The sequence below is a fragment of the Gorilla gorilla genome, chromosome 23 (assembly GCF_029281585.2).
Source record: "Gorilla gorilla gorilla isolate KB3781 chromosome 23, NHGRI_mGorGor1-v2.1_pri, whole genome shotgun sequence".
NCBI classification, from domain to species: Eukaryota; Metazoa; Chordata; class Mammalia; order Primates; family Hominidae; genus Gorilla; species Gorilla gorilla.
Genome location: NC_086018.1, coordinates 36822744 through 36965551, shown reverse-complemented (window position 1 = coordinate 36965551; position 142808 = coordinate 36822744). Strand labels below are relative to the sequence as shown.

General features: G+C 49.6%; 2 protein-coding genes across 2 annotated transcripts; both read left to right on the top strand.

Moving 5' to 3' along the window:
• Nucleotides 1–85414: 85414 nt before the first annotated feature.
• Nucleotides 85415–96593, top strand: CBX6 (chromobox 6). Its single transcript, XM_004063485.5, has 5 exons — nucleotides 85415–85620; nucleotides 85797–85840; nucleotides 85985–86050; nucleotides 86196–86262; nucleotides 90880–96593. The coding sequence occupies exons 1-5, from the start codon at nucleotides 85552–85554 to the stop codon at nucleotides 91870–91872; spliced, it is 1239 nt and encodes a 412-aa protein (XP_004063533.1). The 5' UTR covers nucleotides 85415–85551; the 3' UTR covers nucleotides 91873–96593.
• A 1843-nt stretch (nucleotides 96594–98436) lies between these two features.
• NPTXR (neuronal pentraxin receptor) lies at nucleotides 98437–139459 on the top strand. The gene is made up of 7 exons (XM_004063494.5): nucleotides 98437–98517; nucleotides 99270–99351; nucleotides 113647–114716; nucleotides 129417–129642; nucleotides 131175–131422; nucleotides 134655–134834; nucleotides 135083–139459. Exons 1-7 carry the CDS (start codon nucleotides 98437–98439, stop codon nucleotides 135305–135307), a joined length of 2112 nt encoding a protein of 703 aa, XP_004063542.3. The 3' UTR covers nucleotides 135308–139459.
• The last annotated feature ends 3349 nt before the right edge of the window (nucleotides 139460–142808 follow it).

The following is a 142808-nucleotide window of genomic DNA, read 5'->3' as shown; positions in this document are numbered from 1 at the left end:
ACTCTCAGGACAGACTTCCCACATCCTGGTTTCAGTCCCTCCTTTCCCTCTCCCTCCCCTAGGGACTTAGCTCCTTCATCGGGTACTTCTTTCCTATTGGAATCTGGGCCAGCCCAGTTCTCATTCTTTCGGAAAGCCCCAAGCTCTGCTTCCACTTCCGGCCACTCTCCCTGCCCTCCCCGGGCCCACATCTCCTGGCCTGGCCTCTCTCTTCCCATCGACCCCAAAGTCAGGTCCCAGAGTCCAGCCATCGTTTCTGCAGGCAGCAGACCAAGGCCTTTCTCCTTTTCTTCCCAGGAACCTCTCCCGCCCCCACCCACCCCACCCCACCTGAACCTTCCATTCTTACCATCGTAGGTCATGATGGAGACTTGGGCCCCAGCATCCCGCAGCATTTGCAGCGCCTTCTTATATAGGGGGTCGTAATCATAGATGCGGGCAGCGAAGATGCGCAATCTCATGTGTGTGTTCTCCTGAAGGAACTCACACACTTGCCCGGCACAGCCCCAGGAGAAGCAGGGGCTCCAGGAGATGAACCAAGTGACCCTGTAGATCTGGGCCGGGTCCAGCTGCAAAGAAGGAACCAGGTCCAAGAAGCGCAGCTCCGCATGGCGGCCATAAAAGCCACAGAGAAGATTCTTAGCCTAGAAAAGGAAACAGAGTGTGAGGTGATGTGTGGTGAACAGGGAGGGAGGGCCTGGACCAGGTGGGGCTGGGGAGGCGGGGGCCTCCAGCACGAAATTAGAGGGGTCGCCAAAACCCTGGTTATTAGGATGCATGATTTTCTATGCAATATTAAAAATATCAGATGTTATGCAAAAATCCCAAGATAAGCAAAATATTGTCCATTTAAATACAAACAGATCAGGAGCAATGATGTTTTATTTTGCCCCAGCTCCAATATACACAGGACAGCACTCTCCTGCCAGGCTTTATTAAAATCTTTGCTTTTATTCATCATGATCTATTTGTATTAAATTTGCGTTTTAAAATATTGCATTAATTATTAAATTAAAATGTGTTTTCTCTAATTACTGAGCATTTGGAGCCCCCATCAATTTTGTACCCAAGGTCAGAGCCTTCAGGACCCTCACCCCAGACCCAGCCCTGCAGGGAGGGGCTACAGAGATGGGGGCAGGGAGGAGGGGCCGGCAGAGCCCCCAGGTCATTGGCCTGATGCCCCTGAGTGAGTGTGCTTCCTTCAAGGGGAGATTGACCTGCTCTACTCATCAACTCCCCTACTCCCATCCCATCTGTGGCCCATAATTCTAGAAGCTTCTATTCTGTGCCACAACCTGTGCTGAGCCCAAATGTGACATAGACTTAGGCCAAAATGAATTCCACCAAAAGTAGTGGGGAAGAGAAGACCAGCAGGACTCACTCCAACGTGGGAAGGTCCCTGTGACATGGTATAATTGTCATTATTGTGACTTATAGAAATATGGTATTTACTCCAAACTTCAGAGAAAAGGATTTTCCACTAAGACTAGGAATCGGTCAAGTTGGGGACAGCAGGGCAGCAAGGACTGTGATTGTGATGGGGACAAAGACAGGGAGGGATTCCATCAGAGGGGATGCAGGGTGGAGTGGATGACATGGTTTGTGCTGAGAAGGGGCTGTGGGTCATTCCTGGGGGAGTCCCACTGCTTAGGCGGTGATGGAGACTGGCACCCTTGAAAGGATGTTCCAAGCAGTGTGTGTGGATCCAGCAAGGCCCACATTGAGCTCATAGAGCCCAGAGAAGCCCCCAGTTTCCAGCACCAGAGCCAAGCAGAACTTGGCCTCTCCAGACAGAGGCTGTGCTGGGTAGGGGCCAGGGAAGAAAGTCCCTTGGGCTCAGGGCCCCTCAGCCTGGCCTGGCCCAGCTCCTCCCCAAATGCTGGACATCCCTGCCTCCTGACATGGGACCTGTTCTGGCCTTGCTGTGGGCTCCACCCTGGGCAGGACAGGATCCCTGGTCAGCCTCTCCTGCCTCAGTCTCTCTCCGTGCAGGATGAAGCCCAGGAGAGGGCACTGGGGCATCCTGGCCTTGTGAGGTCAGGTAGGCCCTGAGTCCTCAAATCCCACAGTTCTGAATTGTTCCTGGTGAGAGCTGCGTCTGTGAGGGGATCCTGGGAGGGTCCTCCGGAAGCACTTTGCCATTGGGCAGACTCAACCCCACCTGGGCATGGAGAGTCACTGAAGCTGAAGTCTCCCCCCAATCCCAGGGCCAAGCAGCAGCAGCTGCAGGAAGCACAAGTGACAAACACTGCAGGAAACCACAAGTACCATCCAGAACCTTCTACCTATGAGTGTCCCTGGATTGGGAGGGCCCTGCCTGGATTCGGATGGCTGGGCCGGTCACCTGGTTTTGTAGAAAGCCCCTGTGCTGGTCCATCTTGACCCAGGTGCCATTGTCCAGGCGCTCCACTTCGTAGCACAGGTAGGTCTTATGCCTTCCAATGCCATTGTTAAAGTTGGAAGTGAATATGTGTGGATCCATGAAGTGTCTGTGGACAACCGGGGAAAAGACCAGAGGAGGAAGAGCCCTCCTGGACTGCCCTGCCTCCTCCTCCCTCCCCACACTTCCTCCCTTGCACCCCACCCTCCTTCCCCCTGCTCCACACATCCCTTAGCACCACCTCCAAACCTCCTCCTCTGACCCCTTCTATGGCTCACTGGGAGATCACTGCAGCCCTGGGGCCTGTCTAAGCCTTGTCAGGGTCTCCCCAGGGTCAGCTCAGTGTGCTCAGGCCCTCCGAGGAGGACCCAGCTTCTCTCCCTGGGGTAGAGCTGGGTCTTATTCTGTGGCCTCACCATGCACCCCTGTCCTGGCTCTGCTCACCCACAGCCCCTGCTGGAGATGGACCCGCTGGGGCTTCCTCCTGCCTGCAGGGTTAACTCCTACCACACCGAGCATCGGGACAGGGACACTCCTGAGGGGGATCACTGGGGAGAGGAACCTGCCAGGGACTTCTTTTTGGGTAATTCATAGGATTTTCCACATCCCTTAGGGTGCCCTGAGGTCTCCCAAATGTGCTTCTCAGGCAATTGAGATGGGGCAGCTCAGGACTCCTGGGCTGGAAACACCAGCCCCACCTTGAAGGTCTCTCCCAGCCCCTCTCTATGCATCCTGACATAATCAGAATTAGAAAAATCTCTGTTGGGAGGCAGCAGCGAAAGAAAGAAAGAAAGAAGGAAAGAGAAAGAAGGAAGGAAGGAAGGAAGGAAAGAAAGAAAGAAAAAGAAAGAAAGAAAGAGAAAGAAAGAAAGAGAAAGAGAGAGATGGAGGAAGGAAGGAAGGGAGGGAGGAAGGAAGGAAAAGAAAGAAAGAAGGAAAGAAGAAAGAAAGAAAAGAAAGAAAAAAGGAAGGGAGGGAGAAAGGGAGAAAGAGAGGAAGGAAGGAAGAAAGGAAGAAGAAAGAAAGAGAAAGGAAGGAAGGAGGGAGGAAGGAAGGAAAAGAAAGAAAAGGAAAGAATGAAAGAAAAAGAAAGAAAGAAGGAAAGAAAGAAAGGAAGGAAGGGAGGAAGAGAGAAAGGGCAATATTGGAAGAAAGGAAGGAAGGAAAAGAAAGAAAGAAAGAAAGAAACAGAGGGAGGGAGGGAAGGAGGGATGCAGGGAGGAAGGGAGAAAGAGAGAAAGAAAGGAAGGAAGGAAGCACAGAAGGAAGGAAGGAAGGAGGGAGGGAGGGAGGGAGGAGAAAGAAAGAAGGAAAAGAAATAAAGAAGGAAAGAAAGAGAGAGAGAAAGAAAGAAGAAAGAAAGAGAGAGAGAGAATGGAAGGAAGGAAGGAAGGAGGAAGGAAGGAAGGAAGGTTCAAAATGTTCCCCACCATTTTGAGTAGACCTGGGTATGAACCTGGGCTCTACCACTCACTTGCTCTGTGTTCTCAAAAAAAGGAAACAAGGCTTCCTTATAGCCAAGCAGTCCTACAAGCAACCCCCTTTTCCTAATATTAGGGAGAACGAGATGACACTGAACATAAAAAGGGCTTAGGCCAAGTCCAGAGACATGGAACATTTGCAAGAAATAGTAGATGCTCATTTAAAGACAAGTGAGGAGAATCCCCTCTCTGACCGTCTTCACTGGCTGGGGCACAGCACCATTATCTATTGGGATTTTCAGGCTCCCTGTGCACCTGCCCCGGGAGGTGGAAGGAGACCTGGAATTGGTACCATCGGAGGAGAGACCAGCGCTGGGACCAAAACTGGAAACCTAGAGCAAGAGGCCAGGTCCAGAGAGAGGGTCAGGAGGAAAAGAGAGGCCCCAGGGGTTTGAGGGTGAGAGGTGAGTGCTCATCAGAAAAGCTCAAAGAGGAGGCTGAGGTGCAGAGGTGCTCGGAGGGGCTTCCCATACCTGGGCCCGGATGCTGGGCTGGCTTCCACGTGCTTGTCCCTTCTCGGTTCCTGGTCTGTGTCCTCCCGCTCTTGCGACTTGCTCAAGGCGTGGTGTTAAGATCTTCACAAACATTCTCTTAGGATTCAGGAGCCTTAATATAGCATCAGAGCAACCTGGAGGCTGCTGAGTCAGTGATACCCTGCCCCACCCCTTCTCCACCTCAGGCCGAGCGTGCCACCCTCATTAACTTCAGAACAAGGAAGTTCTCTGCCATGCCTCTGGGCAAGCTTTGGTTTTGATGTGCCCACTCTGACAACTGAACCACCAGACACTGTGGAGTGACAATGGGGATGTAGACCTGGCCACACTTTGCTCCCTGTGGGCCACAGGAATCTGGAAGGCAGGAGACCAGGGGGCAGGTGAGAGGACAGGTGTCCACACCCTGGAGAAAGGCCCTGAATAACACTCAGCGGTCCAGAGAGCAGGCTCCAGGACAGCCACCCCTGTGTCCTCCCCTGCGGCCAGTGCAGGACGTGCCTGGTCCAGGCTCCCTGGCACCTGCTGCATCCTGGGCTCTCTGTTAGGGTCCTGCATCTTCTTCCCTGGCTGTGGAGATGGGAGACCAGCAGGTCCTGCATCCTCCTATGCATCAGTGTATCTAATAATTGTAAACTAGAGGGGGGAGTGTTTTCATCCCCATTACCCAGAGGAGATGCTAAAGGCTCTGAAAGATACCTAGAGATCCAGGCCCTCCCAGGAAACAGAGTCCCCAGTAGGGACACACCCCCACCCCCCTGTCAGAAGGGCCACCCTGTGCCCTTTCTCCCACCTCTGGGCCCTGCAGAAATGTGAGGGACACTGTGCTCCTGCCCCAAGTGAGCCCCTGAGTCCTGGCGGCAGGTCTGGCGCCGTCCTTTCCCAGGTCGACCTGCTACACCCAACACAGCTGCCCCTGGAAGGTGCTGGCCCTGTGGGCCCAGGGGCTGTCCCCTGTCCTGCCTGCTCCCCTGTCTTGGCTCTTACTAGACCCCCCTGTCTTTGGCCAGCAATCCTCCCACCTCAGCACAGTGTCCCTGCCATTTTGGTGGGCGCCACAGACTAGAGGAGGCCCTGTTCTCTGCCGTGAGGACCCCTTCCATTCTGTCTCCAGATGTTGGACTCCTCTAGTCAAGAAGATGTCCCCTGGGGGCTGTCAACTCCCATTTGAGTCTCAGGTGGTTCCAGTGTGAGCTCATCTTGGTGTGTTGTGTGAGTCTGACCAGAGGCCACCCTTCCCAGTTCACACTCGAGGCACACACAGCAGGACGCCCCGCAGTACCCACAGCCCACCTGGGCCAGAGACCACACCTGTACCAACTTTGGGAGGACCCAACCCTTCCCCAACCCTTCCCGGTGGCTCCTGCTGCCCAGAGTGTGATGGCCTTTCCCCTGGCTCAATAATGCATCAAATGCCCGTGGAGCAAATATACCCCTGGACCCATGGCCAGGACAGCCCCTACATGAGCTTTCTATGGGGAGACACAGGAGAGCTGCAACAGGGGACAGCGCTTTGTTCAGCATCCCTGGGGCGTCTCCTGCGCCTCCTGGCTCTGGGTCCTCAGCCTTGGGTTCCAGGGTCTCCCCAGCTCACCCACCCTGGGCACGTCCTCCTCCCTGCTGCCCCAGCCGGCCCAGGCCCCACTGGATTCATGACTGGCCCATGCCTGCCTCCCCTCTCTGATCCAGGCAGGTCCAGATCTTCCAGAATGTCTCCAAATCTGTAAGATCCACTTTATGGCCCATCACAGAAACAGGCACATTGTCTGTTTCTCTTTCTAGTTTTACAAACCAGTAAGGTTAGACTATCAGCACATCTGCACATCTGTGAACCTTCTCATTTGATGACAAAGAAGGCCTCAGACTAAAATGTTTAAAGCAAAGTGGTGGTCAGGTACTGTCCAGAGTTCAGTTCTCAGTAACTCACTGTACAAGCCATGCACCCAGGCAGGGCTCCAGAGAGGAGAGAAGAGAGGGTGTTGGGGGGTCCCCACTAGCAGAGAGGGAGGCCAGGACCCTCCCTTGACAAGGGGGGACAGGTGGAGCCACTGGTTGGGCGTCTGCAGCTCAGACATGAGTGGGGAACAGTCTCACTCTAGCCCCTGGACCCAGGAACTTCCATAAGGGCCACAACCTGGAACCTCTGAGTGAGCTCCCCAGGGACTTATGTGCCCCACCCCCTGCCAGTGCCACCGACCACACCCACATCCTTCTGTGCACTAGGGCCTGACTCTTTCTGGGCAGGAATGTCCCAGACACAACTGTCCCCTTCCTGGTCCCCCTGCAGCCAGGGCAGGGCAGGGTCTTCAAGGCATCAGGGGAACCCAGGGGTGGTTAAGAGTGTGCACCTTTCCTAGGCCAACTGTAAGGAAGACGGAAGGAGATTCCACCCTTTCCTGGGGAAGGACAGCCCCTCCCCCATTTCTGTCCCTGGAATGTTGGCTGAACAATCAATGTGATAAATGTGAAAATGTGATAAAATACCAGGTCTTGCTGGAGTTTCCATAGGAGCCTGGGGAAGGTCCAAGGGGAGAGAAAGAAACTGGATCCCCAAGGGGGAGGCAGGAGAATGGCCTCCTTAACAGGTGCAAGCTTCCCTGGGCTTTGCCCAGGTCCCCTGTAAGGAAAACTGGGGACAGGGCAAGTGCCCCACAGGGGTCCAGACTGGGTGAGATGGACAGACCAGGGCAGAGGGACCCTGAAGTGGTCCCTGATTGCTGGGCCACTCAGCCCAGGTCACCCTGGGACCAGAACGAAGGTCCCGCTCGGGTCTGGAGTCCATGCTGCTGTGTATGAGGTCCCGGCTCTGCCATCACTGTGGGGCCCCGACCCCTACAGCCCAGAGGAACCACAGGCTTCCAGTTCCTAGCCCAGGTCTGAGCATTGTCATGGGGCTGCGTCCAGTCCCCTCCCTGGGACCCACAGGGCTCCCAGGTCATAGGCAAAGCTCTGAGATGAGACCCAGGGAAGCTGGGAGTCTGAGGAGCTCGGGAGAGAAAGGGCTCCCTGCTCCTGTGCCCCGCCCCCAACAGAGTGACATGACGAAAAGGACCCTTCCTTGGGATACCCCAGACACACCCAGATGCCCACTTCAACATTGCCCGTGGAGCAGGGTGAGGGGACAGCCTCAGCGTCCACCTGCTCCTCTGGCTTTGATTCTGGGCTCTGACAACAGCCCCGCCCTCCTCATCGTAGAAGCAAGTGATCGAAAAAACCAAAGGATCTCTCCAAGCAAAGGGGCCAAGCTGGGGGGGCGGGGGGGGACAAAGGGTGCGGGGAATAGGGAGGTGGAGGAGGTGGCTGCACCTGCCCTTGGACAGGGGACAGTGCTGTCCTCCCAGGGTGGGGCCCTCTGTCCCCCATACCCCCACTGGGGTGGCCTCTTTGCCCAGAGTGACTACATGTTGTCCATTTATCAGTCACTTGCTTCAAGGGGTGGAGCTGGGGCTGTTGTCAGAACCCAGAAATGAAAACGAGAGGATCGGGGTTGATGACGTGGTTTCCCCAGCACTCTTCGCGGTAAGAATTGCTGCAATCCTCTGACTTGGGGCAGAGCTGAGGTAGACATCTGGGTGTGTCTGGGAAACCCCGGGGAAGGTTCCTTTCTGTCCTGTCACTGTCTGTGTGTGCTTTGTGTGTGTCTGTGTCTTTGCCCCCAGAAGGAGTTGGGCCTGTTTGCTCATGAGCAGCTGTTGAGGAGGCCCACTGTGTACCACATATGCGGCTCCTGAGGTCCTGAGGTGGAAGGTCCCTACTGCATCCACCACCCCGCGGGGCAGAGAAGGAGCCCAGAGAAGGAGGGACACCCCACCTCGTGGAAGGCCAGCAATCAGGAAGACCAGTGTCCCTTGTGCTAGGGCAGCACAGTGGGGTCCCTCTCTCTCTCTCTCCCCGTCACCCCCATGCTCCTGGTCAACCTCCTCCCGCTCCAGCCCTGGCTGCCAGGGCCAGCCCCCTGCCTTCTCTATGGGGTGGGACGCTGGTGAGCCACGTATTCATGGGAGGACCCTCAGCACAGAATGAGCCTTGGACAGTCCATGCATGTGACTGACACTGCTCACTTCACCAGCCCATCTGCTCCCTCCCTTCCTGATGCAGGCAGCAGGAGAGGGGCAGAGACACAGACATCCCAGGAGGGAAAACCTTCTGGAAGAGCCTACTTGACATGCCTGGTATCCTTGGCTCCCAGACAAGTCTGGACCACCGATCCCACATGGTAAAAAGGACCCTTCCACAAGATACTCCCAGACACAGCCAGATGCCCCATAGAGAAGGCGGTGGGCAGGTCCTGGTGGTCCCGGCCCCACCCAGTCCTCCGAGGGAAGCATCCACAGCTGTTTCTGCTCCTTGGCCTCCGACACCCCAGTGCCATCCCCAGAGGGCCTGGGCTGCCCCTGCACGGTGAGCTTTGGGCCAGTGGCAGCCGGGGTCCCTGCTCTCGGCACCACCCTCCTCCAGGGGTGGAGACCCAGGCCTTGGCTCTGTGAGTTCCTAGGTCTCTTTCTGGATGCAGCTCAGCTCCCTCTGCTATGCACACAGTAAGTGCCCAGCATGTGTGCCATGGCTCAAGTTTGGGATGTAAGAGTCTGGGCTGGGAGGAAGGGCCTGGCTTCCGCCTCTGGCTTGGGATGGAGAGGGCACCAAGCTCATGGTGTCACTCGTGCCACTTGGCCGTTCACTGGTGCTCGGCAGAGGTTGTCTCGCAGGCTCCTGTGTTTACTGTATGGTGTCTTCCGCTGTGCAGAAATTTCAAATATAGCCCAGTCAAATATATCAGGCTGTCTTCCCTTGGGCTCACATCTAAGATCATGGCTGCTCCACCCTTCCTATGTGTAGAAATTCTTACCTGTCTCTCCACGGTATGTCGCTTGTCCAGGGAAGATTCCATGCCTGCCTCGTGGAAACACCCGGAGCGGAAAAGGCAGCATCCCCGTGGCAGGGAGGCCTGAGGGCCATAGTGTCTGGCATTGTGTGCCTTGTTTATGCCAGCTTTCTCAACCACAAGATTACAAAAGTGTTTTCCTGTATTTCTTCCTATCCTCTTGCATATGTAGATAAATACGCATGTGTGAGACACACATGCACACACACACACATGCACACACCACCACACATTTGTTGAGCCAAGTGGGTGATGCTCCGTCGAGTGCACCAAGCTGGCTTCTTCCTCGGGGCTTTTGTGCCTGTGCATGGGTCCCTTTTCATGGGCTGTTTGAGCCCAGCTTCTCCCATGACAGCCCCTGTGTCTGCCTCCCACCCGGGCACAGAGCAGGAACAGCAGCCCTGCCCTCTTCACTGGGCAAGCGTGCTGTGCACAGGTAGGTGTTCAATATTGGATGAATAATTCATACTAACAAACCCTGTTCAACCCACCAAGTGTAAACTGCTGAGGTCTCCCAATATTCCTGGGGACACGCTTTAGAATTCACAGGTCACCCAGGGCGGGTGAAAGCTCGCTTTTCTTTTTCCCCTTCAGCCACGGAACTTGCTGATGCCCACTTTTCCAATGCCAGCGTGAAAGCCCCAGTGAGTGCCCTAGAGGGGCAGGACACCAGCTGAAGCTCTTTTTGTAAAGTCTGTGCAAACTGCAGCAATCCACAACCATGAGCTTCACCTAATTCTCCTCCTTACTAATGAGGAAGTACACGGGTGGCCCAGAAATAAAGAATTTACACAGGCACTCTCTAATGAGATTTTATAAATTGCTACTCTTAGGCAATGTGACCTAGTGGGCAATAATGTCAGCACCTTGCATTGTGCAATTTGCCAGAGCCCAGCCCATGTCCAGTCCAAAGGGGGTGACATTTCTCCTTGTGGCTTTAGAGCTTCCTTCTGAGCACCCGTCCACCCTCCTACACACACCCTTCTGAATGTTATAGCTTTATAATTGTATTGAGACTTTGTACAGCTCACTCTTCCAATTGTTATAGCTTTAAAATAGTATGGACTTTTCTTTTCTTTTTTTTTGAGACAAGAGTCTTGTTCTGTCACCCAGGCTGGAGTACAGTCATGTGATCTCAGCTCACTGCAACCTCCGCCTCCCGGGTTCAAACGATTCTCCTGCCTCAGCCTCCTGAGTAGCTGGGAACTACAGGCGTGCACTACCACACCCAGCTAATTTTTGTATTTTTAGTAGAGACGGGGTTTCACCATGTTGACCAGGCTGGTCTTGAACTCCTGACCTCAGGTGATCTGCCTGCCTCAGCCTCCCAAAGTGCTGGGATTACAGGCATGAGCCGCCATGCCCAGCCATGTATTGACATTTTCTACCTCAACTCTCTTTATCTCTCGTAGTTTTCAAAATCAAATGAGTGGATCCAAGTCCTATGAATGCAATGACGAGCTTGTCAGGTTCCAGTAAAGCCCTATCAACATTTTTAATGTGATTGCACTCGTTTATAGATTAGTTGGGTAGATGATTGATACTGGCAACCTCAAGCCTGCATTTATAATTAAATTGAGACTTCCATCAAGGGCTGGGCACACTGTGGGAGCTTAAGGAAGGACAGTGTGCTTCCTGCCCTGGCACCTCATGGCAGCCAGGCTTGAAGGGTCCCCAGAGCAGCCTTCACCACCCCCACGTGACGCCCTGCCCTTTGCTTGTATCTCTGGGTTTAATAACAGCCCTGACTCCACTCATTGGAAGTAAGTGATAAAAATTGTGCAGTCATTCTGGGCAAAGGGGCCAGTGTAAGGGGGGCAAGAGGGGCTCACCCTGGTGAAAGAACCCCACAGTTAGTCATGTCACAGGGCGGGTCTCAGGGAGACCTGACCACCGTCCCCCAGAACCCCACCTTCCAAGGGCCCAGGCCCCCTGTCCCCTGGGGCTCACTCACAGCTTGGCCACGACCTCTTTCTTCCTCCCTGGAGATGGCCAGCCATCCCTCTGGGGGCCACCAGGTGACCAGCAGGAGAGCTGCATCTGCAGGAGCAGATGTGGGGGCAGAGCCTGGATCCTGAGCGTGGTCGCAGGCCTGGATCTTGTTGTGTGTAATGACCGAACCCTACTCAGCCCCTCAGGCAGCTCTGCTGGTCCCCACAGCCACAGACCTCCCTCCAGCTCCCTCTGTTCCCACGCCCCTGTCCTCCTGGCTCCTTCGTGTCCACTGCCTCCTGTCCTCCCGCAGTTGCCTGCAGCCCTGCCCTGCCCCTCTCCTCCCTCCTCTCTTCTCCTTTCCTTCCATCTCTCCATGGATCTGAGTCTACTAGCTCTTCCCTTGGGGCCTAAACGGCTGCCAGACTTCTTCCTGCCCTCCCGCGCCATCCCCTCTCGCTGCTTCTTCTAATCCCCTCCACTAAATAATTATTTTCCCCCAGGCCCATATAGTCACTGTCAACGTTGTGGCACAGTTTGGCCCCAGATATGTGAGCAGAAGTTTGCCAAGGGGAGACCTGGGGAAGGCTGCCCTTTCTGGACAATCCTGTCGTCCAGGGTGACAAGGGCCGGGAGGCTGGACCCAGGGGCTTCAGGCTCTGCAGATGGAAAGGCAAGAGAGCACCAGTGCCCACCATGGCTGAGGTTAGGAGGTGGGGGCTGCTGTCCAGGGGCAGAGTCCATCTTCCATGTGGAACCCTTCCCACCTGGGCTCCCTCTCTAGTGGGTGGAATCCGGAAGGGGTGGGAACAGGGCTGCTCCCAAGGCCCCCTGACTACACATGTGTGGCTCCTTTCCAACAGGGAGACTCACCGCTGGCTCTCCTCTTATTGCCTGGCCTGTCCGTTCCGGCCAGGGCTGGCCAGCAGTGGGGAGCTCTGTGAGTGAGGTCAGAGTTTGAATTCAGGTGCTTGTCCCGGAAGGGTTAGCTGTGTTTTCTCATCCCAGAAGAAGTTAGTGTGACTTTTGCCCTACATGAAGGTCCACTCCAAAAGGAATGACATTTATTCATTTCCTAGTGTTTATTTACACACTTGCAATTCATGGTACAATTACCTAACAAATTATGGAAGATTCTTAACATTTTATTTTAGAAGTGTAGCTTCAAAGCCAATTAAAACAATCATTTCATTAATAAATCGAAAGCTATTCCCAGAGTATTAACCATAATCATACAATTTAATTCTTGAAACATAATTTTTTTTTTTTTGAGACAGAGTCCCACTCTGTCACCGAGGCTGGATCTCAGCTCACTGCAACTTCCATCTCACGGGTTCAAGTGATTCTCCTGCCTAAGCCTCCTGAGTAGCTGGGATTACAGGCACACACCACCACACCTGGCTAATTTTTGTATTTTTAGTAGAGACAGGGTTTCACCATGTTGATCAGGCTGGTCTTGAACTTCTGACCTCAGGTGATCCACCTGCCTTGACCTCCCAAAGTGTTGTGATTACAGGCGTGAGCCACCGTGCCTGGCCAAAACATAAGATAAATTTTTAATTAAAATTAATTCACTCTGATTTTTTAAAAAATCTACTTGTCAGGAGCGCATTGCTTTGCTGGTGTCTGTGAACACCTGGAGATGGTGATGAACAGCCTGTTTGCATTTCTTGGAAGAAGATCTTTTATTCTGCTGCTCAACCCAGGTCTCTGCCTTCCTTCTTAGAGACTGAGGCCCATCCTTCAGTTTCCCTGATTCTGGAAAAGCAGGGGAGTTGAATGGAGCGGGAGGTGAGAGAGTGGAAAGAGGGCACAGGGAGGAGGTCTGGGGACAGTGACAATGATGGGAGAGGAGGGAGGGACGCGAGAGATAGGAGAGAGAGGGAGGCTGTGAGGAGCTGTGGGCAAACCCAAGGACCTTGCCGGCAGAATCTTGTTTAATTTTCACCCCATCCCGCTAGGTGAGCAACTCTTATTTCTCCCAACTTCCAGATGTGGATGCTGAGGCTCAGGCAGGGGATGTCCCGTAGCCAAGGACACACAGGAGGAAGTGGCACGGGGCATGGTAGGCCCTTTACCCACCTCTGGGCTCCCTCTCTAGTGGGGTGGGATCAGGAAGGGGTGGGGACAAGGCTGCTCCCAAGGCCCCCTGACTGCACATGTGTGGCCCCTTTCCAACAGGGAGACTCACTGCTGGCTCTCCTCTTATTGCCTGGCCTGTCCCTTCTGACCAGGGCTGGCCAGCAGCGGGGAGCTCTGTGAGTGAGGTCAGAGTTTGAATTCAGGTGCTTGTCCTTCAGCTGCACCCTCAGCCCCTTCTGTGCAGCTTCCTGGATAGATGCCTCTCTGGGCAGCCCCAGCGCTTCCCTCCCAGGCTCTGTCCTCCCTGACTATGTTGCCAGGCGATGCCTTTGCCCTGGCAAGCTCTTTCTGGCAATTGGTCATTTCTAGCCTCATACCTTGCCTTGGAAGTAGGGTCACTGTGGCACTTTTCATCTGAACCTGGACCTTTTCAAGAGTGACAGGGGTGCTGTCACCCATGGCAGGGACAGCAGGCCTAGAGCATCCCCATCCAGGGCAAAAGGGACAGAGGTTCACCTTATTCAGAGGGAGTCGATCAATTGCTATTACATGGACGGGGAGGCTGAGGCTCTGAGATGTCCCGAATATAGATCTAGGCAAGCCACCTAACCTTAACTCCCTCCCCCGCACCAGAAGAACCCCTTGCCCACATGGCTGCCATGAGGCTTAAGCAAGAAGGTGCCACTCATGTGCAGCAGCAGAAGTGGCTCCATTATTCCTCTTACCCTCACCCCCACTTCTCACCCCTACTTCTGTGAAGTCTCATCACTAATAAGCAATGAGTTTAAGTGCTGACCCTGAGTTCACTGGTATCAGGGCACCTGACTCATTTGGCATGTTTGCGATAGTCAGAGAAAAGTACCCCTGCTCTGTACAGACACATTTCTCCAGGTGCTAGCCTCTACTCATCCTCCCTGAGCAGTGCGAGGCTGAGCAACTGTACGTGGCAGCCCTGATTGGCTGACAGTGATCCCGGCAGTTAACATCAGCACTTCAGCCCCTAGCAGCCCCAGGACCAATGTCTCTCCTCCACCTACAACATGTCCCTGCTCCTACCTGCCGCTGACCTCTCTGGCCGATGGCCCTCTCCCTGGTACTGTCCCTTTCACCTGCTCAGCTTGGAACATCTCCCTCAACTCTCTAGGAAACATCAGCCCAGGAAGACCCTGGGGGAAAGTGAGTAGAGGGAGGGGGGCGTGGCTGTTGGACTTTCCGCCTGTTCTCTCCACTGGGTTGTACCTCCTGTAAGAGCAGGGCAGTGTCATCTCTGCATCATCAGCGCCAGGTATTCGGCTTATGAGCCCTGAGTGAATGAGGATCAAGTGACTCAGTGAGGGAGACTTTCAAAGACTGGTATCACTTCCTAATCCCGCCATTCAGCCCCACCAGAGGTTCAGAGCTCAAGCGATCTGGTAGGCTGGGTGCTGGTGAAGTAAGAGGCACTGCATAGGGAACAAATAAACCCCGACACTGCAGTGGTTTAATACAAAAGATGTCTATTTCTCCCTCACACAAGAGTGTCATGCAGGCATTCCTCCGAGCACATGGGCAATTTCCTCCAGGTCGCAAATCAGAAGCCTCAGAGGGCTCCTCGGAGGCCTCAGCACACAGGGATAGAAGCGGAAGGAGAGTGGGAAGTCTGGCCAGCTTTTTATCTTCACATCTGCTGGCAAGAACCAATGCAAAGGGTTGGGGATGATGGGAAATGGGGTCCGAGCGTGGCAACTCTCCCCAGAACTACCCTCGCTGGGCAGGGGGAGCAGCCAGCCACTCTGCCCCAAAGGCAAACCCAGCCAACATAAGCCCTTCCCCAGCAGCAGCTGGGGGCATTCCTGCTGCAGTAGCAGAGGTCCGCTCTGCCATTCCTCCTCCAGGAAGCCTTCCTTGGATTCTCCCGGGCCAGGCAGTTCTGTTCCAGTAGTCCCCAGTGCTCTCATTTCCCTGCCATGAGCCACACATTTTGAAAGTATCTCCCATTTGACTAAAATCAATCTTCCTTTTTGGTTTTGAACTCCTAGCACATGGTCAGTGCTTTTTCAATGTTTGGGGAAAACTCAGTGAAAGAACGTGTTGGGACGCAGAAAACAGTATCTCAAAACGAAGGCCTGAGAAGCAGCCTCAGAAGCAATAGCTTTTCTCTGAACTTTGCATGCCCTTTTGTCCTCAGTCTCATTCTCTTGCTAAGCTGGCCATAGGAAGTCGAATCCCCTTTCCACCCCCACCCTGCAAACAGCCATAAAACCTAAAAATATTACTTTTCCCCCCAAACCAGCCATAAAACCCAAAAATATTATTCTAACTTTCTCTCTGCCTTTCTATATAAAAACTGTTCATAAAGAAATTCTCTGGGCTGGGTGCAGTGGCTCATGCCTGTAATCCCAGCACTTTGGGAGGCCGAAGTGGGTGGATCATCTGGGGTCAGGAGTTCGAGACTAGCCTGGCCAACATGGCAAAACTCTGTCTCTACTAAAAATATCTAAATTAGCCAGGCATGATGGCGGGTGCCTGTCATCCCAGCTACTCAGAAGGCCGAAGCAGGAGAATTGCTTGAACCTGGGAGGTGGATGTTGCAGTGAGCCAAGATTGTGCCACTGCACTCCAGCCTGGGCAACATAGTGAGACCCTGTCTGAAAGAAAGAAAGAGAGAGAGAGAGAGAGAGAAAAGAAAAGAAAAGAGAGAGAGAGAGAGAGAAAGAAAGGAAGAAAGAAAGAAAGAAAAGCAAGCAAGCAGGAAAGAAAGAAGAAATTCTCTGACCTATTTTGACTGTAGGTCATAAGACTCCCAGTCCAGAGAGGGCCTTGCCCCACACCCAGAAGGAAGGAATGCTGCTCAGAGAGGCCAAGAAGAATCTAGAGAGACAAGCCCTGCCGGATTTCCCCCTCAGTCTATTAGCATTAGATCAAACCCTTTTTGTCCAATTATATTTCTACATGGCTGCCCATACCTGGTTGAAATTAAGCATAAAAATGGGTGACTTCCCCTGTATCTTTTGGTCTTCATTCTGAAGGCTCCATCATAGACGTTAAATAAAACATGCATGCCTTTTCTCCAATTTGTCTGTTTGTTGTTGTTGTTGTTGTTGTTTGTTTGTTTTGTTTTTGTTTTTGATGGCGTCTCACTCTGTTGCCCAAGCTGGAGTGCTGTGGCACAGTCTCAGCTCACTGTAACCTCCGCCTCCCTCATTCAAGCAATTCTCCTGCCTCAACCTCCTGAGTAACTGAGATTATAGGAGCCTGCCACTACACCTGGCTAATTTTTTGTATTTTTAGTAGAGAGGGGGTTTCACCATGTTGGCCAGGCTGGTCTCGAACTCCTAACCTCAGGTGATCCTCCCACCTTGGCCTCCCACAGTGCTGGGATTGCAGGGGTGAGCCACCGCACCCGGCCAAGTTGTCTGCCTTTTGTGAGTTCCTCTTTCAGCAAAACTTCAGAGGGCGAAGGGGAAGTTTTTTCTTCACTCCCTACAGATCAATAGCCACCAGCTCTGTCCTCAAGACACTGAGAGTCTAGTTTCATCCCTGGGTACAATGGGTGGCCACCACACGATGAGGGGAATGTGCTGGGGAGGTGGGGGTGCTTAGAGCCGGGGCATTTCACACAACCCAGAGGGGACAGGGCTATCTGAGAAGGCTTCCCTGAGGAGGTGGTCCCTGAAATGAATCCTAAAGGCAGATAGGAGTCAGCCAGGCTGGAGGGCTGTGAATGGCAGAGGCAATCATGACACAAGGGGTCTCACATGCAGAGGCGTCTGAGTGCATGATATTGAACGTGTCATAGTCAGTTCTGTTCAGCGAGGGCCCCATAGGTGAGCCGAGAGACAGCCCAACCTGGGGCGTGTATTTGCCACCTGTGTGACTTTCAGGAGACTAATGGCACAGCAGTGTTCTAAAGAGAGCCGAGATCTTCCCACCCCCTTGCTCTCAGAGTCAAATCTGAACCAGCGGCTGAAGGCCACCTTCCCACACCCTTCCTGAGTGGTCCCCAGCAGGTGCCCTGATGAGATGTAGAATCGGTGCTTCCATGAGCTCTCCAATCCCAGGAGAGGGGAAGGAGGGCAAAAGGGAAGCATGGGTGGTAAGCAGCCCCTGTGAGCGGAATATGGAGTGAACACAGAGGAGCGGCCTAAACGGAGCTTAATTCTTCGAGATTCCTGAGCTTTAAGACCAAGGTATCAAGAGGCTGGACCCTCTTCGAGAACCACCGACAACCCTAGCCTTCAAAAGGATGGGCTAGGCACACACTGAAATCTCATCAGCTCACACACAATTCCTAGAGAAAGGGCTGAGCGTGGTGGTTCACGCCTGTAATCCCAGTCCTTTGGGAGGTCAAGGAGGGCTGATCGCTTGAGCACAGGAGTTCGAGACCAGCCTCAGCAACATGGTGAAATCCCATCTCTACAAAAAATACAAAAATTAGCCAGGCGGGATGGTGTGTGCCTCTTGTCCCAGCTACTCAGGAGGCTGAAAGGTGGGAGGATAACTTGAGCCCAGGAGGTCAATGCTGCAATGAGCCATGATCATGCCACTGCACTCCAGCCTGGATGACAGAGTGAGATGAAAGAAAAAGAAGGAAAGGAAGGAAGGAAGAAAGGAAGGAAGGAAGGAAGGAAGGAAAGGAGGGAGGGAGGGAGGGAGGAGAAGGAGAGGGAGGAAGGGAGGGAGGAAGAAAGGAAGGAAGGAAGGATGGGAGGGAGGAAGGAAGGAAGGAAGGAAACGAGAGAAATGACCTAGAGACAAATTAATAAACAGATTCATGCTCAAAAACACAGCAGCAAGAGACCTTTAGATTCACAAGAGGTGGAGGTAAAGGGTCGTGGGAGGATTTTTTTCTCTGTTTTTGTTTACAGAGGAACACTGATCACTTTTCGTATCTGCACTCCACACACAGGCTCCTATTTAACTTTTACAGTCTCCTTGCAGTGAAGGCAAGCGTCATGACCCTCGTTTTACGGGTGAAGCCACTGTGCAAAGACACAGCCCAGAAAAGGCAGAAACCCGACTTGAGGTTAGGTCTGCTGGGCTCCAAAGCCCCCACTGAGGAAAGACAAGTGTGACCAAAAGGCCAAACAGGAAGGCGACAGGACCAAGCAGGAAGGAGTCAGCACAGGGTAGAAGGTGACACCAAATGTCCTTGGCCAGGAGATGGAGCTTTGAGAAGCTCAGCTAGAGTCAACGTTGGGAGGCATCGTCAGAGAAGGGAGCACTGAGGCCTCGGACAGGGCAGGGACCCAGAGGGAAGGAGACCAGAAAAGGGGAAGGAAGAGGCCATCCCAAAGGTGAAAGCGGAGAAGACACCTTCAGGGAGGGAGGGTGAGTCGGGGAGGAGAGAGGCTCAAGAACCAGAGAAAAAAACTGCCTGGAGCCAGGTGTCGCCGATAGGGGGCTGTGGCGCCTCTGTCTCCCCACAGCACATTCCCTCTGCTTCCTGTTTCCTGGAATCTCATATCACCTTCTCTATCCATTAGGGATCTTCGGTTTCAAGCAAAAGAAGTGGACCATAGCTAACGAGAAACATAACAGAGCTCACGGGGTTGAAGGGTAAATTACAGAATCTGGGCTCAGGAAGCACAAGAATGAGTGACAGTGCAGGGTCCAGAAGCAGGAACCCATGCATAGCCCTGGAGGGCTCAACCACTGGGATCCACATTGCTCTGACCGTGTTTTCTGGTTTTGTCTTATTTTGTTCAGAGTCAGAGCTCCAGGGGAGTCAGACTGGGTTTGGGTTCTGAACTGGCCCTAGTCCTGGAGAGGGCAGGGGCCTGGGTTGTCTGTCCACGAATCCATCAAGATGACAATCAAAGGAGACGCGGTTCCTCAAAGGCAGCAGAGGAAGGGATGCTGGGCAGGCGAGTCCAACCCAGAGCAACTACACAGCCAGGTGCTATGGAGCGGTCAGTGCTGCCCTGGTCTCACCCCGAGCTTCTGTTTCATCTCCCCACGGCACGTTCCTTCTGTTTCCTGTTTCCTGGAATCTCGGATCACCTTCTCTACCTATTAGGGATCTTTGGTTGCAAGCAAAAGAAACTAACCATGGCTACCTAGAAACGTGGGGGAAGCTGGGTGCGGTGGCTCACACCTGTAATCTCAGCACTTTGGGAGGCTGAGGCAGGTGGATCACCTGAGGTCAAGAGTTCAAGACCAGCCTGGCCAACATGGCAAAAGCCCGTCTCTACTAAAAATACAAAAATTAGCCAGGTGTGATGGCAGGCACCTGTAATCCCAGCTACTTGGGAGGCTGAGGCAGGAGAATCACTTGAACCCAGGAGGCGAAGGTTGCAGTGAGCTGAGATCGTGGCACTGCACTCCAGCCTGGGTGACAAAAGTGAGACTCCATCTCAAAAAAAAGGAAACATGGGGGGCGGCTCACAGAGTGGAAAGGTTAACCCTTTTCTGCACTGGACAGACAGAAAAGGTTGAAGAGTTAACACCTTTCCACACTCTACAGCCATGGTCCAAGGAGGAGGCCAACAAGATCATGGCACGATTGTAAGCATCATCGGTGGAAAATCAAAAAGGCGGAACCATTTGGCTGCCACATGAAGAAGATGTTTTTTGGAACAGCATTAAGACAGGAAGGTTCGGGAGAGGGAAGTCATCATGACCGAGGTTGGTGAGATGCACGTTCCTATAAGTACGGTGACGTAAACCCCAAAGACTGGGTTTTCAACATTTAGATTCAATCTATAGACAGGACATGGGAGGCTGAGATATGTTCACAAAATTAATATAAACATTCTCAACCTTAATAATGTGAAGGCGAAAGTGAAAGAGGTCAAGATGGAATGAGGAGGGAGGCTGGAAGAGGAGTGAGGGAAGTGTCAGTGGCTGATTCACAAGGTTGAGTCAAGAGATTCTGCTTCTTGTTGAGTTTCAGCAAGCACTTGAAGCTGTGGGCGTTTGCCCACGGGGGACCTGAGGGCACTGATGCAACTACATGGGGAGGGGAGAGGAGGGGAGGGGAAGTTCTGGAGAATTATAAGAGTGAAACTCTCATATTCGCGGAGGGAAGGCAGTAGATACCATCGAGAGCTAGTAAATCAAGAAATAGTGGTTCCCCGAGGAAACCACCCAAGGAAGTAAAACCAGAGGGTCAGTATGACTGACTCCGAAAACCAGAAGCAGCCTAGAGGCGAAGATCCTCTGCGCCGTGTTCCCTTCTCCACGATGTTGTCGTAACTAGTGTGTGTTATATCAACAACTTTTAACCTCATCCACAATGTGGAATAAAACGATACGATAACCAGGAATTAGTAAGAAAAGCACAGACTTTCATCAGAAAGCACCATTAAGGGAGTGAAAAGGCCTATCATAGACTGGGAAAAGATGTCTGCACTATATCTACCTAACAAAGAGTTTATCTCCCAAATATATAAGGAGCTCCAGAAAATCAGTAAGAAAAAGAGCCCATTATAAAATGGGCCAAAATCTCGAAGGAGCAGCTTACAAAAGTGGATATCAAAATGGCCTGTGAACCCGTGAAAATGTGGTCAACCTCATTAATCATCAGAGAAATGTAAAGTAAAACCACAGTGAGATACCACTAGCCCCTCCCCACCAGGATGGCTAAAATCCAAAAGACTGACAACACCAAATATTGTCAAGGATGGAACTCTTTTACATTGCTGATGGTAGCATAAAAGGGGCAGCATAGAATGTTTAGTTGCAGCTACTAAAGCGAAACAAGCATCTACTCCATGACTTAGCAATGCCACTCCTAGGTATTATAATATCCAACTGAAATGGATGCTATGTCCACCAAAAGGCTGCATAAGAACGTTCACAGTCTGGGCACGGTGGCTCATGCCTGTAATCCCAGCGCTTTTCAGTGCTGAGGGAGGTGGATCACCAGAGGTCAGGAGTTTGAGACCAGCCTGGCCAACATGGCAAAACTCCATCTCTGCTAAAAAAAAAAGTACAAAAATTAGCCAGGTGTGTTGGCATGCACCTGCAATTCCAGCTACTCGGGAGGCTGAGTCAGGAGAATCCCTTGAACCCAGGAGGTGGACGTTGCAATGAGCAGAGATGGTGCCACTGCACTCCAGCCTGGGCAACAGAACGAGACTCTCAAAAAAAAAAAAAAAAGAACGTTCATTTCGCTTTATTCATGACAGCCAAAAACTCGAAATAACTTGGTCTGTCCAGCAACAATGGCACATATTAAAATATATTATAATATATAAAATTATTTTAATATATAAATTATATACAATGTAATTTTAATATATTATAATTTAAAATATATATTAAAATATATTGTGAATATGTTATACATGGTAAATATATTGTACTCTCTCCATCAATGGAATACTAGACAGCAATAAAAATGAATGAACTCCTGGCATATAAAGCATCAGTGAACCCCACAAAAGTAATATTGAACAAAAGAAGTCACACATAAAAGAATTCATACTGTGTAATTTCTATGAAGTTCAAAAACAGGCAAAATCAATCTATGATAATAGAAGTCAGAACACCAGTTTCCCGTAGAGGGGGAACAAGTCGAATGACATGCATGAGCCACCTGAGATTATGGAGAAAGCCTCCACCCCATCTGGCCGGTGGTTACATCAGCTGCAAACCTAAGCTTTTGCAATTAACTCTAAGTTATACTCCAATACAAACATTTTCGAAAGAAAACAAAGTTTCAAAGCCTGTATTTTGAAAGAAGGGAACGGTTTTACTAACGGACATAAAATATCCCAAATACATTGATAGACAGAAATACAACACAAATGCAAATAGAATCACCATGACTGCTCTTAGCTTTCTTTCTTTTTTTAAAATAGTAAACGGGTTATTTAAGTCCAAGTGACAGAATAATTGTGATTGAAGGAAATGAGGGGGTACTTACAATATATCAGAAACTAGGGAAGCTGACCTGGCATGGTGGTTCACGCTTGTAATCTCAGCACTTTGAGAGGCCGAGGCGGGGGAATCACCTGAGGTCAGGAGTTTGAGACCAGCCTGGCCAACATGGTGAAACCCTGTCTCTACTAAAAATACAAAAATTAGCCGGGCATGCTGGCGTGCACCTGTAATCCCAGCTACTAGGGAGGCTAAGGCGAGAAAATTGCTTGACCCTGGGAGGCGGAGGTTTCAGTGAGCCGAGATTGCGCTACTGCACTCCAGCCTGGGCAACAGAGTGAGACTCCGTCTAAAAAAAAAAAAAAGAAAGAAACTAGGAATGCTATAAAGCTACCGTAATCAAAAGAGTAGTATATGCACCAGGAGCAGAAATAGAGATGAGGAAAATGCCACACACAAACAGAATCAAGGATATTTGGGAAGCTGGTATATGACCAAGGTGGAGCTGCAATTCAGGGGTGGAAAGATGGGCCTCGATTCAGCTGGTGTTGTCCAGTGGATGAGAAATGAATCCTCCCGGCATTCCTGGGGCACAGTGAGCACAGCTCCTCTCCTGCACAGCTGCTCCCGCAGCCACCCGTTCCCAGCCAATCCCCTCCCAGTCCTCAGCCCATGACCCTACCTCAGCCGTCACTGAGCACCAAAAAGCAGAAAAGATCACACTCACCTTCACTCCACCTCTAAAACCCTGCCTCCTTTGGTGTCCATATTCATTCATGCAACATTGTTTTTACTGAGCAGCTACTATGTGACAGGTGCTATTCTAGGAGCTGGATACAGACTCAAACAAAAACAGACACAATTCCTGACTCCGCGGCCTGCCATAGTCTGTGCCCTGTCAAAGCCCAGCCTTCTGCTCCTGCTCAGGGCTCGGCCTCTCCTTCAGTGGGTTTCCCTCTGTAGCTTTCCACACCATCGCCCCTACTGGAGGCTCCTTCCCATCAGCAAGCCACGTGGACTGCTATCTCCACCCTGTGGAGCCACATTTTCCTCCATTCTTGGCATCCCTTCATAGAAAAAAATTATATATGATTTATAGATATAAAATCTTTCTACATGTTCTGTCCCAGTTTCCTGCCTCCTGTTCACTTTCATCCCCCTGCAATCTGGCTCCTGTCCCCTCCCCAACGCTCCAAGAAAACTGCTCTTGGCCATACCACCAGCGACCTCCAGGTTGCCAGGAGAAAGAGATAGTTTTCAGTTCTCATCTTGCCCCTCCACCGGCAGCAGATGACCCGGCTGAACAGACTTTCTTCCTGAGCCGCCTCCTCTCTCATTGTTGGTGACACCCCTGACCCGCGGCTTTCTCTCTTCTGCTCACTCAGTAGCTCCTCCTCTTCTCCAGGATCTGTAAACACCAGTAGCAGACTTGGGGGTCCTCCCCACTTGTGTCTCCCACCTTCTCCCAGGAGACATCGGCCCGCCCCATGTGCACACCACTCACCTCTCCAGTCCTGGAGTTCGCCTCAGCCCGAGACTCGGACACCCACTTCCTACTGGGCATCCACTCTCGATATCTGATGGGCATCATAATTCACATTCCTGATTCCTTGTGGGTTCCCCCCCAAAAATGTATTTTTCCTCAGACTTCACCAACTTTACACAGGACACCAGCATTCACCCAGCGAGCAGTGAGCTTGAGCCCGAGCCCAAGGTGTTACCAGGATTCTTCTTTGTCCTGACACCCAGTTCATCACTGAGTCCTGCCAATGCCACCTCCAAACTTATCCCTACTCGCCTGCTAATCTCTGTCCCCACAGCCTGCACCATCACCTCTCACTGGGATGGTGGAGAACCTTCTGACTCTCAATCTTCTCCCTACAATCAGTGTCTACAGAGGTGCTGCAGGGAGACTTTCAATAGGACCAGGACATATCCCCACCTTGACTAGACTTCCCAACCCCTCAATACATGCCTACACACACCCACACATGCGCCCACCCACATGCACACACACACGCACACACACTTACACACATGCACACACCCACACATGCGCCACCCACATGTGTGCACACACATGCACACACACTCACACACATGCACACACCCACATACACACATACACTCACACACGCACACACATGCACACACCCCATGCACACACCTACGTGAACACAATGCACTCATATGGATACACACATGCATGCACACCAACTTACACACATGTATGCATACACTCACACACGCACACACATGCACACACCCATGCACACGTACCCACCCATGCACACACGTGCACCCACATGCACACACCCACATGCACACGTGCGAACACCCATGCACACACGCACACCCACATGCACACATGCACACCCACACGCACACACCCACACACACACGCACACACCCATGCACACATTCATCACGACCTCACCTCTCAGTGGAACTGTGTCCTTCTCTCTTCAACGGGAGTAAAACCACTTCCCAGCATGATGGCTTCTACGGTTGAGTGGGAGACTCAGTCCAGGGCCTGACCTGGGGGAGTTCAATGTTCCTTCCCTTCCCTCCATAGGGCCAGGAAAGAAAGCCAGGTGGCCAATTCCCAGGCCAACGTCTTTTCTCTTCCCACACCTTGTGAAGCCCACCTGACCCAGTTCACCCATGCTGTGGGAAGCCCTGGGCTGGGGCCCTGTGTGGTGCAGATAAGTCCACGCTGGCCCCTGCCCTCTGGAAGCATCAGATGGACACCAGGCCTTCACTCACTCACCGGCCTGCGCCTTTCCACTGGGATTTGGTCCCTGCTGCCCAGACTGACCATACCTGAGCCTGAGCACTCCTTGTCACATGCTAGCCCCCTGCTTCTGGGAATGACAGAGCCTGGGAAGTAAAGGCCTCCTGGAGAGGGCTGGGACACCCTGACTTTGGGTGGTACAAGATGCGACATCCAGGGGAGTCTGGGGTGAGCTATGGGCAGGATCCTTTTCTGATTCTGCGTGTGTGCATGTGTGTGTTCGTACATGCATGCACATGTGTGCGTGTGTGCCTGTACATGCATGTGTGCACACGTGTATGCATGTGTGTATGTGTGCGCGTGTTCATGCACACGTGCGTGCATGTGAGTGTGACCAAGCCACAGAAGTGGCAGGCCCAGCCATGTGGCAGCAGGGTCCGCTTTCTACAGATATACGCAGCTCCAGAGGCCAAAGAGAGCTTCCTGGGACAGAAAATGCAAACAAAACTGGTAATGGGAGCAGGAAGATGCAGAGGCCAGACTCAGAGGCGAAGGGTGATGGACTCAAGGGCAGAGCTGAGACCCAGGTACTCCCGACCCCTGCAGCAGTGAGTCAGCGTCACCTTTTCTCTGCTTCCTGGGACCTCCAGGGTGGTGAACTCGGCTCCTTCCCCTAAAGGCTCCTCCTCTCCTCCTGGCCTCTTTCTAGGTCTTCTCTAGCCCAGCCCTGGCCACCTGCCCTTTCTCTGGGCTCCCTCCCTCCAGGAACTGGCTCTGCCCTTCACCCCAGCCAGGACACCTCTGCTGCAGCCCCCAAATCTGCTTCTCCAGCCCGACTCCGGGAGGCACACTAGCTTTTCAGCTCTGTAAGTTTCAGGAAACCTCTGGAATGTTCTTTTCAGAATGCTGATTCAGGTGGAACTGAAACTATGTCAAAATGGGTTTTAAACCACTTCAGCAAACTTTACAAAAATGTACAGAAAATGTCCTTATTTCAGATCGTATGACTCAAAAAGCAGGTACCTCAGCCAAGGTTATACCATTTCCTATGAGTACACTGTCAACTGTGAGAAGAGTGTTCTACTAACCCTTAAGTCCAGCTTACTGATTGTTCCTATTCTAACTGCCATCTAATTTAACAATGCTTAAAATATTATAACTGTCATTAAAGTGATGCATCCACAGAATCTCTCATAATGTAGAACATGAATAAAGTAGAACAAGTCTGAAGAAACTATCCACGACGTCGCTGAAAAAACTAAAAAGAAAGAATACTCAACTTCCATATTTTCAGGAGGATTCCATTCCTAGGGAACTAAAAGATGTCTCAAAATCTCTGATTATATCTTCCCTTTTAGATACGATCGTTGGCCATTTGGTTTCAGCGTTTAAAACATGTCTTAAATGTTTTAAGGTGCGATGGCCAGGTGCGATGGCTCAGGCCTGTAATTCCAGCACTTTGGGAGGCCGAGGCGGGCGGATCACCTGAGGTCAGGAGTTCAAAACCAGTCTGGCCAACATGTTGAAATCTCGTCTCTCCTAAAAATACAAAAATTAGCCAGGCGTGGTGGTGCACCCCTGTAATCCCAGCTACTTGGGAGGCTGAGGCAGGAGAATCACTTGAACCCGGGAAGTGGAGTTTGCAGTGAGCCGAGAGTGTGCCACTGCACTCCAGCCTGGCAACAGAGCAAGACTCTGTCTCAAACAAACAAAAAACAAACAACAACAGCAAAAACAACAAAAACATGATTTCCTTCATCAGTGAAAATACACCTTTCCTCGGGCCTGGTGATGCCCAGATCTACCTGAATCGAACTATTTCATTCACATCTCCTTCGTTTCCCTTGCTCCTACCTGCACTTTCCTTGCCTAACGCCCTTATCTTACAAGGTCACAAGGACAGAAGGCAGGAACAGTGAAGCGCTGGTGCACGCCCTGCTATAAAGGCAGAACCTGCAGTCTTGTTGGCAGGCTGCCCACAGCCCTGGCATGGCCACACCTGACTTTGCCATGGCACGGTGCCCGGGAGCTGGGGATGATCACACCCCATGGTGCAAATGAGGGCTAGGCTGGGGTCTGGGGTACAGCCAGGGACATGGTGGCCAGGCTCCATCTGTCACATAATCGTGGTCAAACACCAAAGAGACCAAAGCTGAGGAACACTAGAATAAAGCAAAGTGTCAATTTTATAATCCGAATGAGAAACACATGATTGATAGAACAAACACAGGGTTAAAGCATACCGGAGAAATGTTCACAGCTGATGAATCTGGGTAAAGGGTATATGGATCCTCTTTCTATGCAATTTTCTGTCAATTTGAAATAAAATTCAAAGTTTAAACAAAAAATTCAAGTATTCACCATCTCTAGGTGGTAATAGGGATAATTTCCTTTTGCAACTTCTCTCTGCTTTTCAAATTGCCTGTGATGAGTGAATGTTGTTTTTATCATCAGAAAACATTACTAAGGGCTGGGCATGGTGGCTCATGCCTGTAATCCCAGCACTTTGGGAGGCCAAGGTGGGCGGATCACCTGAGGTCAGGAGTTCAAGCCCAGCCTGGCCAACATGGCGAAACCCTGTCACTACTAAAAATACAAAAAAATTAGCCAGGCGTGGTGGCGGGCGCCTGTAATCCCAGCTACTCGGAAGGCTAAGGCGGGGAGAATCGCTTGAACCCAGGAGGCGGAGGTTGCAGTGAGCCGAGATCACGCCACTGTACTCCAGCCTGGGCGAAAAGAGCGAGACTCTGTCTCAAAAAAAAAAAACAGAAAAAAGAAAAAAAGAAAAGGAAAAGAAAAGAAATGCTCTTGGGTGGTGTGGGGCAGGGGATGGGGCTCCTAACAAGGGTGGAGTTTGCATCAAAGCTGCTGGGGGCCAAGCCAAGGTAAATGTCAATAATTAATTCCAGGGTCCCCAGATCCTGCCCCGTGCCTTTTGACTTAATGGCTACTTGCCTGCAAATGAAAAGAAAAGAGAGGGGAAGGGCTGAGACCATCCATGACTCCCACAGCTGGTTTTCATTAGGCATCTGATTCCCAAATGTTCAGTTCCTAAGTCAGAAAGATGGGAGTGGAATGAGCAGGTGAAGAGGAAGAGGAAGGCATGGCAGGCAGGAAGCAGAGCTGAGCAGAGGAGAGAGGCGAGTAGAAGCCAGGTGTGGGAGAGGAGAGGCCAGAAACTGCAACCTGCTGCTGCTTCAGGGAGGTGGCCTTAGGGCCAAGAGGAGCAGAAACAGGGCTGAGCAGGCAGCGGAATCAGCACACAGAAGGCCTTTTAAAAAAGTGTGGCATGGGCCAGGCGCAATGGCTCACGCTGTAATCCCAGCACTTTGGGAAGCCGAGGCGAGTGGATCACTTGAGGTCAGGAGTTCGAGACCAGCCTGGCCAACATGGTGAAACCCTGTCTCTACTAATAATACAAAAATTAGCCAGACGTGGTGTCACGCGCCTGTAATTCCAGCTACTCGGGAGGCGGAGGCAGGAGAATCGCTTGAACCCGAAAGGCAGAGGTTGCGGTGAGCCGAGATTGCACCACTGCACTCCAGCCTGGGCAACAGAGTGAAACTCCGTCTCAAAAAAATAAAATAAAAATAAAAACAAAAGTAATGTATAGTAAGATACACACAACATCAAATTCACCACTAAGTACATTCACAGTGTTGTGCAACCATCACCACCGTCCATCTCCATAACTTTTTCATCATCCCAAATGGAAACTCTGTAGCCATTAAACACCAAATTTCCATTTCCTCCTACCTCGGCCCTTGGTAAAATATCACCAGTTTACAAAACACGCAGGATAGCGTCTACCTCATGCCTGCAAGTATGAGTTTATAATCACTAATTCTTGTCTGTTTTGTTTTTTCTTTTTTTTTAAATTTGGAAGGCACGTAGGATTGTAAAGGTTAGCTGCCCAAGTTTGTCCAGCCACCACTCAGAGAGCACAAATGGTAGCCCCGGCATTGCAACTTTGGGAGGCTTGAGATGGTAGATGTTGTTTGTTATCTATATAGGGTTGACTGTTGTAGCCTGAAATGTTTGGCTCATTCTTTTAAAAAAACTAAATCTTCTTAGAGTCTTTCCTCTAATTGTGCTCAAGTGAGCTCCAGAATCAGATTAAATAACCACAGATTCAAAGTGTGACAACTGTATCCTGTTTCATTATACAAATAGAAGTCTTGGGAAGTTTGCAAGTTGCCCAGAATACAAGCACTAGGCAAATTCAGATAGTTTGCAAGGTTAGAGTCCAATCCTGTGGTCATTGGTAGACAGGCAAATTTAATTGAAGAGGTGTCACTGAATTCAAAAACTGAAAATACTTCAAAAAATAACATTGAAGCAAATAGGTTTCAAAATTATTCCATGCAAACGGAGATTATGGATAAAGGGAGTTGGCAACTGAGCATGCTAAATCAAATTCAGCTTTCATGATTAAATGGATTTACTCTTTGCATTTGTTTAACAATGCCTCCCTAAAAGTCACCAGCTTCAAGAGTTATACATTGTATTGAAATGAATCTTAACTTATTAGGGGAAATAGTGATAGCAGGTAGCCAGTAGCCAGTGACAAAATACCAGCTGTGAAAATTGAGGCAAATTGAGAAACTAGAAGCTTTTCCACTAAGATCAGGAACAAAGCGAGGATGCCCCCTCTCTCACGCTGCTTTTCAACATCTTACTGGAAGTCCTAACTAATGCAATAAGACAGGAAAAGAAATAAAAGGTATACAGATCAGGAGCAAGGAAATAAAGCTGTCTTTGTCTGCAGATAACATGACCATTGTCTTCGTCCATTGGGGCTGCTATAACAAAATATCTTAAACTAAGTAATTTATAAACAATAGAAATGTATTGCTCACAGTTCTAGAGACTGGGAAGTCCAAGATCAAGGTGCCAGCAGATTTGGTATCTGGTGAGGGCCCATTCCTCATAGATGGTGGAAGGGGCAAGCATGCTCCCTCTGGCCTCTTTTATAAGAGCACTAATCCCATTTATGAGAGTGGAGCCCTCATGACCTAATCACCTTCCAAAAGCCCCACCTCTTAATACTATTGCATTGGCGATCGGTTTTTAACACATACACATATATATATTTTTGAGATGGAGTCTCGCACTGTCGCCCAGCCTGGAGTGCAGTGGTGCAATCTCGGCTCACTGCAAGCTCCGCCTCCCAGGTTCACGCCATTCTCCTGCATCAGCCTCCCAAGTAGCTGGGACTACAGGCACCCGCCACCACACCCGGCTAATTTTTTTGTATTTTTAGTAGAGACGAAGTTTCACCATGTTAGCCAGGATGGTCTCGATCTCCTGACCTTGTGATCCGCCCGCCTCGGCCTCCCAAAGTGCTGGGATTACAGGCGTGAGCCGCCGCACCTGGCCTAACATATAAATTTTGAGAGGATCCAAACATTCATACCACAAACCATTTGTCTACATAGAAAATCTTAAAGAATTGTCAAAAAGAAACTTCTGGAACTAATAAGCAATTATATAAAGGTTGCCAGATACAAGGTTAATATACAAAAGTCAATAGCTTTCCTTTATACCAGCAATGAGCAGGTGAATTTGAAATTAAGAACACAATACCATTTACATTAGCACTCAAAAAAAAGAAATACTTTGATATAAATATAGCAAAATATGTACAAGATAGATATAATGAAAACCATAAAACTGACGAAAGAAATAAAAAACTAAATAAATGAAAAGATATGGCTGGGCACGGTGGCTCATGCCTGTAATCCCAGCACGCTGGGAGGCCGAGGTGGGTGGATCACAAGGTCAGGAGTTTGAGACCAGCCAGACCATCATGGTAAAACCCCGTCTCCACTAAAAATATAAAAATTAACCAGGTGTGGTGACGTGTGCCTGTAATCCCAGCTACTCAGGAGGCTGAGGCAGGAGAATCACTTGAACCCAAGAGGCGGAGGTTGCAGTGAGCCGAGATGGTACCATCGCACTCCAGCCTGGGCAATAGAGTGAGACTGTCTCAAAAAAAAAAAAAAAGAAAGAAAAGAAAAGATATTCCATGTTTATGGATAGGAAAGCTTGACATTGCCAAGATGTCTATTCTTTCCAATTTCATCTATGGATTCCATGCAATCTAAATCAAAATGTCAGCGAGTTATTTCGTGGATATCAAGAAACATTCTGAACTTTATATGGAGAGGCCAAAGACCCAGAATAGCAACATAACACTGAAGGAGAAGAAAGTTGGAGGCCTGAAGTTAGCTGACTTAAAACTTATTTAAAAGCTATAGTAATCAAGACCATGTGGTATTGGTGAAATAGACAAATAGATAATGGAACAGAATAGAGAGCCCTGAAATAGACCCACATAAACAGTCAACTGATCTTTGACAAAAAAGCAAAGGGAATACAATGTTATGGTTTGCTTGGTCTCCTGCCAAGTCTCATGTTGAAAGCCAAGTCTCGTGTTGAAGTTTGATCCCTGATGTTGGAGTTGGGGCCTAGTGCGAGGTGTTTGGGTCATGGGAGTAGATCCCTCCTCAAAAACCTGCTGCTGTCCTTGAGGTAATGAATGAGTTCTTGTTCTATTCATTCCTCGAGAGCTGATTGTTAAAAAAAGCTTGGCACCTCCCTCCTCTCTCTCTTTTCCTTCCCCTCTTGCCATGTGATACCTGCTCCCCTTTGCCTTCTGCCCTGAGTGGAAGCAGCCTGAGGCCCTCCCCAGGTGCAGATGCTGGCACCATGCTTACTGTATAGCCTGCAGACTGCAGAACCGTGAGCCAAATAAACTTCTTTTCTTTATAAATTACCCTGCCTCGAGAATTCTTTTATAGCAATACAAATAGACTAAGACACAAAGATCCTCTTTTTTTTTTTTTTTTTTTTTTTTTGAGACAGGGTCTCACTCTGTCGCCCAGGCTGGAGTGCAGTGGCACGATCTCGGCTCACTGCAAACTCCACCTCCCAGGTTCAAGCAATTCTCCCACTTTAACCTCTCCAGTAGCTGGAATTACAGGCGCCCACCACTGCGCCTGGATAATTTTTGTATTTTTAGTAGAGACAGGGTTTCACCATGTTGGCCAGGCTGGTCTTGAACTCCTGACCTCGGGTGATCTGCCCACCTCGGCCTCCCAAAGTGCTGGGATTACAGGTGTAAGCCACCATACCTGGCCCAATAAACGGTGATGGAACAACTGGACATCCATATGGAAAAGAAAAAGTGATTCTAGATACAGACCTTACACCATTTATAAAAACTAACTCAAAAAGGATCATAGATCTAATTGTAAAATGCAAAAGTATAAAACTCCTCAAAGATAACATAGGAAGAAACCTAAATGAGTTTGGTTATGACAATGACTTTGTAAATACAATAACCTAAGGCCTGACCCACGAAAGGAATAATTGATGAGCTGGAATTGATTAAAATTAAAAACTGCTGCTCTGCATGTATGGGGCAGGGAACATATGGGAAATCTCTGTATCTTCAAATTTTTCTGTGAACCTAAAACTGCTTTTGAAAAAAAGTCTTTAATTAAAAAAAAACTTTTAAAGAAAAAAATGAGACAAATGAGTTGACAAATTCCTGAGAAAGCAAAGTAAATCGTTTGTCAAAATAATTATTGGACAATACAAAACTAGCCCAAATCTGAAATTTATAAATTAAAATTGTAATTATATAAAACAAGTTTTGGAATGGATGTAAAATTTCTTTGGGTCCAAGAATGATCTTTTTCACCAATTCCCACTATTCAGATGTTGTTGAACACATCAGCACTGTGAAAGAAAAAACAAGTTATGGGGGAAAATATCTCAGAGTAAGTGGATCTGATTTTTTTTTTTTTTTTTTTTTTTTTTTTTTTTTTTGAGACGGAGTCTTACTCTGTTGCCAGGTCTCCAACTCCCTGGTTCAAGCAATTTTCCTGCCTCAGCCTCCTGAGTAGTTGGGATTACAGGCATGTGCCACCATGCCAAGCTAATTTTTGTATTTTTAGTAGAGACGGGATTTCACCATGTTGGCTAGGATGGTCTCGATCTTCTGACCTCATGATCTGCCTGCCTGAGCCTCCCAAAATGCTGGGATTACAGGCGTGAGCCACCATGCCTGGCCAGATCTGACTTTTAAGGCTACAAATAAACCACAGACTGATGTCAAATAGACAGAAACATTTGAATGCTGTGAAAAGACAAATGACACCCACAAAATACAAGGAAGAGAGGCATAGTTAAGATGTATAAAAAAGAAGGTGGTGGCTGGGTGCAGTGGCTCATGCCTGTAATCCCAGCACTTTGGAAGGCCGAGGTGGATGGATCACCTGAGGTCAAGAGTTCAAGACCAGCCTGGCCAACATGCTGAAACCCCGTCTCTACAAAAATACAAAAATACAAAAATTAGCCAGGCATGATGGCAGGTGCCTGTAATCCCAGCTACTTGGGAGGCTGAGGCAGGAGAACTGCTTGTACCTGGGAGACGGAGGTTGCAGTGAGCCAAGACCACGCCATTGCTCCCAGACTCAGCGACAGAGCAAGACTCTGTCTCAAAAAAAAAAAAAAAAAGGTGGCTTTTGGCTTATTAAAATATTGTACTTTTTTTTTCTTTTTTTTTTTGAGATGGAGTTTAGCTCTTGTTGCCCAGGCTGGAGTGCAATGGCACGATCTCAGCTCACTGCAACCTCCCCCTCCTGGGTTCAAGCAATTCTCCTGCCTCAGCCTCCCAAGTAGCTGGAATTACAGGTGCCCATGACCACACCTGGCTAATCGTTTGTATTTTCAGTAGCGACAGGGTTTCCTCATGTTGGCCAGGCTGGTCTCGAACTCCTGACCTCAGGTGATCCACCCATCTCGGCCTCCCAATGGGCTGGGATTACAGGCATGAGCCACTTCAGCCAGCCTTGTATACTTTTTTATTTTATTTTATTTTGAGACAGAATCTCGCTCTGTCACCCAGGCTGGAGTGCAGTGGTATGATCTCGGCTCACTGCAACCTCTGCCTCCCAGGTTCAAGCAATTCTTCTACCTCAGCCCCTTGGGTAGCTGGAATTACAGGCGCGGGCCACTACGCCTGGCTAATTTTTGTGTTTTTAGTAGAGACAGGGTTTCACCATGTTGGTCAAACAGGTCTCGAACTCCTGACCTCGTGATCTGCCCGCCTTGGCCTCCCAAAGTGCTGGGATTACAGGTGTGAGCCACTGCGCCGGGCCTCTTATTCACTTTTTTAAAAGAGGATTTCAAAGCATCTGGAAAACATGCCTGCTGTTGGAAACCCTGCACGGCAAATTCAGTTTGCAAGCGTCATTCAGATGTTGGTTGACGACAATACACCCGCCTCTCGGGCTGAGCGGTTGCGCCGTGTTGGGTCCTTTTTCTGTCACTCGGTGACACCCCAAGTTCTGTGCAGTCCTTGGTACAAACAAGGCATGGTTTGGAGGGAAGGGACGATGGTGTTTGCACTGCTTGGGGAACAACCCAGCTAGCATTTTCCACATACTCTGCATATACTATCCAGTTTATGACACTGGGAATCATTGGCGTCCCAGTGTCTTATGACACTGGGAATCCCAGCGTCTTCTGCTGGGAATCATTGGCTCTTCCTCCCCCATATTCACAGAATCTTGCCAGTCTTTGAACAGGTCGGGGTCAGTGACTGTAAGAACAGGCACCCCAGTCCCGGCTTTGAGTCTCCGTTCTGCTCCAATCTGCCCAGGCGTCTCCTTTCACTACCGGCTGCTAAGTAATCTCCTCTCCGACAGCTCGGCCAGGGCGACTCACAGCGCCCCCTGCCCTGCAGCCAGTGATCTATCCCGCTGCTCACTCCCGGGGATCTGCCACCTCCAGCGCCGGTGCTGCCATCTGCTCCGGCCGCAGCCCGCCAGGGGACGCAGGGCCCAGGAAGGGCAATGGGGGGTGCCGCCCTCCCCAGCCCCCTCTGCGGCAACCCTCCCCCCCCGCCCCCGGCAGCCTGAATCCCACCCACCCCGGGCCGCGACACTCCCACCACCGCCCGGGTGGGACCAGGCTCGCGCCACAAGCCCGGGTTGTGAGGACTCAGCGACTCTAGCAGCGCCGCGCACTGGAAATCTTTGAACAGTGCGTTGATCTTTGTGTTTTAATTACCACTGTCGCCCTTAGAACCAACACTCTAGTTTCTATTTATTTATTTATTTATTTATTTATTTATTTATTTATTTATTTTTGAGACAGAGTCTCACTCTGTCGCCCACAGTGGAGTGCAGTGGTGTGATCACGGCTCACTGCAACGTCCGCCTCCTGGGTTCAAGCGATTCTCCTGACTCAGCCTCCTGAGTAGCTGGGATTACAGGCACCTGCCACCACGCCTGGCTCATTTTTGTATTTTTAGTAGAGACAGGGTTTCGCCATGTTGGCCAGACTGATCTTGAACTCCTGACCTCGGGTGATCCGCCCGTCTCAGCCTCCCAAAGTGCTGGGATTACAGGTGTGAGCCACCACGCACGGCCTCGTTTTTAAAAATGAGTGTTTTTAAATACTCCTATTGGGAGGCTGGGCGCAGTGGCTCACACCTGTAATCCCAGCCCTTTGGAAGGCCAAGGCAGGTAGATCGCCTGAGGTCAGGAGTTCAAGATCAGCCTGGCCAACATGGCGAAACGCCGTCTCTACTAAAAATACAAAAATTAGCCAGGTGTGGTGGTACACATCTGTAATCCCAGCTACTTGGGAGGCTGAGGCAGGAGAATCACTTGAATCTGGGAGGCAGAGGTTGCAGTGAGCTGAGTTCACACCATTGCACTCCAGCCTGGGTGACCAGAGAGAAAACCTGTTTCAAAAAAAAAAATAAGAATTATTATATTGGGAGTATTTTGTTGCTGTTGTTGTTAATTGAAAATCCATACCAATACTGAGAAAATCTCTCATTTTTTGGTGTGTTACTGGCAAACAGAAAATGGAAGAATGGCAACTAGAAGAACAAAACTTGGACACAGATGAGTGTCTACAAACGAGGGCCCTGGGCTTGGGGCTGAGGCTGGGTGCCAGTCAGTGTCAGCTCTCAGGAAGGGAACTGGGCAAAGGGATTTCTGTCCTTTTTGGATTTGTGTACCCACTTGTTTTGGACAGAAGAGGCTGGGTTATGCTGCAGGAACAAACCTCCATGATCTCAGTGGCCTAAGTTCATGAAGCCTTTTTCTTGCTTAAGTTAAATATCCATGAAGTGGAGAGGGGCAGTCTATACTCAGTCCTCACTAAGGGACACAGGCTGACACAGACCCCTGTCTGGAACATTGACCACAGGGTCAAGGCAGTGATGACGCACATTGTTCCCTGGCCCTTAAAGCTTGTGCCTGGCAGGGATGTGTCACTTTCACTCCCATTTCATTGGCCAAAGCAAATCATGTGTTCACACCTAACCTCAATGATGCAGGAAAGCCTGACTCCACCACGGGCCCAAAAAGGGAGAAAGGGATGTTTCAGTGTAGCGACAGGATGATGACCAGCACATCATCCTGTCACTGCACTTGGTCAACTTCTTTGTGAAGGTCTGAACCAATAAGTAAGCCAAGGAAAAGGGAAGAGATGTGATCATTGGAAAGAAGCCACATTTGTCATCATTTCTAGGTTATTTTTCTATCCCCTGTCCACTTAAGAGGGCCATGCCTGGCAGAAGTTTGCATCAGTGCCCAGCCCACAGAGGCACGAGTAGGCCTGGGCACGGGGTACACAGTTACCCAGTATGCTCCTTACCTACCTGGCACCTTTTGGCTGACAGAAAAGCAAAAAGCTTCAATAGGTGAGAACCAGGGGAAAGAGACTTAAAACAAAGTATTAATAAATCATATTCACATAGGGCTTCTCACTTGCAAGTTATAGTTTATGTTTGTTATTTTTTAATTTTCATGGTTATTGTAGTAGATATGTCACACTGTATCTCCAATTCACCAAAATGGATCAATGACTCAAAAGAGGTTCTATAAAATGCGCAGTAATGGTGAAAATGGCAGCATAAATCCTCAGAAGGGCATTGTAAACATAATGAGTAAATGGTTCTGCAATATAACTATGAAATACAAAACTATATATTCAAGGACAAACAAGTTCTTGAGTGGTGATTTTACACATGCAACCATAAATGAAAATTGTGAGTCTAAGTTCAGTGAGGAATACTTGAACATTTCATTTATTGGACAAGCAATCCATTTGCCCCTAGTCCTCGATCTATTACTGTTAAAATGAAAATGCTGATATATAGTAGTCTGGAGCCATAAAAAGTGTTTCTCACTATCTTTAGAAAAAGCAACCAATTCCATTTTTCCAGAATAAGCACAAAATAACTTTCTAATGTAAAATTGATTATTCTTCTTATTAAAGGTGCGGAGGAGACTAAAACTACAGAAACATCATTCTAAATTGCTGTCCTCTTAGCAAATGCACCTAGATATCAGTCGTAAAATTGCCAAGAAGACCGTAAATCAGCTCACAGATCATAATGAAGACTATGCTTGGAGAGAGATCCAAAGGATATTGACAAAGCTCCTCTATCAGATAACAGAGCACACAAAGCAGAAATGCAATTACTAGTGCACACACATGTTAGCCAATACTTTGCTTTTGAGCAAACTAAACTCCTCATGTGCAAGGCATAAAACAGCCCTTGGTGCATGTGGGGTTCAAACATGAGGGAAAAATGCTGCCTGGCTTGTCGCCTTGTTTTTCGTGCCAAAGTATGATAAGAGGCTTTTCATTTACAGATTATTTACTTTGTGAGTCATGTGCTAGAAATGGCACTTCAGGACCCGTGCCAGAGTTGAAGCCGCTGTGGCTGAGCAGGGAAGAGCTTTGCTCTGTGAATAAAAGAGGTTGTTCCTCATGCTGCTTTATTCACAGAGAAGAGTTAATGGTCAACAAAATGCTTCTGGACCCTGATTCAGGGTTAAAGGAAGTAATAAAAAGAATACAAACTTTGTCTAATTCTGGATGAGCTCAATATTGGCACAGCTTTTCAGCCTGCTGTGAGGAAACACAGGTAGTACGCAGGTCAGTACACTTCCAGTCGGGGATGACAGAAATTCAATTTCAAGTGGATTAAACAATAAATGGAACCAATTAGAGCATTTGTGATGTCAGGGCTCTGGCTCTGGCTCGCTGCAGGTGCCTTGGCTCTGTTCTCTTCCTTGCATTGCCTTCTTTTCAGACCAGCGTCTCCTGTGGTAGAAAAATTGTTACAGCAGCGCCAAGCCCACAGTACGCCCCACCTATATGGACCAACAGAGAGTCTCTGTGTCCCACAATTCCCAGGAAGGTCCTGAGGTTAGCATGGATTAGACTGGCTCAGGGCACGTGTCCACTCCTGAGCCAATCACGGTGTGGCTGGGGGTGGAACCCACTTACTGCTCCACCCCTGCCCTGATGGCAGCAAACAGCAAAGCAGCAGCAAAAAGGAGAGAAGGGAGGGAGGGAAGAAAGGAGGAGGGAGCAGAGGAAGGGAAGGAGAGAAGGGAGGGAGGGAAGAAAGGAGGAGGGAGCAGAGGAAGGGAAGGAGAGAAGGGAGGGAGGGAAGAAAGGAGGAGGGAGGAGAGCAAGGGAAGGAGAGAAGGGAGGGAGGGAAGAAAGGAGGAGGGAGGAGAGGAAGGAGGAAGGGAGGGAGAGAGAGGAAGAAAGGAATGAAGATCTCATGGATATGAGAACATTATTAATGTTTCAAACACTCTCTTTAAAATTAAAATCATTGATGAAACTCTACTTTTTTTTGAATTACAAATTGATGATCTATGAATGTGCCAAATGCCCATTCAGTGGTCTGTGGTGTGAAAATGTTGAGAAAGGATGCCTCGAGATGCTTCTAACACCTAAAAATACCCCTTGCAGGCCAGGTGTGGTGGCTCATGCCTGTAATCCCAGCACTTTGGGAGGCCGAGACAGGCGGATCACTTGAGGTCAGGAGTTTGAGACCAGCCTGGCCGACATGGTGAAACCCCGTCTCTACTAAAATACAAAAATTAGCCGGGCATGGTGGTGTGCCCCTGTAATCCCAGCTACTTGGGAGGCTGAGGCATGAGAATCACTTGAACCTGGGAGGCGGAGGTGCAGTGAGCCGAGATCGCGCCATTGCACTCCAGCCTGGGCAACAAGAGCGAAACTCTGACTCAAAGTGTCATGGACCCTTTGCAGATCCATGTTCTCCTAAGTAGCAAATACTTAGGCAATTATTACAAATGAATTCCCCTAATAAAACTCTCCTCCCACCTCCTCCTCACAGGACATGGAGTCAGTGCATGGCAGGGAGAGAGCTGGGAGCGTCAGGCCAGGCTTTCCACTGTGTTGTCTTTCTGGGTGTCAGCTGCACCACTGTCCTGAACTCTGTGCTGACCGGGCACTAGTCTGGTGTTTGAGACCACAGTGGGGACAGCACCAGCCCCACGTCGTTGGCGCTGTGTATAGGCTGTCCCCACCAAGGCAGCCCCTCTCTCTGCCCGGTCCTCTGTGGCTCTGCTTCTCCTTCAGCTCCTTCATCCCACCCGCTTGTCAGTCTGGTTTCTCTGTTTGTACAAGGATTTGATACCTGTCCCAAAAGGGCACCCTCAGCTCTGGGTCTCCTCACCTTCCAGGTCTGACAGCCAAGGCTAACCTATGATAACCACTGGTTCTCGATTCTAAATCTCCAGAAGAGAGAATCTGATTTGTGCAGCCTGCATCAGGCATCCACTCCTGGACCAACCAGGAAGCCTACGGGGCCCACCAGTGTGGGTAATATGAGAAACACGCTCACCTGTCCAAACCCAAAGGATGAACTTAGAGACATAGAGAATTGCAGAGGTGAGACTTGTGTTGTTGTTGTTGTTTTGTTTTTGTTTTGTTTTGTGACGGAGTTTCACTCTTGTCACTCAGGCTGGAGTGCAATGGTGCCATCTCGGCTCACCGCAACCTCCGCCTTCCTGGTTCAAGTGATTCTCCTGCCTTAGCCTCCCGAGTAGCTGGGATTACAGGCATGCACCACCATGCCCAGCTAATTTTGTAGGTTTTTTTTTTTTTTTTTTTTTTTTTTTAGTAGAGATGGGGTTTCTCCATGTTAGTCAGGCTGGTCTTGAACTCCCGACCTCAGGTGATCTGCCTGCCTTGGCCTCCCAAAGTCTGGGATTACAGGCATGAGCCACTGCGCCCAGCCAGAAGTGAGACTTTTAATGACAGTCTTGCAAGATCTGGTGTCTGGTAGGCAGGTACACCCAGTACAGTTACAACAAGCAATGTATCCCCTAGTGGGCAAGTCCCTCCCCCGGTTCCTCATAGGCTGAGTACTATGGGGTCACAATCTTCCCAGACATCACCTATTGGTCGTTGGGTTGGGGCTTTTAGGTGTTTACTTTAGGGTTGTCTCGCTGCAGTTTGTTGTGGCCCATAATGCACTGCAATCATAGTCAGCTAAGGTGCTCTTCAAGTATTTGACTTATGACCCAGGTGGCCAGGCAAGCTGATAAGAATAGATAAAGCGAGCTATTTTTCAGGCTAGTAAACTTTCATTCTAGACTAAACGCTTTGCTTTGGGTGGGGGTAACTAAGGGGGCCCTGACCAGCAGGGGTCTAGTACATCCTGTCCATCCGCAGGTTGTGGGCCCAAGCCTATTTGAGGCACTTTGCCTTGGAAATGGACCACCGTAGACATTATTTCCTACAGTAGGAGAGAAGCTTGAAGCAAAGGGGACATTGCCTCCGTAAGTACTTTAAAGCATGTCTACAAATCCTTTGAAAGACATCCTGACATCCTCCAAACGTATCTTGTGAAGACGGCTCATAAGGGCAACGCAGCCTAGACGGAGCAACAGGTGGACAGTCTCAAGCCGACCATGCAGAATTAGGAAAAGCCCCAGCAGACCAGAAAAATCTCCATTCCCTGGTGACATGGAGAGAAAGCTGGCCTGACATGGCTCCAGAGCTGGCAGCACCTCTGGGTCCTGATAGAAGTCTGGGTGGCTGCCAAGCTGAGTCATCCAGGAGCTAAGGGAAACGACCTACCTGTAGCTAAGACCAAGCCTCACACCCCATCACCTGGGCTGGATCTTGTTCTCCTGCCAGATCTGTCGTATCTTTATTGGCTCTCCCAGTGACGGCTTCTGTGGTTGGAAATCATTCATTAGTTTTGCTGCCTGAAACTGAACCATAAATGAGGCACTGAGACAGGGGAAAAGCCTGGTCCATGTCGAGATCTGAGCTCAACCCTAGACCTAAGCTCCTGACTCCATACCCTGATTAGCAACAGCTGCCATCACAAAACCAACTTTTTTTTTTTTTGAATTTCGCTCTTTTTCCCAGGCTGGAGTGCAATGGTGCAATCTCAGCTCACTGCAACCTCTGCCTCCTGGGTTCAAGTGATTCTCTTGCCTCAGCCTCCTGAGTAGCTGGGATTACAAGCACATGACACCACGCCCACCTAATTTTGTATTTTTAGTAGAGCCAGGGTTTCACCATGTTGGCCAGACTGGTCTCGAACTCCTGACCTCAGGTGATCCGCCCGCCTCGGCCTCCCAAAGTACTGGGATTACAGGCATGAGCCACCATGCCCAGCAGACAAAACCAACTTTCTAACCTTTTAACATGACCCCCAGACATTAACCAAGATGCTTGCCTAGACCACAAGCCCATTTTTCTTTTGTAGAATTTGCATTTCTCTCCTTGCATAAGAAGGAAGTATCCAGTGATGGTGAGAAAAACATGGGATCAGCAAGACCTGGGTTCAAGCCCTAGATTCCCCACTTAGGAGCCATAAAGTCTCACTCAGGAGGCTCACTTCTATGAGGCTGAATCTTGATTGGGAAATTTGTGATAAATCTCTTATGAGAATTAAGTGAAAGACCCTAATATCAAATGCCTGACACATACTTGGACCTCAAATTTGAGCCCTTTTGCTCTCCTTAGAGGAGGGATGAAAGCATAACTTATCCTGAGTGCAGATGCACCTCATTTAATTGGGATTCACTTTACTGAGTCACAGATGCTGTGTTTTTTTTTACACATGGAAGGTTTTTGGCAACCCTGCATCGAGCAAGTGTATTGGCATGATTTTCCCAACAGTAGGTACTCACTTTCAGGTCTCTGTGTCACATTGGTAAATTCCCACACTATTTCAGACTTTTTCATTATTATTATATCTGTTACAGGGATCTGTGATCAGTGTCTTTGTACCACTGTAATTGTTTTCAGGCATCACAAACCACACCCACATAAGACAGCAAACTTAGTTGATAAATGTTGTGTGTGTTCTGACTGCTCCACCAACAGCTGTTCCCCATCTCTCTCCCTCTGCCCTGGCCTCCCTATTCTCTGAGATGTAACAATATTGAATTTAGGCCAATTAATAACCCTACAATGGCCTCTCAGTATTCAAGTGAAAGGAACTGTCACATATCTCTTGCTTTCAATCAAAAGCTAGAAATTATTAGGCTTAATGAGGAAGGCATGTCAAGAAACAAGATAGGCTGAAAGCTAGGCCTCTTCCACTATGCAGTTAGCCAAGTTGTGAATGCAAAGGAAAAGCCTTTGAAGGAAATTAAAAGTGCCACTCCAATGAGTACATGAATGATAAGAAAGTGAAACAGGCTTACTGCTGATATGGAGAAAGTTTGAGGGGTCTGGATAGAAGATCAAACCAGCCATGACATTCTCCTAAGCGAAAGCCTAATCCAGAGCAAGGCCCTAGCTCTCTTCAATTCTATGAAGGCTGAGAGAGGTGAGGAAGTTGCGGAAGAAAAGTCTGAAGCTAGCAGAGGTTGGTTCGTGAGATTTAAGGAAAGAAACTGTCTCCATAACATAAAAGTGCAAGGTGAAGCAGCAAGTGCTGATGGAGCAGCTGCAAGTTGTCCGGAAGATCTGGCTAAGATCATTGATTAAGGTGGCCATAGTGAACAACAGGTTTTCCATGTAGATGAAATAACCTTCTATTGAAAGAAGATGCCATCTAGAACTTTCATAGCTAGAGAGGGGAAGGCAATGCCTGGCTTTGAAGCTTCAAAGGACAGGCTGACTATCTTGCTAGGGGCTAGTACAGCTGGTGACTTTAAGTTGAAGTCAATGCTCATTTACCATTCTGAAAATCCTAGGGTCCTTAAGAATGATGCTAAATCTACTCTGCCAGTGCTCTAGCTTAGATGACTGCACATCTGTTTACAGCGTGGTTTGCTGGATATTTTAAGCCCACTGTTGGTATATACTCCTCGGAAAAAATATTCTTTTCAAATATTCTTTTCAAAATATTACTGCTCATTGACAATGCACCTGGTCACCCAAGAGCTCTGCTGGAGATGCACAAGGAGATGAATGCTGCTTTCCTGCCTGCTAACACAATGTCCATTCTGCAGCCCATGGAGCAAGGAGTCCTTTCAGCTTTCAAGTCTGGATCTGGGCAAAGTAAATTGAAACCTACTGGAAAGCATTTATCATTCTAAGTGCCATTATGAACATATCAATCTACCAGGAGTTTGAAAGGAGTTGAGTCCAACCTTTGTGGATGACTTTGAGGAGTTGAAGACTTCAGTAAAAGAAAGAACTGCAGATGTGGTGGAAATAGCTAGAGAACTAGAAGTAGAAGCAAAGCCTAAAGATGTGACTGCATTGCTGCAATCTCATGATGAAACTTGAGTGAATGATGAGCTGCTTCTTATAGATGAGCAAAGAAAGTGGTTTCTTGAAATGGAATGTACTCCTGGTGAAGATGCTGTGAACATGTTGAAATAACAACAAAGCATTTTAAATATTATAGAAATTTAATTGATAAAGCAGGTTTGAGAGAATTGACACCAATTTTGAAAGGAGTGCTACTGTGGGTAAAATGCTATAAAACAGCATCACATGCTACAGAGAATCTTTCATGAAAGGAAGAGTCAATCAATGTGGCAAACTTCATCGTTGTCTTGTTTATTTATTTATTTATTTATTTATTTATTTATTTATTGAGACAGAGTTTCACTCTTGTCGCCCAAGCTGGAGTGCAGTGGTGTTGGCTCACTGGTGCAGTTGGCTCACTGCAATCTCCACCTCCAAGATTCAAATAATTCTCCTGCCGCAGCCTCCCAAGTAGCTGGGATTACAGGTTCTTGCCACCACGCTGAGCTAATTTTTCTATTTTTGGTAGAGACGAGGTTTCACCATGTTGACCAGCCCAGTCTCAAACTCCTGACCTCAGGTGATCCACTCACCTTGGCCTCCAAAAGGGCTGGGATTACAGCCATGAGCCACCACACCCAGCCCATTGTTGTCTTATTTTAAGAAATTGCCACCACCACCCCAGCCTTCAGCAACCACCACCCTGATCGGTTGGCAGCCATCAACATCAAAGCAAGACCCTCCACCAGCAATAAGATTACAACTCACTGAAGGTTCATATGATCATTAGCCTTTTTAGCAATAAAATATTTTTAAGGTATGTACTTTTTTAGAATAATGCGATTGCACACTTAATAGGCTACAGTATAGAGTAAACATAACTTTTATATGTACTCGGAAACAATAAAATTTGTGTGCCTTGCTTTATTGCAATATTCACTTTATCGTGATGGCCTGGAACCAAACCCACCGTATCTCTGAGGTATTCCTGTACTTAGTCTCTTACACCCAACATCTTATCAGTTCAACCAACACTTATTGAATGCCTGCCTCGTACACTGGCAAGGGATAAGGGAGTCCAATATGGACCGTGCACTCCTGGAATTCACAGTCCTAGGTCTCCATCCCCTTCTATGAACTTACCAGCAGAGGGATGTGGTATAGTGGTGTCATGCGCTTCCCAGCTTCTCAGAGGTCTTGGTAATTGTAAAACTTTGTCAAAGATGACCAAAAGAAAAAGTCCCATTTTCTTCTCCCTGGAAACATCTCAGCAGCAGTATTCTCCAAAGGATTCCAGCCATGTTCCCCTCTCCTCTCACGTCCTTGCTAACTTGATTCCCAATTCTTGGGAGAGGCTGGACTGAAGTCACCACTGACTCTATGGAAAGTGGAAGGAGAGTGCAATAGAGACCAGCAGCTGGGCCGGGTGCGGTGTCTCACACCTGTAATCCCAGCACTTTGGCAGGTGGATCACCTGAGGTCAGGAGTTCAAGGCCAGCCTGGCCAACATGGTGAAACCTCATCTCTCCTAAAAATACAAAAATTAGCTGGGCATGGTGGTGGGCGCCTGTAATCCCAGCTACTTGGGAGGCTGAGGCAGGAGAATCGTTTGAACCCGGAGGCGGAGGTTGCAGTGAGTCAAGATCACACCACTGCACTCCAGCCTGGGCAACAGAGCAAGACTCCATCTCAAAAAAAAAAAAACAAAAACAAAAAAAGAGAGACCAGCAGCTGTAGTTCAGGACCATGAACAGCGCCGATGGGTGCCTCCTGTGCCAAACAGGTGAGTCCTATCAGCACAAGGTCTTCTCTCCCTATACAAGAGCCAGTCTGAGGGCAGAACCCCCTGCCTCTCATAGGTTGTGCTCTTGCTGCTGGAGTAACTGGATTTTCACCAGTGCTCATGTTGTGAACTGTTACAACCCTCCCCTCCAGGCTGGAAGATGGGGCTGAGAACCAAAAATACCCAGGAACGCTTCCATTTGGACCCATCAGTGGAGAAAGGGGAGCTCCCACTGCTGGCTTCCGGGGAAAGCAGATGTTAAGAGACCAGGATCTATAGATTTGTCTAAGAGCAATTCCTAAGCCAAGTTACATGGTGCTTTTCTGCTTTAAGCCTCGAAAGCCAGTCAATGAGATTCAGGCACAAGAGTTCACAGAGAACGGGTGCCCTAGCAAGGGATGCCCAGAGCCACGCTCATCCTTCTCTGCTGGCTAACCTGTGGTGCCTGGAAGTGCTGACCCTCTCTCCTTGAGACTCTGTTTTTATAGCAATGCATGTGGCTATTCTGTTCTTCTTATAAGAACTCCTCTATTGACTCTTCTTATCCCTCCTAACCCCTTACGCAAGGACATGAACAACACAAAGTCTGGGCCCCTCTGTGTGCCTTCTCTCTACGGTCCTCTTTTCTTTCTGTCTCAAGCCTCAGGCCTCACCTCCCTGTCTTTGCCTCCAAAATCTGCTTTACCATACCAGATTTCTGGTATGATAAATGATCTCTCAAGAGAGAATCGTCCAGGGTGAAAGAAGAACTTGAAAGGATTTGACTTCTATCACACAGAATGCAGTTTATGCTTTGGATCAGAAATTAGTATGTGGTGCTTTCTCTCCTATCACCAGAATATGGAATTCCAGATAGACATGGGAGCGGCTCCTCTCACTGCACACCTAATAACCTGTGTGCAGAATCTTTCTTCCCATCTCCACAGCTCTGAGCTCTGCAGGTTTGGAGGTCATGGTCATGGCTCCCAAGAGAGGAATCCTTCCACCAGAGGACACAACTGCAGCTCCATTGAATTGGATGTTGGGACTGCTGCTGGCCATTGGGAGTCTTCATGCCACTGAACCGAGAGAAGAAAGGGGTTATTCTACTGCCTGGGGCGACTGATCCCTATTACAAGGAGAAATTGGGTTGCTGCCACACGGTGGAGGTAGGGAGGACCACATCTGAACCCCCAAGAATGCTCTAGGATGCCCCTTAGGACTTCCATGTCCAACCATAAAAATAAGTGAAAAAACATGACAGTCAAAAAAGGCAGGACCACTAAGGATCCAGACACCTCAGGATGAAGATTTAGGTCACTCCATCAGGCAAAGAGGCCTAGCCAGTTGAGAGCAAAAGATATGTACAAGGAAGAGTGGAAGACAGAATTGGAATGTCAACTACAGCCACATGGCCTATTACAGAAACAAGGACTGTAGCAGTTGTGTACCTTTTCTTCCTCGTTTGCTGTGTTTGTGTGTGTGTATGTGTTTGTATATGTTAACCACTTTTTTCCTTCTTTCTCTCCCTTCCTATTATTTATTTTTTGGTAAGTTTTCTTGGAAGTTAACTTTCCAATTCAGTATTTAGATAACGGAATATTCAGCCGGCACTGTGACTGGATTTGAGGGGTTATTAACATTGTCCGGAGATGGATACAAGGCTGTTGGAATCTTTGCATCTCCCCATTTTGGGGAAAGACTGAAAATGTCTTCATTTGCATGAAGGATAGTTGCATCCTGTTAAGTGTAAACATAGAGTTGTCTTTTTTTTTTTTATGGAGATAGAGTCTCTGTCTGTTGCCCAGGCTAAAGTGCAGTGGCACAATCTCGGCTCACTGCAACCTCTGCATCCTGGGTTCAAGCGATTCTCCTGACTCAGCCACCCCAGTAGCTAGGATTACAGGTGTGTGCCATCATGCCCAGATAATTTTTGTATTTTGGTAGAGACAGGGTTTTGCCATATTGGTCAGGCTGGTCTCAGACTCCTGGCCTCAAGTGATCTGCCCGTGTCAACTTCCTAAAGTGCTGGGATTACAGGCGTTAGCCACCGCGCCCAGCCTGTCCTCATTTGAAAGTCAGATTTGTGTATACAAATGCTGAGAAGCCAGAAAGGTGGATTATGCCACTTACTAAGCTATTGTCTCTCTCTTTTTTTTTTTTTTTTTTTTTGAGACGGAGTCTCGCTATCGCCCAGGCTGGAGCGCAGTGCCGCGATCTCGGCTCACTGCAAGCTCCGCCTCCTGGGTTCACGCCATTCTCCTGCCTCAGTCTCCCGAGTAGCTGGGACTACAGGCGCCTGCCACCTCGCCAGGCTAATTTTTTGTATTTTTAGTAGAGACGGGGTTTCACCGTGTTAGCCAGGATAGTCTCGATCTCCTGACCTCGTGACCTGCCCGCCTCGGCCTCCCAAAGTGCTGGGATTACGGGGGTGAGCCACCGCGCCCGGCCGTTCTTTGACTTTTAATACATCTCTTAGAAAGTTGGATGGGGGAGAGGTAATCCATTTTGAAAATCTCTGTCCTCTAACTGGTGGGTTTAGTCCATACACCTCTGTGTTTATTGTTATTTTTTAACTCACCTCTATCATCTTATTCTTTTTTGCATTTTTTTCATGCTTCTTTGTTTTTCTTTCTTGGTTTTTTGTTTTTTGTTTTACTGATTGGGCTTCTTTTATTTGTTTTCCCTATTCCTATTTGTATTTCCTATTTCCTGTACTGTTTTGAATTTAAATGCTCCATTTCTTTTCGTTTTAGGGATAATCTTTGAGGCTCTGCATGCATATATAACAAATTTTAAAATTAATATCTTATTCTACCCCCTTCTGAAAATTTCAGGACCTTAGAATACTTTACCACTGATTTACTCCTTCTTGAATTACATGTCATTGTTTTTCAATATTATATTTTGAGCCAGAAGTTTTATTACTCACTTTAAAGAAGCAATTTTTGGCTTTGTAGGTCTTTCTCTATTGCCTATCTTCTTTCTTTTTTTTTGAGACGGAGTCTCGCTCCGTCGCCCAGGCTGGAGTGCAGTGGCGTGATCTCGGCTCACTGCAAGCTCCGCCTCCCGGGTTCAAGTCATTCTCCTGCCTCAGCCTCCCGAGTAGCTGGGACTACAGGCACCCGCCACTACGCCCGGCTAATTTTTTTTTGTATTTTTAGTACAGACGGGGTTTCACCATGCTAGCCAGGATGGTCTGGATCTCCTGACCTCGTGATCCACCCGCCTCGGCCTCCCAAAGTGCTGGGATTACAGGCGTGAGCCACCGCGCCCGGCCTGTTGCCTATCTGCTTTCTATTTATTTCATTTCCACTCTTATCTTTATTATTTCCTTCCTCCTGCATATTTTAGGTTTAATTTGCTCTTCTTTTTCTATATAATCAAAATGAAACCACAGATCACTGATTTCAAACCTCTTTCCTTTCCTAATAACAGCATTTAAAGCTATAAATTTTTCTCTAAGAATTGCTTTAGCTGCATTCCACAAATGCTGATAAAGCTAAAAGGAAAACAGAAAAAAACACAATTAGAGTTGGAGATTTTAATACTCCATTTTCAGTAATTGATAGAACAAATGGATAAAAAAATCAATAAAGATGTGCTAGATTTAAACAACACTATCAACCAGCTTAATCTAAATGACATTTGTGGGACACTACATCAAAAAATTGTAAAGTATACCTTTTTTTTAAATGTGCATGGAACATTACGAAGTTTAGACATACACTGGGGCATAAGATGTCTCAATAAATTTAAAAGGATTGAAATCATACAGAGTATATACTCTTATTAAAATGTAATTAAATTAGAACTCAGTAACTAAAAAATACCTTAAAATATCCAAATTTGGAAATTAATATCTTTAATTTAACCGTTAGAGCTTTTCGTTAAGAGTCATCATACTAATTAACAAGTTGTTAATTTCATCAGTGAAAACTCATTTCTGACATTAAATTTACTTCTTAGCAAGCCTGAGGTATTGTTCTAGATATGACAGCAAAAGTGGTCCCTTCCTCTGAAATCCACCTCTAATATGATGCCAGCCGACCACTGGGACACACTATCTATGATGAAGTGTTTTAAAGTGATCGCAGTCACTGTGATAAGCATGTTTTAGTTCTAAAACGAGAGTCTTTTGGTGTTAAACTCAGTTTTTGTCTGAGAGTGTCCTGAGGTGGAAAAGGAGGTGCTACTTGCTTCCCCCACTCCAAATTCTGCTACATACATAGACACACCTCCTTATCGACCTCAAACTTTTAACAGTTAAACAACATCTACCAAAACAAAGCTAGGAGTTGGCTTGGCCAAATTGGCCTAGGTTGGTTCACATCATCGGACACAGCAAGTGACCATAAGGATCGTTTTTGCAGGAGCCCAGTGTGGATGCTGGCAAGGCAGTGTGAGCTTGTCACTGTGTCATTGTGCTTACATGAACTGAAAATAAGGAACAAGGATATGGGGTGTGGGGAGGAGACTACTTGGAAACAAACCCATGGTGTTGGAATCAAGCTACTGTGAAAAGCTGGGAAGCAGCAAGCAAGTTTCTGGAAGTTTTGATTTGAGATGATGTGAAGGAAAGTAAAGTTGATTTAATAAAAAAGATGATAAAGAAACAATGGGAGAAGAATGGTAAAGAGATAGGATTGGATAAGAGCTAAAGGTGTAAAACCTTCTCAGAAGAAAACATAGGTGTATACGTTCATGACCTAGGATTCGGCAATCATTTCTTTTTGTTTGTTTGAGGCGGAGTCTCACTCTGTCACCCAGGCTGAGTGCAGTGGCGCAATCTCGGCTCACTGCAACCTCTACCTCCCTGGTTCAAGTGATTCTCCCGCCTCAGCCTCCCAAGTACCTGGAATTACAGGCACCTGCCACCACGCCCGGCTAATTTTTGTATTTTTACTAGAGAAGGGGTTTTGCCATGTTGGCCAGGCTGGTCTTGACCTCCTGGCCTCAAGTGATCCACCCGCCTTGGCCTCCCAAAGTGCTGGGATTACAGGCATGAACCACCATGCCTGGCCTTGGCAATCGTTTCTTAACTATGACACCAAAAGCATGCACGATCAAAGAAAAATAGATTAAAGGGGCTCCATCAAAATTCAAAAATTTTGTGTGTCAAAGGACATTGTTAAGAAAGTGAAAAGACCCAGAGAATGAGAGAAAGAGAGAAAATATTTGCAAATGATGTACCTGAGAAGGGTCTAGTATCCAGAATATGTAAAGAACTCTTACAACTCAACAACAAAAAGACAACCTAATTTAAAAATGGGCAAAGGACACAATAAGACATTTCTCCAAATAAGATATACAAATGGTCAATAAGCATATGAAAGGATGCTCAGCATTAGTCATTAGGGAAATGCAAATCAATATCATAATAAGATACCACTTACACCCATGGGAATGGCCAAAATGATCAAAGACAGATGATAAAAAGTATTAATGAGGATGTGGAGACACTGGAACCCTCATACATTGCTAGTGGGAATGTAAAATTGTGCAGCCTCTTGGAAAATATTTTGGCGGTTCCTCAAGAAGTAGAATTACCATATGACCCAGCAACTTCACTCCTAGGTATATACCCAAGAGAAAGCAAAACATGTCCATACAAAAATCTGTGCATGAATGTTCATAGCAGCATTATTCACAATAGCCAAAAAGTAGGAAAAAAAAATCCATCAACTGAGGAACGGATAAACTAAATGTCATACATTCATACAAGAGAATATTATTCAGCCATAAAAAGGAATGAAGGCCGGGCACAGTGGCTCACACCTGTAATTCCAACACTTTGGGAGGCTGAGGTAGGAGGATTGTTTGAGCCCAGGAGTTCAAGACCAGCCTCAGCAATATAGTAAGATCTTGTTTCTACAAAAATAAATAAATAAATAAAAAATAAGTACTGATACAAGGTGATGATCCTGGAAAACATTATGATCAGTAAAAGAAGCCAGACATAAAAAGCCACATATTAGGCTGGGCGCGATGGCTCACACCTGTAATCCCAGCACTTTGGGAGGCCAAGGCAGGTGGATCACCTGAGGTCAGGAGTTCGAGACCAGCCTGGCCAACATGGTGAAACCCCATCTCTGCTAAAAATACAAAATATTAGCTGGGTGTAGTGATGGGCACCTGTAATCCCACCTACTTGGGAGGCTGAGGCAGGAGAATCACTTGAACCCGGAGGCAGAGGTTGCAGTGAGCCAACATTGCGCCACTGCACTCCAGGCAACAGAGTAAGACTTCGTCTCAAGAAAAAAAAAAAAGCCATATATTAAATGATTCCATTTAATAAATGTCCAGAGTAGGCAAATCCATAGAGACATAAAGTAGATTAGTAGTTACTGAGGGCTGGGGGGACTAGGGAAAATGGGGAATGACTGCTCATGGGTACAGAGTTGGGTTTTTTTGTTTTGTTTTATGTGTGTGTGTGTGTGTGTGTGTGTGTGTGTGTTAAAAATGTTCTAAAGGGGCTGAGCGTGGTGGCTCACACCTGCAATCTTAGCACTTTGGGAGGCCAAGGCAGGCAGATCACTTGAGGTCAGGAGTTCGAGACCAGCCCGGGCAACATGGTGAAACCCCATCTCTGCAAAAAATAAAAAAATTAGCCAGGCATGGGGGCACACACCGTCTCAGCTACTTGGGAGGCTGAGGTAGGAGGATTGCTTGAGCCTGGGAGGCAGAGGTTGCAGTGAGTTGAGATCACGTCACTGCACTCCAACCTGGGCAACAGAGGGAGACTCTATCTCAAAACAAAAAATGTCCTAAAGTTATTTATGATGATGGTTGCACCCTGTGAATATACTTAAAATCATTTAATTTTACCATTTAAAAGAGTGAGTTTTATGGTATGTGAATTCTGTCTTGTATCCCAATTTCTTAAGTAGGAAAAAGTATCATCAACAGAAGACCCCCTCCACTCACAGTCAGACCATGATGGAAGGTGGTGGGGAGGGAGAGAAGGAAGGAGAGAGTGAGGGAGGGAGGACAGAATGGGGTGAAGGATGGTAAGCAGAGAATAGTGCCATGATTGAGGTTAGGATGCTTAGCATTATGGGAAGAGTTAGAAAAGGGGAAGAAGTTAGCCTAGCCCTGGTGATCAGCACCTAGAAGGAAGGTAATTTCTTTTTTTTTTTTTTCAGTCTACCAGCTGATCCATTACATGGGGCTATGACAAGGTCTGTTGAGGGAGACACCCACTGAGATTACAGAAACTAGTAAGGAGCAAAAATAGTTTACTTGAAATGTTCTGCTGAAGAACAGGTTAGAGAAGGCACTACTGTAACTGGCTCAAGTCCGGCTACTCGCCGCTCACAAGTCAAAGCATAAGAAGCAAGGTGTGGCAAGAGGAAAGCAGCTTCTAGTGGTGAAATGCCAGCAGATGGGAGAATGGCCAGGCTAAAGCCTCAAAGAAACCATCTTTGCCTTCTGGGCTGAGTGAAGGGGTTTAAGAAGGAAAAAGGTGTGGGGAATATGCGGGACTCATGAAAAGGGGGGTGTGGGTGTGCGTGTCTGGTTCTGATGGTTATCTTGAGTAATCGCTCTACAGAGGTCCACTTGGCATCATCCTGACTTCGACCCAGTGGTGGTGGGCTAACTGTTCCTAACACCCCCTGAGCAGGAGGATTCTGCAGCTGGGTCTCTCTGCCTGGCTTGTTTAAAAACTGGCCCCTGGAATTTCTAAGCAAGCACATAATTAGATAAGCAAGCGCTGTGCATGGGAGCGCCTGATGGGAAATGGAGGGAAACAAAGAATTTCAAAGTTCTGTCAGTTTTATGATCTCTATTTTAATGGTAATGATGGTCAGTTGTGCCTGAATTCGAAAGGAGGGGGAAGGTGTAGCAAGGTGTGTCTAACCCCCTGCTTTCTGTCATGGACTGAACAGTTTTTCAGGTTCCTTTCGGATCCCTCTTGGCCAAGATGGGGGAAGGTGGGGAAGGGAAAAGGGGTCCATTCTGTCTCTTGGGAGGCTTAGGATTTTTTTTCTGTTTATATTCCACCTCTTTTGTCAAGGTATGCTAGATGTAGCATCAATGGCCAAGCTTTTATTTTGTCCATTATTGATGCTATCTGCCCCAAGTTCATCATGTCCCTCAGTGGAACCCCTTTGGCAAAGGGACTTAAAATCAAAAGACTTATAGCTAATTAAACAGTCTAGGCCAGAGGGGAAACCCCCTTTAAGCAATGTAAGAGCCAAAAACCAAAAGCCAAAAGGCAAGGTTCTAAAATTGACTTCTCTATAAATTCAATGCATTGAACTACTGTAATCTTGACTTGTAGAGATTGGCTATACAAAACACAAGCATTTTGTTCGGCCGTTTAGGCATCTGTGTGCTAGTTCTCGATTTGGAGGGTCTGAAATAATTTTATCTCTCAAAATCAGCCCTTAAAATCTCATGCAATAGTCCCTGGGCCTGCAGGGATTGAATAGTTTCACATTTTGAAGGTAAAACAAAACATAAAGAATTAGCAATGTTTTAAACAAAAAGATCATAAGCCCTGCCTAGTTCTGAGGAGAACAGGAAAGGAAGTTCATAGGTCATTAAACATTTAAATTATTTAGTATCAAGGCATAGAACAAATTATATTATTTCAGATAGAGGCAAAATTATTAAATGAATCTTAATGGTTTTCAATACAAACCTATCCCGATGTCTCATGAAAGCAGTTTGCTTTGATTGTCTCCTTTGCCCAGGTCTAAAGACGAGGCTTTGGCTAACTCGAGTTTGGTGTCAGAGACTGGCAGGAGCCAATGCCTTCTTTAGATGAGACATGTGTACCCAGGAGTCAAAGCCCTATAACTTAACAGCACAAAGATTAGTTAATAGCACCTTTTAGGGCTTTTTTGAGGCTGAAAGTGGTGATACTTGAGTTCATGACCTGACTGGAAGCTGTAAAAAGATTTTACAGCCTTCCAGTGATTAACTTTTATAGCTTTGATAAACCTCAGCAGTAAGTCAGGCTCTTAATTTAGGATTTGATTTGAGGATGTTTGTCAAAGATGTTAAAAAGCTCAAAACATTTTATCAAAACAGAATAATGGTCATTGTAAAATAGTAGTTACTCATTGAAACAAGGAGATAACTAAAAGACTTTAAAGGCAATACAGAAGGATAAATGGACGTAAAAGCCTTAACCCTTTTAAATCTCAGTTTTTTTAAGCAATCAAAAACCTATAGCTAGCTGCGGTGGCTCATGCCTGTAATCCCAGGATTTTCGGAGGCCGAGGCAGGCGGATCACCTGAGGTCAGGAGTTTGAGACCAGCCTGGCCAACATGGTGAAACCCCATCTCTACTAAAAATACAAAATTAGCTGGGTGTGGTGGTGCACGCCTGTAATCTCAGCTACTCAGGAGGCTGAGGCAGAATTGCTTGAATCTGGGAGGTGGAAGTTTCAGTGAGCCCAGATCGTGCCATTGCACTCCAGCCTGTATGGCAAGAGCAAAACTCTGTCTCAAAAACAAACAAACAAACAAAACCTAATAAAGACAGCATAGGGGCAGGGCACGGTGGCTCACGCCTGTAATCCCAGCACTTTGGGAGGCCAAGGCAGGCGGATCACGAGGTCAGGAGATCGAGACCATCCTGGCTAACACAGTGAAACCCGTCTCTACTAAAAATACAAAAAATTAGCCGGGTATGATGGCGGACACCTGTAGTCCCAGCTACTCGAGAGGCTGAGGTAGGAGAATGGCGTGAACCCGGGAGGCGGAACTTGCAGTGAGCTGAGATTGTGCCACTGCACTCCAGCCTGGGTGACAGAGCGAGACTCCATCTCAAAAAAAAAAAAAAAAAAAAAAAAAAGACAGCATAGGAATTACCTCCATAAAATGTAGACTCTTGTTTATTGAGCCAGTTGCCAAAAAGGCAAAGAAAAACTTTCTGCGGTGTGACTGCTTCTCCTTATGGGAAGCCCACTTAGATAACCTGGAAGTCAAACTTGATGAAAAAAAATGCTTTAATTTAATTAGACACAGAAAGAGTATGTTCAAGATCATGAGTATAACAGGGGAATACATGACTCTTAGTAACTGCATGAGAAGTTTCCTGATTAACTGAAAATTTAGACATATCAAGAAAAGCCAAGACAACAGAATCAAGTTATACTGGAGAAAACCACTGCTTTTACAGACTTCTAAGATAAAACACTTCAGCATCTGGCCACAACAGTTAGAACCAGAGGGGAAAAAATTATAGAAGTTGATGGACAAAGTTGAAGGAGACTTATCATCTCAGGCCTTTTCAAAGGGAGAAAAAGCTGAATGCAGTGAGATATAAAAAAAGCTGAACTTTTGAGATATTAATCTGAGAAGTTTTCAAAAGAAACAGTTTATAGAATTAAAAAGCAAATTTTCTTGTAATTTCAATAAGAGCAAATCAATAGCTTAAGAAAGCCCCATTTTAACATAGGGGACTGTTCTTTAGAAATACTATCATAAATAATTCCGTTTTAATCATAGCTAACTTAACCACAAGACAAAATTCTTTTTATAGGCCTGGCATAGTGGCTCATGCCTGTAATCCCAGCACTTTGAGAGGTCGAGGCAGGCAGATCACCTGAGGTCAACAGTTTGAGACCAGCCTGGCCAACATGGCGAAACCCCGACTCTACTGAAAATACAAAAATTAGCTGGGTGTGGTGGTGCACACTCTTAATCCCAACTACTTAGGAGGCTGAGGCAGGAGAATCATTTGAACCTGGAAGGCAGAGGTTGCAGTGAGCCAAGATCACTCCACTGCACACTAGCCTGGGAGACAGAGCAGACTCCATCTCAAAAAAAAAAAAACCCACAAAATTCCTTTTACAAATTCCCCTTCATGAACATTTTGCAACTTATACAGACCGTCTACGACATGCTTGGAATTTCTGACTTGTCCTATACTTCTCTCTTTCCTAAATAATCATTTTTCTTTAGGACAAAAATTTATCATATGAGGCTATATTTTTATACAAAATCATTTTCTTTTCTTTATAAACTTTCTTACCAAAAACACATCTTCATAACCACAACTTTCTTAACATCTCTCTCCTACTTACTGGTCCTTTCTACATTCTTTTAGAAGTTACTTTTAAATAACCCCCAAATTACATAAAAGTATTGTGTTAGTTTTCAATAACACAACTTACACGATTATATATTAATTAGAATATTTATTCTTGGTAACCTTAAATTTTAGTAAAAACCTATGAAGCAAGAAATCCTGAACTGTTTGTTAGATATTAGCATTTTGTAGATGAAACAACTATTCCATAATATTATAAACCATTCCATAATATTACGTTTTCCCATATTATAACATTATAACATGTTTTCACACATTATTTTTTTCTTAATTGGAAACGACCCAGACATCCAAAAAAGCATCTATTGTTTAATTCAAAATAATGTCAAGATTTTAAATTATACAAGAAGTCCACTTACGAGCATTTATCTCATTTACATGTACTCAATTTTTTCCATTTTTAACAGTTTATCTAGATTACTTCTGAAAACTGAGATGTTACACAAATCTAGTCATTATTTAAATTTATTTCAGCCTCAGCAACATGGAGAAACTTCATCTCTACAAAAAAAATACAAAAATTAGCTGGTACCACGTGGTGGTACACACCCATAGTTCAGCTTCTTGGGAGACTGAGGTGGGAGGATCACTTAAGCCTGGGAGGAGGAGGTTGCAGTGAGGCAAGGTTGCACCATTGTACTCCAGCCTGGACAACAGAGCAAGACCCTATCTCAAAAAATAAATAAATAAATAAATAAATAAATAAATAAGTTATTTATTTATTAACCATTTTAAAAGTCTGAATAGCAGGTGAACACCCAAGAACCTTAAAGGTAAACACATTTTGCCAATAACTCAGAAGATGCAGCTGTTTTAATTAAACCAACAATCTAGTCTTTTTGTCAAAAAAAATTACACAAAGATAATTTTGGTTTTGTTTGGGTTTATAGTCCTATAACCTTTATGTGAAACTCTGACACCTTAACATGTAGACAGAGACAAATATAAAACCATTTGGTTAAAAAACTCAGACAAAAATGTATACTGACAATTTTGAAGACATTTCTATCAATAATTTTAGTTTTATTTACCAAAGATTCATGTGAATTTGAAAAGCATCTGGACTTATTTAATTTATGAGTACTCATTTACTTATAATCCAATTTGGTAGCATGCTAGACACAATATACAACATAATACATGTATGTACACACAAGCATATCTAAACATGTATACCTACATGCACAAAGATCCAATAGCTTTTACTTTGGAACTCCAGCCATAAGATAGCAGTACAGACTCACCACTTTATAAAAGATAGCTGGATCCAAATTATTGTTCTGATGAAATTGGAACCTGTTCACATGGCTAAGGAAAGCTGTTTGCCCCAATTTAAGGAAATCTGTGAACCAAAATTTGGGTAAAGTAGTTTCTACGGCAGTTTGGTTTTGAAAACCTTTTTACTCTTCTTTTTTCTGCAGTTTCAAGTGAGTTTCTAGTGTTTCCATTTTAGCTAGAACTGGCTGAAATGTATAAGAAAAACAAAATCTCCAAGTAACGTGGAAACAGTAAGTTTTATCTCAACACCAGTAGCTTAATAACAGCAGATTCAAAGAAGGCAGAAAAGAAAAGAGAGGTAGAGAGCCTTAGAAGACTCTGCTTAACTGTAGAGTTGCAGGTTAACCATTTGACCTCTGAATTTCCCTTACTGTAATTTGCCCATCAGCTTAAAATGTGCACAAAAGTTGGCCATAATATGTAACCAGGTGGAGTCTCAGATTGTCTAGAAAAGAGAGTTGACTTGCTTTCTCCCCCCACAAAGCTTGACATGGATTCAGGAAATACTCTGGAGGTCTCAGAGAGGATGACAAAATTAGAGGCTACGATATTGGAAACTTTCTCCCCTGGAGAGGAGATAAGCAGCCTATCTTGATGCTTTCTGACCTAGTCTTGGCGGGTGGGATGGAGACTAGTTCAAAGCACCCTTGGAGAAAGGGGTAACACTAAACAGAGACACAAACACAGACAGATCCCATGCAGACAGAGCACTCCAAACCAATCCCCAAAGAGGAGAGACTGGAGAAAAGTCCTGAGATCTTGTGTCAAACCCAGAGGGCACCACAGAGTGACCTGTGTTAGGTGCAGATAGCATGGAGGCTCAGATGGCACCAAGATGACCTATGCTAGGTCCAGGTGGCTGGACAGCCCAGATGGCAGAGACAGACAACCCCAGGTGCACTCTGGTTGACTTACCCAGTCCTGAAGGCCATCAACTTACTGAATGCTGCTTTCCTTACACCATCAGAGCACGATAGCACCTGATGCCGTGAAAAGGAGGCAAAGGAAAATACCCCAAACAAAGGCAGTCTCTGCATCTGCTGGGAATTCCCAAGGCCCCAGTCGCAGGGTCCACTGGCCACAAGTAGCTAGCATCTGCAAATGGCCCTGCCCTGCCTGGTACCATCAGTGGGTAAGCCTTCGTCCACTGCCTGGCCAATTGCTCCACTCGCTGGAAACCAGGCCTACAGGCTGAGCTGCTCAAAACACACACCTCCTCACTCAGGCACCAAGTGTGTAACCAGCTCAAGTTCAGCTGCTCACCGCTCAGCAGTCAAAGCATGAGAAGCTTGGTATGTGGTGAAAGGAAAGCGGCTTCTATTGGTCAAATGCTAGCAGATGGGACCACGGCTGGGCTCAAGCTTCAAAGGGAAACGTCTCTGCCTTCTGGGCTGAGTGAAGGGATTTAAGAAGGAAAAAGGTGTAGAAAATATGCGGGCATGGTGCAGGAGAATGCAGGTCTGCATGTCTTGTTCTGATAGCTATCTCAAGTAATCACCCATCTGGAGGTCTGGTTTGTGTCATCCTGTCTTCAGCCCAGTGGTGGTGGACTAACTTCCTAACTTCCCTTGAGCGGGAGGATTCAGCAGCTGGGTCTGTCTGCCTGGCTTGTTGCAAAACTGCCCCCTGAAATTTCTAAGCAAGCACATAATCGGATAAGCCAGCACTGTGCACGGGAGCACCTGGTGGGAAAAAGAGAAAGAATTTCAAAGTATGTTTCAAGGCTGAAAGCAGAAAGGAAAAAAAGTTTTAAAATGCATTTCGAGGCTGGGATACTTGGTTACACTACTCCTTGGCTGATACTGTAGCTGGGATGATCGGTTTACCTCAGAGATACAGGAAAGGAGGAGAGAAGTTTGTGGTCTCAGGTCACATGCCACTATTGTGGTCAGGCAATTAAAATAGTAGTGAAGGAAATTAAAGATCCTAAATTTATAAATGCAACTTAAAGATTAAACTGCTTGTAAATGGAACCAAGCATTAATCAAATCTCTAGCAAGAGTTTGTTCAAATGTGCTCTTCTTAGAATAATACAAAGTGTAAAATGAACTTGAAATCTCAAAAATAACTAGGATTTTGAGTTTATACATTTAATAAAGAGAATATCACATTTAAAAAATAAAAGGTCTGAAATGACAGCATTTCACTTGTCTATTAAAAGTGGAATATCTGAAAAATCAGAAATTAATCAAAATGAACATTTTTTTTCCTCGGGTTAAACTCAGAATATTGCAGCCAAAAATAGAGGTAAATTGTTCATATTTCCAATAAAGAATCCTACTCTACTAGATGACACTAAATAGATAGCTGAAAGTGAAGTGTGTTTGTTTAGAAGCAACTCTGATTTCAGATTATTTTACGGATAGAAAACTTTTCCTCAAGGACAGAGCTTGGTGTATTAAATTTAAAAGATAATCTCAAGATCTCAGGTATGACTCTGTAAAGCATGTATAAATTTTGTTGTTTTTCTAAATTTTTTTCAAATTTGAGAGATGGTATGTGTTCTAAATTACAGTTATAGGGAATGTATAATGAAAGCCAACATTTTAAATTTAATCTGAATTTTAAAGCTTAGTAATTTTGTTAGTTTCCGTAAGGTTAAGTGCAATTACTACAAAATACAAAATTGGGAACTGGAGGCATAGCACAGCCTACTTCCATGCAAAAACCTGAATTTTTGCACTAAAACTAAATAGGCAAAACCTTCTGCAAATGTATGATCATAGAACCACAACTGAAGTATACTACAATGGAAATGTGATACAATTATAAAGCCTACTGTCTTTTAGAAATCGGTTGTAGCGGAAATTATGTAAATCTAGGCCAGGTACAGTGGCTCACACCTGTAATCCTAGCACTTTGGGAGGCTGAGGCAAGACTCCTGCTTGACTCCGGTAGTTCAAGACCAGCCTAGACAACATGGCAAAACTCCGTCTCCACAAAAAATAAAAATAAAAAAAAAATTAGTCATGTGTGGTGGTGCACACATCTGTAGTCCTAGCTACTCGGGAGGCTGAGCTGGGAGGATGCTTAAACCTGGGAGGCAGAGATTGCAGTGAGCCAAGGTCAAGCCACTGCACTCCAGCCTGGGCAACAGAGCGAGACTATCTCAAAAAAAAAAAAATAAATAAAATAAATAAAGAAAGAAAAGAAAAGAAAATTATGTAAATCTATAAAAAAAATTCCACTTGAACTTTTGGGGTAAAGAATCAAAGGTACAATAGCTTCTTTCAATAATTATTTATTATTTTTAGTTTTTAAAATAAGTATAATACGGGCATATTTCATAATTGCTTTGAGAAATTTGAATTTTAAACATGAGTCAGTAGGCATTTGGTTTTATCAAAAGCTCCTTAATAAATTAGAAGTTTTACATTAGGATTACCTGCAATTAAAATATAAACACAAACACATACGGAGTGAAGCATGCATTTTCACCCATAAATTAGAAGATTTTAGGGCAAACCTAAATATTTTCACATACTAACCATATGGCACTCCAAAATTTTAAGTGGTCTTTTTAAAATTCCTCTAAGTGGGCCCGATGGGGTGGTTCATGCCTGTGATCCCAGTACTTTAGGAGGCTGAGGTGGGAGGATCACTTGAGGTCAGGAGTTCAAGACCAACCTAGCCAACATGGTGAAACATCATCTCTACTAAAAATACAAAAAATAGCCGGGCTTGGTGGTGGGCACCTGTAATCCCAGCTACTTGAGAAGCTGAGGCAAGAGAATCACTTGAACCTGGAAGGCAGAGGTTGCCGTGAGCCGAGATCACACCACCACACTCCAGCCTGGGCGACAGAGTGAGACTCCATCTCAAAAAAGAAAATAATAATAATAATAATCTTTCCCTAAAACCTAGCCTGCAACATGATGAAACCCTATCTCTATTAAAATACAAAAATTATCTGGGCATGGTGGCACATGCCTGTAATCCCAGCTACTTGGGAGGCTGAGGCAGAAGAATTGCTTGAACCCTGGAGGCGGAGGTTGCAGTGAGCAGAGATCGCGCCATTGCACTCCAGCCTGGGCAACAAGAGTGAAACTACATCTCAAAAAACAAATAAATAATTTTAAAATAAAATTCCTCTAAGTGGGCCAGGAGTTCGAGACTAATCTGGCCAACGTGGTGAAACCCCATCTCTACTAAAAATACAAAAAAAATTAGCCAGGTGTGGTGGTGCACACTTGTAATCCCAGCTACTCAGGAGCCTGAGGCATGAGAGTCACTTGAACCTGGGAGGTGGAGGTTGCAGTGAGCCAAGATGGTGCCACTGTGCTCCAGCCTGGGCAAGAGAGGGAGATTCTGTCTCAAAACAAAAAAACAAAAAAACAAACAAAAAAAAACTTCTAAGTGTATGTGGAGGGGGTTAGGTAAAGATTCAAGATGGTTTTGGATTTAATAATACTACTTGGGAGAATAATTTGGATTTATAGCCTAAAACTCTGATGTTATCATACAAAATCTGATATATCAAGTTGATAAAGAAGTGTTATATGTGATTAAAAAGAAAAATATGTGTCTCCAAAAAGGGAGCAATGCAAGGTGAGGACAAACCAAACCAAAAATCTATACAATGTGAAGAGGAAGGCAGTAAACAGGGTAAAGTAGGACGGAAAGGAGACTTCTGTGAAGACACCTTGTTTTACAGTTTTCACTTTAAAATAAAACAAATTTTACATAAATGCAAAATAAAATGAAATCAAAATAGAAAAAAATCCCTAAAAATTGAAAACAAATTTAAACAAGCTAAACTAAAATACATCAAGTTAGTAGCATAGACACACTAAAAAATTATTTCATGTTACTTTAAAACACAGTATTTTAAGTGTACATTCCTAGTGGAAAATATTCTAAAGACAATAAGAACTACATAGAAATGTCGAACTATATTCAGTGTCTTGTTGTTAGTAGTAATTTTGAAATTATTAATTTTGGAATACCTATAGGTATATTATAGGATAAGCCAAATAATACATACGTTTGCTCATTAAAAAAACAAAAGTTTCAGTTGAGTGCATTGGTGCCCACCTGTAGACTGGGAGGCTGAGGCAGGAGGATCGCTTGAGCCCAGGAGTTCGAGGCTGTAGTGTGCTACAATTGTGCCTGTAAACAGCCATTGCACCCTGGCCTGGGCAACATAGAGAGACCCCATCTCTAAAAACAAAACAAAACAAAAACCAAGATTTTCAGTGAAAGAAAAAAATATACAAGTATTAAACCAAATATTTTGAGTTAAACTCTTGTAATCATAAATTTGAATTGGAAATATCAGTATGAACTCATAACTCTTTTCTTTTAGAATGCACTCATTTCCTAACATGTGCACTGAAAATCCTGGAAGGCATGAAAACACACTAGTAATGATCACTCCTCAATCCCCAGATTGTGGTCTCTAAGTATCATTTTCCCCTAAAGGAACTAGCGTTTCTTAACATAACAGCTGGTTCCAGGTCTGGGGCGCGAATTGTAAAAATTGCCTAGAATACATTGGGTTAGACAAAAAGGAAGCTATCACAGACTGCTGGGATCACGTCAAAGGACACAGAAGCCAACTTGAAGGGTTCTTTGTTGTTTGGGTTTTTTCTTTTTACTAAGATGGGTTGATTTAACAGTAACCAAATAGTGCATGAGGGAAATTTCTTTATAGAAGAATTTCAGCTACTAAATGCAGAAAAATGATAGGAAATCACTATTTTACAATCCCTAATGAAACCACGGATGTAGCCAATGATCATCAATGAACGACCAATCCATTAAGTGAAAGATGAATAGGGAACTTCATAAGGAGGAGATTAGGCTGATAGCACCTGAAACCATTTATGAAAATTATCATTTAAACAATGGAGACAACCAGACCTTGCATGCTTTATGATGTGATGAAACAGGAAGTAAGAGCATCACTTGTGAATGTTCTTTCCTAAGTAAATAAATCTGAACCTAATTTAGCTAGCTAGACATACATACTGGTTAATAGGAAATACAGGGGATAGAAAAACAAGGCACCACAAGGAAGCAATCAGCTAAATCCAGAATGTAGGACATGCCTCTCCAAAATGACCAGATTTTTAATAAATTAGTGGCATGGAAATAAAACAAGGTTCCCTATAGAATAAAAGAGGCAAGGAACAGCAATAAAATGTAATATGTGGCCTTTGTTTGAATCCTGATCTGAAAAAAAAACCTGAAAAGATGCTTTTGAAACAGAAAAATTTGAATATGAACTGAATATTGAATGATAGAAACAATGTAATTATTAGACAGTGGTTATACAAAAACAAAATGTCTGTATGAGTTAAAGATGCATAATGAAGTATTTACAGGTGAAATGACATGATATCTGAGATCTACTTTAAAATAATATAGAAAACAAAAAAGAAAAATAAGGAAATAGATGAAACAAGATTGGCAAAATATTGATAATTGTTGGAGACATAATTGGTACATGGGTGTTCACTATATATATTATATATTATATATGTATTATATATGTATTATATATAATACATATATAATATATAATATATAATACATATTATATTATATATAATATGTATTATATATATAATATTATATTATATATTCTATATATACACACATATTTTTTTTGAGACAAAGTCTCACTCTGTCACCAGGCTGGAGTGCAGTGGTATGATCTTGGCTCACTACAACCTCTGCCCCCTGGGTTCAAGCAGTTCTACTGCCTCAGCCTCCCGAGTAGCTGGGATTACAGGCACGCGCCACCACACCCAGCTAATTTTTTAAATTTTTAGTAGAGACAGGGTTTCACCATGTTTGCCAGGATGGTCTCCATCTCTGGACCTTGTGATCCACCCACCTTGGCCTTCCAAAGTGCTGAGATTACAGGTGTGAGCCACTGCACCCATATCACTATATTGTTTTTTACTTGTGTATAGATGTGAAATTTTCCATAATATAAAGTTTGCAAAGGAAGCAAAATAAACGTAAAATTTCTGTTACAGGTAAGATAAAATAGAGAAAAGAGATTGGTTAACATCAGAATGTATATGATAGTCCAGATGCAGTGGCTCATGCCTTTAGTCCCAACACTTTGGGAGGCCAAGGCAGGAGGATCACTTAAGCCCAGGAGTTCAAGGCTGCAATGTATATGATAAATTGCAGGGTAGTCATTGAGAGAATAAAAACAGAATATAAAACTTCCAAACCAACAAAGTGGAAAAACAGAAATAAGAGAAAAATCTTCATCTATTCAAAACAGTCCAAAAAAGAGCAAGTTATAAACAACAGGAAAAAAAAAATAAATGAGACAATAAGATGTAGTCATAAATTCATATATAGGTAATCATAATAAATTTGAATTAATTAAACTTTCCTGTTAAAAGGCAAGGATTTAACGGCATGCTGCAAATGTGATGCTCAAAGGGAAATTTCTAACAGTAAATGCCTACATCAAAAAAGAGAGATTTCAAATCAATAACCTAATTTTATACCTTAAGGAATTAGAAAAAGAAGAGCAAATTAAACAGAAAGCTAGCAGAAAGAAGGAAATAATAAAAATAAAAGATTAGCATGGAGAAAAATGAGACAGAGAGTAGAAAAACAACAGAGAAAATCAACAAAATCAAAAGTTGGTATTTGAAAAAAAAATCAGCAAAATTAACAAAGCTTTAGCTAGACTAAGGAAAAAAGAAAAAATGCCAAAAACTAAAACCGCAAATGAAAGCGGGGACACTACTACCAACCTTATGGAAATAAAAAGGATTATGGGAGAATAGTACACCAACAAATTAGGTAACCTAGATGAAATGTACAAATTCATAGAAACACACAAATTACCAAAACTGGTTTGAAAAGAAATAAAAAGTCTGCACATAAATCTTACAAGTAAAGAGATTGCACCTGTACTAAAATGCTTCCCAACAACAAAAGTCCAGGATCAGCCGGGCACAGTGGCTCATGCCTGTAATCCCAGCACTTTGGGAGGCCAAGTTGGGCAGATTGCCTGAGGTCAGGAGTTTGAGACCAACCTGGCCAACGTAGTGAAACCCCGTCTCAACTAAAAATACAAAAAATACCTGGGCGTGGTGGTGCATGCCTGTAGTCCCAGCTACTCGGGTGGCTGAGGTAGGAGAATTGCTTGAACCCAGGAGGCAGAAGTTGCAGTGAGCCAAGATCTCGCCACTGCACTCCAGCCTGGGCGACAAGAGCGAAATTTCATCTCCAAAAAAAGAAAAAAAAAAAAAAAAGCACATATACATCTTTCAGTATTCAGAGGGGGGAAAAAACAGAAGGCTTCAAGGCAAAAAATAAATAAATAAAATAACTTGAGATAAAGTAGGTCACAACGTAATGATCAACAAATATTTTTTGAGTGCCTACTGCACACCAGGCACTGTTCTAGGCAGTTCCACTATGAGAGAGAGTAATCATATTATCTGGAAGTTATGGCAGTTTTGTGTCTTCTGTCCCAATGTTATATCCTTCATTCATTTTTTCTGGCCCTACTATACTTTAATGTTTAATAGAATGGTGAAAGTAAGTTTCCTTGGCTTGTTACTGATCTTAACATTTTAATATTTACTAAAGTCTTCACTGTGGGGAATTTTTTTAAAAATACATCTTTTATGGCTGAGCGTGGTAGCTCATGCCTGTAATCGCAGCACTCTGGGAGGACAAGCAGGCGGATCACCAGAGGTCAGGAGTTCAAGACCAGCCTAGGCAACATGGTGAAACCCTGTCTCTATTAAAAATACAAAAGTTAGCTGGGCGTAGGGGAGCACACCTGTAATTCCCAGCTACTCAGGAGGTTGAGGCAGGAGAATCGCTTGAACTCAGGAGGCAGAGGTTGCAGTGAGCCAAGATTGCACCACTGCACTCCAGCCTGGGTGACAGAGCGAGACTCCATCTCATAAAATAAACAAATAAATAACAAAAAGACATCCTTTATTAGGTTAAAAGAGTTTCTTTATATTCTTAATTTGTTTAGTTTTTTAATCATAAATAGAGGTTGAATTTCATCAAACACCTGTTCTGCATTTATTGAAATGATCCTATGGTTTTTCTCCTTCTATCTGTTAATGTGAAAAATCATGTTACTTAATTTTCTAATCTATTCTAGTGTACTCTAATCCAATTTGGTCATGATGTATTATCTTGGATTCAGTTTACTGATATTTTGTTTATGGAAAAGACTGTTCTATATTTTCCTTCCTCAAACAGTCTTTGGTTGGGATAACAAGCAGATTAAGCCAACTTTGTAAAAATTATTAGCAAGTATTGGTAATTTTTCTACTTGCTGGAATAGTTTGTATTTGAAAGTATTCATTCCTTAAATGTTTGGTAAAACCCTTCTGTTTAAAACAAAAAAAAGTCTAGCCCTGCTGTTTCTTTGATATGAAGATTTTTAGTCACCAATTCAATTTTTTTAATGGTTAAAACATCGTTTACATTTAAAACGTCTTAAATGTAAAATTTGTGCAATTTGATTTACATTTTCAAAATTATTGGCATAAAGTTGCATCATATTTTTACATTTTTAAAATGGATTCTTCATCGAAGTCATGTTTCCTTTCTTTATTTTTATTTTTATTTTTATTTAATTTTTTTGAGACGGAGTTTTGCTCTTGTTGCCCTGGCTGGAGTGCAATGGTGCGATCTCGGCTCACTGCAACTTCCATCTCCCAGGTTCAAGCGATTCTCCTGCCTCAGCCTCCCACCTGGGATTACAGGCTTGCACCACCACGCCCGGCTAATTTTGTATTTTTAAGAGAGACAGGGTTTCTCCATGTTGGTCAGGCTGGTCTTGAACTCTCGACCTCAGGTGATCTGCCTGCCTCGGCCTCCCAAAGTGTTGGGATTACGGGCGTGAGCCACGGCGCCCAGCCAATTTCCTTTCAATTCTGCTATACTTTATGGGTCCCATCTCTATTTCCTAATTAGTCTTGCCAAAGGTTTGCCAGTTTTATTAGTTTTTTCAAAAAAACAAAATTTGGCTTTGTTCGTCATGTCAATTTTATGATTGCTATCTGTTTCATTTATTTCTGCTCTTACCTGTAAATTTTCTTTTTTCTACTGTTTAGGATTTACTCAGCTGTTCTCTTGGTAACTTCTCATGTTAAATGTTTGGCTTATTGATTTTCAGCCTTTTTCTCCTATATCATAAGCCTCTCATATGTTCTGACACGTGGAATTTTCATTATTGTTCTCTTCTAAGCATATTCTAAAACCTGTTATGCTTTCTTTTTTTACCCATGAATTATTTAAAGGTTTTTCCTATTTCTATGCTTTTTTGTTATTTATTTCTTATTGAAGTACATGGTGATCAGAAAATATTGTTTGTTCAATCCATCCTTTTGGCATTAATGGAAGATTGCTTTTTGGCAAGATAAATGGTCAATTTTCATAAATATTCCAGACGTGCTTGAAAGTAATGTAATGTCTGCAGTTACTTGGTGAAATGTTCTGGAAATTCCCATTAAGTAAAATTTGTAATTCCATAATTCTCATCTCTCATCTTTTCTATGCTCACTGACTTTTTTTTTTTTCTGCTTTCTCCTTCTGAATTACTCAGTGAGGTATGTTAGACAAGACAGAACTATCCAAACTCACAGTAAGAAACCAATCAGTGAAATCTAGAAGGCAGAATATTCTATCGGACAGTAGCTTAATTCCTTCAATTCACGGTATGAAAATAGGGACTGTTCTAAATTAAAAGAGATTTGTGGATGTAAGCAGATTGGGTCCTGAACCCTAACCTAGAAAAACCAGGTATAGAGGACATTTGGAGGAAAATTGGTTTGGGCTCTCTAAAGCCTAGGGTGCACCCTTGCCCAAGTCCGAGGACACCCAAATGTCCTCCCTTTGCAGATGGCCAGTGCTTTGGTCCTGCCAGAGGAGGGCTGACATCCCCATCCACCTGTTCCAATGATAATAAAAGCGCCATTTCCTGTGATAACAGGTGTCGATCCCCAACACCCAGAAGATGTAAATGCTAGGCACTTGAAAATATCATTTTGAGTGACTTACCAGGGGACTTTAAAGGCAGACTGTGTGGCTAGTCTTGCTGGAAAGACACTCTGAAGTCTGTGATAATGGAGTAGCCTCTGCCCCACCCCCAACACCCGCTCCATGGCCCCATGGGTCTATCAACTCTACTACACAGCTAACCCCCATGAACAGGGACTGTGTCTCATTTCTCTGGGTCTCCCCAGCAACTAGCATGGCTTGTTGGATAAACAAGAATTAGCTGGCCATCGAGCCACCATCTCTGTCTTGGCACAACCTCCGTGTGTTCTGCTTGCAAAATTCTGAGCCCAGGCCCTTTTATCTCCTTTGTCTCCTTTAAGAAAAGGATGCTCAAGCCTGTCACAGAATGAAAAACATTACGGGCATGCCCAGCCCAGACAGATGGGAGGGAGGCGGATGCAGAGATTGTTGTGGCCAAACTATTTACTGTGTCTGGACGGGACAATTTCAGGATTTGGAAATTCCCCGGGTGCGGAGAGGCAAAGGCTCTTTTCTCTCGCCAGTTACCCGAGCAGCAGCCAGTGAACTGACTTTAATTTAGGATATGAGGCTATGCTACGCCCTCACAAGGACCCAGCAGAATAAGACCACTGTTCAGGGAGCTGGGTGGCCCCTCAGTTTGCAGAGAATCCATGGCTGGATTTGATGGGTCAAAGTCAGCAGTATATACCCTCCCTAATGTGAGTGATTTTTCTCTAAATCCCACCAACGGTATCCCAAGAAGATAACTGGGCAAGTGCATGAAGACACGTGTTTAAGGATATTCATCACAGCCTGTCTGTAATTTAAAAGAACTGAAAACAGTACATTTAGAGCCATTAACTTCTGATTATATACATGAATAATGGCACATCCATACAGTGGATTACTCTGCACTGTTAAAGGGATAATGGAGATCTATATTTCTTTTTTGTTTTCTTTTTTGAGATGGAGTCTTGCTCTGTCACCCAGGCTGGAGTGCAGTGGTGGAATCAAGGCTCACTGTAACCTCTGCCTCCTGGGTTCAAGCGATTCTCCTGACTCAGCCTCCCAAGTAGCTGGGATTACAGGCGCCTGCCACCATGCCCAGCTCATTTTAAAATCAGGTTATTTATTTTTTGGCTATTGACTTGTATGAGTTCCTTATATATTTTGGATGTTAGCCCCTTATCAGATATATGATTTGCAAATATTTTCTCCTATTTCATAAGTTATCTTTTCATTCTACTGATTGTTTGCTGTGCAGAAGCTTTTTAGCTTGATGTAATCCTACTTGTTTATTTTACTTTTGTTGCCTATGCTTTTGGTGTCGTACACAAAAAATCATTACCAACACCAATGTCAAGGAGTTTTTCCCTTTGTTTTCTTCTAAGAGTTTTACAGTTTCAGTTCTTACATTTAAGTCTTTAATCAATTTTGAGTTAATTTTTGTGTGTGGTGTATGATACGGGTCCAATTTCGTTGTTTTCCATGTGGATATCCAGTTTTCCCAACACATTTATTGAAGAGACTACTCTTCCCCCATTGTGTATTCTTGGCACCTTTGTAAAAGATTAGTTGACAGTATAAGCATGGGTTGATTTCAGGGCTCTCTATTCTGTTTCATTAGTCTATGTGTCTTTTTATACCAGTACCATGCTGCTTTGATTACTGTTGTTTTGTGATGTAGTTTGAAAGCAGGAGTGTGATGCCTCCAGCTTTGTTATTCTTTCTCAAAATTGCTTGGGTATTCAAGGCCTTTTTTGATTCCATGCAAATTTTAGGATTTTTCTTTTATATTTCTGTGAAGAATTCTATTGGATATTTTTCTTTTTTCCTGTATGTATGTATGTATGTATGTATGTATGTATGTATGTATGTATGTATTTTTGCCTGAGGCCTCCACTTAAAGAGGAGCAGTTGAAATTTTGATAGAGATTGCATTGAATCTATAGATTGCTTTGGGTAGTATGGACATTTTAACCATATTAATTCAGGCCAGGCATGGTGGCTCACGCCTGTAATCCCAGCACTTTTGGAGGCTGAGACTGGCAGATCACCTGAGGTCAGGAGTTCGAGACCAGCCTGGCCAACATGGTGAAACCCCATCTCTACTAAAAATACAAAAATTAGCCAGGCATGGCGGCAGGCACCTGTAATCCCAGCTACTCAGGAGGCTGAGGCGGGAGAATCGCTTGAACCCTGGAGGCGGAGGTTGCAGCAAGCTCAGTTGGCATAGGCGACAGAGCAAAACTCTGTCAAAAAAAAAATTGCTGAGTAATGAACCAAAATGACATCACTAGAATGTATTGCTCTCCTGTCCCCCGAATACTCCCCACCACCGTCATTCTCAGTCTTCTAATAGTTGGTTATCTTAAGCGCTTACCTTTTATGCCCATTGAATTGTCAACAAATAGCTGCCAATCTCAGGCCTTTCTGGATGCCTAAAATCCAGCAGCATCTATAACATGGATTTTACTGAAAGAGGAACGGTGTTCACAAACTTCTAGGTGAATATAATCGCGCCACTGCACTGCAGCCTGGTGACAGAGTGAGACTCCATCTCAAAAAAAAAAAAAAAAAGAAAAAAAAAGGATTGAGTGAATTAACAAATGAAGAACACATAGAATTATGCCCAGTACATAGTAGGCCTTCCATATGTGTCAGCTATTAACACTGTGACATTCCAGGGCCTTTAGACATTTTTATATCCTATGAGGCAAAGAAACAAAAAACCCAATCAGTTCTGTAGAAACTACCTCATTGATGTAGTTACCAGATTTCCATGAACAGAGGGAAGAATTCGGTAGTGATATGACTCAAACCCAAGGTTGTGGACGAAGGCAGTCCCAAGGGCTCTGAGACGACTCACACAGAAGGTCTTGAGATAAGCATCTATAAATAGGAATCGGAATGGCCCATCAGGGTCACAGAGAAGAATCCTGAATCATTACGCAACATCAAACTGCTGAGTAGAGACCCTCAAAAATGGTTTGAAATGACTGAATTATTCCCTTAGTGAGTAAGTAGTTTTTACCCCCAGGAAGACTTGAATTATGTACAGAAATGTAAAAAGAACAAAATCCTAATTATTTATGTATTTACTTATTTGAGATGGAGTCTTGCTCTGTTGCCGAGACTGGAGTGCAGTGGTGCAATCTTGGCTCACTGCAACCTCCGCCTCCCAGGTTCAAGTGATTCTCCTGCCTCGGCCTCCCAGGTAGCTGGGATTACAGGCATGCGCCACCACACCTGGCTAATTTTTGTATTTTTAGTAGAGATGGGGTTTCACCACGTTGGCCAGGCTGGTCTCGAACTCCTGACCTCAGGTGATCCACCCACCTTGGCGTCTCAAGTGCTGGAATTACAGGCGTGAGCCACCGCGCCTGGCCATCTTTTATATTAAGGTGGTTTTTCTATTTTATATTCTTATAATATTTAAGAGAACTCAGTCTATTAAAATAATAGATTGCCTCAAGATTACAATTTTAAATGTGTAACTGAGTAAATGATCTGGACTTCGGATTTGCTCTTTTACACGTAGTACTGGAACAGCCAGTCAGACTTCAAGCTCATATTTATATGCTAAATGCATTCAATTTATAAGAATTGCTTCAGCACTTAAGAAGGTTTGTCAGCCAATTATACTTAGGAAGTTAAGCAAATATATTATATGTGATGAATAATGCAATATGAAAAGTTTAAAGGAGTTTAAGTTCGTAAATGAGACCAAAATTAATCAGAGCCTTCTTAGAAGTGATTGCTAAATTTGCTAGATCTATAATTAAAATAATAAGTTATTTAAGCTGAAATTAAAAGTGTAAGGACAAACTAGGTTTTTCCTTTTATTTATAACTTTAATAAATTGAATATTAATTTTTAAAACTTAAGAAAACCCCTGGATAATCTTTTCTGCACATAAAATCTGCCTTTCAGGGCATCCAAAAATTCACATTAATGTGCATATGAGGTTGAGGTTATTTGAGACAGTCCTGTTACCTCTTATTTCCGTTCATGTGAGGTCAAGAATAGGACAAGTTCGGGCCGGGCATGGTGGCTCACACCTGTAATGCCAGCACTTTGGGAGGCCCAGGCAGGCGGATCACGAGGTTGGGAAATTGAGACCATCCTGGCTAACATGGTGAAACGCCGTCTCTACTAAAATACAAAAAATTAGCCAGGCGTGTTGGTGTGCACCTGTAGTCCCAGCTACTTGGGAGGCTGAGGCAGGGGAATCGCTTGAACCTGGGATGCAGAGATTGCAGTAAGCCAAGATCACTCCACTGCACTCCAGCCTGGCAACAGAGCAACACTCTGTCAAAGATAAAAATAAAAAAGAATAGGACAAGTTCTCAGTAGGCCCCTGGACTAACCACCCAGCACCCTTAAATTCACACAGGAACTGGCTTTTGATCATAACTCTTCCAATTCTGCACACCATTCAGCAGCTGCAGGTCACAGAGGACCCTGGGAACACAGAATCCCCAGCCCAAATGGGGTTGAGGTTGTGGCTCACAATGCCCCCCAGAGGGATGTCCTATCTCCATGTGAGAGTCACTGGGGCTCCAACCTGTCCCAGAGTCTGAGGCTGGAGTGCAGCAGGGTTCCCCCATGGCTCAGAGCATGATTATCAGGATGTGGTTCCCTTAGGCGGCATCCTTATCGGCACCCCCAACAGGTGACGCCTGCCCTGGACAGCCGGACCTCCCAGGTGGATGACAGACCTCCTTGCCTCTCCAGGTGGCGGGGGATACATCACAAATCGGAGTCATACACACAACACTAGAGAAATGGAAGAAAGATGATGCATTTTGGTGGTGACAAAGGTGGGGGCAATCTCCCAGAGCTGGGGACTCCCGAAATTGGGTTGGGTTCTAAACTAACTACATAATCAGACTGATGCGTTCTTCTGTTGGCTGGCTCTGCCTCACCACGAACTCCACACCCCTGGAAAATCCCTCCCGGGATTGTCTGGGAGGTCCAGGTGTGTCCCTGGGCACAGGATCTGGGGTGCTTAGCTGGGCCCAGCACTTTCTCGGGGCTTCTCTGCTGGGTGTGTGCTTTGGAGGCAGAACTCAATGAACCCACTAGAAGGCTCCTTTCTCATTTAACCTCTCAAAGTTTCTCTCCTAAAACAATCCCAGAACTGCTGTGTTACAACAGGAGCAGGAACCTCACAGCCAATCTCCTATCAGCAAGCTTTTGATATCGTCAATCCCCTTAAGGGGCCCCCTCAAGACCCCAGGGAAGGGGATGAGGAGGAAAAGGCAAAGGTGAGGGGATGCATAGTGGGGGGTCCTCCTCCTCCCGCCAGGGCGGAAGGCCCCAGGTGACACTGGTCCCCGCTGTGAGCAGGGATAGGGCACCGCACCGAGGCCCAAATGCTGGGGAGGGCAGGCGGTCAGCAGCACGGGTCAATGGCCAGCCTTCTCCGGCCATATGCCAGCCCTCTGCTCCAGCGCAGGAGTCCACACAGCTCAGCAGAACTGGCAGAATGGGGCTGGGTGTGGTGGCTCATGCCTGTAATCCCAGCACTTTGGGTGGCCGAGGTGGTTCGATCACCTGAGGTCAGGAGTTCGAGACCGGTCTGGCCAACATGGCAAAACCGCATCTCTACTAAAAATACAAAAATTAGCCAGGCATGGTGGCAGGCACCTGTAATCCCAGCTACTCAGGAGGCTGAGGGAGGAGAATTGCTTGAACCCAGGAGGCGGAGTTGCAGTGAGAGCCATTGCACTCCAGCCTGGGCGACAAGAGCAAAATGCAAAAAGAAAAGAAGAAAGAACGAAAGAACAAAGGAAGAAAGGAAGGAAGGGAGGGAGGGAGGGAAAGAAAAGGAAAGGAAAGGAAAGAAAAGAAAAGAAAAGAAAAAAGAAAAGAAAACTGGCAGAATGGAGCCCAAGAGAGGACCAGCCTCCCAGCACCCCCTTGTCAGGGTGCCCTAACCTTTCCTTAAAGTGAAAAAGATTCTGGAGAAACTAGCATTCCCCCTAAACCACTAAAATTGTAGTTGGGAGAAAAAAAAACAAAACAAAAAACATGCTGCCCAGCAAAACAGGAAGAGCAGGAAGAGAACAAGTTTGCACGGAGCTGAGAGATGAAAGACATCACGCCAGAGCTTTGCATCTCTTCTCATCTGCTTCGCATTCACTGGAAAGAGGTGTCCGGACGAGGGGCCTGTGGGAGCCAGAAGTGCCCCTGGATTTTATCTGCAATTGCTCAGGTGTCAGTTTTCCCACCGTGGCCTTGACCACCCCTTGTAAGTCCCGCAGACCTTGCTGGGGGGCCCCTGGCCTGACAAGCCAGACTGTTGTGGAAGAAAGAAACAAACGCTCTTCTTTAAATCATTGTATTTCCAAGTGTCTTTGTAGAGAAGCCCTAATTAACTAGCAGACCAGAGGGGAATGGCTCCCTCCGTCTTGGGCACCCGTCTGTGAGATGGTGCCCAGGCTTGGAGTTTCCAGGGAGTTTCCAGCTCTTTCCATTTTAATGTACAGCCTGTTGCCTCTCTGAATATACATCGGGGAGGCTGCGCTGCAGCAGATTGGAAATGCATCTGCCTCTTGGCCCTCGGAACCTCACCCAGGGCTCAGCCTCTGCATCCAGCTTGCTGTGCCAGGCCCCTTCGCCTCTGCAGTGAGTTGTCACTGGGGGCCTCCTCCCTGTACTTGGATCAAGGCCCAGGCTCTCCTCCACGGCCTGCAGGGCCCTGCCTCCCTCGCTGACCTCACTCTCTCTGTCCACTCGGCTCCAGCCCCGCTGGCTTCCTTCTGTCCCTCAGATATGCCAGGTGTGTCCCTGCCTCAGGGCCTTTTGCTAGGAAACCTCCTCTCCCAGATCTATACAGCTGCCTCCTTTTCCTGGTGTGGGTCTCATCTCAGATGTGGCTGCTCTACAGGCCTGCCCCAGCCACCATGCTGAGCACCCCACCTATGCGCCCTGTTCCTCTCCACTGTGCATCCCTATTCAGCCTCTTCACAACACATATCTGACTTGAAATCATCTTGCCTTGTGTGTTTGTTGTCTGTCTGCTGCCCCCATAAGAATCCAAGACTCTTAAGGGCAGGGACTCTGTCTTGTTCTCTGCTGTGTCCCCAGCTCCTAGAATAGTACAAGCATATGATTGAAGCCCAGTAAATATTACTTGACTGTCTACCTAGTGTCAGGCCCTGTCCAGGGAACAAGCAGCACAGGGGGCCCTGCCCTCAGGGAGCTCATGCTTTGCAGGGAGGTGGCAAGTCACCAGGAAGAACTCTCATGTGTTCTTGATGCTCTATAAACACCCAAATGGGGCAAAGGAAGGCTGGCCAGTTCTACCTGGCAGGGCCAGATATGGCTTCATACAGGAGACCCCAGAACTGAGTTTTGAAAGATGCATAGGTGCATCCCAGGTGAAGGTACAAAGGTGTGGAAAAGCGGGGACCACCCGGGAACAGCAGGTGGTTCAAAGAGACCCAAGGAAGGTGTGCAGGTTGAGGGTACAGGGTGTAGGGACATGGGGAAGAGTTGCTCTGCCACGAGAAAGAGCTCAGTCTTCCTCTAGAGACAGCAACAGCCACTGAGAGGTTTTTTCACTGTTGATATTTTGGCTCCTTCAATGTTGAAACATCTTAAACAGAGGAATGACTTGGTCAGAACTGCACTTCCAAATAATCCCTTTGCCAAAATTGGCGTTTCCCGTGTCCCTTGCCCAATCATGACCGTATTCGGGCATATTTCCAACGACTCTGCTGCCCTCTTTCTAAAAATAGCGAGCCTGTCTTCGGAGGCACAGAATTTCACAGCGCAATGTTTCAGAAGGAACTCTACACGTCTCTATTCTCTACATGTTCAGGGGCTCACACTGTCCCCTGAACTCCTGTCTTTGGCTTCTTTGTCCACAGCTTCCTAGGTCAAATAGCATCATGTGGCTGGACTCGCTGGGCAGCAGGAAGAGATAAGGGAAGGGCATTAAATGGAAGAAGAAAAGTTTCATTCACCTCTGAGTCTTCCACATTTGGATAGAAACTCAGTATCCTCAATAGTAAAATGGAATAACAACAGCATCTACCTCATAGGATCCTTTTGAGATCAAATTATTAATACCTTTTCTCTAATCAGGTAGAGATAGAAAAGAAGAAAAAATAAATAAAATAAATTATTAATACTGTATGTAAAGCTCTCAGAAGAGTCCTTGAAACATAATGAGTTTTTTTTTTTTTCTTTTTGAGACAGTTTCACTCTTGCTGCCCAGGCTGGAGTGCAATGGCGCAGTCTCGGCTCACTGCAACCTCCACCTCCCAGGTTCAAGAGATTCTCCTACCTCAGCCTCCTGAATAGCTGGGATTATAGGTGCCCACCACCATACCTGGCAAATTTTTTTTTTTTTTTTTTGTTTTGGTAGAGACGAGGTTTCACCATGTTGGCCAGACTGGTCTCGAACTCCTGACCTCAAGTGATCCTCCTGCCTCGGCCTCCCAAAGTGGTGGGATTATAGGTATGAGCCCTTTAAGGAGCTCTGTACAACGTGTTAGCTGTTGTTATTTTTGGTCAATACAGCTTCAATTTCTAGAATTGGTCCAATATACTTTCAGTGGAAGAAAAACATATAAGTGTATACGTTGTGTGCATCTGTGTGTGGGGGGGTTGTGTGTGATGTTCATCTCTCTTGAGGTATAAACTGGCTTAGAGCATATATAAACGTACACTTCCACCACTGCAGACTTGCTGTGTGCCCAACACAGTTGCAGATGCTGATATATATCATATGTTGTTATCCTCATGAGAATTCTACAAGATAGGAATGATTGTCTCCATTTTACAGATGAAGAACACTGAGGCTCAAAGAGGTTGATGATGAAAAGTTGCACCGCTGAAATTCATCCGTGTGCACATCCATCTCTTCAAGCATCTCAGTTCCTCCAGGGCAGAAATCCCATCTTTTCTACTTTGCATTCCCAGAGCCCATTGCAGAGAGGGGGAGAGAGACGCAGCAAGCAGTTGCTGGACCTGAATCCCTATACATGTTATATGGTCAAAATTACTCTTAACAAGCCCTTCAATGGCACACCCAACAAATATTAATTGGAAAATATATATATATGAATTGGATACCTACTGTGTGCAGGGCCCTGTGTTAGCACTGGAGAAAAAGAGGGAACCAGATGGGCAAAGTCCCTGCCACTGTGGAGCCTGGCGTCTAGTGAGGAAGTCAGGCATTAAATAAATGGTCATATTAAACAAACCATTCCTATAACGCCAGATAGTGTTAAGGACCAGGGGAAAAAATAGACATTGTAACCAAAAAGTGTCTGAGACAGGTCTCGAACAATTGAGAAGCTTATATTGCCAAGGTCAAGGACATGTCCAGAAGATAGTGAATTCGGGTCCTGAGTTTTTATTTTTCTTTCTCATCTACGGGGAGAGAGGGTGGTGGGTAGGAGTTGGGGCTCCTTTACATAAGGTCATCAGAGGAAATCTTTTTGAAGAGGTGACATCTGAGCAGAGATTGAAAGAACTGAAGAAGCCACCGTTCCACCCCTGGGAGAAGATGGGACTGTTCTAGGTAGAGGGAACAGCAAGGACCAAGGGCCTGGGGTGGGAGCAGCTTGGAGTTTGCAGAGCCTATAAAGTACCATACTCAGCTGCTGTGTCTCAACCCTCCGCAGTAACATCTGTTCCCTGCTCGGATCCCCAGGGGTCCCTGTTCTATGTCCCCCCAAGCCCACCCATGTGCCTTTCCTCCAGCAGCCAGCATCTGTAGCTCTCCTTCCAAAGGCCATCCCCAGGGTACTGAAGCCACTTTGCAGACAGAGGCAGAAAGCAGCACGTGTCTGGGGGATCAACATTCCCCCCACCTAATACCCTTGCCCTGCAGCCTGTAACCAGGGTCTGGTGGGTGGGGGCAAATATTGAGGAATAACTTACTCTCCAGATCCCTTGAGGCGTGAGGCTGGGGCCACCCACTGCAGGACTTTAGCTCGACACCTTACTCTCTGCTTGCTTCCTTCCCTTTCCTATCTTGCTTCACTCATTCCCTTAGCAATCTCCCCTGGGAGCACTTCCTTAATAAGTCACTTACATGTGACTAAGACAATCACATAATGGGTTGAGTTGCAGCAGTGTGCAGTGTATAGTGATAAAGACATCTGCAGAAAATCATTTTACAGTTTCTAAATGATGGAGACAAGTGCAGAGTTGACTCTGTGTTGAGTTAAATGTCCAGATGATGCCACACCCTCCACATTCTAACTCACACCCCAGCCCTCCAGGACCTCAAATCAGGGACAGAATGAAGGCCTGTGGCCTGTGGTCCCAAGCTCAAGGCACTGACTTCTGGCATCAGGGAGGGGATAGTCCATTCTGGAAAGTGGACTTGGATAGATCTTCAATGGGATTGGAGCTAAAGTACTCTTTCCCAATTCTGACACTGTCCACAGCCTTAAGAGACTCTGTGCCTCAACCATGCCAGGCTGACAGTCGAAGCCTGGGACAAAGCTACCTCCTCCCATCCCTGAGTCCCTCCTTGCCCCAGTGCAGACAAACTCTGTTTGGCAAAGGCCTCACTCCCCATCCCTGCAAAGCCCAGTTCAGCACCTTCATTCCTTGATTTGTCCCACAGATATTTATGAGGCACCCACATGTGTCTGATGCTAGGGACATGGAGGCATAGCCCATGAGTCCCAACCACACCCAACTGGTAGAAGTCACAAAGGTAAGATGCCCAGAATTCTGCAGGTGCTTTTGTGAAAGGACTGTCTGGCCCCAGGGATCCCATCAGCTTTAAGCATGAGCTGTGTCCCAACTAGGGACTCTTGAGGTAAATTATTACAATAATAGCTCTGCGTTCCCTTTTCAGTGTGACCCTGCCACTCCTCCCATCCAGGCATGGAGTCTCTTTCCCTGTTCCTGAATCTGGACTGGCCTGATATATTAGTTTGCTACGCTCTATCACTGATTGCTTAAAGCAATACCCCTTTATCATTTCAGTTTCTGTGGGTCAGAAGTCCAGGCACAGCTTAACTGAAGTCTCTGCTCAGGGTCTCACAGGCTGCAATCCAGGTGTCAGCTGGCGCCACATCCCCATCTGAAAACTCAGAGTTCTCCTCCAAGCTCAGTGGCTAGTCACAGAATTCAGATCCTTGTGATTGTAGGACTGAGGTCCTCAGCTCCTGGAAACCACCCACCACCATTCCTGCCACATGGCCCTCTCCACAACATGGCATCTTGCCTCTTCAAGGTCAACAGGAGAGCAATTCCGCTGCTTCCAACCTTTCCTCTTGGGAGAGGCCTGGATTGTCTTTCAAAGAGCTCGCCTGATTAGGTCAGACCAAGATAAACTCCCTTTTGAATAAGTCAAAGTCAACTTAAAGGACCTTAATTATGTCTACAAAACCTTGTTTGTTTGTTTGTTTGTTTGTTTGTTTTTGAGACAGAGTCTTGCTCTGTTGCCCAGGCTGGAGTGCAGTGGCACAATCTTGGCTCACTGCAACCTCCGTCTCCCAGGTTCCAGTGATTCTCCTGCCTCAGCTTCCCCAGTAGCTGGGATTACAGGTGTCCACTACCACGCCCAATTAATTTTTGTATTTTTAGTAGAGATGGGGTTTCACCATATTGGCCAGGCTGGTCTCAAACTCCCGATCTCAGGTGATCTACCCACCTCGGCCTCCCAAAGTGCTGGAATTACAGGCAGGAACCACCACACCCGGCCTGTTTTTTCAATATAACCTAATCATGGGAGCAAAATCCCAACACGTTCCTTAGGTCCCTCTCATGCTCAAAGGGAGGGGATTATACAGGACATGTACACTGGGTTGGGGGAGGCAGGAACCTTAGTGGCCTTGAAATCTGCTCACCATACCTTGTGACTTGCTTTGACCAATAGAATGCAGAGGGAGCAATGTTGTGTAAGTTCCAAGGCAAGACCTTAAGAAGCTCTGTGTGTCTCTCACCTTCTTATGTGACTCCTGGAACCACATAAGCAAGCCTGAACTAGACTATGAATGATGAGAGACCACGAGGAGAGAGAGGCCCAGCCAGCAACCAGTACTATGACTCCAGACGTACGCATCAAGCCTTGGCCTTGTCTCTGACCGTGGCCACACCAGTTACCCCATACAAGAGCAGGAAAGAGAACCATCCAAAGTGCCCATCAAACACAGAATCATGAGAGATAATAGATTCTTGTGTTTTAAGCCACTAAATTTTTGTTTGCTGTACTACAGGTTTTTTTGGTGAAAGGAAGGTAAGTCTCAGGACCCCCAAATCACTAAGCCAAAAAGAAAGTTGTTGGCTGGGTGCGGTGGCTCACATCTGTAATCCCAGCACTTTGGGAGGCCGAGGCGGGCAGATCACGAGGTCAGGAGATCGAGACCATCCTGGCTAACACAGTGAAACCCCGTCTCTACTAAAAATACAAAAAATTAGCCGAGTGTGGTGGTGGGCACCTGTATTCCCAGCTACTCGGGAGGCTGAGGCAGGAGAATGGCATGAACCCAGGAGACAGAGCTTGCAGTGAGCCGAGATCGCGCCACTGCACTCCAGCCGGGGCGACAGAGCGAGACTCCATTTCAAAAAAAGAAAAGAAAAAAAAAAGAAAGAAAGTTGTTGCCTTTTTTGGGGTTGAAATTTGAACCCAAAAAATCACTAAGTCAAGCTGGGGACTGCATCAGGCAAACTTGGCTCCCATTTTTTCCCCAAATTAAAAAACTACCTGTCTCCTTCACAGTTTGCCCCCAAGGAATTTCCATGTGGGCCTCAGCATCTTTACCCTAAAACAGTTCTGTTGAATTTCACCTTGGCAATGTAAATTGATAGTTTATCTTAACAGATGCGGGACAAGGACAGAACTCAAAGTCATCCCTCTTCTCACCCGAGACAAATGCATATCTGATTGCTTCCTCCGCCTGTTGCTTATGTAAAAATGCAGATTCACTGAGACAGACTGAGGCATAAGTGACTCTTCCTCTACCCTCCTCACATGTAAATTGTGTACTCAGTGAAAGGCTGATCAGACTCAAAATAATACAACCTTTTGTCTCTTATCTACCTATAACCTGGAAGCCCCCACTTCGAGTTGCCCCACCTTTCCAGACTGAACCAATGTACATCTTAAATGTACTGATTGATGTCTCATATCTCCCTAAAATGTATAAAACCAAGCTATACACCTATCACTTTGGGTACAAGTCATCAGGACCTCCTGAGGCTATGTCACGGGCATGTCCTTAACCTTGGCAAAATAAACTTTCTACATTGATTGAGACTTGTCTCAGATAGTTTTGGTTCACAATTTCATAGGAAACTGATTTGCCCTCTGTCTGGGCAACAACTCACACAGGCTAAGAGATCAATTTTTTTCCTTTGTGATGTTACACCAAACCTCAGAACTATAGACTGTCAGAGGTGAAGGGGATTTTTTTCTCATAGAATAGAGACTATCTTCTCCAGGTGCTCATAAACAAGGGAAAAGCATGTGAGAAGTCCATAAATCTCTCCAAAATTTTGGAATGACTTGGAAATAACAGATTTTCAAAAGAGTCACCTGCAGCTTGTCGCAGTGGCTCACGCCTGTAATCCCAGCACTTTGAGAGGCCAAGGCGGGCGGATCACGAGGTCAGGAGTTTGAGACCAGCCTGGCCAACATAGTGAAACCCCGTCTCTACTAAAAATACAAAAATTAGCCTGGCAAGGTGGCGCGCCTGTAGTCCCAGCTACTCAGGAGGCCAAGGCAGGAGAATCACTTGAACCTGGGAGGCGGAGGTTGTAGTGAGCCAAGATCACGCCACTGCACTCCAGCCTGGGCAACAAAGGGAGACTCCGCCTCAAAAAAAAAAAAAAAAAAGTCACCTGCCAAAAAATATAGAGCACGAAAAAGGGCCAGTTCCTCCCCCGTTTTTGAAGTTGAAAAACTAAGATCCAGAGAGTAGAAAAGGACTTGTACAACATCACACGGTTACCAAAAGAAAAGGGACCCAAGCCTGGCTGCCCGAATTCCCACTTCATCTCATCACATCCCTCCTCTACTCAAAACTCCCTCACGCTTCCCACTGCCTGAGACAAAGTCCAAACCTACCCAGCATTCAAGGCCCTTCCCAAGTTCAGTCCAACCCATCTTTCCACTGCCATCCTTTGCCGTACTGCCCCAGCCCATGCCATAGCAGACTTCTTTCCCATCCCCAAAACACACTCTCAGGCTCTGATGTGCTTGTTCAAGTTGACACCTCCACCCGGGACACCCTTCCCATTCTTCACTGGTAGGCCAATTCCCATTTGTCTTTCCGGCCCCAAATCAGAGGTCTCCACCTCTGAGAAGCCCTCCCAGCCTCACCTCCACGTGGTAGGTTGCTCCCCTATGTCCACTCCCAAGACATCCTGTACAGACTCTTGAGGCAGGCTTATAATGCCTCCCCGAAAGATGTCCATGTCCTAGCCCCTAGCCCCCAGAACCTGTGGATAGGATACCTTACTTACCATCCATGTTACCCTATGGTAAGAGGGTCTTTGCAAATCTGATTAAGTTGAGGAGGTTGAGACAGAAAGATCATTCTCAATTATTTGGGCAGACCCAATGTAATCACAAGTGTTGTTAAAAGAAAGAGGCAGAAGCCAGGTGCAGTGGCTCACGCCTGTAATCCCAGTACTTTGGGAGGCTGAGGCGGGCGGATTACTTGAGGTCAGGAGTTCGAGACCAGCCTGGCTAACATGGTGAAACCCCCATCTCTACTAAATACAAAAATTAGCCGGGTGTGGTGGCGCATGCCTGTAATCCCAGCTACTTGGGAGGCTGAGATTGGGAGAATTGTTTGAAACCGGGAGGCAGAGGTTGCAGTGAGCCAAGATTGTGCCACTGCACTCCCACCTGGGTGACTGAGCAAGACTCCATCTCAAAAACAGAAACAAAAGAAAGAAAGAAGCAGGAAGTGAGCAAAGGGATCGTGGAAACAGAGATTTGAGTGATGAAGCCATGAGCCAAGAAATGCCAGCAACATTTGGAAGCTGGATGAGGCACGGAACAGAAACTCTCCTTGACCCTCCAAAAAGGGACCAGCCCTGAGGATACCTTCACTTGGGCCCAGTAACACTGATTTGGGACTTCCCGCCTCCAGAGTCATCAGATAACAAATTTGAGTCATTTTAAGCCACTGAGCTTGTGTTAATTTGTGAGAGCAGCAACATGAAACTCCTACACCTTTATTCTAGCATTAGTCACACTGTGTGACAGGTGCCGTTCTCACTCCACTGACAGCTCCTCAGCCTGGGGCACCTTTGTTTCCTGATGGTTTCACACAAAGCCTGGTGCTTCACAAGGGCTCACAAACACTGCTGAATGAATCAACAAGTGGACTCACCTGCTTCATCCCCCGCCTGTCTCCGTCAGCCTGAACACACACACACTGTCATACCCACTCCTCTCACCTGCTCACCGACCACCACCCACGTCTCCCAGGAGGACAATTCTATTTTTACCACAGCAGCTCACCTTGGGCTGGCCAGCAACTAGCTGTTTCCCTGGAACATACTGATTTTAAGTGAGGAGAGGGATTTCTCTCAAGGTAATAATTGGACAAATCTGCTGGGAGAAAAAGACTAACATTTTGCTATGCTGGATTTGAAACCCAAGAATTGGCATTGTAGCACAGAAACGTAAAAATCTTTCCTAATGAGCCATTGATGTTCGCAAGACACAACCCTGACTCTTCACAATCCCCATTCCTCCCCACCCCATCTCAGCCCCAAGGTGGTCACTGGAAGGATGGTGAAATCTGTATTTAAGGACACTGAAAGATGTTCACTTTATAGCATTAAGGGAGAAAAGCAGATTCCAGAACAGTGTGAATAGCGTGATCCCATTTTGTTAAAAAATTAAATCTACAGACAATGTGTATGTGTGTGTATATACATACATACATAGGTGTACGTGAGTTTATGTACGCATAGAGCAGAGGCTGGAAGATTGGTGAAGATGTTAACAATGGTTTTATGGGGGTTATGGACAGTTGTTTTATCTGTATTTTTAAAATTGTTTTACAAAGAACAAGACTACTAACATAATGGGAAATAAAGTTCAAGTAATTTCAACATTTAAAAAGTGGAGCGTTTTGCGCGGCAGGGCTATTTTTTGTGTGTCCGTTCCTGGACAGCCCCAGCTCAATCCTCCGCCCCTCCTCAAGTGGGAAGCTGGGATCTGGGCTCCCCAGAGCAATGGCGGAAGCTTCGCGCAGCTGCGGGCGGGGAGAGGGACGCGGCCAGGTCGGGGGGCCGGGAGGGGTGCTGGGAATCGGAAAACACAGATACGACCGCGAAGGCGGTTTCTGCCGAATGACCAGATGATGACCCGCTGTGGGCCCAAGGCGGGGTGCGGGGAGCCCGTTCGTGCCCGCGGTCCCTCTCCCTCCCCCACTGCCACACCGGCCCCGCCGAATCCTCCCCGGTCTCCTGGGCGAGGACAGGTGCCGCCCGAGACCCCGGCCGCAGACAGATGCCCACGGTCACTCCGGCCTTCCTCGGCCCCATTCGCCGCCGCACACCCCCTTCCTGCGGTGGCGTTTTTGTTTTAACTCTTCTGAACTGGTTACAAAACCACACTCCCACGAATACATAAATAATGGGTGGGGGGCGATGTTTTAAAGAAATTCCCGCAAGGCCTGGCAAGGCAACAGCAACTGCATTTCTGCTGCATCATATTTAACTGTTTGCAGGCTGCTGCGAGAGATGCGCGGTGGCGGCGAGACTCGGGCTCCACAGCCCTTCTCCGCCCGGGGCCTGGCGAAACTCGCGTGGAGATTAAGAGGCAAGGAGAGGGTGTCAGCGATCGGGCGCCGGCAAGATGTGAGGGGGGGGGGTGATAAGCGTAAGGCCGCAGCGTGCCCACAAGCCGGGCACCCATCGGGTCGGCCGGCAATTGCTCCCTCCGCCCGCGCGGCCCCTTTAAGAGCCAGCGCGCGCCCCCGCCCCGCGAGCGCCGACTTTCCCTAGCAACCGCCCCGGGGGAGGGGGAGGTCCTGGCAACCGCGCTCCAGCCGCGAGGATCACGTGACGGCCCGCAGCTGGAACGCGAGCGCGCGCCCCGCCGCGCTCCCGCCCGCCGGGGCCTGGGCGCTGCGGCGCGTGCGCGAGCGGTGCCGCACCGGCCGCGGGCGCAGGGAGTATTATGGGCTGTGGGTGCCGCTGAGCAAGATGGAGCTGTCTGCAGTGGGCGAGCGGGTCTTCGCGGCCGAATCCATCATCAAACGGCGGATCCGAAAGGTGAGCCGCCGCCCGGGGCGGGCCGCCGCTGTCCGCAGCCGGGGCCGGGGCCGGGGGCCCTCGGGGCGAAGCGGTCCCGCTAGCCCGGCTCCCTCGCCCAGCCCCGCGCCGCCGCCTCCTCGCGTCCCCGCATCCTCCCCACCCCCACCCCCGTTTTTCTCCCCTCTGTTTTTCAGGGACGCATCGAGTACCTGGTGAAATGGAAGGGGTGGGCGATCAAGTGAGTGTCGCGGGGTCCGGGGGCGTCGCGGGAGGGGAGGCAGCGGGCACCGGGGCCTGGGGTGGGGGTGCGCGCTCTTGCTCTCGCCGCGTGCCTGTCCCTCTCTGGTCTTCATCCTGATTTTGTGCGTTTGTGACTCGGCAGGTACAGCACTTGGGAGCCCGAGGAGAACATCCTGGACTCGCGGCTCATTGCAGCCTTCGAGCAAAAGTGAGTAGTTGGGGAAGCTGGCAGGGGCTGCGAGGCCGAGGCTCGGCTGGGGCGCCGCGCGGGGAAGCGGGAGAGCCGGGGAGGGCAGCGCGGAGTGGGGCCCGGGAAGGGGCTCTTTTTAACCTCTGGTGTTTTTCGGCCGCAGGGAGAGGGAGCGTGAGCTGTATGGGCCCAAGAAGAGGGGACCCAAACCCAAAACTTTCCTCCTGAAGGTAACCTGGCCCAGCCCCAGCAGCATCCCCCTCTCGGGCCCCCAGCCCCGGCACAGCACGGGGCCTGGAAGGGAGGGACAGATACGCGGCCGCCCAAGCGGGCGGGCCTTTTCAGAGGGGCCCCAGCTGGGCAGGGGGTGGTTGTGAGCCCCCCCAGAAGCCCCTGATGGCAAGCCTCAGCCAGCATCAGCTTCAACAAGAGGGTCCTGGGACTGGGGATAATCCTCCCTGTTGAAACCAGGGGCTGGGGATGCCTTTAGGGCTCCAGGAAAGGGGGTGGCTGAGGCAGGTGGGGGATGCCTATGGGAAGGGGGCATTTGTTTGAGCTGTTATGACTGTGCTGGGAGTTGGAACCCAGGGGGAGAGTGAATGGGGTCCCACCTCCTGGCAGGGCACAAGGAGAGGATTTGGGGGACCACCTGCCTCCCTGCCCCCAGCTTCCCCCGTTCCGTCTTTCAGGATTTGTTCTTCATGGCTCCCCTCCTTTCTTGGGGATCCAACTTGAATTTGACCTCAAATCATTTCACTTTGAATTTATCACCCAGGCTGGGCCACTAACTTTAGGGCTCTGAGCCTCAGTTTCCCCCCACTCCCGGCCATTTCTGGGGGATGGGGATGTGGGAGTGAGAGCATAGCATATTAGCCTCTGCTAGGGAGGGAAGAACTTCCAGAGGAAGCCATCTTGGAGGATTTGGGTTTTTATTTTATTTTGACAAGGAAAAACAGAGTCTGGGAAAGGAAGGGCAAGATGGCCCTAGGTGGCAGGCACGGCTGCAGGTGGGACTCAGTGGGCCCCCTGTCTTCCTGTAGTGCTACGGATGCCTCAGGGCCCCCTCCCACCCGACAGCCGGTGACTTTGTGGGAGGACTCTTTTTCGGAGAAGAGAAGCAGAAGTGAAAGAAATGTTGGTTTCCAGAATTTCATATTTTTATAACCCCCACCCTCAAGCGACGCACATCCCAGGGGATCCAGGGAGTAACCTTAACCCTGATGCTTCTCTTGGGGAGGGGTGGGCGGAGCAGCTGGAAGGCTGGTGGGCTGTGTGACAGCCTCTCAGTGCAGCTGGGGCACCCTCTAGCGGCGAAGCGAGTATGACCATGAGCGTTGATACACAGAACGCCTTTTTTTCTTGATAGTTCTTTTGGTTCCTGAGCTGGCTGTGGGCCTAATACAGGGCTGAGCCCCACATGGATTATCTCCTTTAATTCTTTCAACAGTTCCAAGAAGTAAGGAGTATTATCCCCATTTCACAGATAAAAAATCAAGGCCCAGGAAGGGAAAGTGACTTACCCGAGGTCCAGCTTCCTGGACCTTTTTCCTGTCTCCTTTTCTTCATCTTTTTCCTGTCTCCTTTTCTTCATCTTGTGCCTTCAGGAGTCCATGTCAGGTTAAAGTGGGAAGGCAGACACACACAGGAAACTATGAAGGCTGCAGAGTTGGCGTGGCAGGGGATAGAGATGCAGATAGTAGGACTTTTTTATCTGGACCCTAAGAAACAGGTAGCCTGGGCCGGGCGCGATGGCTCACGCCTGTAATCCCAGCACTTTGGGAGGCCGAGGCGGGCGGATCACGAGGTCAGGAGATCGAGACCATCCTGGCTAACACAGTGAAACCCCGTCTCTACTAAAAAATACAAAAAATTAGCCGGGCGTGGTGGCGGGCGCCTGTAGTCCCAGCTACGCGGGAGGCTGAGGCAGGAGAATGGCGTGAACCCGGGAGGCAGAGCTTGCAGTGAGCCAAGATCGCGCCACTGCACTCCAGCCTGGGCGACAGAGCGAGACTCCGTCTCAAAAAAAAAAAAAAAGAAACAGGTAGCCTGAGAGTGATGTGGATGTTTGTGAGGGGCTATGGAGATTAGCTTGGGCTGAACACATTATTCTGGGGCTCCCTGAGAGGCAGTATGGCAGAGTCAGCAAATTACACTCAGCGCTTTCTGCCAGGAACTACTCTGAAGCAAACAGGAGCCCATGAGATAGCTTCCATCCTCCCTGTTTCACGCATGGGGAAACAGGGCCAGAGGTGTCCAGTAACTTGCCCACAGACATGGGCAGAGGCCATGGTAGAGTTCAGGTGCTTGAACCTTCACACCATCTACGGTGCTTGCCAAGCCCACAGAGCTATTGCCTGTCACCTGGTCAGGGTGCAATAAGCATGTTGGCTACAGTTATTTTTAATTCATCAGGCAGACCCAGGTTCCACTTTCAAAGAGTTCTCCATGTGGGGAGGAAGAGGAAGGGTAAACCATTTAAAAAATAATAATATATAGAAAGTATAAAGTAAGAAATGTCAATGTATGCAAAGCATACATTGGAAAAAGATCACTGCTTGTAAGTCCACCACCCATGGGTAGGTCTGTTCAGTTATTTGCTGCGTGCCAGGTACTGTGCTGAGCAGGTGCCATGTACTCTCTGATCATCACAGGAGTGCCCGTAGTAGGCCCTGTGATGGTCGAGCAGATAAGGAAAGGAGACTCACTGAGCCAGGGTTTCTTTCCGGGCCTGCCATTTGCCCACACTCTGCCGCTCCCCCAGGAACAGTCCGTCACCACTGGACTCTTGGAAGCATAATTGCAGAAGTCAGGAAGCTCAGGCAGTTTGCAGAGGGAGTAAACACTTTCTGAGAGTCAGAAAGTGTGGGGATGCACCTGCAGAATGTCTGCTTACCACGCCAAAAAAGCCTGGGCTTTTCCCTGCCTTTGTGTGGGAAGGGGTCTGAGGGGCCCAATCCCTGGGAGCTGGGCTGGCAGCATTGGCATGGGCAGGCCCGGCTTCATGTGCTGCCACCTAGTGGCGGAAGGGACTGTTAACCAAGCAGCCCCAGGAGGCCCCAGCCTGGGCTGGGAGGACCACGTGGAGTCCCAGTCCCTTCTCCCATGGGGGTGAACGCCACGTTCTAAATGAAGACATCCTTGCTTAGCCAACAAATAAGCCAGCAAACACCTCTCCTGAAAGTTGTGATCAAATGGTAATCTAGTCTTGTCTGAGGGGCATATGGGCTACCTCCAGGTACTAGTTAAGCATCCAATGCTGTGGGGAGTGGGAGGTAGAGAGACCTCACAACAGATCCCACCCTCATGGACCTCACAGGCCAACCGTGGGGACATGGCCTTCCTCTCGGTCCCAACCATCTCCCACCTAGATTGAGGGCAGCCATCACCTAACAAGCCTCCCTGCCCCAGTAGGATCTGTAAAACCCACGCCCCTTGTGGCACCCCACACACACCCCAGCCTCTGTCCCCAGCCCTTGCTTTCAGTCCTGTGACTCCTCGCCATCTTCTCACACCACTGGGATCTTGCCCAGAGGACTCTCTGCCTCTACCATCTGTCTGTCTTAGCAGGCCACCGCAGCCTCTGGAACTGTCTGGGGTGCAGTCAGGGCTCAGTAAGGACCAGGACTTTCTCCTACTTAGGTGTCAGGGCCAGGCTTTGATGTTTCATTCTCCAAGCCTGGGGTCTGTGCTTCTCTGGGCTCTGTGGTTCTTTCGCTGCACGAAATCACTTCATATTCCCACTGCCCACCGTCCTCCCTGTGATAGGGCAGCTCTCCAGGGGAGAGTCTGTGTGTGTGCAGCTGTAACCGCAAGCAACTGGTGCCTGGCCCCTCAGTACCTTCCTTAGTAAAGAAAGGACTGGCCATGCAGACAGCTTACATCGCCTTAGGAGTCCCTTAGCCTCTCTCCATTTAGTGGCATCTGACAACGGGTGGGTTGGACTGGAACCTGGGGTCTCTTGAGAGCCCTGCGGCTTTAGAGAGATTTCATGCCTGGAAGGACAGCTGGAAGGACAGGCCTAGGAGCCTGGGGCAGTATTCCTGGCTGCCCACGACCTCTGCACCACCATCCTGCCCCAGACCATCTTGGCACAGAGAATAGGCAGTGGTCGGGCCCACTTCTAGGCCTATCCCCACCAAACTCACGTCTGACCGGGTTGGGTTCCAGCCCAGGCTTTGGGATGCATTGGTACCAGTTCACTCTGAGCCAGGCACTGGGCAGACAAGTAAATGAGACCCATCCAGGGAAGTATGGTGGCTGAGGTGCTGGCCAGCTGAGGAGGCAGGCTGGAGCCGGAGGTCAGCCTGCTCAAAGGCGAGAGAGTACGCGGCATTGGGGACATGGTGGCTCAGCAGGACTTGGTGAAGGGGAGCAGGGAGGACCCACCTCCTCCTTTCTGTCACCACGAATGAGTCCATGGAGGAGTCCCCGCTTGGGCTGGATCTGCCACAGAGCAGGGGTTTAGCAGGGGCTTCTGAGCAAACGGCTGCCCTCCCCACACTGTGTCCCAATTGTCGACACTCCTCCGTGTCAGCAAGGGCAGCCATGGAGTGGCCCAGGGCCCTCTGTGGAGCTAGCAGAGGTGGTGGGTGGTAGAAAAAACACAGTTTTGGAATTGGGCCTGGACAAGGGTGTCCTGACTCTGACCTTGGAGTCAGAGGCAAATTGCTTCATCTCTGAACCTCTGTTTCCTTTTCTAAGTCGAGGTCATAAAGACCAGTGATTCTCTTAAATGCTCTCGGGATCGCTGGCTGAGAGGCTCTACTTAGAGCTGGCTGGCGTAGGGACATCCAGGGGAGGCCAGCGGGCAGCCCTGAGGTCCCACCCACCCCTCCCTCTGCCCGCAGGCGCGGGCCCAGGCCGAGGCCCTCCGCATCAGTGATGTGCATTTCTCTGTCAAGCCGAGCGCCAGTGCCTCCTCGCCCAAGCTACACTCCAGCGCAGCCGTGCACCGGCTCAAGAAGGACATCCGCCGCTGCCACCGTATGTCCCGCCGTCCCCTGCCCCGCCCGGACCCGCAGGGGGGCAGCCCTGGACTGCGCCCGCCCATTTCGCCCTTCTCGGAGACGGTGCGCATCATCAACCGCAAGGTGAAGCCGCGGGAGCCCAAGCGGAACCGCATCATCCTGAACCTGAAGGTGATCGACAAGGGCGCTGGCGGCGGGGGCGCCGGGCAGGGGGCCGGGGCGCTGGCCCGCCCCAAAGTCCCCTCGCGGAACCGCGTTATAGGCAAGAGCAAGAAGTTCAGCGAGAGCGTCCTGCGTACACAGATCCGCCACATGAAGTTCGGCGCCTTTGCGCTGTACAAGCCTCCGCCCGCCCCCCTGGTAGCCCCGTCCCCCGGCAAGGCTGAGGCCTCAGCCCCGGGCCCTGGGCTGCTTCTGGCCGCCCCCGCCGCCACCTACGACGCCCGCAGCTCTGGCTCCTCCGGCTGCCCCTCGCCTACACCACAGTCCTCTGACCCCGACGACACGCCCCCCAAGCTCCTCCCCGAGACCGTGAGCCCATCCGCCCCCAGCTGGCGCGAGCCGGAGGTGCTCGACCTGTCCCTCCCTCCCGAGTCGGCAGCCACCAGCAAGCGGGCACCGCCTGAGGTCACAGCTGCTGCCGGCCCGGCACCTCCCACGGCCCCTGAGCCCGCCGGTGCCTCCTCCGAGCCCGAGGCTGGGGACTGGCGCCCCGAGATGTCACCCTGCTCCAATGTGGTCGTCACCGATGTCACCAGCAACCTCCTGACGGTCACAATCAAGGAATTCTGCAACCCTGAGGATTTCGAGAAGGTGGCTGCTGGGGTAGCAGGCGCCGCTGGGGGCGGTGGCAGCATTGGGTCTAGCAAGTGAGGGGGCTCCACCAAGGAGGGGGGCTTGGGGGGGCCCTCCTGCCCGAATTCATACTCTCGCTCCCACCCCACCCTTGCCCCCAGCCCTCTCTCCCTGTGCTTTGCTTGTCTCAAATGGCTCGGTGTTGACCCAGGGATGGGGCTGGGTATTTGGGGTCCCAGAAAGCCGGGGGTAGGGGCCACCCTGGAATGGGGCAGGAGAAGGGCACACCCCCTGCCCATGCATGGTAGAGCCCACTGGGTGGTTTCTGGAAAGCCCTAGAAACTAGGGTTCCTCTGCCCCTTCCACATCCCACCTGTCTCTCTAGCTTGCTTCCTGCTCTCCTGTGCGGCGTCTGATTTCTCGGTGCTAACCTGGCAGCTGTGGGGCCCTTAGGAGACCCCCACCGAGGGTGGACACAGTCCCTTTCCTTCCTGCAGATGCCTAGGCAGGAGGAGGGCTTCCTGCCTGTTTGGCAAAGTCCCAGGCAGAGGCCAAGGATGAGGCCTGACTCGGCTCCTCCCTCCACATCAGCCAGGGCATCAGAAGTTGGGCCAGGGCGGGGTCTTCCCTGCTCGATTTTGGACGAGGCCTAAGTAGACCCCCTATGCCCTGCCCCAGCCCTGGCTCTTTCCTAACCCCCTCAATGGTGGGAGGAACTGGCAGAGGGTGCGCCTGGCCACAGCCTCCCCGCATCTAAAGGCCCCTTCAGTTCTTGACCAAAGGTGCTACGAGAACCTGCCGTGGAAACTTCCAGTTGTGCGTCTGCCCCACTCGCTGTGTTTGTCCGTGGGTTCATACGTGCATTGGGTGCTAGGCCCCAGGCTGCCGGGTGGCACCCTTTACAGTTCCTTTGAACAGGGGCATTGAAGGCCTGGACTGCCTCTCGCCTCAGTAGGCCTGGGGACCAGGCTTGGGTCTGGAGGTTTGCTGTGGAAGTCACCAGGCCTCCCCTCCTGGCCCAGGTGTGCTGGGGGCACCGTGCCCCCCACCCCCCTGCCCTCCTCAGGGTGGTCAGCCCAACCTGTCGGACCTTCACTTCACATCATGGTGGGGACCGAGATAGAGAGGGAGACCCCGTTCCAAGCTCCCCCTTCCTCCCGGTGTTTGGGGAGGATGCTGAAGAATCCATTCCCGAGGGCCTCCCGGCTTGTCCCAGCCCCTCTTTTGCTTCTGACCACGGAGGCTTTCTCACAGCCCAGCCTGCCTGAAGCAAAGGAGGCTCCCGTGTCCTGGGCAGCTTCTGTTTCCCTCTGCTGCCTGGGAGCTGAGGCACCCGTGCCAGTGGCAGAGGCCACAGCCCCAGCCTTAGGCCAGGCCCTGGGAGGGCAGGCAGGCAAAGGGGAGACCAGAGGGGCTGTGTTCTCCAGGAGAATGAGGGTGTTGGTCCCAGGATTGGGACCGGGGCCCCGCTGGCCAGCCCTGGGCCACTTCCCGGGTCTCCATTGTGCGTGGGTGGTGTGTTCCAGGCGTGGCTGGAGCTGGCTTCCTGGCTGTGCTGCCATGGGCCCCTCCCTCAGAAGCACGTTGGCAGGAGGCCGATCAGAACCCTAGCGCCTTTGGTCCTAAGAATGGGAGGCTGCCTTCCTTCCCAATCTCCCTGCCAGGGCCCACAGCGTGGCCCTAGCCCTCCCCTCCCCGGGATGTAGAACGGGGACCCTCGCAGGGTTGGGGCGGGGGCTGATACTCCTCGGCCCCTCCCTACCCTGCCCTGTGTGTTGGCTTTGTGGCCGTCCAAGTGCCAATTGGCTTTTCCCCCAAATAAGGGCTGGTATTTCTCCTCTGTCCTTGGAGGTGATTTCCCCCTGACCCCCTCCCCCAGGTGAGTGACCACCTGGGTGCCAGTTACAGGTGTTTCCAGAGACCATAGAAATGTGTTTTCCTGAGAGTTCGTGTCATTCGTGACTTTTTTGTAAAGAAGTTGTGTTTTCAGAGGTGATTTTATGACAGGAAAGTGAAAGAATTAGTTTTGCAAAAAAACAAAAACAAAAAAAGAGGAAAAAAAAAGAAATAGAAAAAAATATTGTGGGATTCCTATGGGGGGGTGGGGGGGGAGAAAGAGATATTTAAGAAAAAATAGTAACGCAGTGATTGCACAGGTGAGGTGGCAATGTCAGGATGGGGCGGAGGCCCGGGCCCAGCTGGCAGGTCCCCTGGCATCGCAGGCACTGTGGAGAGGGCCTGGACCCAGATCTCCACACCCATGCTTGCTCAAAGGGAAGGACAACAGCGGGTCCCCGGGAGCTAACCCAAGCTGCAGGTCCCGGCAAGCTGAGGTTTGGGAGGGTGGGGGTTGTCACTGGTGATTTTCTCCAGGGGGCTAGTGAGTGGGCAGTTTGGTTTCTTGCCCCCTTCTGTTCCTTTCCCAGTTGTTGGGCCATCTGGTCCCCACCACCGCCACCCTATCGGGGAGACCTCCCTCCCCACGGGTCACCCTAAAGCCCACGACCTCTCTGAGCCTCCCTGGCCTGAAAGGGGATGCAGGCTTCAGGAGGCAAGAAGCTGGGCCCCTGGGGGTGGCTGGGGAGAGGGAATGCATTTCCCTTGCCACAGGTGGTCTGCTTCTGCTGGCCTGAGCTCCAAGTGGAGCAGCCCGGGCCAGCCTTGGTGCATGAAGAGGCACCAGGCACACCGCCTTGAGGTGGGCAGTGCCCATGGGGGCCCGAGTGGATGGGACCGAGGGTGAGTGGAGGTCTCCTTCCTCCCCTCTCTAGTACCCCCGCCTCCCACACACTTGCACGGATCGGCCTCCCTTGGGAGATCAGCCTCCATGGGCCCCTCGTCCACCCTTGCTGCTTTCCATTTGCCTAATTACCAAGCAGAAGTTGCAATCTGGTTTGCTTTATTTTTGTATGTGAAATAACCCCCAAAGCCCAATCTCCTCCTACGTTCAATATTGGTTGGGGCATCCGTCATCTCCCCTTAAGTGCGCCCCCTCCCCACCCAAGTATCATAGGAAACAGGTGAGGTCTGGTGTCTCTGGTTTGAGACGGTAAGTTGGGACCCATCCCTGTCTCGGTCCCCACTCTGACCTTTAGTTTGCCCTTCTGTGAAATGGGTATATTGGGCAGCAAGCCCTCTTCAGAAAGCGCTGCTGGTGTCAGAGCAGCTGCCCAGTACCAGGTGGGGGGTCAAGGTTGCTGGTACTGGGGCCCCCAGCTGCCCACAACCCCTCTTTGTTCTCACCCTGCAAAGGGGTCAAGGTCAAAATGAGCCTCATCCTTCCTATGATCTGGGAAGAGGTGATGATCAAGTCCCCAACTTCAGTGTGAAGTGGACAGAGTTGGGGGGATGGCCCCTTTTTGAAGAGGTGAAAATGGTTTTGGAGAAGCGCAGCTGCTTCACTGGGGGAATGCGGCAGGGACTGGGGCCCAGGATGCTTTGGCCTATGGGGAAAAGCCCTTTAAAAGGCAGGGCCCAGGCCCTGGAGCCAGCACAAGACTGGCCTCGAGCCCCTGAGCCAGGAGGTCCTGGAGGAGAGCCAGGCCAGTGGGCCCGCCCAAGGCTGGAGGGTCAGCCCCAACAGGGAGCTGGGTTGGCCAGGGGGCTGGACTGCTACCAGCCTCTCTGGCCTATGGGGACCCAAGAGGACACATCCCCCTTTTGCCCACTTTTCTGTGTCGTTTTGTTGTTTTGGTTTGTGGTGGGTTTTCTTTTTTCTTTGTTTTTTTTTTTTTTTTTTTTTTGCACTTCGCCCACACAGGACAGTGGAGCCCCACCTGGTCAGTTCCACTTCCGGGCTCCCATGCACTTGCCCAGGGCGGCCTCTTTGGGACGGGGATGGTTTGAGGAAACACTTTTAAAGAAAAAAGGAAGACATTGAAAGGTTTTAGTTTCTTCCCTATCTGCATGTCCTCTCATATAGAAAGCCCAGAATTAGGGGCTAGAACTCCAGGAGAGGGTCTCCCCGACTCATCTCTTGCTGACAGTCACCAGGATGCAGAAATAGGGAGATGGTTAGTGGGGGCCAAAGATGCCCCCTCCCAGGCCTTCATGGTTCCCTCCTCCGCCCCCTGCAATCTTTGGAGGAGTCAGTGCCTCACTCCAGCAGTGAGTGCCTACTGTATGCAGGTAGTCAGCCAGGCAAAGAGAGACTAACGGTCTCATGGGGGAACCCTCTTGCAGGAGGCCAGGTAGCTGGAGCGAAGCGTTCTGGCTGCCCTTGCTGCTGGGTGGAGTGGAGAGGGAGACTTCTTTTTGTTGGTTTTAATTTAAAAACACAAAGGCCTAAAGAAATACGTATCTTATAATTTTTTTAATTTTTGAGAAGTTCATTTAATGAATTGTGCACGAATGAATTCTATATATATAAAATATACATATATAGCTCTATATTTGGGGAGGGGCACTGTCTCTTTTTTCTCTCATTTTTAAAATGAAGTGTTGTTGCCTTTGTATGTGGTTCAACCATCCAGCTCCCAGCTGGCTAAACTTTGCCTCCAGTGGTCAAAGATGGGAAAAGAGTGGGGTTGGCAGGAGATGGAAAACGGAGGTGCCGCCCCAGCATGGGGGGCAGGTCCCCCAGTCCACCCTGCCCCTCCCCCTGTGGAGAAGACGCTTAGTTGGGGGTGTGGGTTTGGGCTCCATTCTGGATTCAGCGGTTCCGGGGGAGGGGTGGGTCTGTGCCGATTACTCTGTCTTGTACGTTTGTTCTGCTGCTCTTCAATATTGTATCAACGCCAGGAAAGGGGGGCGAAAAGCCTCTTTTACCCCCCAAATAAATTGTCACATTCCGAAGCTGAGGCCTAGCCCCTAGGTTGGGGTGTGTCTGTGTCTTCTTCCAGCTGTGACTGGCTTTTCAAAAGTAGCAGGCCCATGTCCCTCCAGTGACAGGTGAAGAGGGGGAAGCCCTGTCCCACCGCTGGCACTCACTTGCTTCCCGGTTCCTATCTGCCACACTCCCCCAGCTCACATGTGCCTCAGTGGGAGAAAGAGATGCCTGCTGCTTCTTGGACCCTTGAGAATAACGGGTAGGAGAGTGGGAGGATGGAGGTCTCATCACTGCCTGTCCCTCAGTGGGAATCACAGCACCCGCAGAGAGGAAGGGGCCTCTGGGGTTGTGGCCCCAGAGCCCAGAAGACAGCAGGCCAGAATGGGGCACCAGCTGCTCTTGCCATTGGGTCCTACAGTTTGGCACCCAACCGTGCCATAAAGTCCGATATCACATTCGGATAATGAGAATGGTGGTCTTCGAGTTTGTTTTCTGGGTGCCATATGCCTTCTCTCATGAGATGACGCACCCTCTCCCCACATAGGTGGGCTTAAAAGCAGCAGCCCCAGGCAAATTTCCATGCCTTCCCCAGGTGCCTGGCGTTCCACCTGCAAGCTCCCGATGACTCCCGTGGCCACCTGTTTGCCAGGCCTTGGACAGGTAGCGCTCTGGTCTCCCCTTCCTCACCACCCCACCTCCTGTCTGGCCTCTCTAGTATCTCCCCGCCCTGCAGCCTGGGGTCCTGAGCGCTTCTGCTTTAGCAGCGGCTCTGGCCTGGTCCACCAGTCTCCATCCTGGCCTGCACCTGCCTCCTGTGTCTTCCACACCAGTGCCATAGGGATCAGGGAGGCTACCGCCCCAGTGCCACGGCCTCTAGGCAGGCAGGAGTGTGATCTAGTTCCTTGTCATGCCTGGTCTCGGCGCTGGGGATATTCAATGCAGACAGACACTGCTGTTAATTTCCAGGCTGCAATGCCCAGAGCCCCCACAGCTCAACACAGCCTGTGTGCCATCTGCAAATGGCTGAGGTGCAAAATCTCCCCCAGCCTCCACCTCACCGCCCCCCTCCTCCTTGCCTCCCTCTGCCTGAAGCCCCTCCCCTGCCACCTGCCCTCCCGGGCCCTGCCCTGTCTCCTCCCTCGGTATTGACCTGCGGTTTTGTCCTTCCCCCTTCCTAAGGACAGGGCTGGGTCTTCATCCCCTCTCTGCCCACACCCCAGTGTCTGGCACATGGTAGGCCCAGATCATCTCCGTCGCCAAGCTCAGTCCTCTTCCTATGCTGGCTGGGACAGTGAGGCTTGGGAGTGGCTGAGAGGTAGACCTGGGGCTCAGTGCAATCAACCAACTGCCTCTGAGCATTACCAGTGGGCCTGGCCTGGGCCAGGCAGGGGCCAGCAGGACAAATGGGAGTGTGTCCCTGTCCCGGATACGGGGCTGCCACTGGGCAGGCAGGTGGGAAGGGACCCACAGTGAAGCACCGACAGGGCAGGGGAGGCCAGCCAGTAAGCCAGGGCTGGTTCTGCTCAGTGCCACTGCTGCACCTCACGGCCACCTCCTTGTCATCTTGAGCACCTGCCTTGGTGTTCTACTCCCAGAAAGCCCTCATTCGTACTTATTTTTTGAACCCCAAATTATCAGTGCACCTACTATCGGCCAAGCCCTGGTGAGCACGTCACTGGCCCTAGCCCATGTCCCTAACCCGTGCCCAGCGAGCCCATGAGTCATGAGCAGATGTCATGGGGAAGAGGAGGCCAGAGAGGCGAAGTCATTAACTTGTTCATTTGTCCAAGGGGGCACACTTGGAGCAGGGGAGTTGGCATTCACCCCAGCCCCATCTGTTTGCCCCTGAACCCCAAGCTCTTGGGAACGAGGACATGGGGCAGCCCATGCGAGGCAAGTGCAGGCCGAAATTAGTCACCGTGTTCCTGATCACAAGTCCTGCCATTGCTAAGCAGGTAAGTCTCCTTATTAGTTGAGGGTTAATGAGTGAGGAGGCTGTGGCAACTTCTCGAGGAACTGAACAGTTTGTGATGAGGACTGGGCAATACCAAGCAATTGCCCGAGAGTGAGCTGACTCGGCTTAGAGAGGGGGGGTGCCTGCCTGGCCCCCACCCCTTCCTTGTCCTATTCCTGGGCCTCCTCACAGGGTTGAGGGTCAGCGGTGGGATGAAGCTCAGGGGTGGGTCAAGCCAAGGAGTGGGGGGATGGGATGGGATGAGGATGACTATTTTTGCAAAATTACCTGGTTACGTTTGTTTCTTTGTGACAGAGTCTTGCTCTGTAGTTCAGGCTGGAGTGCAGGGGCACAACCTTGGCTCACTGAAACCTCCGCCTCCTGGGTCTGGGTTCAAGCAATTCTCCTGCCTCAGTCTCCCGAGGAGCTGGGATTACAGACACATGCCACCACACCCAGCTAATTTTTGTATTTTTAGTAGAGACGGGGTTTCACCATGTTGGCCAGGCTGGTCTTGAACTCCTGACCTCGTGATCCACCTGCCTTAGCCTCCCAAAGTGCTGGGATTACAGGCATGAACTACCATGCCCAGCCCTTGGTTGCTTTTTAAAAGCTAAAAGTTGAAATTTTTTGGTCCATGTCAAGCCATCCCTGGAGTGAATAGGGAGGTGACAGAGGCCACATCAAATTGCCCAGCCCCCTCCCAAGCCAGCTAACAGGCCTGCGAGCTGATTCTGTGCCCTCTTTGTTCAGGCTGCTGGCTTCTGGGAGGACAGACTTCAAAAAGGCCTGGTGGCCTGCAGAGGCCGAGCACAAGGACACCTGATCCACAGCGGTGGGGTCACAAAGGAAGCAGCAGGGGAGAGGCCCCGTCCTGGCCTCCAGACATCCACACGCTCTGAGCATCAGCCAGGGAAGCTGTGAGCTCAGGAGGGAGTCCCAGGAGGGACAGAGGCCACTCCAGGGCGAGACTCGAAATGACCCTGGTGAGGATAATGAGGCCTGAGGCAGTGGGGACAACAGGAAGTGGCCAGAGTGGATGGGATGTTTGGAATATTTAGAATTTGGTGAGGGACTGCCTTTGAGAGCTTGTATAAAAGCCTTTTTGAAGAAGCACCTGGGTATGTGGTATAGGCAGAGGAGTGAGTGAATGCATTCTTCTCAGGTGGAGAACCTGGTGGAGGACACAGCTTCCAGGGACACATTGGGAGTAAATCAGCCATAGGGTCCTGGAGGGAGTTTCATCTATGGATTTGAGGCTCAGAGCGAGCTCCTGCCCACCCAGGCACTGCTGGACAAATCTGCTGAAGGGTCTTTGTCCCTTAGTGCACCTCATCTCTGAGATGACTGGTCACCAGCCATCCTGGAAGCACCACCACGGACATAGGTGCTTAGCTCTGGAGGCCACTGGAAATTCCAGGGGTTAATGTCCAGCCCCTTGCCGCCCGCCTCTACCCCATCAATCTCATGCCTTTTATCTCCATGAGCAGCCCCCATGAGGTGAGGCTGGGGAATGATTAACCCCATTGGATAGGTGCAAGGCGAGGCCTCAGAGTTGTAGGGTGGGGATGCTCTGCAAAATCACTCAGAGGCAGAGAGAATGGAACCCAGGTCTGAGGCATGAAAAGATAGAACCTTCTGTCCTGCTAACCTTCTGTCTATACTTAAAGACTGGGTAAAACATAAACATTCTTTCAAATACCCAACTGAGTTTCCGAGATTAAAAAACAAAAAATCCCCAGGGACCAAAAACAAAGAGAAAAGCCAAAAATCACAGTGACAAGCAGGTGTTTATTCTTTGGCTGTCCTGCAGGGTGGGCCTATGGGTGGCAAAGGGAGGCAGGAGATGGGCGTGGGAGGTGGTGGCTTTTGCTAATGTTGGTAACCAAAGGAGCTTGGATTTTATACCTGTGGAGGGAGGGATAGGAGACAAGGCCTGGGACCCTTGCCAACAGAAATTTGGAACCAGAATAAAACTGGACCCATATCCTCAATGAAAAAAGCAAATGGTGGGGAAAAATCACCCTTTCACAAAGGGAAAAGACAAAAAAGTTGTAGTCTCATTTCTAGCTCGGCTGGAAAAAATTTAAACAGAATGATCTCTTGAATAACTCTAGACCTTCACTAACACACATTTGAGGTTTGAATTTGTATTACCCATATGGTCCCAGGACTCCCAAGTATATAAATTAATATAAGAAAAAAACCTGGGGCGAGTTACACCACAGACATGTGGCTACTAGTAGCAAATGCAAGCCTCTGTGGATAGCCCTACCCACAGTAAAGGCCACACAGGATTCTCACAGATAAAACCATTGTAAATGTGAGCTCACTATCCAAAATTACAAAACACGCAAGCCACAAAGACAAATAGCAAAACCACCAACAGTACATACAGAATCCTGCACCCAACACGTTATTTTCAAACATGCATTGAAGATGTCCTAAAACTGCCAGGCGCAATGGCTCATGCCTGTAATCCCAGCACTTCGGGAGGCCGAGGTGGGCAGATCACCTTAGGTCAGGAGTTCGAGACCAGACTGGCCAACATGATGAAACCCCATCTCTACTAAAAATACAAAAATTAGCCGGGCATGGTGGCACATGCCTGTAGTCCCAGCTACTCGGGAGGCTGAGGCAGGAGAATCACTTGAACTCGGGAGGCAGAGGTTGCAGTGAGCCGAGATCGCACCACTGTACTCCAGCCTGGAAGACAGAGTGAGGCTTCGTCTCAGGGAAAAAAAAAAAAAAAAAAAAGTTTTCCTAAAATTATCATGTATATCATACAGCAGGAGATAAAGCAAGTCTCAATAAATTTCAAGAAATTGGCATCTCAGATCATGTGTAATTAATTAAAAATCAATAGCAAATAGTGATAAAAACAGTGTTGTACTGGCATAAAGTTGGCCGTATAGACCAAAGGAATAGAAAGGAGATCCCACCATAAACCTTCACATGTATGGTCAGATGATTTTTGACAAGGGTGCCAAAACCATTCAATGGTGAAAGGACAGTCTTTTCAGTGCTGGGAAAACTGGATATCCACATACACAAGAAGGAAGTTGTATCCTTACCTAATGCCATATACAAAACTTAAAATGAATCAAAGACTGAAATGTAAGACTTTAAAAAACTTTGAGAAGAAAATATAGGGCAAAAGCTTCATGACACTGGATTTGGCAAAGATTTCTTGGATATGATTCCAAAGGCACAGGCAACTAAGAAAAAAATAGATAAGTTGGACTTCATGAAAATTCAAAAATTTTTGTGCATTAAGAGACTATTAACAGAGTACAAAGTCAACCCACAGTATGGGGGAAAACATTTGCCAATCATGTATTTGATAAGGGACTGATACCGGAACACACAGAGAACTGCTAAAACACAACAACAACAAAAACCAAAACCTGATTCAAAATAGGCAAAGAACTTGACTAGACAGCTCTCCAAATAGGATATACAAAGAGTCAAAGGTCACATGAAAAGATACTCAACATCACTAACCATTAGGGAAATGTACATCAAAACTACAATGAGATGCCAACTCATACCTATTAAGATGGCTACTATTTAAAAAAATAAATGTTGGCAAGAATGTGGAGAACTTGGAACCCTTGTGCACTGTTGGTAGGAATATAAAATAGAATAGCTGCTGCGGTATGGCGGTTCCTCAAAAAATTAAAAATGCCATGTGATCCAGCAATTCCACTCCTGGATATATACTCAAAAGCATTGAATGCAGAGTCTGGAGAAGATATTTGTATACCCATGTTCATAGAAGCGTTACTCACAATAGCTAAATGTGGAAGCAACTCAAGTGTCCATCAATGGAAGAATGGAGAAGCAAAAGATGACATACACATACAAGAAAGGCAATACACATACACAAAAAGAAAGGCATTCTGACATATGCTACAACATGAACAAACCTTGAGGCTATGATGCCAAGTCAAGTAAGCCAGTCATAAGAAAGACATATACTGTATGATTCCACTTACATGAGATATTTAGAGTAGCCAAAATCATACAGAGACAGTAGAATGGTGGTTGTCAGGAGCTTAGGAGGAGGAAGGATGTGGAGTTAGTGTTTAATGGGTATGAAGTTTCAGTTTTATTTATTTATTTTTAAATTTATTATTATTATTATTACTTTTTTTTTTTTTTTTTTTTGAGATGGCGTCTCGCTCTGTCGCCCAGGCTGGAGTGCAGTGGCACAATCTCGGCTCACTGCAAGCTCCACCTCCCAGGTTCATGCCATTCTCCTGCCTCAGCCTCCCTAGTAGCTGAGACTACAGGCACCCGCCACCATGCCCAACTAATTATTTTGTATTTTTAGTAGAGATAGGGTTTTACCATGTTAGCCAGGATGGTCTTGATCTCCTGACCTCGTGATCCGCCCGCCTCAGCCTCCCAAAGTGCTGGAATTATAGGCATGAGCCACCGTGCCCGGCCAATTTACTTATTTATTTATTTTTGAGAAGGGCGGAATCTCACTCTGTCGCCCAGGCTTGAGTGCAATGGCATGATCTCGGCTCACTGCAACCTCTGCCTCCCAGGTTCAAACGATTCTCCTGCCTCAGCCTCCTGAGTAGCTGGGATTACAGGCATGCGCCACCACACCTGGCTAATTTTTGTATTTTTAGTAGAGACGGGGTTTCACCATGTTGGCCAGGCTGGTCTCGAACTCCTGACCTCGTGATCCACCCGCCTTGGCCTCCCAAAGTGCTAGGATTACAGGCGTGAGCCACCATGCCTGGCCTGAAATTTCAGTTTTACAAGACAAAAAGACTTCTGGGATGGATGGTGGTGATGGTTACACAACAATGTGAATGTATGTAATGCCACTCCACTGTACACTTAAGAATGGGTAACGCAGCCATAAAAAGGAATGACATCATGTCCTTTGCAGGGACATGGATGAAGCTGGAAGCCATCATCCTCAGCAAACTAACACAGGAACAGAAAGCCAAACACTGTATGTTCTTATTTATAAGTGGGAGTTGAACAATGAGAACACATGGACACAGGGACGGGAACAACACACACCAGGGCCCGTCAAGCGGTGGAGGGGAGGGAGGCATCAGGACACATAGCTAATGCATGCGGGGCTTAAAACCTAGATGAGGGGTTGATAGATGCAGCAACCCACCATGGCACATGTATACCTATATAACAAGCCTGCACATTCTGTACATGTATCCCAGAACTTAAAATAAAATTTAAAAAAAAAATAGTTAAGACGGAGCTGAGGGCAGTAGCTCATGCCTGTAATCCCACTACTTGGGGAGGTTGAGGGGTGGATCGCTTGAGGCCAGGAGTCTGAGACCACCCTAGGCGACATGGCGAAACCCCATCTCTACAAAAAATAGAAAAATCAGCTAGGCATGGCGGTGTGTGCCTGTAGTCCCAGCTACTCAGGAGGCTGAGGTGGGAGGATCACTTGACCCTGGGAGGTCAAGGCTGCAATGAGTCATGATCGTAACGCTGCACTCCAGCCTCGGTGACAGAGCAAGACCCTGCCTCTAAAAAATAAAAAGAGTGGTTAAGATGGTAAATTTTGTTATTGTAACATATTTTACTATGATTAAAAATTTGAAAAACAAAACAAAATCAATAGCAAAAAGATAACTAAAACCCAAAACTTCATCTATCCAGACAGTAACCCAGAGCTCTCTTTCCCCTGCATCTTGCTCCCTCCCCAACCTTCGGAAATCTTTAGGACAATGAGATTCAAAGATGAATGTGAACATTCCTAATAGCGAGCAGACACGCAGGGGGCGCACAGCCAATCTGACTTAAAGCTGGATGGGAAAAGGTCCCCCTCTGATCCCTCTAGAAGGGATGTGGCCTTCATTAGAGCAAATTGGTACCAAAGTCTTTTCTGTCTTTTCCAAAGGATGAGTGAGCTCAGAGCTTGACAAAGACATGAGCCTCCATTTAAACGACGGCCGCCAGCAATCAGTCTTTATGAACACAAGGGCCTGGGAAACATCGGTGCGGAGCCAGGGTGGGCTGATGGAAACAGAACAAAGCCGGGTGGCAGGGGTCCTCAGTCCTGTGAAATAAGGACAAGCCCCCCACCAGCTTATCCTGCCCATCACGCCTCAGGGTCTGAAACTGCAGCGCCAGCAACAGGCTCTTTCAGAGAAGATCTGGGTATCCCTAGGAGTTCTCAGTAAAGGCTCAGATACTCCCAGCCGTGAGCAAGGAAACAGGACACACTTTGGAAAAGGCAAATGTGGACCCTGTCCCCCAAGGGGACTCATTAAAATGATCGTCACTCGCTAGCTCCCTTGGCAGTCCCTGCCGGCACACACGGCTTGGTCTCTGTGCAGTGGTGCCCTTGTGGAAGGGCACTGATAAGATGCTCTTATCATCTCTGGTTCCCTCTGGGGGGCTCATCTGCCTGCCTGCCTGCCTTTCAAACTCAGGCACCATAAAGAGACCCTTGTGCATGAGACAGGCGGCCTGGTTTGCAGCCTCTCGGTCACTTCTCCAGGCCTCAGTGCTCCTCAGCTGGGAAGGAGACTAGGACCCCCTACTTGGCAGGCTTATTTGGATTAAAGGAGATGGTGAGTAAGAAGAAACACCTTCTAGATCTCTGTGTCCAGATATGACCACAATTCTGACTTCCAGTCTGGCATCCCGGCTATCTGCTCACCAATTCTTGATGTCCTCCTCCCATGTAACAGCTTGAGGTGAGTAGGAAAACAGTGGCTTGAGTCCCAGCTCTTCCAGCTGTGTGACCTCAGCCTGGTCAATCACCCTCTCTGGTCTCTGTATCATCTCCTATAAAATGGGGGAGGGGGCTCCCTCTAATTATCCTTTCCAACTCAGAATTACTCTAAGGTTAGCTAACACATACAGAGTGGACTTTACACTAACCAATTCATTAAATACCCACAACCCAGATGTCTTTGTCTGTTTTCTGTTGCTTATAACAGAATATCTGATACTGCGTAATTTGTAAAGGAAAGGAACTTATTTCTTACAGTTATGGAGGCTAAGAAGCTCAAGGTCAAGGAGGCTGTGTCTGGTGAGGGCCTTCTTGCTGGTGGGGACTCTACAGAGTCCTGAGGCGGCACAGGGCATCACAGGGTGAGGGGGCTGAGAGTGCTACCTCATGTCTCCCTCCTACTTCTTATAAAACCACAGCCCCATTCCCATGATAACCCATTAATCCGTTAATCTATGAATGGATTAACCCATTCATGAAAGCGGAGCCCTCATGACCCAATCATCTCCCCCGTTTCTCAATGCCCCCACATTGGGGATTAAACTTCAACATGAGTGTTGGATGGGACAAATATTCTAACCGTAGCACCAGAGAGCACAGTACCCACGATATACAGATAAGGGAACTCAGGTTCAGAAATGTGATTACTTGCTTAGAAATTCTGGAGTGGTAGAGCCAGGATTTGACCCCATGCGATCATCCTTAACCACCACACCAACACCGTTCTGTGCATAGCACCGTGGTTAAGGGCATAGTCACTGGAGCTGGACAGCCTGGCTGTACAGGGCCCTGGGAATATGTGTGTATCTGTTCTGTGCCTTAGTTTCCCCATCTATGAAATGGGAAAGGATCGTAATACCCGCTTCCTCTTGGAATTGCAGGGAGCTCTGCTGAGCGCTCCACGAGCCAGGCTCTGAGCTGCACACTCGCATTTCACTCTTGCATAAATCCTCCCGTGGTGCAGCCAAGGAAACCGGAGAGAGTGGCTGAGTCATTTGCTCCAGGTGACTCTATTAGTAAGTTGTGCAGCTGGGATTAAAATCCAACTCCTTGACTTCAAAGTCCATATTTCAATTACTCCACTCCACCTTGATGCAATGCCCTCAAACTCCACGTTTAAAACCAATCTCCCGACTGCAAAGTGCACCCCCCAACAGGCTGCCTGACTCATCTGCTTCCCTGATGGGGCCTGAACCCCAGGCCTTGTGTTTGGCTCATTCCTTTCCAGCCAGCCATCAGCGTTTGTGACTAACTGACCCCTTAATGGAAATGTCACTCGGATCCATTCCTTCCTCTCCAGCCCTGCTGTCCCCCTGCAGCCCAGACCCCCAAAGCTGAGGACAATGGAGACCAAGTACCCATGCCAAAGTGTAGTGTTGCAAAGGGGCTGAGAAAAAGAAATGCTCCTGGTCCCTCACCCCTTCAAGGCTGAGTGGCTAGGGAGCTTCGTGTGTGGTGGGAGGCTGGAGAGGGAGGTGTCTTCTTAAGTGGCTGTGGCTAGTGCTGGTGGCAGGCAAAAACCTCAGAGAAGAGAAAGCCTGGACCCAGCCCAAGGTGGGCCTGCGGGCTGGCAAGCTCGACGGGCAGGAGCAGGGAGGGGTCCAGCTGGCAGCACTGCCCACCCCACCCTGGCTTCATGTGTAGTCCCTTCTTCCAGCCTGCAGAATCTCTCCACCTGCCCCCCACTTCTAGGGCTCACCTTGGGTACTTGAGCTAGATCAGGAGACAGATGGTATTTGAGGAAGAGCTACCAGGCACCCTTGGTTCCTCGCTGGACACACACGAATGGCCACCCAGGTGAGATCTCAGGTGCCCCTACCTCACCATAGGCAGGTTAGGTTTATGCGTACCCATTTTACAGATGAGGAAAGGAAGTTTCCCCGAGCCCTAGGACTCAGCTTCCCTGTCTCCAAGTGCAGTGGCTGTAGAACCCTGGGAGCCACCTGAAAATGCCTTTCCTAAAGGAGCTGCAGAGGTGGCCACCATTTCTTAGGGTCCATTGGGCAGGAATCAAATGTACCCTGGACATGCCCTGGGTGCCAGTGACCCACATATGAAGAACATTAGGTTTGAGGCCTTGAGGAGTCCACAGCCTCATTGGGGAAACACAAGTTACAGACAGTGCAACAGAAACTGGTGCTGGGACCGCTGGTGAGCCAAGGAGCGGGCCATGGTGGCAGTTTTGAGACGCACTCCAGAGGTGGAGGGGGAGAGGACGGGGAAGAGGGGGCTTCCCAGGACGGACTTGGCTGCCTCCTCACCCAGCAGGGGCCAGTCCACACACCCTTTGAAGGGCAGTGTCAGAATGTGAGCTGGGGAACCTGAGTCTGACAACTTCGGGTTCAAATGCCAGTGGTACCCCCACAGACCAGGGGCTTCAGGACAAATGACCGAATGTCTCTGAGCTTTGATTTTCTCATCTGTGACATGGAAAGATTATACTGTAGAGTTCCAGGGCTGCCAAGGTGAGAGCCCAGTACAGTAAGAAGTGGCAGGAGCAATAGGCCAGCAAACAGGGGCTGCAGGAGGCCCTTGAGACAGTGAGGGCACCCCCACCCCGCCCCTACAGCATCCTTGGCCGGCCACTCCTTCTGGTCTTTCTTTACTGGGCCTGGACTCAGGCACGCACTTTCCAGCCAACTCCAAGGGCCCCCCACAAGGTGGACACACGTTTCCTCCTTGGTTCTCGGCCCCTCCTGAGCCTGTGTGGGAACAGATGTCCTTGCTTCCTGCCCAAATCTGCAAGCTGGGTTGGCTCCTTTTGCTGCTTCCAGGGAGGCAGAAACTCTGGATGGAAATCTCTGGGCTTCCCCTGAGAGGAAAGCTCTCTTTTCCCTGGCTTCTGCCCTCCTCTCTGGTCTGGGCTCCCAATCCCAGTATCCACTACTGATGTGTGAACACTTCTGGGCCCCAGTTGAGCCCTGCACCCCACCTGGAAGCCCTCAGACTGGCGTGTGTTGATTGAATACACGTATGATCCTTCATCTGAATGATTCCCCAACTCTGCTCAGAACAGGGGTGGGATGGGAACCAAGAAAGGGCACAGCAACTAGGGAGTAAGCACTGTAGGCACCTGGGGAATCAAAGGCAAAGGTGTCAAGAAGGGAATGAACATTTATTGAGCACCTAATATATGCTAGGAATAAATAAGGAAGGTATAGCAAGTACCGAGCCTTGCCCTGATAACACACAGTAGCATGGTAGGAAATGGTCCCTGTCTTGAGTCCCCGGGAGAGATTTTACACACATCTCACCTGCCCTCATTTCCTTCCCATTACAATCCTATACATAGGTACCACTGGCTCTACCTTACAGATGAGGAGACTGAGGCAGCTCAGGTCTTGAGACCGGACCTAGATGGAGACTTCAGGATGGACACAGACACTCTCTTTGTCCCCAACCTCTTTACCAACCCCCCTGGGGAAAAGAACTCTTTGTTCACAAGCACACCCCAAAAGGTACAACACGTTTTCTCAATAAATGTTTTTTGAGGCCAGGCGCGGTGGCTCACATCTGTAATCCCACCCATCTACCCAAACTCCTTCACTGGGAGTTTGAGCACCCACGAGTGCCAGCCCTGGAGTCACAGAGAGGAGGGTGCTGCAGCTGGTCCCTGCCCTCGAGGAGCTCACAGTGTGCAGGCAGCAGGGAAAGAGGGAGATGCTAGAGGAGAGGGAAGGATGGAGGTCAAGGGAAGAGAAAGACGTGTGTGTTTCATTGCTATGTGATACATACCAGCACTGAGACAGTGTGGTGGGAGAATGGGTTTGAAGATAGCCAGGGTGACCAACTGTCCGTGTTTGCCCAGGACTGAGAGGTTTCCCAGGATGCTAGCATTTCAGTGCTGACACTGGGAAAATTCCAGGCCAGATGGGATGAGTTCGTCACCCTAAGCCTGTGTTCAAATCCTGGCTCTGCCATGTGCCTGGTGAAACCGCCAGTTACCTAATTAGCATCCAATCACCCATCTTTTAGAAATGACTTTATTACAGTCTAAAGGCCTTCCCCGTGCAATTCCTCTTTCTCCCTCCTCCCCCCTTTTAAAAGTGTATCTCAGTTCAAAAAACTTTTATTTTTATTTTTGTATTGAGACGGCATCTCGCTCTGTCACCCAGGCTGGAGTACAGTGGCACAATCACAACTTACTGCAGCCCCGACCCCTTGGACTAGAGATCCTCTTGCCTCAGTCTTTCAAGTAGCTGGGACTACAGGTGCGTGCCACCACACCCAGGTAATTTTTGTATTTTTTTGCAGAGACGGGGTTTCACCGTGTTGCCTGGGCTGGTCTTGAACTCCTGGGCTCAAGACATTCTCCTGCCTTCGCCTCCCAAAGTGCTGGGATTACAGGTGTGAGCCACCATGTCTGGCCTCAAAAAACATTATTGAGAAAATACCACGGGCTTTCCTAGGCTCCGGGGAATGAAAGAATGTTCTTTCCCCTTTTATCAGCAGAGACAATGACTGGGCGAATGGTTAGATGGACAGGGGAAGAATCCATGATGCCTCTTGCAGCCTGAGGCCAACTGCAGTAGCGGACACTGGTGTTCTTCCCACTAACCTTCCCCTTCCAGGTGTCCCTAAGGAAGAGAGGCCACGGGCACCTTGGAGGGACTACTCCTGACCGTGTATGGAGAACTGGACCTTGGTGTAAGGAATGGACCATGGCAGCCAGGGAGGGGCCCCCTTAGCTCTCCATTCAACAACAACTTTGCCACTCAGCAGCAGGTGAGGCAGTTAGCACACGTTCTCCAACTTCATGATCCACCCCAGCTTGTGAGCTGAAGCCTTGCTCTTCTGGGGCAACTTCCAGCCAATGACTCAGGGTGAAAAGGGCACCATAGAGACAGGCCATTTGTGCCTGATGCAAAAACTCCCTCGTGGGCAGTCTCGGCCCCAGAGCTCCCTATCGGGGTGGCCAACACTTTGTTAGATCAGCACCGAAGTCGGAGGTTCTCCCTGCCCGATTCTGTTTCTGGCCCTCTTATCTTTCACAGGACATCACCCCCAATAAAGCACTTGCACTTCCAACCCCACCTCAGTGTCCGCTTCCTGGAGGACCCAACTGACAAACACTACCTGTAAAACAGATTCATCCACGTCTCTCCACCACCACCAATTCCAAGTCGCCATTACTTGGAGAAGCACCTGGAGGGAGGCATAGCCCTCCAATTGTAACCCCCCTACTTCCTCTTGTTTTGTTTGTTTGTTTTTGTTTTTGAGACAGGGTCTCTGTCGCCCAGACTGGAGTGCAGTGGCGTGATCTCGGCTCACTGCAACCTCCGCCTCCCAGGCTCAAGTGATTCTCTTGCCCAGCCTCCCGAATAGCTGGGATTACAGCGTGCACCACTACCACCTGGCTAATTTTTGTATTTTTAGTAGAGACGGGGTTTCACCATGTTGGCCAGGCTGGTCTAGAACTCCTGACCTCAAATGATCCACCCGCCTTGGCCTCCCAAAGTGATGGGATTACAGGCATGAGCCACCGCTCCCGGCCCTCTGTTATCTCTTTGTAACCCAGTCTCCAGACAACTGCCAGAGTGGTCTTTTAAAAACACAGTCCAGGTGATATCACTTCCGTGCTTCAGCCCTCCAGTGGGGCTTCGAGTCAGACCCACTCCTTTCCCGGAGCCTGTAAATCTCTACATGGCCCCCACCTTCCTGTCCAGCTTCCTCCCTCCCCTACATCTCACTCTGCCTCTAGCCCCACTCTGTTCCTTCTGTTCCTGAAACATACCACGCTCCTTTCTGCCCCAGGGCCTTTGCACTAGCGGTTCCCTCTGCCTAGAACACACCATCTTTCCCCAGACTTCTGCATGGCTGGTTTCCCAGGTCATTTAGGTCTGAGCTCCAATGCAGGCCTTTTCTGACCACCTTATAAATACTGCCCACCTCCCAGTTCCCCCTTCCTACTTCCTGTAACTTTCTATAACATCACTTGAAGATTTTTCTTTGTCATTCTCATCATTATTGGAAATTAACTTGTTTACTTAGTTATTCATTTGTTTACTGCCTGCCTCCCCACTGGAATATAAACTGTGTGAGCTTGTCTTGTTCCCAGCTCTCTCCAATGCTTGGCACTATGCCTGGTGCAATGTAGGTCTCAAAACATATTTTCTAAAATGAATTCCTATATTTGTTATATATGGCAGAATTCCCTTGGCCTAAGAATGGAATGAAAGTGAAGAAATTTAAAAAAAAAAAACTAGGAGTCATGACAATTCAGAGGGAAAATATAGGAACTATTCCAGTTTTAGGGAAGTTCCCCCGAGAATACTTCTCTGCCCATCCCTTGAGGAATCCTGTGTTAGGATTAACGGGGGTCTCTCCCAGGACCCAGGAGAGACAAGCTTTGGGACTTCTCTGTCCTCTCCTCCTTCCTCTGCCTCCAGCAGTGGCATTAGGAAACTAGTTCAGCAAACATTCACCGAGAAGCTTCCCTGGGCAGGCTTCATGCTGAATGCTGGGGATAGAGATGGGCCAAGGAAGAAGGGAGAGGCCGGGCGCCATGGCTCACGCCTGTAATCCCAGCACTTTGGGAGGCCGAGGCAGGTGGATCACCTGAGGTCAGGAGTTCAAGACCAGCCTGACCAACATGTTGAAACTCCATCTCTACTAAAAATACAAAAATTAGCTGGGCGTGGTGGTGTGCACCTGTAGTCCCAGCTACTTGGGAGACTGAGGCAGGAGAATTGCTTGAACCCACAAAGCAGAGGTTCCAGTGAGCCAAGATCACGCCACCGCACTGCAGCCTGGGTGACAGAGCAAGACTGTCTCAAAAATAAAATAAAATAAAAAATAAAGTCATTCTAGGAGATCAACAGACCAGTTTAAACACAATTTGACTCCAGCCTCTGGGCCCATTTATCCAAACTGTCCCCAAAGTCTCAGGGGGCAGCTCAGGTAAAGGTGGCACCATTTGGTGCCCAAGTCACAGTGGCTCTGCTGCTCTTGGCAGCAGCCCTCTCTCTTGGCATCGCCTGTCCTTCCCTGGACTTCCTATGACAGTTTCTCCTGGGGATGCTATCTCTGTGTTTCTGTCTTCACGGCACACGTGTAGATGTACCAGGAGTCCCGATGTCTCATGCATCCCCAGGACTTTAGCAGGGCCTACCGCTGGCCTTTGCCTTCCAAGAGCCCATCCCATCTCTCTGTCCATGAGATGCTTCCTCCAAGCCCAGCTGCCTGCCCTGGGTTTTGAGGTCACGACTTCAGTGAGCGCCAGCACACATCCACGCACACACAGCACTCGGGTTCCTGGCATACAGCGCTTGTGTTTGCTTCTCTCCTCTTCCACAACTCAGGTATGGATGAAAATCCCTGGCTCCTAGAGATGGGTGAACAGGGTGGACATCATCCTAACATGTGTGGAGAGAGGGAGGTGGAGCACGTGTGCCTGGGAACACTGGACAAAATCCCAGTGGCTGGAGAGCGTCCCCCAGGGCTGTGGCCTCCTGGGAAACATTCCGGTCTCTCCCCACCACCAGCGATGTGTGAAGTACACTCGAAACCACAGTGGTAGCCGTGGTGGTCCAGAGATCCTGGTTTGCACTTTCCCTTCAAGTCAAAAATGCAGGCTTGGAAGGGAGACAGAGCTGGGAATAACCACAGCCCTCCCAAGGCCCTTCCAGCCCTGGGAATCCGTATTGGTCAGGAAAGACCTCATGGAAAATTGGAGCTGGGGATAAAGTGTGGAGGATAGTAGGATTGTTTTTAAGTTTTTAATTGCAAAGTTAATTTTCAACAAAATATATATAGACATTTTTGACAGGAGAAAGTAAAACGCTCCTCTGCCACCCCCGCAGCACAGCCCACTCCCATTCCTGCTGTTCCTTCTGGGCCTGGTCCACATGCCCACCAGGCACGTGGCACCGCTTGCCAACGAAGGCAGACTGCAGTGGGGATGGGGGGTTTCTCTGGACCTGTGAGGCTCTAAGCCCCCAAGGATTCAGAGGAGAGAATTTCCATCATCCTCTGAGATCACAGGAAGATTTTGTAATGAGGGTGGCGGGGAGTGAACTCTGCTCCTTCAGAAGGTTGGAGGTGGGGGTGACGGGCAGGTGGCCACAGTATAAACAGAAGTTAGGTCAAAATCCGAGCCTCCCCCCAACCCCCAACACTGGCCTCTTCTCCACCTCTAACCGCTCCCACTCCAGCCCCATCCACAGTCTGGTCCGGTGAAACGTGCCTAAGCTCGCAGGCGGCTCCAACGCAGCCACCCGGTGACCTTGGACAGCGGCCTGACCTCGGGTGCCTCAGTTTCCTCATTTCTATTGTGAGCCTGTCCACAAGCAAGCAAGGCTCAATTGCGACCGAGCTTGTGGCGCGCCCAGTGCAGAGCCCCACCCGGAAGAAAGCTCCCTCCCGGATGGATGTGAACATAACCGGCTTGGGGAGGGGGCCCGAGCACGGGAGGGCTGGGATGGGGGTCACCCAGGAGCCCCGCCGCGCGGCCCTCGGGTCGCCGCCCCCTGCGCTGTGACCGCGGCGAGATAAGGTCCCAGGCGCTGCCCTCGCTCCTCGCCGCATCCCCGGCGGCGCCCCCAGCCCGGCGCCCGGCACTGAACGGGTGCGGGGCTGGGCCAGGGCCAGGGCCGGCCCGGGGGAGCGAGTGGGGCGGGGCCGCCGCGCCCGCTCCCCCTCCCCGCCGCCTGCCGTCTTCTCCTCCTCCCGCCGCCCGGGCTCAGAGCGGCGGCAGCAGCGGCCGCGGCGACAGCTCCGGCTCCGGCTCCGGCTCCGGCTCCCGCGCCTGCCCTGCTCGGCCCAGTGCGCCCGGGCTCCGCGCCCCGACCCCGCCGCCGCGCCTGCCGGGGGCCTCGGGCGCCCCCGCCGCCCGCCTCACGCTGAAGTTCCTGGCCGTGCTGCTGGCCGCGGGCATGCTGGCGTTCCTCGGTGCCGTCATCTGCATCATCGCCAGCGTGCCCCTGGCGGCCAGCCCGGCGCGGGCGCTGCCCGGCGGCGCCGACAATGCCTCGGTCGCCTCGGGCGCCGCCGCGTCCCCGGGCCCGCAGCGGAGCCTGAGCGCGCTGCACGGCGCGGGCGGTTCAGCCGGGCCCCCCGCGCTGCCCGGGGCACCCGCGGCCAGCGCGCACCCGCTGCCGCCCGGGCCCCTGTTCAGCCGCTTCCTGTGCACGCCGCTGGCTGCTGCCTGCCCGTCGGGGGCCCAGCAGGGGGACGCGGCGGGCGCTGCGCCGGGCGAGCGCGAAGAGCTGCTACTGCTGCAGAGCACGGCCGAGCAGCTGCGCCAGACGGCGCTGCAGCAGGAGGCGCGCATCCGCGCCGACCAGGACACAATCCGTGAGCTCACCGGCAAGCTGGGCCGCTGCGAGAGCGGCCTGCCGCGCGGCCTCCAGGGCGCCGGGCCCCGCCGCGACACCATGGCCGACGGGCCCTGGGACTCGCCTGCGCTCATTCTGGAGCTGGAGGACGCCGTGCGCGCCCTGCGGGACCGCATCGACCGCCTGGAGGTGAGCGCCGCGCGCCGTCGGGGGAGCCGCCCGGGTGGTGTGAGGGGCCGCCCGGCCGCGGTCGTCCTGCGGTCCCCGAGCCTCCGGTCTCCCGTCTGTGTTCCGGGGACGATCGCGCCTTCCTCGCTGGCGAGGCGGGGGGATTTCGATAGGGAACGCTGGCAGGCGTCTGGCACGGTGACTGAGGCACAGAGGGCGCGCCAGAAAGATTCGCTCCCCACCCTTTTCTGTCTCCAGGCACCTATCTGAGCCTCAGTTTCTGTGTCTGTAAAACAGGTATAACAGTGTCCACTTGTAGTGGAAATTGAATCAAATGTAGGTGTGTGAAAATGCTTGGCACGTACTAGGACCTCATTAAATGTCCCTTTCATTTCCTTCTTCCGGACACCCCCAAATCAGCCCAGCTCCACGCTCACACTTTATGGCCAGGAGATGGATGCGCTGTCCAAAGGACTTGGGGTCCTCCCCTCATTACACAGAGCCGGGAACAGAGTGCCCTATAAGACAAACCTGGGTGCCCCTCACCACCTCCCTACCCTGAATCTCCCACTCTGGCTCAGACTATGACCCAAACCGCAGGAGCTCAGGTGCCAGGCGCCCAGCCTCACACACCTGGAAGCCCACAGCTCTTGGGTGGGGGCTGAATGGAGAACAGGGCCCCCCGAGCTCCTCCTCCTCCACTCACTTTTCCAGGCTTTCCTGACTCAGGCTTGGGGTCAGACACAAGGGGTCCAGCATGGGGGAACCCACTCTTGGCTCTCATGTGACCCTGGGCCAGTCATTTCCCCCCCTGGAGTCCCATGGCCACCTTCCTCCCTGTAAGAATGAATCTGGGGCTCCCAGAAGTGCAAGGCAGACAGACTGGGCAGGACAAACATCCGGGACACATTCACTACCCCAGCCATGGCCTGACTTCCAGACCACAAGGAAAGGGGTTAAGCAACAAAATCAGATCTGTGGAAGGAAGAGAGAGAAAGAGGCCAAAGCCAGCGCTGCCCCCTCTGCTACCTCCACCCAGGTGGAGTGCAGCAGGCAAGTTGGAGGGAGGAGAGAGGCGGGGAGTAAATGCAGGGACCCCTTACTCCCGGGGCTTTTTAAGTTAAATCCTGGGCAAGCAGCACTGGTGATGCCCACTCACAAGGCTGAGGATGTCGTGGTCTGACAGCCCTCCAGGACGTCTGTACTGGTGTCAGCACCCTCCCCACAGGGTGTCAGAGTGCAGCCAGTCAGCCATTGCAGCCAACCCCTCACCTTACGGATGAGAAAACTCAGCTCAGAAACGTCCTAAGAGAGGTGGCAGAGGCAGCAGAAAAGCCGGGCCCATACCCACCTCTTCCCCGACTCCAGCTCTGGGGGATTTCTAGGATGAGAGAACCAAGAGCAGGAAAATAATCAGGAAAAAGCTGAAAGTATGCAATGAAGGGAAGTCTTAGTTTTCTCGCCTGTAAAATGGGGATAGTAATAGCACCTATCTCACTGGGATATTAGGAGGATTAAGTACTTTATATGAAAGGCCAAGAATAGTGCCTGGCACACAGGTATGTTCAGTCAATTTGAGTGATGGCTATTTTTATCATTAAGCTATAATATTACTCATTTTTAAAATACAGCCAAAACTCAAAATAGGAACAAACAGGTTTTAGGCAACAGGTTTTAGTCATGTAAAAAACAATTTTTGACTTTCATTAAATAAACTTCCGCGTGCCTGCCATAGCCCCTGCCCCCACGCCCAGATGGCACAGGTGGCTCCTCCCACGTCTGGGGCTGGCAGGCTTGGACCTGCCTCGGACCTGTGCCCCCAGCACCTGCAGCATTTGGCAGGGTGGACTCCCTTCCGGTTAGCCCGCTGAGGTTGGGGGGATCCTGGCAGCTGGAATTTGGCAACAGGTCAGCCTTCAAGGCTAGGGGAGCCCTGGCTTCCCCATGTATACCTTTTCCTCTTTTTTGAGTGCAGCAGCCACAGACAGAGAAGGGCGGGGGCCTGCTTGGCCACCAGGTCTGCTTTCTGAGCGTGGCAACAGCCACAGCTAGTCTTTTGGGGGCCTCTGGGAGGGGCTGGGGCTGGAGCTGGAGCACAGCAGACACAGGATGAGACCACTTGGCTCAGCGGAGTCCCATGCACCCGTTAGCCACTGTCCAATCTGTCCCCTCTCTTCTCATTCAGTATCCTCAAAGTGCCCAGATTTTCAGGGTCTCCTTTCCCTCCCAGGATACACTGAAGGTGCTCTTGCTAATGTCCCCAAGATGATAAATGAGGACTTCTTAGTCCTTATCTTGGGGGAACCCTCTCTGACACCTGACCCTGCTGATCATCCCCTCTTGCAGGTCTCCATGCCCTGGGCTTCCAGCCGCCTCTTACAGCAGCCCTCCTCCTCCCTCTGTCTGCTGCCTCTGTCTCCTTGCAGGGTCCTCCTCCTTTAAGGCATGTGCCCATCTTGGCCCTCACTTTCCCTGGGTACACTCAGCCATGCCCTGAGGCTTCCCACACCCATTCCACGGAGGGGCCCCAAACCAAACTCAGTGTCCAACCCAGGTTTCCTTCCCAAGCTCCAGACCCATCAACACATCGGCCTCCTGAGCATCTCTCTCTGGTTGTCCCATCAGCCCCCTAACCACACTGTGTTTCAGCTTGAACCAGGTACCTCCACGTGCCCTGAGAAACCATCCTTGGCCCCTCCCTCTCCCCCCAGTTCTGATTGGCCTCATCTCTGTACACGCTTGCAGCAGCCTCCTCTCTGGTCTCATGACTCCAGGCACACCCTTCCCTCCATCCTCCTCCAGGCAGCCCCAAGGGTCTTCCTTAAGCCCACCACGGGGCTCTCCTAACTCCTCGGCCTGCTCCTAGGCTACCACTTTGGATCTGGCCCCCGCTCCTGACCCCTCTCTCAGTTCATTCCTGCCTCTGCCTGGATCACCCCCAGCACATTCCTGCTCCTCATCTTAGAGTCTGCTCCAAGGACACCTCCTCTCAGGAGCCATCCCTGTTCACTGTCCCCTTCCTATCCCCACCTGGGCTTCCATAATCATCACACTTCCCTGCTGGTCCCCACCAGGCACATCCCTGCATCACCACCCCTCCTACAAAAGGGAAGGGAAGGTCTGATTGGCCTGTCCTCTCCCCAAAGCCTCAAGTGGGAGCCACATTTAAGGGCTTAGGGGAAAGTGTCTTCTTTTCCATTTTTATTTGTGTTGTTATTGTTGTTCATTGAAATAAATCAAAAGGTTTTGGGGAAAATGCTGCATTCGATTGCGTCATTTTCTCCCTTTTTGCAACCCTCTTTCGGTCCTTATCCATATGCAACCATTGTTTGAGAGCTGCTGTGTAATTACCATTTTAATGATGCCATAATATCCTGGGATTCTTCTGCAGCTCCCCATCCATCAGTCACTTGACCGGCTCCTGTTACTGGAGATGTAGGTTGTTTCTAATTATTTTTCTTCCAGATGTTCATTGCAGGATCCATTTCATACAGAGAGCTGTTTGTTTGTTTGTTTTTAAGTCTGTTGATTTTTTTAGGCTGAATTCCCAGGAGTGGTATTACTGGGTACTGGGTCAGAGGATATTGACTTTTTTTTTTTTTTTTTTTTTTTTTGAGACAGAGTCTAGCTCTGTCGCCCAGGCTGGAGTGCAGTGGGGCATTCTTGGCTCATTGCAACCTCTGCCTTCTAGGTTCAAGCGATTCTCCTGCCTCAGCCTCCTGAGTAGCTGGGACTACAGGCATGTGCCACCACACCCAGCTAATTCTTGTTTTTTAAATAGAGATGGGGTTTTACGTTGTTGGTCAGGCTGGTCTCAAACTCCTGACCTCGGTTGATCCGCCCGCCTCAGCCTCCCAAAGTGCTGGGATTACAGGTGTGAGCCACTATGCCTGGCCAATATTGACTTTTTATTGCTGAGGCCAGGAGCCACTTTCCAAGAGTTGGCCCACTGATGCGGCTACAGGCCATGCATGTGTGTTCCCCTGTTCCATTTTTGTGCTAATTTAATGTATGTATACAATGGAACTTCAAGATTAATTTCAACAGCATTTCTTTGGCATAAACCACATCCTTAACCCAGCCCGGCAAGCTGATTGCCTCCTCCCATCCTGGAGTGGGAACCAAATAACCATTATAGCGAACACTTACTGAGCACTTACTATGCGGCAGGCACAGTGCATTATCTTATTTAATCCTTGTAAAATCTCTGTGAGGGAGGTACAAAGAAACCAAGGTTCAGAGAGGTTAAGGAACTGGCCCCAAGGCAGCAGTGGAGCCCACTGTCTGGCTGTAGAGCCCTCGTTCTTCATCATCAACTCTAGACCCATCTGGAGGGGTCAGACGTCACCCACCTTTGGGAGCATGAGAAACACAGGTGAGCTGGGCACGGTGGCTCACACCTGTAATCCCAGCACTTTGGGAGGCCGAGGTGGGCAGATCATGAGGTCAGGAGATCGAGACCATCCTGGCTAACACGGTGAAACCCCGTCTCTACTAAAAATGCAAAAAATTAGCCAGGCGTGGTGGCGGGCACCTGTAGTCCCAGCTACTCAGGAGGCTGAGGCAGGAGAATGGCGTGAACCCAGGACGCGGAGCTTGCAGTGAGCCAAGATCGTGCCACTGCACTCCAGCCTGGGCAACAGAGCGAGACTCCGCCTCAAAAAAAATAAATAAATAAATAAAAATAGGTGAGGGCAGTGCCTGTGCTAGTCACTGTCCTGGACCATTTCTGCCTCGGAGCCCAGAGTGAGAGGGGTGGAGGCCAGTCCTCAAGGCTTGTCCTGCTGACCGGCTAGATAGCCAAGAGACTTGCTACAAGACCTTCACTGCTGCTGCTGCTGCTGATAATAACTAACACTTATTAGACACTTACTAGATACATATTAGCTTATTCAGTCTTCAGTCCTATGATAGAGGCTGAACGCATTCCCATCTTACAGATGAGCAAATAGAAGCTCAGAGACAGTGAAGGACACAGACCCAGGCAAATCCCTGCCCCGCCCCCCACCAGCTTCGGTTTTCCCCTCCATACAAAGAATGATACAGCAGGCCAGATACTCCCGAAACATGCTTCCAGCTCTAAAAAGTCTCTGAAATAGGTCAGGCGCGGTGGCTCACACCTGTAATCCCAGCACTTTGGGAGGCCGAGGCCAGCAGATCACTTGAGGTCAGGAGTTCAAGACCAGCCTGGCCAACATGGCAAAACCCTGTCTCTACTTAAAAATACAAAAATTAGCCAAGTATGGTGGCACGTGCCTGTGGTCCTAGCTGCTTGGGAAGCTGAGGCAGAAGAGTCACTTGAACCCAGGAGGCAGAGGTTGCAGTGAGCCAAGATTATGCCACTGCACTCCAGCCTGGGCAACAGAGCGAAACTCTGTCTCAAAAAAAAAAAAAATTAAATAAAATAAAAAATAAAAATAAATAAGTCTCTGAAATAGAAAGGCTGGGAGGCACAGGCTTGGGTTCTTGCTTGTGACTTTAGACTAATCACTTTCCCTCTTGGTGCCTTGGTTTTCTTATCTGTAAAACAGGCAGGAGGAGGAGCTAAGTCCCAGTCCCCTTAGGCTCTACATTCTGAGTTCTTGGGCAGAAGGCTTCTAAATAGGGATTGTGTGGGGGCAGGTGTGTTTATGGGGGTTACATGTGTGTACCGCCCTCGAGCCCCTTCCACCCACTCCTAGAACTATGTTCCTCTGGGAAATCTGCAGATAAACAGCAGCTTCGAGGATCTCTTGGTGTCTTCTCTAAATTCCGTTGGTTGTCTTTGTTTTTCTCTGACTTTGCTGCCCATTCTAGAAGCTTCTGCCTAGTGGGCACTGGTTCCCCTGACCCTGCCTGTTTGGCAGTGAGGAGGGCTTGGGAGAAGGGAATGGCTGGGGGCTGTGGAATGTGGAGAGAGGGCTTCTGCTATTGGGCTTTGGTTGGAGGATGTGGACCCACAGTGTCCTCCCTCCCCCACAGTGCCCCCTCCAGCCCTGAGAAAGCTGCAGTGTGGAACATGTTCCTGGTACAGACTCCAGGGCCAGATCACCTGGGTGCAAATTCCAGCTCTGTCACTTGAGAGTTCTGTGACCTCAGGCAAGGTGCTTAACTTTCTCAGCCTCAGTTTCCTGTCTGAAATGGAGATTTGAAAGCCTGTGGGTGCCGGGCGCGGTGGCTCACGCCTGTAATCCCAGCACTTTGGGAAGCCGAGGCGGGCGTATCACGAGGTCAGGAGATCAAGATCATCCTGGCTAACACGGTGAAACCCCGTCTCTACTAAAAATACAAAAAATTAGCCGGGCAAGGTGGCGGGCACCTATAGTCCCAGCTACTCGGGAGGCTGAGACAGGAGAATCGCTTGAACCCGGGAGGCTGAGGTTGCAGTGAGCCGAGACTGCACCACTGCACTACAGCCTGGGCGACAGAGCAAGACTCCGTCTCAAAAAATAAATAAATAAAATAAAAAAACCTGCGTGACTTGTTTGTTTTGAGGTTTATCTTACATTCAAGATACGTAAGAGGTCACAGATCTCACTTAAACAGACACAAATCGTAAGTGGACAGCTCGATGAAAATTTGCGGATGGATACCCCTGTGAAAGCGCCAGCCAGATCAGGAATTGGAACACTTCCAGCACCCCCAGAAGGCTCCCTGGTGCCCCCAAAGACAGTAGCCTTCCAAAGGCAACGGCTGTTCTGGCTCCTGTCACCGTAGTCGGTTTTGCCTGTGTTTGGACTTCGTACAAATGGACGCAGACAGCTGTGCACCCTTGTGTCTGGTGATCTTTCATTCAATGTCACGTCTGTGGCATCCAGGCTTGTTGCGTGTACCCACGGAGGATTGCCGTTTTCATTGCCGTGTGGTGTTCCGTTGCGCGGACGAGCCTTAATTCATTTACCCGTTCTTCTGTGGATGGATCTGTGGGTTGTTTCTGGTTTACAAATAAGGCTGCTGTAAACATTCTTGGGATATCTGTTGGCGGCTGTCAGCCCTCATTTCTCCCTGGATCGAGCCACAGGAGTGGGTTGCAAGAGGGGCATATATTTAGCGTCGGAAGGTACAGCCAAACATTTCCCCACAGTAGCTGAGAGAGTTTACAAGCCCGCCCGCGTGTAAACCTCGCCAAACTCGGTATGGTCATTTTAAAAACATTCCCGTTTCGGTGGGCGGGTAGTGCACTCACTGTGGTTTTAATTTGTATTGCTCTGATGATTCATGACGTTGAGCACCTTTTCTTATGTTTCTTGGCCATTTTGTAAATCTTTGCCTGTAGGAGGTGGAATGAACTCAGAGGTCGGTGCTCCTCACAGAGTGAAGAAGGTGGGGTGCCGGGGCGGGGGGGCGTCTCCCCAGGACAGTCTTGGGCACATCATCCACATGGAACTCTGGGGACAGGGATAGAAGCAACCAACCCAAGGTGGGAGCACTTATGTGCTTCCACAGCCCTTGTTTCACTCCAGGGGAAGCTGAGGCTGAGAGAGGCTGAGGGACCTGCCCACAGCCACAGAGGCTGAGTCAAGACCAAGCCAGGATTTCTCACTAAAGTGGGCTAGGGGTGGGGGACCTCCATCTGCTGAGGATTTTTGGGGCCCGGAAGGTGTGTGGGCAGGCAGGACCTCAGCAGAACCCCCAGCTGGGCTTCTGGAAGAAGCAGTCTGACAGGAGGGACTTTTGAAGGGAGGAGCAAGGGGCCTGGGGCCAGAGGGGTCTTTAGACACGGTCTGGGGTCTCGGACCCGGGAGGTACATGGCCAACCCCATCCCTGCTCCCTCTTCCTCATCCTCCTCCCCATTCGTCTTCTTTCCTTCAGCTCCAAAGTGGCACTAGGAGACCAGGATGATCAAAACCAACCTGTCCTTTGCCCACCACTCACCTGTTCCCCGCCTGGGTGGGAGGAGGCGGAGCCACCTGCTGGGTCTGTCCCTGGAGAGGAAGGCAGGGTGGCAGCATGGGGTTTCTCTGAGAAGGCTTCCTGACCCCAAACTTCCACCTTGGCAAGAGCTGGTGGCCTGGCCATCCCAGAACAGCCTCTGCCTCACCGCCAGCTGGGAGCACCGCCACCTGCGGAACCATGGGGCCATATTTGCCTTTGGGGCCACAGCACCTGGCACTTGGCAAGAGGCAGCAGGGGTGAGCTCACCCTCTGCACCAGGCCTGTCAAGGGCCTTACAATTGAATCCCACAAGAACTATGGGACTATTACTATCTCTGTTTTACAGATGAGGAGACTGAGGCTCAGAAAGTTTCAGAAGCTTGTCCAGCTCACTCAGCTGGCATTTCCACCCAGGCAGTCTGGCTCCAGGGCCTGCACCATGACACACGATGCTCTCCTGCCTCTCAATAACAGCAAAGAATAATAGTAATGTGACAACCACGTACTGCCTCTTATGGTTGACCACACTTCATATCTGTTCTTTCATTTTATTTATTTATATCCCCAAATGTAGGTACTATTATTACACCCATTTTACAGATAAGGTAACTGAGGGCCAGAGGAGTTAAGCAGCTTGCCCAAGGCCGCAGATGTAGTAAGCAAGGAACTGAAAATGACGCTGGCCTGTCTAACGTGACAGTTCATGTCTGCAACTACGACACCATGTTGCTGCGGCACACATGGATGGATGGACGGATGGATGGATGGATGGATGGATGGATGGATGGATGGATGATGGATGGATGGATGGATGAGTGCTCTGCAGCCCTGCCAGAGAAGCTCTCAGGGCCCTCTTCTCTCTTTATAGAGCATCTCAGTTCAGGCATCAGGGAAGCTGCCATCTGGAGGATGAGCAGGCAATGGGCAGAGGAGGGGTGGGGGCGGGAAGAATGTTCTTGGAGAAGGAACAGCATGTGTGGAGGCCTTAGGGTGAGAAGGAGTTTGGGGCAGTTGAGCAGCAGAGGACTTTCAGTGGGCATGACCTATGTCCTGTCGGGGTGAGGGCTGAAGCCAGGAGGACAGGGACTTTATTGGCAGGGAGAGGGGGGCTGTGGAAGGATTTTAAGCAGGAGAGCAACATGGCTGGATTTGCCTCTGGCCGCTGTGTGGAGGGTGGGAGTGGAAGCTGTGGCACAGTCCAGCGGACAGTAGCCAGGACTAGGGAGAAGGCTAGGAGCTGAGTGAAGCTCTGGGCGAGATGCAGGGTTAGATTCAACCATTAGAGACACCACTTTATGAAGCTCTGGGTAAGATGCAGGGTTAGATTCAACCATTAGAGATGCCACTTTAGGATTGTTTCCCTGTTTTTAAAAGAAAATCATGTCAAGTATTTCAGATGGGCAAAAAGGCATAAATACTACTACCCAGGCCCCTGCCCAGGCTCAAGAACCAAACATTTCCAATCAGCTGATCCCCATCACAAGGTCAGGAGATGGAGACCATCCTGGCTAACACAGTGAAACCCCATCTCTACTAAAAATACAAAAAATTAGCTGGGCGAGGTGGCGGGCGCCTGTAGTCCCAGCTACTCGGGAGGCTGAGGCAAGAGAATGGCGTGAACCCCAGGGGGGCGGAGCCTGCAGTGAGCCGAGATCGTGCCACTGCACTCCAGCCTGGGCAACAGCGAGACTCTGTCTCAAAAAAAAAAGAAACTCCATTGCAAAAAAAAAAAATTGTTAGTCACGACATTAATAGTAGACACGCCTGTGATGCTTCCTATGCCTACTGCACACGAAGTGCTTTCTATCTATGAACTCAGTCAATCCTCACCACAATGCTATGAGATTTACTATTTTACCCTTTGGGGCCAATGGGGAAACTGAGGCATGGCACCGTTACATAACAAGGCCACTCAGCTGGTGAAGCCCAGGTGTGAGCCCTAGCAGGACTCAGAACTCAGGGGATGGTTGGATGGGGGAGGTGAGGGGCCGTGGTCCACACTGCTCCCCCTGAAGGCTGCTCACTTTCCACCTGGTCTTGGTGCCCCTGCAGTCTGCCCCTGGTGAGGGAGGTGGGGTGGCAGGATGGGGTTTCTCTGAGAACCCCCAAACTCCCACCATTGCAAAACCTGGTAGTCTGGCTGTCCCAGAACAGCTTCTGCCTCACTGCCAGCTGGGAGTACCACTACCTGGGTGATCCTGGGCAGGGGCAGTGGTGCAGAGGGTGGGACCCTGACCCTCAACAGACCCAGACCAGCAGTGTAGGCCTGAGGAATGAGCACAGTCTGTGGGCTGTGCAGAGGATGGGACTCTGGCCCTGGAGTCCTGCACCTGCCTTCTGCTCCCTGCAGCAAGGGAATAGACCCCGGGTGGGGCTAAGGTGATGGGGTTTCCCTGCATCCTCCCAGCCTCAGCCACCCCACGCTGGCAGGACCCTCCTATCAGTCTCCCTTTGTGAAGCTATCCTGTGCCATAGTCTCACACAACCTTCTGGACCTTCTAGACTTCCCGTGGCCATTAGTACCTCTCCTGCTTGCCTTCGAGTTAGGCAGGGCAACCAGCACTGTGCCCACTTGGCAGATCAACGAACAGACCCAGACCATCAGTGTGAGCCTGAGGAATGAGCACAGATTTCAGGATCAGGAAGGCCAGGCTGAAGTGCTGGCTCTGCAGCGTCACAGGTATGTGACCTTAGACAGACACTGAGCCTCAGTTCGCTCATCTCTGAGTGGGCCTCCCTACTTCCCCAGGCTGTTGAGAGCAGCCTAGAACTGTTTGCACAGAGCTTCCCTAGTGCGGGGCCTGGCATGCAGTGAGTGCTCGATGGAGACAGCTGCTGCCGTTAGCATTCTGATTGAGTGCTAATGAGCCCAGCACATTATGGCTGAGCCGGGCCTAGAACAAGGGGCTCTGGCTCTAGGCCCAGCACACTTACGCCAAACCCCACCCCGGACTCCCAGCGGGACAGGCCATGGGTTCCCAGCCTCCACCTTCCTGCCCCAGCAGGAGCTGAGTGGGGGTGCTGGCGTCATCATTCCCTCCATCATCTTAGGTGAGGGGCCCAGTTGGCATCGGGCCGGGAGCCCACGCGGCACAGCCTGCGCCCACAGCAGATGGGAAGTGGGGGTGCGGGAGTCGTGTTCTTCTGATTCAGACACTGGGACGGGGAGGGACTCACACACGATCCGGCAAGCCCACCTCCTCCACGGCCTTCCTGGCCGCTGCAGAGCCGGTGGCTCTGACAAAAGAACAGCTTGAGCGCGCACCCCCTCAGCCCGCACGTTTTCTCCTCCAAACAGCGTCTGTTTAAATAGCCTCGACTCCCTGTTCTTGCTGGCAGGTCTTCCTCCCTCTGTTCTTCCTGGCAAGTCTTCCTCCCTCTCTCCCTTTGCTGGAGAGAGGAGATGCTGGCTCCAGGGGTATCGGCTTGGCCCAGCCCCATTGCTATAGACAATTCAAAACGACTCCTGCCTCGGTTTCCCATCTGTGAAATGGGGATACGAAGAGTGCCAGCCTCAGCGAGCGGCTGCGAGGATTCATGAGTAAACACATGTCAAGTGCCTATGATGGGCCTGGTGCACAGCCTCACTCCCGCATGCCCCTCTGGCCTCAAGCTTGGCACAGAGCGGGTGGAGAACTGAGGACAGAACAGTACCTGGGACCGGGGACACCCTGCCCCAGCCCGCCCTTCCAGCCCTGAGATGAAATGCGCCCCTTGAGCTGATTGCCTCAGTCCAAGGCTTCCTGGAAGTCCAGCCATCTCAAATGCAGTGGGTGGCTGACCCTGTCACCCTGTGGGCCATCCAGTGTCACTTGAAGGCTCTGGAGGTAATGAGCGCCCCATCAGCTAATGTAATCAAGCCCCACAGTTGGCATTATGCTTTTATAGTCCATGAGGGCCTGTCACTTGTCCTCCCATCCTTCCATCTGTCCTGGGAATGAACAAGAGGAAGCCTGTTTCACCCCACACACACTTTTTTTTGTCTCGCTCTGTTGCTTAGGCTGGAGTGCAGTGGTATGATCATGACTCACCGCAGCCTCAACCTCCCGGGCTTAAGCAATCCTCCTGCCTCAGCCACGCAAGTGGCTGGGGCCACAGGCATGCACCACCATGCCTGGCTAATCTTTGTATTTCGTGTAGAGATGGGGTTTCGCCATGTTGCCCAGGCTGGTCTCGAACTCCAGGGCTCAAGCGCCCGTCTTGGCCTCCCAAAGTGCTGGGATTACACACATGAGCCACCATGCCCAGCCTGTTCCCGTTTTAGAGGAAGGGAAACCGAGGCTTTGTGGTTAGTCTGCACCAGAGTCAGGGTTTATAGGCACCTTGACAGAAGGAGCCCTCGGGAAAGCAAAGACGAATGTAAGCGGGGAGTGCACTGTAAGGCTCCTCGCCCATCCCATGCCCGCCTTCACCTGGCCTCCACCCCAGCCTCGTGGGCCAAGTAGGCATCTGCGTGGCTGGGCGGCCGTGACCTCTTACACAAGAGGTGGGGGGGGGTGGATAATGGTGGCCAGAGTCCCCCCTCTCCCGCTGCTTTCATGGGTCCCTTTCCAGAGCCAGCCTGGACGACCACAGTGACTTGTGTCTGTTGCCCCATCTTACAGCCTGGAATGGAGAGGTTGATCCTCAGCCCCTCCCACTGACAGCAGAAGAGGGGGGTTGCTGAGTGTGAGTGACACCAGACCCCCTGCCCTGTGAAGCAACCTCACCTTTCCCATGGGAGCCAAGGGACAGGTGGGACAGAGAGGGAATAGGGCTTCTGGAGAGGCCGCCTGGCAGATGCCAAGAGAGGCTGCGTGGCGAGTGATGCAGAGGGGGCGGGCGAGCCAGACTGCTAGGCTCAGATCCCAGCTCTGCTCCTGCTCCTGGTGTGATCTTAGTTAACTCACCCTAGTTTTCCTGCCCCTGATATGGGGACACTGGCATGTTAAGTGGAATCAGAGAGGGAATGTTTGCAAGGTGTCTGCTAAGGCTCAGCCGGCAGCAAGAGCGTCCCATTCAGTCTTCCCACCTACCCCACGCACCCAAAACCATGCCCCCGGCACCCACTGTGGGCCAGGCTCTGGGCACTTCCCTTACACGCCATCATTTAATGCTGGCCAGCCCTGGAGGCTGAGCATTCCATGTCCCCATCTTATAGAAGGGGAAAAATGATCTCGGAGTGTCAGCCCACCTGCCCCTACTCTCACGGGGCAGTGGCAGAGCCGAGGGCCGGTTCCTGCAACTCCTCAAAATGAGGTCACATTGCTGTCCACACTGGCAGCTCCCAAGTCTCGGGCACTGAGCATGGCAGTGGTCCTTTGCCCCCAGCACTCTGACGCAGGGGATGCACTTCTCCCCTTGTCCCATGGCTAGAAAACAGGCTCAGAAGTTAAGGAGGAGCGCACAGCTCAGAAGGAACACGCGGCCCTCAGTCACAGCAGCCGCCAGCAGTGTCCAGTGTCGCCCAGCAAATGACTGACAAGGCCATTGGCTGGGCCAGTGAGGCTGGACAGGGGATTCTATACTTGTCCCAGGCTGCAAGGCCATCCCCTCACAGCTTAGGAAACTGAGGAAAGGTGGGGTTCTTGGTTTTCTGTTTTGCCTCCAGCCACAACTTCAGCATCTGGGGCAGTGCCCAGCACAATGGGGGTGCCCTCTGAATGTTTGCTCAGTGACTGAATCACAGAATGCAATGAGTTCATGTCTGGGGCCTAAGCCTGGGAGCAAGGAACTGACTGAGCAAAAACTTCCCAGGCCCCTGGGGAGTTCGCAAGCATCAGGCCTGGTAGCGGGGACCATGGAGGAGGGGGAAGCCAGGAGGATGGTGGAGGATGGTGAAGGTTTAATTTAGCTCCTAGCAGCTCATTGAATTATTAATCTCCTACTGACATTTCTGTGACATGTCTGCCACAGACTGTCCCCTTGAAGAGTCTGGACCTGCAGCCTCACCTGCCTTCCTCCACCCCAGAGGGGCCTTCTTCCAGCAGGAGACGGGGAAGGAAACCCTCCCAGCTCCTGCCCCAGTTCTGCTGCCCTTGGGGTCTTAAGATAAGACAGGCATGTGGTGGGGAACTCTGAACACTTAGACCTCATCCCGGGCTGGATGGGGGATGTCAGAGCCTACCCTGGAACACCCTGCCCTAGACAGCAATTGCCATAAGCAGGCTCTGTTTATTGATATTTAATCCTTAGTCCTCCCCACAACTCTCCAAATAGGTGCAGCTCTCTTTTGAGTAAACACGTTCAGAGAAGTCAAGATATTTTCTCAGAGTCACATAGCAGATTGGTTACCGAGCTGGTTTTGAACCCTGGGCTGTCTGACTCCAAAGTATGTGATTTCAACCACCTGTCACCCTGGTATGGTCAAGCCACCGGGGCCCTGCTCCAGAAGTCCCTGTTTCATGCCCTGAGTGGGCCCAATGGCCATACAGAGCCTTTTGCCAAGGACCATTCTAGAGAAGCTTGCTGAGTGAGGGAATGAAGACTAAGATGGTCCGCCCCTTTACCAGCCTATCAGTGTCTAGCCTTGCTGCTATCAAGGACTAGGGTGGGGCGTTCAGCCCCAGCTGCACCCTGAAACCACCTGGGGGACCTTCACAGCACTCATGGCCAGGCCCCACACCCCCACCACGGGCTGAGCTGTCCTTGAGGGCCGGGGCCAGCTCTGCCTGCTGCTCACCGTCATGTGCCAGCACCAGGAACAGAGCCTGCCAGGGACCCAGGATGCATCTGTTGCCTGATGTTGGCCATTGTCGTTCCCATTTTGCATATTGGGGAAGCTGAGGCTCCCCTGGGGTCACTGAGCAGGGGCGGTAGGCATCTGAGTGTTCCCAGCCTTTCCTTCCTCCCCTCAGTTGATTTCTGTTTCTCTGCCCTGTGAACAGCAGGAGCTTCCAGCCCGTGTGAACCTCTCAGCTGCCCCAGCCCCAGTCTCTGCTGTGCCCACCGGCCTACACTCCAAGATGGACCAGCTGGAGGGGCAGCTGCTGGCCCAGGTGCTGGCGCTGGAGAAGGAGCGTGTGGCCCTCAGCCACAGCAGCCGCCGGCAGAGGCAGGAAGTGGAAAAGGAGTTGGACGTCCTGCAGGGTCGTGTGGCTGAGCTGGAGCACGGTGGGTCCTGGGTCCTGCAGAGGGCATTGGAGGGGTCCTCAGGGTGACAGAGCTACTCAAAAAATATATCCATGCTCCCCAGAGGCTAACATGGACAGACGGGAGGGTGGGGAGGAGGCTGTGGAACACACAGTGGAGAGAATCATTGGGGGATATTGTTATCATTATCAACATTATTAACAGATCTATTTTCTGGCACTTACTGTGTCCTGGGAGTGGGCTAAGTACTTGATACATCAGCTGATTTAATCTTCACAGTTTTCACAGATGAGAAAACCGAAGCTCAGAGACATCAAGTGACATGCTCAAGGTCACACAGACAAAAGTGGCGGGTCTGGACCTCAAACAAGGTCTGACTCCACAGCCATACATTTAACCACCCACAAAATAGCATTTTCAATGAACTGGTCAGGATTTTGTTTAACACTTGTGCCTGGCACTGCCAAGGGGTCAGAGGAACATAATGGGCAGGGTACAGGTATAAGCATAAGGAGACCTGGCTCCTGGTTGCATATCTGTCTCTGGCTTGCTCTGTGACCTCAGAAGTTCACTTCCTTCCCCAGGCCTCAGTTTTCCTCATCTGAGAAATAGGGGTTTAGGACTCATGAGCTCTCAAAGACCTCTCAGCTTTGAATTCTTGTGAAGACCACCCTTAAGAGGCTTGCAGACAAGTTGGGGAGAACAGGGGAAATGGTGAGCAGTTAGCTGGGACCAGCTTACATGGGGAACAGGGGTTCAGGAGAAGAAAATCCAGGGCCAGGCATGGTGGCTCATGCCTGTTATCCCAACACTGGGAGGTTGAGGTGGGCGGATCACCTGAGGTCAGGAGTTCAAGGTCAGCCTGGCCATCATGGCAAAACCCCATTTCTACTAAAAATGCAAAAAGTAGCTGGGTGTGGTGGTGCATACCTGTAATCCCAGCTACTCGGGAGGCTGGGGCAGGAGAATTGCTTGAGCCTGGGAGGTGAAGGTTGCAGTGAGCTGGGCAACAGAGGGAAACTCCATCTCAAAAAAAAAAAAAAGAAAAAAAAGAAAAAGAAAAGAAAAGAAAGAAAATCCAAGCTGCTTCCTGGAGGAGGCAGGCCTCAAGCTACTTCTTGAAAACAGAGGTGAGGAGCAAATTTCAGAATGGAGGGGCCATTGCAGGGGCACAGCTGCAGGGGAGGGACAGGTCTGGTGGCTCAGGGCCAGCATCCTAGGTGGAGCACAGGAACAGGAGAAGCAACCTCCAGCCCTCCTCAGCCCTGCCTCTGGCCTGTCTACCCCGGGTCTCCCAACAAGTTTAATTTGTTGACGGTCACGTGGCTGGGAAGTGGGGGAGACGAGATTTGGTCTCAGGACATCTAAGGTCCAGAGCCCCTGCACTTTATTCACACCCCTCAACACAGAGGTGGAGCAGAGAGAGCCCTGAAGGCACTGGGCATGCAGCAGGTGCCTGGGAGCTGTTAGCCTTCTTTCTGAAGTGTGTCCTGTCCACCCCACCCTTTTCGGTGTCCACCGACCTCCACCATGTCTGCCTTGCCCACCCTCAGGGTCCTCAGCCTACAGTCCTCCAGATGCCTTCAAGATCAGCATCCCCATCCGTAACAACTACATGTACGCCCGCGTGCGGAAGGCGCTGCCCGAGCTCTACGCATTCACCGCCTGCATGTGGCTGCGGTCCAGGTCCAGCGGCACCGGCCAGGGCACCCCCTTCTCCTACTCGGTGCCCGGGCAGGCCAACGAGATTGTACTGCTAGAGGCGGGCCATGAGCCCATGGAGCTGCTGATCAACGACAAGGTGGGCAGGGCTGGCAGGGAGGGCTGGCTGGGGGAGGGCCACCCTTCCAGAAGCGCCCACTCCACACTGGGCTCTTTCATTCTCCTGCTCATTCTCCTGCTCTGCATATTCAGCACACATTAAGTACCTACTGTGTGCCAGGCTGGGCTCTGGGAATATAAAGACAAGCCAGACATGGAGCTGCCGGAAGAGAGGCTGTGTCTAATAGAGGCTCTAAGTGTTGTTCCATTTTACAGAGGAGGCAAGTGAAGCTCTTGGAGATCCAGTGACTTCCCCAGTGACCCAGCTATGGGACGGGGCTGAGGTGTCTGCCCCCAGGGCCCTGCTCATCCTCCTGGACTTAAAGAGAAGGGAGGTGGCCGGACGCAGTGGCTCATGCCTGTAATCCCAGCACTCTGGGAGGCCAAGGCGGGCGGATCACGAGGTCAGGAGATTGAGACCGTCCTGGCTAACACGGTGAAACCCCATCTCTACTAAAAATACAAAAAAATTAGCTGGGCGTGGTGGCAGGCGCCTGTAGTCCCAGCTACTCGGGAGGCTGAGGCAGGAGAATGGCCAGAACCCGGGAGGCAGAGCTTGCAGTGAGCCAAGATCACGCCACTGCACTCCAGCCTGGGCGACAGAGCAAGACTCCGTGTCAAAAAAAAAAAAAAAAGAGAGAGAGAGAGAGAGAAGGGAGGTGCACAGACCTACCTGGGGATGGAGGGAGGAAGGGAGTGCTCGTGGCCTCCTCGTTCCTTCTACTTCCCTGGAGCCCGCCCCTCGGGCCCTCCCCACTATGGAGAGTAGAAAGGTGTTGTGCTCAGGCTCTGGGACCCAAATGCTGGTTTGAGTCTTGGTTCTGCATCTTCACCATTGTGTGACCTCAGACTAGTCTTCTACTTGCCCTGTGCCTCAGTTTGCTTATCTCTAAAGCAGGAATGATAAGAACTCTTGCCTCTTAAGGTTGTAGTGAGAAGTGGCTTAAATGCATGTAGAGGGCTTTGAGCAGAGCCTAGCGTTTAGCAGACATCAATAACTGTGAGCTATTTTTATTATACTGGGCACTGCGCTAATAAGCAGTTTACTCACATTATTACCCTTGACCTTCCCAACAGCACTGGGAAGTAGGTACCCTCATTATCCCCATTTTGCAGATGGAGAAACTGAGGCTCAGAGAGGGGAAGTAATGCACCCTGGCCACACAGCTGCTGGGGTGTGATGTGATTCAGGGTCTTGGGATCCAGAAACCACCTTTTAACCCCTCCCCTGTTCTGCCCTTGGGCCACCCATCTTCCTCATGCCCAGGCCTCCCTCCCCGATGCCCCTCCTTCAGCCTGGCTGGAAGGCAGGACAAGGACAAGGCAGGGAGAATGATGTAGCAGGAGCATGGTAATTGAGGGGAGAGGAAGGGGAGCGTCTCATCACTGTCATCCACTCCCAAAGCTCCTCCCCCGCCTGCCACATTGTTTTGGGCCTTGCAGCCATGGTGGTCTATTGAGACCCCCCTGGAAATGCAGATACCACATATCGTACCCACCTGTGACCAGCCCACAACACATAAAGCCACTAGGAGTGATTGACACCCATCAGACCCGGCTTAGCAGAAGGTGCATTTCATGGCATTCTGGAGGGGGAGGAGGAGGAGGGAGGAGATGAGTCCAGGGACCAGTGACTTTCCCTTGTGGCCCAATAAACCCTACGACCACCGGGGTGGCTGGACTACATCTAGATCCTGCTGCCTTGTGCCCTTCATCACCCCCTGGCTGCCGTCCTTGGCCTGGCCCAAGTTCAGCACTCAGTTCTCATTAGAAGGAATTCAGCACCCTGGACAGGGCATTGGGCAGCCCTGTTCTGGGACGCTCTAGAGTCCTTTTGAGAGCCAGTCTAACAGACTGCTCACTGTTCCCTGTTTATTCCAGCCTCTAAGCCTTTACTCCTTCTGTGCCCACCACTTGGTTTGCCTAGCAATGGAATGGTGGATCCATTGTCCTTCCAGACGGGTTTTGACGTGGCTTCTGTTCCCATATCCCCTCTACCTCTGGGCCTCGCAGCCTCTGTACCTCCCATATGCCCTCCGTTATTTTGTCTTATAGCATTGCCCCAAAGTCCTTCCCCTCCTGCAGACTCAGCTCATTTAAGGCGTGGACCAGCTCCACATCCCCAGCATCCACAACAAGGCCAGGCACCACGTAGGCCTCAGAGAATGTTACATTAAATTGTGATCTCAGGCTGGGTAAGGTGGCTTATGCCTGTAATCCCAGCACTCTGAGAGGCTGAGGCGGGTGGATCATCTGAGGTCAGGAGTTCAAGACCAGGCTGGCCAATATAGTGAAATCCCGCCGTTTCTACTAAAAATACAAAAAAAAAAAATTAGCTGGGCGTGGTGGTGCACGCCTGTAATCCCAGCTACTTGGGAGGCTGAGGGAGGAGAATTGCTTGAACCAGGAGATGGAGGTTGTGGTGAGCTGAGATCACACCACTGCACTCTATCCTGGGCAACATAGTGAAATTCCATCTCAAAAAAAAATAATGTGACCTCAGGAAACTTACCAGATAAGGAAGCCCTTTGGGAGCACCAAATCCACAGACAGCAAGCACCTTTCATCTTACAGGCCAGCTCTAACCCATCAGCAGTGGCTTTCCAGAGCACTGTGCTGAGGGATCTGAGCTAAATCGAGGCTCGTGATTGATTGGCTATGTCTGCCCTGGGTGGAGGAAGAGGCAGCAGCTGTAGATTTGCCATCCCTTGTCTGACCTCACTTTACAGATAAGGAAACTGAGGCCCAGGGAGGAAGGAGCAGCCTCCCCAGATCACACAGGGGTTGGTGGCAGAGCCAGGGCCAGATGCTGGAGCCTGGCCTCTGAGTCCAAGGCTCATTCTATCCCTGCCAGTACTTCTTGAGCCCCAGCTGTGTGCTAAGTGCTGTGTGAGGTGTTCAGGGGAAGTTGGGATTATGAGACATCCCTCTCTCCCCAGGTGACCTTAATAGGCCTGTTGGAGAGTGAGTGAACTACCTTGTGACAACTGAAAACCAAAACCAGAGAGTCCCTTGTGATCTGGTTTGGTCTTTGAGGAAAGAGGAGAGAGGAGTCAGGGAAAGACACTGGGCAGGAGGATGGAGAGGGTCAGGCCTTGGGGTCGGGCCCTGGAAGGATGGACGTGGGTCTCCCCAGCCCCACCCCACTGCCTCAGCCATGGGCCTTGGGCCTTGGGGCACCTCTGACCTGGGGTTGGGGGACCTGTGTCCAGGTGGCCCAGCTGCCCCTGAGCCTGAAGGACAATGGCTGGCACCACATCTGCATCGCCTGGACCACAAGGGATGGCCTATGGTCTGCCTACCAGGACGGGGAGCTGCAGGGCTCCGGTGAGAACCTGGCTGCCTGGCACCCCATCAAGCCTCATGGGATCCTTATCTTGGGCCAGGAGCAGGTAAGGCTCAGGCTGGTATTGGGGCTGGACCTCCTAATTGTGCAGATGGGCAGACTGAGGGCCAGAGAGATCAGAGACCTGCCCAAGGAACTAGAATCTTGAAGGTGGGCTAGAGCGTTGGCGGCGGGGCTTCAGTGGGGTTGAAGGTGGGGCTTCCTCGGGGACAAGAGCCTGACTGAGCCAGCCTGCCTGTCTTTTCTGCTCCCTCACTCCATGCCTCTCCTTTCTCTGCTGCTGTCTTGGCCCAGGATACCCTGGGTGGCCGGTTTGATGCCACCCAGGCCTTTGTCGGTGACATTGCCCAGTTTAACCTGTGGGACCACGCCCTGACACCAGCCCAGGTCCTGGGCATTGCCAACTGCACTGCGCCACTGCTGGGCAACGTCCTTCCCTGGGAAGACAAGTTGGTGGAGGCCTTTGGGGGCGCAACAAAGGCTGCCTTCGATGTCTGCAAGGGGAGGGCCAGGGCATGAGGGGCCACCTCATCCAGGGCCCCTCCCTTGCCTGCCACTTTGGGGACTTGAGGGGGGTCATATTCCCTCCTCAGCCTGCCCACGCACTGGCCTTCCCTCCTGCCCCACTCCTGGCTGTGCCTCCCATTTTCCCTCACCTGTACCCACACCTCCAGAATGCCCTGCCCTGCGAGTGTGTCCCCTGTCCCCACCTGAGTGGGGAGGAGCGTCTCAAGTGAACAGTCGGAGCCTGCCCACCTGGCACTGCACTGGAGTTGTCTCTTACCCCACCCCTCCCTGCCCATCAATTGCATCTGATTTCACTAATTTTGACAGCACCCCCAGTAGGGTAGGGTTGTGTATGAGGGGGACCCCACTATCTCAGTGGTGGGGGTGGCCGCCCGCCCCCTTGTCCCCCATGCAACAGGCCCAGTGGCTCCCCCTTCAGGGCCACAACAGGCTGTAGAAGGGGATGATGAGGACATCAGAGGTTAGACTTACCCTCCTCCCTCTTTCCACCAGCTGCCAGTCAAGGGCAGTGGGATCTCGATGGAGCCTCCCCCACCCCGCCCATGCCTCCCTCTTCCTCCTCTTTCCTCCTCTCTTTGTGTGTAGTGGTTTGAATGTTGGTTCCATGCCTGGCCCAGCCCCACCTCAGTCTCCAGGACATTCCTTTCCCAGCTCCAGCCTGGAGGGAAGGGGACAAAGACCCCAGGAGGCCAAAGGGCTGCACTCACCCCTTGTGCTCACCCATAGTGATGGCCACTGGTATAGTCATCCCTCTCCCTCCATGCCAAGGACAGGACTTGGACCACTTCAGCCTGGGCTGGGAGCAGCCCTAAGGTAGAGGCCTCATGGCCCAGGAGACCCCACCTCTGGCAGAGCCACATTACCTACCCTGTGCATGGTCCTGGGGCAGCAAGGAAGAAGCTGAGAGGGTGGGGAGAAGCATGAAGCGGTGGGCAGAGGACTGGGTGAGGGGGAGAAGACCTTGGTTCCTAGCCAGCCCTGCTAATGTGCTGTGTGGCCTTCTGTAAGTCCCTGCCCTCTCTGGGCCCGGCCTTCCTCATTCGTGAGCTGAGGCCCTCGCTTTGGTTATTTGCTCTCCAGATTGGGTGTGAGCTTCTCTGTGATTCCAGGTGGATATGTGGGGAAAGCTCTGGTGACCCTGGGCTTCGCAGGGGTAGATCCCAGGACTCGGCAGTGGATGGGATGAAGCCAGTCATGGGTTAGGGTCAGCAGAGACTCAGAGTCCAGCGCAAGGTTCAAGGCAGACTAACCTCATGCATGGATTGTAAAAAACCAGCTCCCTCTGGATCAACCCAGCCTGGCACCCTTGCCTGTCTGAGAGTGTCTCAAAGGGCTGATGGCTTCCTGGTCCCCTTGAGTCGTCACCAGCTTCCCCAAGAGAGTGTCAGAATCTTAAGAGCTGAGAGGCCGGGCACGGTGGCTCACGCCTGTAATCCCAGCACTTTGGGAGGCTGAGACAGGCAGATCACTTGAGGTCAGGAGTTCAAGGTCAGCCTGGCCAACATGGTGAAACCCCATCTTCACTAAAAATACAAAACTTAGCTGGTTAGGTGGTGCATGCCTATACTCCCAGCTATTCGGGAGGCTGAGGCAGAAGAATCTCTTGAACTGAGGAGGTGGAGGTTGCAGTGAGCCGAGATCACGCCATTGCACTCCAGCCTGGGCAACAGAGCAAGACTCTGTCTCAAAAAAATAATAATAATCTTAAAAGATGAGAAAAGCCACCCCATCTGGCACCACAGCTGCATCTTGCTTGTGAGAAATGGGGAAGAGTTCAGGGAGGACACGTGACCTGCACAGGATCACAGAGCATGGGGCAGAGCCAGGACTAGAGCTCAGGGCATCTGACTCCCTCTTCAGTGTTCTTCCCCCTCCATGTTGCCTGCCCCTGAAGACCTTTGAGTTCAGTCTACACCTAAGCAGGTAGACATCCGCGAGGTCAGATGCTTTCCAACATGACACCTGAACATCTTCCTTTATGCAACACCCAAAAATCTTGGCGTCCCCACCCCAGGAAGTGCGGGGAGGAGGTTATGAACCCTGGGCGCTTCGGCAGAATGGAGAGCTGAGGCGTCCCTCCCCTGCTAGTCACCTACCAGGTGTCTGAGCAGCTGCATGCTCCCTGGCTCAAGTGGGCACTGTACCTTTTGCCTGCCTTTTTGTTCCCTATCTCCACTCCCTGAGGCCACTTAGCCTGAGACATGATGCAAGAGCTGCAGGCCGGGGGGCTCAGTGCCATTGGAAGCTACTCCAAGTTGCATTGCCTTCCGCGCCCAGATCCTGCTTTCCATTTCGAGAACATAAATAGATTGCCCAGCCCCTCCAGTACAATCCCACTGGAAGAAAAGGCGATGGCGGGCTTCAGCCAGACCTGCTGAGACCTAGGTTGCCACGGTAACAGCCAAAGACATCAACCCAAGTGCTGGGTCAAGTGTCTCATCATACTGGCACTGTTGCTGGGGTGATGGCAGAATTCAGAACTTCAATTTCAGTGACGCCAAGCTTGATGTGTTTCTGTTATTGTTTTGAAGAAGGTAGCTCTTGTGGAGGACTTGGGAGAAGGATGGGGTCTTAGGAAGGAGGTGACAGCACTTGCGTGGTCACTTGAGCCCACACACACGCTCAACCCCAAGTCCTTTATGCTTTGTCACAGTGAAGATGAGACCTCTGACGTCCAAGCCTTGTTCCTGTGCCGCATCACCCACTCAGCCTTCCAAAGGGAACAAGAACAAATTTCCCCAGCACCACTGTTTGGGTTCCGCTTTTCCTATCTTCTGCTGCCCCTGAGCACATCCGAGCAGACAGGGAAAGAGGAGTCAGACATGGCCCAGTCACATCCTGAGCTGCTCCTGGTTGATAACCACAATGGAGCCCGCGTTTGTCCTGCCGTCTGGCACTGCACTGAGTGTGGCACAGGCACCGTCCTGTTGATCTCACAACACAGTTCTAAGTTAGGACGTTCTTGGCTCCGTTAGACAGGTGAGGAAACTGGGGCACAGAGAGGTGATGTCATCTGCCTGGTGTCAATCAGCTAGCAAGTGATGGAGCCCAGATTTCAAACCGAAGGGGGTTACGTCCAGGGGCTGAGTTCCCACTCACCTGTGTAGAGTGCCATCTGGGCACCATTGCTCCAGATGTGTTCCGACCCCTTTCCCAGCCCACAGGGCTTTAAGTGAAGGAACAGAGGCAGGGGGTGGGCCAGCCCCAGGGCCAGGGTCCCCTTGGTGAAGCCGTGCCAGGGGGCTCAGCTGCTTCAGGGAATGTGTCCCTCCCACCATGGGCCAGAGCTTCAGCCCTTCTTTAGCTCAAGCTAGAGTTCACAGGAGAGCCAAAAAAGAAAAGGAAGCTGAGCATCTCCCGAGTCCTGGGCAGGGAAGGGGAGGGAAATTGCTGCTCCTCCGACTCTTGCTTGGGGCCAAGCCCTGCACCAGTTGCTTCCCAGCTGTTATCTGCCAGATCTTCCCATCTTGTGGCATGTGGTGCCCCCACCAACATCCCAAGGGGACCGATCCCCTTGCTACCACTTTGCATCACCTGGGACCACAGATTTGGGCAGGAAGGGCTCTGAGAGGAGGCCAAAGCCCTCGTTTTACAGAAGAGGAAGCTGAAGCCCGGGGAGGGGAGCGACCCTCAAGGCCACCCAGCTGGACACAGGAGACTTGAGCCCAGCCTTCTGACTGCATTCAGCCCTCTCTGGGACGCAGCAGCCTCTCCCCAGCACTGAGTCCCCCCTCCTTTGTGTATCCCAGCACCCTTGGCCTGAGTAAACTTGGAAAGGGGCTCCCTCCCAGAGAAGGGATTACTCTCTTCACCCCTTTATTCCAGCTGCCTGCCACCCCAGACCCCCACCTCCCACCCTGACCCCCGACCCCTGGGTGGGGAAGGGGCTCACATGGGCCCAGGCTGAGTGTGAGTGAGCATGTCAAGTTGTCTGACACTGTGACATTAGTGCACCCTACTGACAACCCCTCCCCAGCCTTGCCCCTTTCTCCTCTCCCTGTTTTGTACATAAATTGACATGAGCTGCAACATGTGTGCGTGTGTGTGCGTGTGTGTGTGTGTATGTGTGTGTGATCTGTTGTCATGGTTTTGTTACCTTTTTGTTTTTGTAAACTTGAATGTTCAAAATAAACATGCTGTTTACTCTGAGGCTCTTCTTTGCAGGGATGGGGCTGCCCTAGGGGGTGCTGGGCAGGAAGGAGGGGGCTGCTTTGGACAGGGCCACAGGGAAGCGCAGAGGAGACGCCTGATCCTGGACTGCCCCAGGGCCACACACGCCCCTAAATATGCCCCCCAGCTGACAAGTTCTCCCTGTTCCAGGCTTAAACACACCCCATTTCCCAGGATTTATGCAGGAAGGATGTAAAGAACCCAAGTCCCACATGGAACGTGTCCCAGTTCTGATAACTGGGCTTCGGCCTCATTCCCAATACCCCGTCCACATCTTGTGCTCTAGTTCTGGGATCCGAGTCCCTGACTTGTTTCCTGGGACCTAGTCTGTCCCAGTCACTTGCCTGGACCCCCAGAGTGTTTCATCTCTTGGAGTCCTAGGGAGGGGTGCCGGGGTGAGGGGCCCTGGTTGTTGTATTTCAGCCGCTCCCTTCCCCACACTACCCAGACTCCTCTGATATGTTTGGCCTCTAGACTGGACTCTAAGACCAGCATCAGGGTCAGCTACCCCACCCCACCCCTGCAGCACCTGCCCCATCCTTAAGAGGTTCTTGATTAGTCCCCAGCCCTCCCTGCACACACCATCTTAGAGGCACAAAGCCTTCATCCTCCTACTCTCTCAATACTGTCACTGTTCTTGGTTGGATGTTGTCCTCAGGTGATCCCTGTGAAAAGTCAGAGTGCTAGCCAGGGGTCAGGGGATCACACCGGCAGGACAGGGCTTTCCAGACTTTTCCAAAGCTTCCCAAACTTCCGACAAGAGTAGATTCACCACATGAGGACCAGGGGGTAGGTATCCCTGGAAGTGGCACTTCAAAACAGAGAAACTGCATTTGAAGTCTGTTATCTGAAAAATTCATGCGCTTTTTTCATTCTACTCCGGAATGAATCCAGATTTGTTTTAAGATAAAAATATTTTAATTACCACTGAGCAAAATTAAGCTACAGGCAGCTATGCCTTGTTTATCCTCTTTTGCACCAGTTTACTTGCAAACACTCCATCTCCCTCTGTCCCACTCAGCTGGCAAGGTCCAACCCTGGTGAAATCCTGCTGTCCACCTGCTTCGTGCCAGCACCTGCACAATTGAACGCGGATGTGAAAAAGCACGGAGTTTGATGTGTGTTGACTCTCATTTTCTTTTCTATTTATTTATTTATTTTTGATACGGAGTCTTACTCCATCTCCCAGGCTGGAGTGCAGTGGCACAATCTCGGCTCACTACAACTTCCGCCTCCCACGTTCCAGTTTCTCCTGCCTCAGCCTCCCGAATAGCTGGGACAACAGGCGCATGCCACCATGCCCAGCTAATTTTTTTTTTTTTTTTTAGTAGAGATAGGGTTTCACCATGTTAGTCAGGCTGGTCTCAAACTCCTGACCTCAAACGATCCACCTGCCTCAACCTCCTAAAGTGCTGGGATTACAGGTGTGAGCCACCACGCCCAGCCTGACTCTCATTTTCAGTCCTTGGCCAGAGATCTCCAACCCTGCCCTGCAATCTTAGTACACATTCCTTGTTTGGGGTCTTACTCTCCAAAGTGACTACATCATATTCCCTCTCTCCTCAAATCTACAGCCCTCCACTCCCAGCTCTGCACACTCAAGGGTGGCCTCACCTCCTAGTTCATTGAGAAAACCATTAGTTCAGTGTTCCCCCATCACCCCACCACCAAGTCTGCCTGCAAACCCGCACTGTACCCAGATTTTCTGTCTTCCCCTGGTTAGCTGAATAAACTGTCACTGTTCCTATCAGAGGCGCTGTGTAATGGATCCCCTTCCACTTTACCTTCTCAACAACATTTCTCCTGCATTACCAACCTATCCTTATCTACTTTGTCATTTCAGTGGGCCTCCACGTCTGCCCCAGTATCTCCTCTCTTACACAGAATCCCCATCTTGGGCCAATACCTCCTGCAGCTGTCACTCATTCCTTTTCTCCTTTCACTGCAAAACCTCTTGAAAAATCAGGTGTATCAGGGGTCCCCAAGACCACCCGCAGGTTTGATGATTCACTGGAAGGACTCACAGAACTCAGAAAAGCTGCTAAACTCATGGTTATGGTTTATTACATTGAAAAGATATAGATGCAAATTAGCCAAGGAGAAAGGCATATAGGGTGGAATCCAGGACAGACCAGGAGCAGGATTCCAGTTGTTCTTTCCCAAAGTCCTACGGACAGCACTTCATTCTCTCAGCAATGATGTGTGACACACACACAAGAGACTTGTCCATCAGGGAAGCTCACCCCAGTCTTGGTGTCCAGGGTCTATACTGGGGGATGGTTATGTAATGGAGCACCCGTATGACTGACCTTAACTACTCAGTCTCAGGACCCCCCTCCAGAGGTGAAACTGATACAGTGTGACCAAGGGCATTTGGCATAAAAGACTTTGTCAGCATAAATTATCTGGCATGGCCCAAGGTAAACAAAGATAGTCTCATCAGGCAGGACCTTCCAAGGGTTTAGAAGTTACCTGCTGGGGAGCTGCTCCAGGCCCAGTCCTTTCTTTGGAATGCACAGGGTTCCATCAGCCCAAGCCTGCTGAGTTAACCCTTTGCTAGACAGTGGGTCTACAGTTTTTGGGGGTTTGGGGGTTTTTTGTTTTTGTTTTTGAGATGGAGTCTCGCTTTGTCACCCAGACTGGAGTGCAGTGGCACCATCTTGGCCCACTGCAACCTCTGCCTCCCGGGTTCAAGTGATTCTCCTGCCTCAGTCTCCCGAGGAACTGGGATTACAGGCATGTGCCACCACACCCGGCTAATTTTTATATTTTCAGTAGAGACGGGGTTTCGCCATGTTGGCCAGGCTGGTCTCAAACTCCTGAGCTCAAAATAATCCCCCTGCCTTGGCCTCCCAAAGTACTGGGATTACAGGCGTGAGCCACCACAGTCAGCCAGGTCTACAGTTTTGATGCCACTTCATCCCACTTTCATTCACATCTTGTCCAGTTCCCATGAGGCTGCTGTTCCCCCCACACCCCCACTCCACCGAAGTCTTACCTGTCCAGGCCAACAATAACGTCTACGTTACAAAATCCAATGGCCAGGCCTCTGCCATTGTCTTAGCCACACTCTCAGCTGCATCGAACATACTCCTTCCTTCTTGAAAAATGTAACCTCTTGCCTTCCAAAACACACCCTCTCCTGGTTTGTCTTTCACCTCAGTGGTTCTCAAATTGTAGCCTGCATTACAATCGCCTGGAGCGAGTTAAAGCACTGGTCGCTGACCTCTGGGCCCCACCCTGGAGGTTCTGAGGCAGTAGATCTGGGGCGGGGCCCAATCGTCTGCTTCTCTAACAAGCGCCAGATGATGCTATGGCTGCT

What these genes read in the sequence shown, in the direction of transcription:
- CBX6 (XM_004063485.5), top strand. Translation starts at nt 85,552, where the DNA reads ATGGAGCTGTCTGCAGTGGGCGAGCGGGTCTTCGCGGCCGAATCCATC. An exon ending in ATTGCAGCCTTCGAGCAAAA is followed by an intron (nt 86,051 to 86,195) that starts GTGAGTAGTTGG and finishes TTTCGGCCGCAG; the next exon opens with GGAGAGGGAGCGTGAGCTGT. An exon ending in CCAAAACTTTCCTCCTGAAG is followed by an intron (nt 86,263 to 90,879) that starts GTAACCTGGCCC and finishes CTCTGCCCGCAG; the next exon opens with GCGCGGGCCCAGGCCGAGGC.
- NPTXR (XM_004063494.5), top strand. Translation starts at nt 98,437, where the DNA reads ATGGGGCAGCCCATGCGAGGCAAGTGCAGGCCGAAATTAGTCACCGTG. An exon ending in AGGACACCTGATCCACAGCG is followed by an intron (nt 99,352 to 113,646) that starts GTGGGGTCACAA and finishes CGGCTTGGGGAG; the next exon opens with GGGGCCCGAGCACGGGAGGG. An exon ending in ACCGCATCGACCGCCTGGAG is followed by an intron (nt 114,717 to 129,416) that starts GTGAGCGCCGCG and finishes CCCTGTGAACAG; the next exon opens with CAGGAGCTTCCAGCCCGTGT.